At 40.3% G+C, this 144,179-nt stretch overlaps 3 protein-coding genes across 3 annotated transcripts; 1 reads left to right on the forward strand and 2 right to left on the reverse strand.

The window, feature by feature from the left end:
* Positions 1-563: 563 nt before the first annotated feature.
* On the reverse strand, positions 564-86,506 carry LOC130090417 (CMP-N-acetylneuraminate-beta-galactosamide-alpha-2,3-sialyltransferase 2-like). Its single transcript, XM_056257776.1, is given in 7 exon segments — positions 564-796; positions 901-1,026; positions 5,111-5,156; positions 6,083-6,262; positions 6,811-7,004; positions 86,229-86,387; positions 86,390-86,506. Coding segments are annotated over 7 exon segments (990 nt in total). The 3' UTR covers positions 564-628.
* On the forward strand, positions 41,259-44,302 carry LOC130090418 (CMP-N-acetylneuraminate-beta-galactosamide-alpha-2,3-sialyltransferase 1-like). The gene is made up of 6 exons (XM_056257777.1): positions 41,259-41,558; positions 42,108-42,301; positions 42,447-42,626; positions 42,703-42,748; positions 42,848-42,967; positions 43,832-44,302. The coding sequence occupies exons 1-6, from the start codon at positions 41,295-41,297 to the stop codon at positions 43,994-43,996; spliced, it is 969 nt and encodes a 322-aa protein (XP_056113752.1). The 5' UTR covers positions 41,259-41,294; the 3' UTR covers positions 43,997-44,302.
* Positions 86,507-90,818: 4,312 nt separating the features above from the next.
* On the reverse strand, positions 90,819-119,070 carry LOC130090419 (CMP-N-acetylneuraminate-beta-galactosamide-alpha-2,3-sialyltransferase 1-like). The gene is made up of 6 exons (XM_056257778.1): positions 118,798-119,070; positions 93,609-93,802; positions 93,353-93,532; positions 93,200-93,245; positions 92,469-92,588; positions 90,819-90,983 (listed from the first exon to the last, which is right to left on the reverse strand). The coding sequence occupies exons 1-6, from the start codon at positions 119,068-119,070 to the stop codon at positions 90,819-90,821; spliced, it is 978 nt and encodes a 325-aa protein (XP_056113753.1).
* Positions 119,071-144,179: the final 25,109 nt, after the last annotated feature.

Here is a 144,179-nt window from a genome sequence, read left to right on the forward strand (position 1 = left end):
GGAAGAGACGGAACACGCGTGAGACCTTCACCGCTAATTTGAATGCCGCCATTGGATCAAATTAGACGGCCTTACAGTGCTCATTTCTTATTATTATCAATGTTGAACACAGTGGTGCTGCTTAATATTTTTGAGGAAAAAGTCATATGTATTTTTTCAGGATTCTTTGATGAATAGAAAGTCAAAAGAACAGCATTTAAAGGAAATAGAAATATTATGTAACAATGTATACCTTTATTGTCAATTTTGATTATTACAGAGCATCCTATAAATATTAATCTTTAGAAAAGTACTTGTGTGGTGTGGTGTGGTGTGGTGTGGTGTGGTGGTGGGGGGGACATACAATCGGTTCTATAATACACATCAAGTCAAACCCTGAATATTGATAACCAACCAGATTATATTCATTATTAATTAAAAATTTCTTTGCATTATGTTCATCTAATGTCAAATCAACAATAACACATTTTAATTTATGAATTAAAAAAAAAAAAAAAATCTAAAGTGTCTTCACGTTCTGTTTTCACTGGAGGAGCGTACCGGCCTACTTCGAACACTGTGTATATCATCAATACAGGTGAATGTCATTAAATAATCGTGTAACTGAAACTCAGAGTCCTCGTCCTTCTCACCACCCTCTGTACAGACTGATCAGCTCCCTTTCCTGAAGTTCTAAGATCGTCTGGGTCTCAATCCCTCCACTGTGTTTACCAGTGCGTTTGAAATTCTTGGGCGTGTTTTCGAAATAGTGGTGCCAAGTGCCTTTACTGTTTGCGCCAAAGCCAAACACACTGACCTAAGCACAGAAAAACCCATCAGCAGAAGTACCTGACATTAGTGCACAGCACACAAACTGCAGACAGTAAGCCACACAAGCTCTGTGAATGCTAAAAGCTTTACCTCATCACAGATGTGCAGGGCGAACATCAGCACAAGGAAACCCGTGGATGGATAAGATCTTCGAGACTTAATGTGCAGCCACGTAGTGTGCACATAATGCATGAAAGCAGGGTGTATAACCATCACCTGGAAGAACGAAAGGACCGTTAGCGAAGAACAAAAAGGAACTTTGATGTTGTAGCCTTTACAAGCTACTTCAGAATCTACAATGGGGTCTAAAAGTCTGACGAGATCTGGGACTCAAACCCAGATAATGAACAAATCATTTTAGGATTCAAACCGATTTTAAACAAAGAAATGTTCCAATAGCTATGTTGTAAAGGCTCCTTTAAGAGAGGACTTTTATTCTGACATAGTGCATTGTTTTCGGACTGAGCACTCTCGTGAGTGAAGCTGCTGTTGGCCTGCTGAACTGTTATGTTGCACCGATTGCTGAAAGGACATTTATTTTTGCTATCTGTAATATTTGCTGCAGAAGTTACCTTGAGGTGTTAGTCATTGACCTACAAATAAGCATGTTTGCCTTATGTTTGTGTTTATTGAGAGCGAGGAGTCACGTGCCGATTTGGCGCCGGTCAGCCATGATGGTAGGAGACGCTATCGGTTGCCAGGGCAGGGCAACGCCTTCAGAACTTCACAGAGGCGCGACTAAACATTCCAGATATAGCGAAAGAGAGACAGCGCAGCTTAGAGTTTGTTTACATTTTAGCGATTCGCCGCAGCTTTATTTAGAGAAACTGCTTGTCAATAATCTGACAGCAGCTTCAGCGAGCAAAGCCTGCTTTCAAAAGCAACACATTTCAGCACAGTTCGCCTTTTATTTAACACAAACGAACGAAATGAATACTCTGTTATTCAACTAGAGTTGTTTAATTTGTTATAGGTATATCTGTACCGCGAAATGTTTTAAAAAGACACTTTTTTTTAATGACGTACGACTCGCATTGACAGAATGTCCGAACTGTTCGCTTAACGTTGCACGGCAGGTGCAAATGCACGTATCTGATTCATATCAGATTTATTTCCACATATGAATGAGGCCTGAAACATCAAGTATGACTGAACTCTCGCAGTTTAGCGTTAGGTTACATGTTTGGGGATTTCTAAGTCTTGCACCCAGCCGCAGCAGAATTGTTTATAAGCTTCTAATGACATAAAGCGTGCATCGTGTAGGCAGTAACGTTAGGCACTGATATAAACCAGGTAATTGTCTATGTCAGGGTATGTGAAAGGTGGTAGCTGCTAGTGCTTTGGGTCTTTCCTCCATTCTGTAGCAGGTCGTACGGGTCCATGTTGTTGATGTCAAGTAGTTTCTCTAAATAATGCTGCTTGGTGTTGTTATTTAGTCTCTCCCGATAGAGCCCCTTTCCTTTTGCTTCTCCCTTCTTCATTTATTCCAAAGAAACTGTGCCTTATCGCAAAAATGCAAACAAATATCAAGCTGCTCTCTCTCTCTGTCGCTATTTCTCTCGGTCTCGCGGTCGAAGTAACCATGACAACGGATCGCGTATCATTCCAAGATGGCGACGCCTTCCACAATGCAACGCGCTTGACGTCACATATTCTCATTCTCAATAGACCAATTTTCAGCCGACGTCACAGTTACGTCACGGCGCTAGCTGGTGGCAGAACAAAGGGAAAACTGGAGGCGGCAAATACAAACCAGCACAGATTCGGCTACAAAATAAGGATCTTAAATTATTCTTCTTCTTATTAAATGTCATCTTGTTGTGTTGTTGGGTGCAAGAATCAATGAAAAATTAATATGCTTTATCTGCAATTTTTTATTTCTAGAAATATTCGCCTCATTAAAATTGCACCGTAATGTCCCTCTTTACATTGTCGTCTTCTCGGCGCTGGCTAGGCAGAACTGCAGATCGTACCACACAAGTCTTGTACATGACCATTCAGCACATAGTTATAGGCATCTAAAGATTTACATGCCCTCCGTTTCTCTATCAGGTAGGCGTAGAAGTCAGGCCACTCATCCGGAGGTAACGTTAACGTTAATCCTGTCAGATCCTCAATGAGTGTACGGGTCGGCCAATCTGGTTCCGTCCGATTAAAATTAACTTTTGCAAATAACAATCGTGGTCCTGGACAGTGAGTGACCTTGCACATTAAGATAAAATCGGATTTTCTCCAGTCATTGTTAAAAACAAGCTAACAAAACTTGCAGACTTTACGTTAGTGAAGCGGCCAGAGGGATCGTTCTGCCACCACTTAAGCTCCGCCCACATAAAAACGTCACCATGTTTACCAACTGAAAATTGGTCTATAGAGGGTATGCGCATGACGTCACCGTCGGCCGGAGTGAATGCGGTCACGCCCACAAGTGGCAAAAAGACTGAGCGGCAGCATTTGTTTTCAGCGTGAACGCCGTGAAAATCACACAAAACACATCTAAAACGGGAAAGAGCTTTGCGATTGACTGTACAACTAGATTTGACCAGAAATCTGAGGTACTGTATATTTTTACAGACTGCAAAAAGCTACAGAACAGACTATATTCTGCATAATTAGATGTTTTTAAATAAACACTGACAAAAAACTATACAAGTTTTAGGGCTGGACGATATGATGATATACAGTATAACATTAATGTAAGTGATCACTCGGATTTAGACCTATCTATATTGTATTTATATAAAACGTTTACAGGCAAATTGTCTTCATTTATTTCCCCGGCGTCGAAATCAGGCACATATAAATGTCAGGAAACACGATTCCTGGCTGCATGTCAATATCCATGGATCACTGGATCTTTGATAAGTTGTAAGGAACACTATATCGAGTCCAACTTTTAGTTTAAACTGATAATAGTTTGTTTTACTCGCGTTAACGCAGTTTCCCCTATTAACTCCAGTCACGCAGCAGCTCTTCTGCCACTCAGTCCCGCTGAGGGGGGCGTGTTCCGGCGGGGAAGTGACGTTAATGCATTCCCTCTATAGAGATTGGTGTTTAATTATTTATAACTGCGTCACACAGGCATGTGCAGACATGCCCTCACCTGTTTCTGTTAGTCTAGCTTAATGACGCTGTTCCATATGTGATTATTTCTTCTTTATTGAGATGAATATCACTGGGGGTTTTTTTTTGACGATTCTTTTGGGATGTGAATTCATGATTTCTTATGGTCTATAAAGTATAATGTGATACCTTATTGTCCTTTATTGGATTGTATATTCCAATATATTTGGCTGCCTTTATGTACCAATTGATGTTTATTATTGTATGCCCAGCTATTTTTTGTTATTCTCTATCCTTTATATTTCTTGTTGAAGTTGCAGCAATCTGTGGGTTTTTCCCCCTACATCTTAAATGAGTTGCGTCACAGAGCACGCAGTCGAAACCCAATACACGCTGTCATGTTATCTTACGTGCGGGTGGCTGGTGTTTGGGTATGCAATCATGTGTGATGCTTCTGGGAGGGAATTAAACCAAGTCATTCTGATGACAAACTTTGGCTCAGGCATTTCAGAACGACCAAACCAGTATTAAGATGCTATGCAATTAATTTGGTCCAGTTATGCAATCACCTCCTCTGTTGAGGCAAAGTCACGTGAGCTTTTTGTTGCAAATCGAGTTATGTGTTTCCATCGTATTCTTACATGATAAAAATGAATCTGCCTCAATTGAGCACATACATTTTTTATGCGCATTTGTAGAATTTATGCGTATCTTGGCGTTTCCATCCAGCATTCTTTCATGCGATATCACAAAATGTGCATAAAAATAGGTGCATGGAAACATAGCTGATGTCAAATGAAGTGTTTATAGCAGAGGTCTTCAAGTTCAACCCTCTTCCTAGAGGCCCACTGCGCTGCAAACTAGTTTATATCCAACCTGCAGATCCTGAAGAGCTTCATTAGTTCAGCAGTGTTGAAATAGGGTTGGAGCGAAACTCTGCAGTGACCTCCAGGAGCAGGAATGAAGACCTATCTTTAGTGTCACCGATCTGTGGTGACACTAAAGGGTTTCCATGGCATGCATTGTACACTTTTCTCAAGCCTAAAGTAGTCTGTGTGCCATAACATTAATCTCCACAGCAGTTATGTCTCTCAGGTGGAGTTTGAAGAGACAAAGCGTACAACTATAATGACCAATTATATCAATTCAAAGGTCTTTAAATAAACTCTTTTCTGTTGAATGGTTAATCGTTTTCGTTGGTTTATTGTTAACATAAAATGTAGATACTGTGTGATCTTACTTTGTCCTTGTTGGCTCGTAGCTTGTCTATAACCTTAAATCGTGTTCTGTTGAGTAATACAGAAACAGAAAAAAGGGTCAAAACAATCCAAGACATAATTGATGACAAAATGTACATGTGTCCAGTGTTGGGGGTAACTTATTACAAGTAACTTGAGTCTCGTAATCAGATTACTTTTTCAAGTAACTAGTAAAATAACGCATTACTTTTAAAATTTACAACAAAATATTTTCAAATAAGTAAAGCAAGTTACTTTGTTTTCCCATTTATTGACTGACAGCTCTCTTGTCCTCATGTTGAGACAAATAATCGAAGTGCAGAGGAATTTCTGAAGAATCAGAATACTATGCAAACCTCTAATAACTAAATATGTTAAATAAAACATACATTTTTTTGCATTTAATCTCACTTTTGGTAAAGTAACTGTTAAGCTTTTTTCTCCTATTCTTCCGTTCTCCAGAAAAGCAGCAGCTGAAAGGTTTGTTGGTTCGCTTTACTCTACTGTATACGCGTGAATTTGCATTTCCTTCAGCATGAGGCTTATTATTTCACTTTTGCTGTGAAAGGGCCTTTACATTTGCCCAAACGTATAACTTTTTTCCCCAACACTGCATATGTCATTCAAGATATAAATACTAACCAATCATCATCATATTTCACCTCCAAATCAAAAGACATAAAATTACATTTTGCTTATATAGAAAATGAAGCTTTTTTTTTTTTTTGCATGTGTGTGTATTTTAAGCAAAATTGTTCTAAAAAAAATCGTATTACCATAGTACAAAAAATGTATTGCAATAATATTTAGATTGTAAATTATTTAAACATTAGGGTATAGAACGATTTGTTGTACTGCATTTTTGCTGATATAAATATATAGCTACTGTATATATATAGGATTTTTTCTTTCCTTTCATTTTGCGATTCTGCAGTATGTGACTTATATATATATATATATATCCATTATCTCACCGTTTAATAGTTCCATCAGTAAGAGCACTGGTGACCCACTGGATATCCAGTGTTTTGAAGGGCAACAACACCAGGTGGGTGGTGTTGTCCAGATGAGTGGCACTTTCTGGGTACAAGATGCGGTGGGAGGTCCTGGATCCCACATCTTTCTCATAACCTTCAACTGGTGCCTTGTTCATTCTGAAGGAGACAGAAATATAATATTAAAGTCATATTAAAATCATAATTAAAAAAATTTGATTCATCAATGTGGACCTATGTCCATTTTCAAATTATTGATTCAGTTTTTTTTTTTTCTCTACTAGAATAGGTTTTCATGCTTGATTTCCATATTTGGCAGCTGCAGCACCTCTCTTCCCAGTCTGTCAGTAATGCTCTGTTTAATTCCTGTCTCTATGAAGCCCCTTCTTTCTGAAAACCACAATGTGATCTGATTGGTCAGCTGAAACAGTGTTGTGATTGGTCAATTGCTTTGAGTGTGTTTGGGACATAACACGTCCCTTACCATAATGCAACTCAATCAGGCCTTGTTCCCCCTTTTTTTTTTGGTATGCCTTTGAATTATTTAAATAAGGAATATTGCGGCGTGTAAGTTCCCAGAAGAAAACTCAATACTACAGTGGAGGCATTTCAGGGAGTTCAGAAACAATGCACAACAATACACACTAAAGAAAGTTGAAATTAAGAAAAAGCATAACAGGACACCTTTAAAAAAAAAATGAGTTTACCTCATTACAAAATCATGACTGTCAATAAGAGGACCATAGAATGATCCTACAAGGTTCCCAGAGTTCCCCACCACAGCACAGGTTCGGCAGCGAGACGGACCAGCGTCTCTGTAGTGTTTTCCTCCAGGAATGACAGAGAACAGCTGCTGAATCACTTGAGAATAACTAGCTTTGCTCTTAGTCGACTGTAGAGACTGTGGGTGGATTAAAAACAAATCTAATGTCACAGTGACGCAGGAAAGTGCACTTCTACAATCAGCATGAAATTATAATCAAATAAAATCAATATAAAGAAGATTAGATTTGAAAATCACCAAGAACAATGTATATAAACTAGCAATAATGATTAGTTAAAAGACATTAAAACTTTACAAAATATTTCTATTTTAAAAAAAAATACTGTTTTTGAACCTTCTGTATTCTTTCCTAAATGAAATGTATCAAGTTCACACAAAAATATAACCAACACAACTATTTTCATAATAATACGAAATGTTTCTTGACCCTCAAATCAGCATATTAGAATGATTTCTGAAAGATCATGTGACACTGACGATGCTAAAAATATATTTTCTAATATATTTTACATTTAAATATATCAAAATAGAAAACCGTTATTTTAAATGTTAATATTATTTCACAATGTTAATGTTTTTACTGTATTTTTGATTAAATTAACAAACATAAAATAAATTACAAGTTATATCGTTAGAAAACCCATGTTCCATTGTTCTCCTTCTACAGTCAATTTAAAGAATTGACTCCCATTCGAGTCATCATTGTGAATTTTCGCAGAATTGCCCACACACCTCAGAAAAAGGACTGCATTGCAATTCAAAGAATTTCAAAGCAGTCACACAACCGTATCAATTCTTTAGACCGACACAACAACAAACTGAGTCAGAACTGGTATTTCATGTTGTTGATTAGATCCACTATGAAGATGTTTACAGTCTATGGTATTGCCGGCTACAGAGATGAGTCCTAATAAATCGAGACCATCCCGAAGTTTCCGTTGTCTCTGAGTTTATTCTTGGTATCTACGATACAACACATAGCATTTTCCTTCAGGTCAGTCCTATATTCCTAATAAAAAATCTCTTTCTAGCCTGTAAGAACTCGATACTGACGCGCGTCTTTCTGTGGGTCGTGTGTGTGTGTGTCAAGGTAGGGCTGTAATGTTGTTGCGCGACATTCAGCAACTGAGAGATGACGTTCTGACAATTTTTTATGCTTTAGATATCCCCTATTTGGCATGTTATGTTTTGCAGTTAATTAGTCAGATAGATAATTATATACATTTTAAATATTGTTTATCCTTATTATTATTTATGGGCCTAACAACTTCATTGTCTAATGTGACATTTATTCGAACATCTTCTGGTCAGGTATGACAAATATTTAACTTTATGCCAAAAGTTAAAAGCCATTATGAATCCAAAATTGCTTTAATGAGGAGAAATTGATTTCAGCACTCCTTGAACAGGAAGCGACTTAAGTGCGTATAGGACTTGTTGCACTTTAATGGTTTTTCCTTTTTTTGGAAACGCACAGAGAACATTTTTTTATTGTAACCGCTCGCACACCTGTTTATTTTTCCTTTGATTTGTCGTCTCATTCGTTTCTTTGCTATATTTCCTCATGTCTGCTCATGATAGTTAACGTTCATCACTCCCTGTATATAATGTTTTTTTTTCTCACAAATGTATGACTTTTGGAAGTGCAATTTGATTACCATATGCTTAATAAAGTTGAATTAGCTCACCTTACTATTCAAAGTGTACACTTGCAGGTGTTGATTATAATTAATTTACTGTTAGGCCCATAAATAATAAAGATAAACAATATTTTAAAAGTATGTAATTATCTAACATATGACTAATTAAAAATTAACCACAAAACATAACATGCTAAATGAGGGATATCTATATCTAGTGTGGTGGTATGGGGCCTATGTGAATATGAAGGCCCCAAAACCTCTTATAGAATTGGCACTCTTTGAGCTTATTTTGGTGGGTGAAAAGTATTGGAAAAATAACTATTTATTATTATATTATAACTGCCCATTTTCCCTAAGTTGAAGTGAGACTAGATTTTAAACATTGCCTTATTTTTTATTTGCCTCATTTGCATAATGTTTCATTGCCTAATTATAAATGATCCAACAAAATGGGCCTAGAGAGCGCAATAGAGTATGTTTTAGCATAGTTATTAAATTTGAACTGTAAAAAGTAAAAACGTACACCCTTCACTCTACAGTTGTTTGAACGACTGTAAAAGATGCACCTTCAAATAAAAAAGTAGATATTCGAATACATTGCTTGATATTTGATATCCGTTCGAATTTGATTTTTCTCAAAAGTGACAGCCTTAATGAGGGGTGGACCTCAGTTCTTCTAGATCCAGGGGCAAGAGAAGTTTTCTACATTTTAAAGTTAAATGCATTAATCTGAACTTTTAGAGTTCAGAAATATAAGAGCTCAAACCCATGTTCAGCAGGCAGACACGTAAAAAAACGGTAATTTTCTGGCAGCAGGGGCGCCAGAAAATGTCTGTTAAAAAACGGAAAAATACTGTCAGGAAAAAAAACAGTACAAAAATTGTAATTTCTTATCCTATAATTATGGTTTATTACTGTTATTCTACACAAAAATATCTTTCATTATCTGATATAATGTTAATTTGCTGACATATTGAAGTATTAATATCTGTTTTGTACCATAGTAATACACTGACAACCAACAATCGCAGCAATGATGAGAGTCACATGATCAATCAAAGCTCATCACAAGCAGCTCTTCCACAAGAGAGTTAATACTAATATATAGAAACTGCACAGTGTGATTCGCACAAACATTAAACACCATCATGGTAACACATGAAATTTAAAAAATGCAATAAACATTAGTTTAACAACATTAAATGTAACATAAAACCCTAATATACATAACTGATTCGAAAAAAAAACTAGGAAAATTATAAAGAAACAGTTATTTCAACAAAAACTCATCAAATGTGAAGTGTCACGCAGGGAATTGTGGGAATGTCAATTTACGGTTTTTCACTGTAAATTATACAATGACTTGTTCTTTTTAACTTTCAAAAACTGTAAATTTACATTAAATGTACCATTAGATCTATCACAGTTATTTACCGTATATAGTACGGAAACTTTCTGTTAACCAATTAACAGTTTTTCACTGTAGCATTTTTACAGTCTTTTACCGTTAAAATCACGATCATTTTTTACAGTGTACAATATCTGTGTTTTGGTGTTGTCCGCCACCAGAGTTTTCACTTGTCGTAACAAATCTCAAACATTATCACAAATTAATAAATTAAAAAAATGCATATGAATTAGGCTAAATGTTACCTGAACTAACAAATGCACAGATTAAGCATATGCATTTTGTACTTAATTTTCTTCATTTCTACCTGTTCCATGGTTTAGCTGTCATTACCAACACACTCTGCATAAAGGAATTGCATAAAGGCACTTTTTAACAGTTTTTTCATCAAAGGTTTATTCGGTAGCCATGGTAACCTAATAGCATAGTGAAGCACATGGATTTCAAGCTGCAAGACTGATGCCTTGATGTCCAGAAAAGTAATAAATCTCTTTATTCTTTGTGTTGGGCACACTTATTATGCGTCATTACCATATGTGTTGTATTTCTGTATTTTTAAACATTTTGGGATTATTTTGATCACTTTATTAGTTAAAAAAGTGTACATTACATGTAGAAAGCTAGCTACACTTGCTTAGTCATCATCTTTGTTAGCAAGGCTAGTTTTTTTACTAAATTGTCATTCCCAGCACAGTCATTAGCAGCACATTACAGCTTGTGCTGGTAATGACAGGTTGTGGTAGTGATGACGGCAGATACACACAGTTCCTGTTTGGTCTTCCATAATCAGATTAAACTATGTTTTAATGTTTAAACCAATTAATAGCTGGTGGTTTTTTAGTTTTTTTTTTGGGTCTGAAGTCACTTAGGCTCTTAAATTACAATAGGTTATGATCAGTGATTTGTCATCACCGCAACAAACGGTCATTACCAGAACTGCAATGTCATCACCATTACCATTACCATACATATTTTTTGCCAATAAATGATGTATAAATTACAAAAACATCCTACAATTATATATTTCTGCCAAAGTTGGACAGTCTAAATTATCACTGAATTAAAAAAGTTTTGATATATGGCATTCACTTAAAATAAGCTTTTATTCCAAGCCAGGGTAGATCGATGAATCAGAATATATAGGCTACCACAAAACACCAATAAAATGTGTTAAAATCATTAGTAAGAGCCATAAAATAAGTCTAGGCTTGTTTTTGTTTATAGCCTACTAATTTGTGGTGCTAAAATGTAAATAGAATTACGCCCTCTGGACGGAAATAGGCCCGAATTCTGGGAAATACCCATTCATTGTTTGAATTTCGTAATAAAATTGACATAATTTGAAAGCTGAGACTTTGTTATAATAAGTAACCTGCCTTGTCTTGTCTATCGATGTCAGGGTCCTCTTTGCCTCAGGATTTATCATTGCGTTAAAAAAAACGGAGAACAGTGACGTGTCAACACGATGCGCGAGATTTGGCAGCGTCATACTGTTTATTAAAAACTGAAAATAATTCCAGCCCTTGGGCCTTAGGAGATACCTTTACAAGTCACAATCCTTCCCTAGGTGGTTACAAAAATATATAAATAATAGTAGATAAATATGTGATGTGATGTGATGTGACAAGACAAGAGAGTGTGTTTCTTAAAGTTTATTTCTTTGACGATTGATGTTTCCTGCTCAATCGCTCGATTATTTGATTGCTTGCCTTTTCCCTTGGGGAGTGATTGCCTGGAGGAGGCGGCGCGGCGGCACGAGCGCTGCTCAAACGATACACAGACTCTCATGATTGATGCAGCAGCAGCTCCGTGTCCTGTGTGTATTTAATACAGATTTCTCCCCTCATCAGGTATGGAAAACATTGATGCAATGAGAGTATGTTTTTGACATGTCAGAGTTTTGATAAATGTAAACTAGGCTACATTGTTTAAAGTGTTTAATAAGTTAGTTATTACTGAAATGTAAAAGTTCGCTTCAAGTTCACGTCTGTGTGCTGTGTGGTCGTGTGTGCTAGTTGCTCATTTCATGCTAGTGATGGAGACCGATCTCAGAGAGATGGCGCCAGATTGAGAATCCACAAATATGATTTATTTTGGTTGGATTATGCCATGATTGCAGGTTGTGAGTTTGCATGTGACTGAACATGAAGTGTGAGTATATTATATGTTATAATAAGATATTATTTTATAGTATATATATATATACACTACCGTTCAAAAGTTTGGGGTCAGTGAGAATTTTATTTTTATTTTTTGGAGGAAAGAAATCAATACTTTTATTTATCAAGGAATAATTAATTTGATCGAAAGTGACAGTAAAGACATTTATAATGTTACAAAAGTCTTTTGAACTTCCTATTCATCAAAGAATCCTAAAAAAAAAAACACTGTAACTGACAGACCAACAACTGTTTCAACATTGATAATAATAATAAATGTTTCTTGAGCATCAAAGCCTCATATTATACTGTTTTGTGAAGGATTATTTGACACTGAAGACACTGACACTGGTGATGCTGAAAATTCAGCTTTGATCACAGGAATAAATTACACTTTACTATATATTCACACAGAAAACAGCTGATTTACACTGGAATAATATTTAATACTATAACTGATTTTTGTTGTATTTTTAATCAAATAAGCGCAGTTAAAAATACCGACCCCAAACTTTTGAACGGTAGTGTATATATATAGATACACTACCGTTCAAAAGTTTGGGGTCGGTACGATTTTAAATACTTTTAAAAGAATTCTCTTGGTGGACTCTGACATGTCAAAAACATACTCTCATTGCGCTTATATAAATATATATATATATATATATATAATTTGTGGATACAGTAGTCAATGAAAGACTGTACTGACGGTCCGTGTACTTTTTGATCATTTCATTTTCTGTTTGGAATGGAATAACGAGAAATGAAAACTAGCTCGTTTATTCGTTTTTTTTGTTTAGTTTAAAAAACAAAAAATAAGATTTTGGCTCAATATTTCATTTTTCGTTTGTGGTTTACAAATCGGTTTATGGGTTCGATATTTCATTTGCACACGTGGGCGGCGCTGAAACGCCCCTTTCATCTGATTGGTCAAACCGCTCCGCCTTCAGTACGAGCTTTTCTTTCGGTCAGGCAGAATAAGAGTCAGTCCAAGTGCAGCACTGACAAATGCACTTAATAATGCCTGAAACCGCACTCACTGTTAACTACGCACCATATTTGAAGCAGAAATATGTTGCTGGTCACGTAATTCGTGCTGCTGCGACTTGCAAGCGACCCACATGGACCTATATGAAAGATTATTTTAGCATGATGTATTTCTCATTGATAAATACAGTGCAAATAGTTCCGTCTCTTTGGATAAAAGGGAAGAGGAAATAAAAATCAACAATAGGCTGAACGCCTACCATCATAATATGTCATTCACCACTCTCTTATTTTATTTACATCACAAGGCAAAAATTGAATAGAAATAAAGATTATTTTTATGAATGGAATCATGTGTAGCCTACTCAGTTCACATGAAAAGAAAGACAGAAAAGAGAGAAGCAATCAGTGAACGTATACTAATAGGCTACTGACAAAATTAGCAGGGTCTAAAAATAAAGCACCTTTAAAATGTTATTAGTTTTATTATAAAACGAATAACATTTTATTACATATTGAATTGGTCGATGTTTCTCTGAGTTTTCTTTATTATGTTGCCTTGAGAAAGCCATTTAAACATTATTATTATTATTATGAGAAATTGACTCCGCCTATAACTTTAATGCTTCACCAAACTCAGCTCAGACCTTCAGACTGCTCCGACTCGCTTATATCTTTTCGGACTGGTCAGACTAACCCCGGATTTCCACCAACTGCAGAACGGCTGCGGATCGGCTCCGCTGCGTGTCGGATCCGTGCTCCGCCTTCCTTCAATACCTACCAGATCCGGATTTGTTGCAGAACGGCTGCGGCCATGACTGACAGCTGAAGTCTCGAGGACATACGATATCTCGCGAATTTACGTTTGATCGCGCGATATAACAGGATTTAGTTTCTATAAACAGAACCACAAAACCAGCAACAGTTTGTTTCCATCCAGAGGAGTACAGGGGAAACAACTCTGTGCTGATCTCCTTTTTTTGTGGAGATTATTGTGATTCTAGTACACGATTTATAATTATATAATCGACAATGCTAAATGTTTATTTTGGGTTCCTTTTTGAATGAATTGGGAAAGTAGTAGGCTGTGTAAATAAAGTTAACTATTGTTCTTGTTGGAAAAGGAAAAAGTATATTTTTATTTTGAAAATTACCGGATGTTTTATTTTGTTTCTGTGCTCGACTTCCTGCGGCGCTCTCCGGCATCCGGCAAAAATAGAAACTTTGCGTATCTTCTCCGGATGGCTGCGGTCGCCGGAGCTGGGACGGAGTCGGAACGGAGCCGTTCCGCAGTCAGTGAAAATGCACACATTGGGTTTCATTCATGAAACACGAGCAGAACAAATTTTTGTGTAAATCGTATGTAAAGTGGTTCTGGCGTAAATTTTCGGATTCATTAAAATGTTCGTATTTTCCAAATGTTAGTTGCACAAGAAATCTACACCTGCTCCCAGCCACGTGTAAATAGTGCGCTTATAACACCCGAACGTTTTGCTCATTAATAAGGCTGCATTTTAATTCACCTTAATCGGGTATATTTGCACAGCATTAAAAAAAAATATTATATATAAATTGCATACGGTTTTTCTTATTATGAGAGACAGTAATAGCATCTGCGATGGTGGTCCTTTTCCAGTTTGAATACTATTTTTCCGAAGTGAACTAATTCGTTTTTTGCTCTCACCCCGGATTTCCACCAACTGCAGAACGGCTGCGGATTGGCTCCGCTGCGTGTCGGATCCGTGCTCTGCCGTCCTTCAATACCTACCAGATACGGATTTGTTGCGGAACGGCTGCGGCCATGACTGACAGCTGAAGTCACGAGGACACACGATATCTCGCGAATTTACGTTTGATCGCGCGATATAACAGGATGTAGTTTCTATAAACAGAACCACAAAACCAGCAACAGTTTGTTTCCATCCAGAGGAGTACAGGGGAAACAACTATGTGCTGACCTGCTGATCTCCCTTTTTTGTGGAGATTATTGTGATTCTAATACTATATTTATAATTAAATATAATCAACTTATAAAATGCTAAATGTTTATTTGGGTTCCTTTTTGAATGTATTGGGAAAGTAGTAGGCTGTGTAAATAAAGTTAACTATTGTTCTTGTTGGAAAAGTGAAAACTATATTTTTATTTTGAAAATTACCGGATGTTTTATTTAGTTTCTGCTCGACTTCCTGCGGCGCTCTCCGGCATCCGGCAAAAATAGAAACTCTGCGTATCTTCTCCGGAGGGCTGCGGGACGCCGGAGCTGGGACGGAGTCGGAACGCAGCCGTTCCGCAGTCAGTGAAAATGCACACATTGGCTTTAATGGAAACCTATTGACTCCGCCGCCGTTCCTGAGCGGATCCGCAGCCGTTCCGCAGTTGGTGGAAATTGGGGGTCAAGCTTACCCCGGATTTCCACCCACTGCAGAACGGCTGCGGATCGGCTCCGCTGTGTCGGATCCGTGCTCCGCCGTCCTTCAACACCTACCAGATACGGATTTGTTGCGGAACGGCTGCGGCCATGACTGACAGTTGAAGTCACGAGGACACACGATATCTCGCGAATTTACGTTTGATCGCGTGATATAACAGGATGTAGTTTCTATAAACAGAACCACAAAACCAGCAACAGTTTGTTTCCATCCAGAGGAGTACAGGGGAAACAACTATGTGCTGACCTGCTGATCTCCCTTTTTTGTGGAGATTGTTGTGATTCTAATACTATATTTATAATTAAATATAATCAACTTATAAAATGCTAAATGTTTATTTGGGTTCCTTTTTGAATGTATTGGGAAAGTAGTAGGCTGTGTAAATAAAGTTAACTATTGTTCTTGTTGGAAAAGGGAAAACTATATTTTTCTTTTGTAAATTACCGGATGTTTTATTTAGTTTCTGTGCTCGACTTCCTGCGGCGCTCTCCGGCATCCGGCAAAAATAGAAACTCTGCGTATCTTCTCCTGTCTATGATCTTCTCCGGAGGGCTGCGGGACGCCGGAGCTGGGACGGAGTCGGAACGCAGCCGTTCCGCAGTCAGTGAAAATGCACACATTGACTTTAATGGAAACCTATTGACTCCGCCGCCGTTCCTGAGCGGATCCGCAGGCGTTCCGCAGTTGGTGGAAATTGGGGGAGAGTTTCTATTTTTGCCGGATGCCGGAGAGCGCCGCAGGAAGTCGAGCACAGAAACTTTTTAAAATTCGCACCCTGTTGACTTCAATGGGGCAAGTTCTAAACCTGTGATTGTCGAGTTCGCGCGTGCACAATTGACTACTGTGGACTTCGAACGAAAAAAGGAAGTAAATACAGGTATGTGAGCTGGCTGAATTAACATCATTTTTATTAATATCTTGCACATCTACTGCAGTCAGATTGACCGTGGTCACTCTTAATAACACCACTCACATGGCTGTGCACTTGTAATGACACATTAAGGTTGTTAAGAGGTTAAAAGCAGGTTTAGAACTTGCCCCATTGAAGTCAACAGGGTGCGAATTTTAAAAAGAGGATAACACGGTGTAGGCAACACCGATTTTTGTCGTTTTTGTCTGTACTGACAGCACTCCAAATGTGCAAAAAAATGAGCTCAATGTTAAAATTGACCGGAGTTCTCCTTTAAAGGGTTAGTTCACCCAAAAACGAAAATTCTGTCAGTAATTACTCACCCTCATGTTGTTCCAACCCCGTAAGACTTTCGTTCATCTTCGGAAGAACATATTAAGATATTTTTTATTAAATCTGAGAGCTGGATCACTCCAGGGAGTGATTACTCACTTCTTAAGGGATCGAAACTGGCCGTCCCAAAAGTTATGAAAGACATCGTTAAAATAGTCCGAGTGACTACAGTGGCTCAATTTTATGTTTATCAAGCGACGAGAATACTTTTTGTGCGCAAAAAAACAAACAAAAATAACGACTTTATTCAACTATTTATTTTCCTTCTCTGTGGGCCTCGAGATTTCACGTAGTGAAACTACGCAAAGCTTCTAGGTTGCACGTCACACTTAGGCTCACTATTGGCCGACGCTGTTCATGTGTGTGATGCGTGTGACGTACAACCTAGAAGCTTTGCAACCTAGAAGGAAATGAATAGTTGAATAAAGTCATTATTTTTGTTTGTTTTTTGCGCACAAAAAGTATTCTTTTGGGCCGGCCAGTTTCGATCCCTTAAAGCTGCAGTAGGGAGTTTTGAGAAAACGTTGACTTAGCCTGAAAATTTGAACAAGCACAACTTACAGGTCCCACCCCCTTGCTCTCTGCTGCGCTACAGCCCTCCCTCCACAGCTCGTCCTCCACAGCGGAGCCTGTCGTGAACGCGCAGGCTAGTAAACAGGGCCACCCATAACAGCGGATAAAAAGTTATATGGCACATTCACCAATAGGGACTAAACGCCAATAATATGCTTTACATTGACTATGGCCTGCCCATACTTTGACTACAAACTTGGTCCTCAAATCATTATGTATTTTGCAATAGCATACATGTAACTTTATAACGTTGGACTCATTCTATAAGTTATAAATAGCTAGTAGGATAACGTTAATATAACGGTAACTAACGTTACAGTATATAAGTAATTATTCTAGCGATATACAGTATATAATGCTAGATAAGGTGTGCTAGTACATTATTTCAGCAACATGACAAGCCAGTGAATTAGCAGGTTTCAATTGTTGCTTAGCAGAGAGCGTGACATTTTATCTACATGTTATTATCGTCATCAGTCTTTTTCCTTTTACCTCTTTGTTTTATGAGCAGGTGTCACTCGAGAATTGGCAGTTTAGGTTGTTTCTCCATCATAAGCACAGCTGCAGCACGCCGGCAATCTTGAGTTTGAACGACAGCTCGTGTTCCGGCGCTCGCGCTGTGCAAGAGAGGGGTGTGATCAGCGCGTACATGAGCGTGATTGACACTGCTAAGACATTCCTCCTGGCTCTGATTGGTTGTTTCTGACCGGGAGCGTGTATTTCTTGCAAATGGCAATAGGACCACTGGGAGGAGCCAGAGGAGCTTGATTTTTACACAGATTATCTGTCTCATATTCTACTGTCAGACTCAGGACATAATGACAGTTTTAACAAATACATTTTTTCAAAAGTTACCTACAGCAGCTTTAAGAAGCCTATGAAGGAGTGATCCAAATCTCAGATTTAATCAAAAATATCTTAATTTGTTGTTCCGAAGATGAACGAAAGTCTTACGTGGTTGGAACAACATGAGGGTGAGTAATTACTGACAGAATTTTCATTTTTGGGTGAACTAACCCTTTAAGCGCGTATAGACGTTAATGTTTTATTCTTTATTTTTCCCACAAATGTATGACTTTTTGAAGTGCAATTTGATTACCATATGCAGTTTTAATAAAGTTAAATCAGCTAACCTTCTATGTAATTTTTACTCTTTAAAGTGTACACTTGCATGTGTTGATTATAATTAATTTATTGTTAGGCTCATAAATAATAATAAGGATAAATAATATTTCATTTATATAATTATCTATGACTAATTAAAAATTAACCGCAAAACATAACATGCCAAACGGGGTTATCTATAGCATAAAAACAATTGTCAGAACATCATCTCTCAGTTGCTGAATGTCGTGCAACAACATTGCTACAGCCCTACCTTGACACACACACACAACCCACAGAAAGACGTGCGTCAGTATCGAGTTCTTACAGGCTAGAAAGAGATTATTTTATTAGGAATATAGGACTGACCTGAAGGAAAATGCTATGTCTACTGTAAATGCTGGTACACTCGCTTACTCGATCTCTCACAATAGCCTACTCTAGCTTTAATGAACAATATCAATGAGATCAAACATGTGTTTATATTGCTAAGAGTGGTTGCTAGGGGTGTTTGTGTAGTGATCCATAGAACCGTTGGGTGAAGTGGTAGCCGTGTTTTATCGTGAATAAAACACCGCTGCCTATTGACCAATCAGAATCAAGGATTGGAACTAACCGTTTTATAAATGTATTAAGTTTATTTGATAGGGACAGAAATTGGGCCACAGCCTGGAACACTTTTTTTTTTATAAGAAGCCATATTTGTTTAATCCTTTGTCATATGCATTCTAGTCATTTAAACTGATAGGAAACATACTGAAATGACTACTTTCATTGTACTTTTGTCTCATTTTCCCTTATTCTGAAGAACACACAAGTAAAATATGACTCATCTTACCCCACACTCCCCTATATAACATTGTGGTTTTTGGACATTTTTAACACGAAGGTAAGGATGGAACTGAATATGCCTACCTGCCACCAGGCATAGATGTCGGCAGGAAGCTCGCTGTTATTGAGAGAGAGCAGTGGTGGAACATCTTGTCTGAAGCGTTTGGTAAACCACTCGTCGTCACTTGCAGCCAAACACCGCTCCATACAGGCACAGGGTTCTTCATGAAACAACCGCTCCACCATGCTATTGTTCATCAATAGTTTGAACCGATTATAAGGAACTTTATGTATGGTCACTGTACTGATGATGGCACCCAACAGAACCACGAAGAAGACCTTCGTCCGTTTACAAGACGGCATTTTGAATGCAGAGGTGCTTCTATCCTCAGATGTTTGGTTGGTATAGATTGAGTTTCAGGCGATTCCTCTGGCAACTTTCAGCACCTTAATATGAGACCAGCTGCAAGAAACTGAGCATTAAGGAAAATAAAAATAGGCTAAATAATGAAAATATTTATGAGAATAAAGGGTTAGAGGGAAACAGTGCTGAACTATACCATGTCCTTTGGAGGAGCCCACTTGTTGTGGTTTTATGTGTGTGTTGGGGGGGGGGCACTTGTTCGTGCACTTGCCGAGGACTGAAGCGCCTTTCAGACAGGAAAGGCGCTTTGTAACCAAAGCCCGTTTATGGAAAGCCTGGCCACTCCCCATAAGTCCTATTGTACCGAATTTTGGATGTAGTTCCACCAGAGTTCCGATCATCCGAGTGCAAAATGAATGGGAGTCTATGGAGCTAGACGGCTAAATTGGTCTCTTTTACCCGATTGCCGTTGAGAAATCTCAGATTTGAATGTAGGTTTTGCAAGTTCAACATGGGTTATAGGTCGAAAGTTGAATGAACGAGTACTTATGTCCTTTCGATTTCTTACAGGTTGAGTTGTTGTTGCCCATAACACGTGACGCTAGCATCTGCTAATGGACGCTGATTGGTCAGTGAAGGACTGATTACGACCAGAGATACCACTTGATGGCATCGTGGCATCCAAAGTGGGACCAGAATGTTAAGGCGGACTTAACTCTTCTAGCACATGTATTTATCTGTCAACTGTGTTGTCGATGCAGCGCGAAAGCACCAAAGTGACTGAAGGATTGCCGTAAAGCAGTATCTCTGGTCGTACGATGTGTATGACATCATTGACATTTTAAAAGACTTTTTAAAGCAAATAAGTGACTCTAAAAAATCGAACACCCAGTAATCTGTAATTTCTTTGCATCTCCTTTCGAAAACAACATTCAAATTACTAGACAAAAAATTATATCCTGAGAAAAGTGGATTTTGAGGGATATATCTCCATAGACCTCCATTCATTCTGCACTCGTCCTGTGAGCGCCCTCATATGGAACCAGAGTGGACCTGCAACCAGTTCAGAACCGGGAAGTTTACTGAGAGTGCAAGTTCTCCCCATTTTAGGCATTCTCTGATGTAACCCATTCATTTCAAGGACTTCCAAAGATGCATAACAGCTACAAGTGTATGCACTATGCAAGCACTTTATACAGGATTTACCCTATTATACTTTATCGACACAAATTGATAAGTCAAACAGCAAACAGCCACCCACAAATAGTCTATAAATAGTCTGTCAGTTTGAGTTCACTTGAACAAGGGTTAAATTACTCGTCAGCAGGGTCCAAAATTAACTTTTTGGCTCACCTGCCACAGGGACTGGTAGATGAAAAAATCCACCAGCCAAGCATATTTTCTACCGGCCAAGATAATAAACAGCCTTTTTGTGTCACATATACATTAATTTATATACAGTCATGGTCAGAATTAATGGCACCCCTGGTAAATATGACCAAAACTGGCTGTAAAAAATAAATCTGCATTGTTTATCCTTTTGATCTTTCATTAAAAAAATTAGCAAAATTCTAACCTTTCATTGAAGTAAAAGAATTGAAAGTGAGGGGGAAATCACATTATGAAATAAATGTTTTTCTCCAAAACACGTTGGCCACAATTATTGGTACCCCTAATTTTTTTTTACAAGTAAAATATCTCTGAAGTATATTCCCATTAATATTTACCTTTTTTAGCACACCAGGGTGACTGGGAACATGAAATTGTCCAGCCATGACTTCGTGTTTCACAGGAGTTTGAATTTGAGGAAACACAAATGCCAAATCCCCTTAATCATTCATCACAATGAGTAAAACCAAAGAATATAGTTCTGATGTCCATTAAAAATTGTTGACCATTACAAAATAGAAAGTGGCTGTAAGAAAATAGCTAAAGAATTGAAAATCCCCATTTTGACCATCAAGGGCAATAATTAAGAAGTTCAAATCAACTAAAGATGTTCTGAATCTGCCAGGAAGAGGACGAGTGTCTATATTGCCTTAATGGACGGTGAGGAGGAAAGTTTGAGTGGCCAAAGACTCTTCAAGAATCACAGATGGAAAATTGCAGAGATTAGTTGAGTCTTGGGGGTCAGAAAGCCAAAACAACCCCTACATCAAGACATGTTGTTTGGGAGGGTTTCAAGAAAAATCTTCCTCGCTCATCCAAAAACAAACTCCAGCATATTCAGTTGTCAGACACGACTGAAACTTCAAATGGCACAGTTCTCTTACGAGAGTATCTCTCGTACTGCGTAATAGCTTTACGCTAGGGGAAAAACTATTTTCCGCGAGATATTGAAGCCAAAAATTATCCTTTAATTTTTTATTAATGCAAAACGCTTTGCAGCAGCAAGCAAACATAGACGAAACAGCTCGCGCGCCTATTGGTTGCTCTGCAGCAAATGCAGCAGCCTATCGAGAGAGACTCTGCGTGACGTAATGACCAATGGGGGCAATTCGCGCCCATATCGTCACGTCCCGCCAGAAGGGGCGTGGTCTCGCCCTATAAATATGCTCGTTAGGCTGATACAAGCTGATTTTTACCTCTTCAGCGAAGCACACGCATCGCTGGATCCGGAGTGAGAAGCCGCGCCGTCGAAGCAAGCCTTTCAGCGGGACGAGCTCTGGAGTCGCTGGCCTCGCCGCCTTCATCTGCCGTACCTGCTGCGCTTTCCGGCGTTATATATCCTTTCAAATACTCTGTGTGTATTTCTCTGTTGAGAAGTGTTTGTTCGCTTACTTGACGCGACTTACACTTCTCTCACAAAAAGAGCAGCGTCTTTTTAAAGATGCCTTCCTGTGGCTCGTGCCGCGCCCCGCTCAGCGATGGAGATCGACACGTCATCTGTGTTTCCTGTCTGGGTGAGGATCACGCGGCTATCGCGCTCGCTGACGGCGGATGCCCTCATTGCGAGTTTTTGCCCATGGTGACTCTGAGGACGCGCCTGGCATCATTCTCCGAGCCTTCACCACAGCCCGCCGTGACGCCGCGCCGTAAAAAGCGCCGCGCCCAGCGCGCTCCCGAGCTATCTCCAGCCCGCCAAAGCTCGCCGGTTCGCCCGCCGGCTTCGCTCGAGTCGCTCACTGACGGACAACGGCCGCCGCCTGCCGCCACGTCCATCCACGAGCCTGACGAACCCTCCGAGGCGTGTTCTCTTCTGGCGTCCGATAGTGAGAATTGGGCGAGCTCCGTGGATCTCCCCTCCGCTAGCGTTTCCCGCCAGACCACTGGTAAGAGAGCCGGCATTGAGACTGAGCTGATGCGTCTGCTCTCTCAGGCCGTTGAAAGCATCGGCCTCGATTGGGAGGCGCCCGCGTAACCGCCGCGCAACAGGCGAGCTTTGTGGACCTCCGCCTTCTGTCCGCGAGTCGTCAAGGAAACGGGCCAGCATTCTACCCCGCCCCCCATGGGCGTGCGTCACCGGCAAATGAGAAAAGATGTGTTTTAGTCCCCGCCGAGGCCGGATTAATCTCCATTTCTCAAACATTTCTCAGCTCCTAGTTTGAGCGGCTGAAAATGTCTTTATTGCAGCAATGAGCCTGTTGTACAACACGCACACCTGCATACAAACGCCGACACACACAAAACTGTGATGACACTCTCTTATCTGCTTGCGCTAGTGTAGTTCTCCCTGTGGCCCAGTGGCGGAACCTGAAGCTTTCACGCGGGAGACCCGTGTTCGATCCCGGCTCTCGCAGCAGATAAAAAATTTAGTCTCGCCGCGGCCAGACTTCCACCGAAACTTTTCGCTCGTTCAGTTCCAGATAATGCGACTGTTCCAGTGTATTTTGCAGTAAACAAGCTGGTACCACGGCCCGCTTGCCTGCACATAAAGGCCGTTTCCATGGCGACCCAGAAAAATCATTGTATTTCTGGTTTTCCGGCCACAGCCGATGGTGTTATAAGTGTAATAAAATGCTCACAGCCCAGTGTTCATTTCTACACACAAACACAGCCCGCCACGGTACAGGGCTCGCACAATTGTGCATTAAATGTAGTGAATGTGCCCACAACCCAGTGCCCACATACACTACCACGGTTTCTGTAAAACGAAACCAACACAAGTCTTCCTAGCCTCCTAGGAAATTGACAGTGTTTCAGTCTCGCCGTGGCCAGACTTCCACTGAAATTTTCGCTCGTTCAGTTCCAGAAAATGTGACTGTTCCAGTGTATTTTGCAGTAAGCAAGCCAGTACCATGCCCGCTTGCCTGCACACTAATGCTGTTCCCACGGCGACCCAGATAAATCACATAAATGGTGTATTTTCTGATATTCCGGCCACAGCCGATGGTGTTATGAGTGTATTGAAAATGCCTACAACCCAGGGCTCATTTCTACACACAAACACAGCCCGCAAAAATGCAGGGCTCGCACAAACAATCCGGCCACGGCCGATGGTGTTATGAGTGTTGTAAGAATGCCCACCCAGTGCCCATTCCCACACCCAGACACAGCCCGCCACGGTGCAGGGCTAGCACAAATAAACTCGACTCAGGTCGATTGTGCAAACAATGTAGTAAACGCGCCCATGTCACCATGCCCGCTCACACTACATGCTGCGTGTCCCATGGTTTCTGTAAAAACGAAACCAACACACATTCAGTCGGCCATGAACGACAGTGTTTTCAGTGTATTAAATGTGCCCGCAGCCCCGCGCCCACATTTTCTCACAGACACACCGATTCCCACGGGATCTCCCCCGCTCGCTTTTTCTGCACAATCTGCCATAAAAAAGCTGAGCGCGGCCAGGTCGCCCGCTGTGATCAGCGCGCCCCCCGCCTCGAACGCTGTAAACACGGTGTTGTGTTCCCAGTATGCCCAGGCTCTCGAGCTGCCGTTTTGTCGCGGCCAGAGCCCGGATTTCATTCTGCCTCTAGCTATTCACGCAGATGCGTGGTCAAAGCTTCCCGGGGTTTCAGAATGGGTGCTGAACACTATAAAGAGAGGCTATTCGCTACAATTCGCTCGACGCCCGCGCCGTTATACGGCGCGCGTCGAAACTACGGTGAAAAACGAAGTATCTCATCTACTTCGTGCCGAAATAGCGAAACTACTGAGCAAAGGGGCTATAGAACCTTTATCTCAGGCTCAGAGCGAAGGGGGCCTATACAGCAGATATTTTCTGGTACCGAAAAAGGATGGGGGTCTCAGACCCATTTTAGATCTGCGGCAGCTGAACAGAGTGCTTGTGAAGCGCCAGTTCAGAATGCTTACGACCAGGAAAATCCTCGCGCAGGTGCGCTTCGGGGACTGGTTTATGTCGATAGATCTGAAAGACGCCTATTTCCAAATACAAATAGCGTCCCATCACAGGCGATTTTTGAGATTCGCCTTCGAGGACCAGGCATATCAATACACAGTCCTGCCGTTCGGCCTGTCCCTAGCGCCTCGTACATTTACGAAGTGCATGGACGCGGCGCTCGCGCCCCTGAGACTTCAGGGCATGCGAGTTCTGAACTACTTGGACGATTGGCTGATTCTAGCTCGATCACGATCGGAGCTCATAGAACACAGGGCCGCATTGCTCGAGCACCTCGAGAAGCTGGGCCTCACAGTCAATTGGGCGAAGAGCTCACTGTCTCCCAGTCAGAAAATTTCCTTTCTGGGAACCGTGTTGGACTCGCTGTCCATGACAGCACGCCTGTCACCAGAGCGCGTGCTAAATATTCAGCGCGGCGTGAAATCCTTCCGCCACGGCGCGATAGTCCCGCTCAAAAGGTTTCAGAAAATGCTGGGGCTGATGGCCTCAGCAGCCTCTGTACTCCAGTTGGGCCTGCTCCGCATGCGCCCACTGCAGATGTGGCTGAAGACGCGGGTTCCACCCAGGGCATGGACAGCGGGTCTGTTTCGCCTCAGGGTCGACCTTCAGTGCGTTTCAGCTCTGAAACCTTGGAGAGAAACCGACTGGTATCAGTCAGGTGTAAGTCTGGGGACCGCTTCGAGCGTGAAGGTGGTGTCTACGGACGCCTCCACCTCGGGGTGGGGAGCGCTGCTCGAGGGCAGACCGCTAGCTGGCCTGTGGTCAGAACGGGAAAAGCTCCTTCACATAAACTGCTTGGAGATGATAGCAGTCGACAAAGCGCTACGGCGTTTTTGTCCCCAGATAACAGGCCACCACGTCTTGGTCCGGTCGGACAACATGTCGGTGGTGGCATACATAAATCGCCAGGGCGGCGTCAGGTCACGAAACCTTTACAGGTTGACGGAACGCCTCCTGGTTTGGGCTCAGCACAACCTGCTCTCACTGAGAGCGGCGCACGTGCCTGGTCACCTGAACGTGGGACCAGACAGACTGTCCAGGAACAACGTTCCAGCAGGGGAATGGTCGCTGCACCCGCAGACGGTCCAGCTGCTGTGGAAAACGTTCGGCAGAGCTCAGGTGGACCTATTCGCGTCCCAAGAAAACGCTCATTGCCCGGAGTTTTTCTCGAAAAGCAAGGACGCGCTGGCTCATGTTTGGCCCCGCTGCCCCCTGTATGCTTTTCCTCCTGTCTCGCTCCTGCCTCAGGTGTTGGAACGAATCAGGGAAAACGGATGCCCAGTGCTGCTTGTAGCCCCGCTCTGGACGAACCAGACGTGGTTCCCTGCCCTGATGCAGCTGACCAGCACTGCCCCATGGCCTGTACCATTGAGGAGAGACCTCCTCTCTCAGGCGGAGGGCTCGATCTGGCACCCTCGCCCGGAGTTATGGTCCCTGCACGCATGGGCCATCAACGGGTACCCGCTAGCCTCCCAGAGGGAGTGTTAAACACAATCGCGCAGGCTAGAGCTCCGTCTACCAGGCGGCTCTACTCCTCGAAATGGTCTGTTTTCTCTACATGGTGTCAGGCCCAGAGCCTTTCACCTGTGGAGTGCGGGGTTGCGGAAGTGCTTTCCTTCCTTCAAGAGCTACTGGATAAGGGCAGGACCCCATCCACGCTCAAAGTATATGTGGCGGCCATAGCAACGTTTGCAAAACCGGTGTCTGGCCAGTCGCTTGGGAAAAACGACTTAGTCGTGCGTTTCCTTAGGGGAGCTCGGAGGCTGAACCCTCCAAGGCCCCCTTCAGTCCCGACGTGGGACCTTTCCACGGTCTTGGAGGCCATGAAAGGCGCCCCGTTCGAGCCAATCCAGCTGGTGGACATGAAACACCTGTCGTTCAAGACAGTGTTTCTCATGGCTCTCGCTTCAGTGAAGCGCATAGGGGACCTACAGGCGCTTTCAGTAAGCGCGTCGTGTATGGAGTTTGGGCCTAATGACTCAAAGGTCATTCTCAAACCGAAACACGGGTATGTCCCGAAATCCCTCAACACGCCGTTCAGGGCCCAGGTCATTTCCCTGTCTGCCCTTCCGGTTCTCAGTGAGGAGGAGGATGCAAGTCTCCTCTGCCCCGTCAGGGCATTGAGAGCTTATGTGGCACGCTCGTCTGTTTTCAGACAGACGGAGCAGCTTTTTGTTTTGTTCGGCGGGCGTTCCAAGGGACTCGCCGCCTCAAAACAGAGCCTATCCAGATGGATAGTGGATGCCATCGCGCTCGCTTACTCTGCGAAGGGCTTACAGTGCCCCTTGGGTGTCAGAGCGCATTCCACGAGAGGCGTGGCCTCTTCGTGGGCATGGTCTAGCGGGGTTTCCCTGCAAGGTATCTGTACGGCCGCGGGCTGGGCCTCGCCGTCTACATTTATAAAATACTATAACCTGGAGGTACCCGCCTTACAAGCTAAGCTTTTGGCGGTCTAAATTCAGTGCTATCTGCCCCGCTCTGCGGCCCAGATGCTGAGTTTACTGCAGCCCCATGAGTGTTGACTCACGTATGGCCGCCCAGATCAGGCTGAATGCTTTCACCCTGACTGCGCGTTTGATGGTCATATAATAGCCCCGCTGGGTGCTTTTTTATAGGGAATGACGCTTCCAGCCTCTCTTCCTTTACTCTATGTGAGTTTATGGTGATTATGCACTACATGAGCCCTGGGCTTCGGCCCCTGGGACTTTGGTGTTGGATCCCTTTACGCACGGCGTGTTGCATTGTGTTCCCCTAGCGTAAAGCTATTACGCAGTACGAGAGATACTCTCGTAAGAGAACGTACTCGGTTACTAACGTAACCTCGGTTCTCTCTAGAGAGGGAACGAGTACTGCGTATCTTGCCGTGCGTGGAATACGCTCTGGTTCGCTTCAGCGATAAAAACCAGCTTGTATCAGCCTAACGAGCATATTTATAGGGCGAGACCACGCCCCTTCTGGCGGGACGTGACGATATGGGCGCGAATTGCCCCCATTGGTCATTACGTCACGCAGAGTCTCTCTCGATAGGCTGCTGCATTTGCTGCAGAGCAACCAATAGGCGCGCGAGCTGTTTCGCCTATGTTTGCTTGCTGCTGCAAAGCGTTTTGCATTAATAAAAAATTAAAGGATAATTTTTGGCTTCAATATCTCGCGGAAAAGAGTTTTTCCCCTAGCGTAAAGCTATTACGCAGTACTCGTTCCCTCTCTAGAGAGAACCGAGGTTACGTTAGTAACCGAGTACGGTTTCTGTTGTCAGATGAAACTAAAAAAAAAGCTGTTTGCCAGTAAACACGCTAGATGGGTTTGGTGCACACAAGGATAAAAAGTACCCCATGTGTACAATTTAATATATCATTGGATCTTTAATGTTGTGGGCATATTTTTCTGCTGGAGGTCCTGGACTTCTTATTCAGATACATGGCATTGTGGATTCTATCAAATATCAACAGATAAAAAATCAAAACCTGACGCCTTCTGCTAGAAATCTTATAATGGGCTGTGGTTGGATCTTCCATCAGGACAGCAATCCAAAACAAACATCAAAATCAACACAAAAATTTGTCACGAAGCACAAAATGAAGCTTCTCCCATGACCGTCCCAGTTCCCTGACCTGATGAGTGGAGTGAACTGAAGAGAAGAAGCACCACCAACATGGATCTGGGAATCTGCAGGATCTGGAGAGATTCTGTATGGAGGAATGGTCTCTGATCTGTTGTCAGGTGTTCTCCAAACTCATCAGGCATTATAGGAGAAGAGCTGGTATCTTGTCAAAAGGAGATTGCAAAAAGTATTTAATAAAAGGGTGCCAATAATTGTGGCCAACGTGTTTTGAAGAAAAACATTTATTTCATAATGTGATTTATTATGAAATAAATCCCCCCCCACCACACACTTTCAATTCTTTTACTTCAATGAAAGGTTACAATTTTGCCAATTTTTTAAATGAAAGATCAAAAGGATAAACAATGCAGATTTATTTTTTACAGCCAGTTTTGATCATATTTACCAGGGGTGCCATTAATTCTGACCGTATGCTATATTTAAACATTTGTCATTATATTTCTGGTCTATTTTTATCCATTTTTACTTTTATTTACACACATATTACCCAATTTACACACATTAAAATAATATTTTTTGTGGTGGTGCCTATGAAAATAGTTCTGTACAAATGAAATGTACTAATTGTATATTTAATCAAATATATGCAATAATAATATATTATTATTTCAAAAAAAATATTTAGTTTTTTTACTCTGCCTATTTTTTTACTCCATTTACTCTGACTGATACGATCAGTAAGTAACTGAAGGACTGGAAATATCAGTTGTTTTAACCATTCATTAAAATGAATCGGTTCAAATGAATCATTAGTTCGCGAATTGGACGTGTCATTATCGGATGTGTACGTGTTGTGTGATTATCCCGGCAGCAAGGACATCCCTCACGATTTGTGTCAACGCAGAAAACATTTAATCACTGGATAAGTTTTTTCGTTTATTTAAAGTGTGGTTTATGTCACCTGAATTTTTTTTTTTTTTATATGGTCTAATGTTTTTTTTTTCTTTTACCCCTACATAACAGTGCTCGAATGAATTATAGCTTACACAATAATATTAATGATACGTAGCATAGGCAACAAAGGTAGGCTAAATAAAATGTAATAATTCTTATGAAATATACCATTTTCAGTCGAGGCTGAATAAAGTTTTGCAGTGGTCGAATTGAAGGGGATCCGGGACCCCCATAAGGAGTAAAAAAAAAAATAGACTTATGGGGGTCCCTCGGATTTTTTTATTTTAGTACAAAATAATAATGACAAATCTGATTAAATGCATGCACACGGTAAATTTTATGAATTAATTATTTACAATAATTTATATTAAGTTTGTTTACAGGCTAGTTGCCATGTCGCTTTAAAATGTAAACGTCCCCTATGCTGCGTTCCAGGCAGGTTTCTGAGCACGTAAATCACGACTTCAAACCACGACTCACGACTTTGTAGCGTTCCAGTTACAGCTCTGACGTCACATAGGTATATATCTCTCCTACTATCTTGTATACAGCTTCGCTAATCTTTAAAGGATTCAATACACACGAGGTTTGAAATCGAATGATCACTTTTATGTCATTCTCTTTACTCTCGTCTCCTTTATTTCCAACGGCTTCCTTTTTTTCCTCCCCTGTCTTAGGCTACCTCCTGCCAAACTCTATCGTTTGAATTCGTTCCATTAGAAATTATTGAAGCTTCATCACCTTCCATCTCCTCTAAATCATTCTCATATTCTCTTCTGAAGCCATTAGGCTTATATAGTATAATGTGAGATAGAAATTAATATTTAAGTCACTAAATTCAAGATCACCCTCCGCTGCGGCTGTCAGTCATTCTCCATTCAGCATTCAAACAGCGCGTCGCGTTCGGTTACGACAGTCAACACGAGGAAACTCTCTCTAAGATTATTCAATGTTAGCCTACTATTATTATATTTGATCCGTAGATGGAGCTCTATGGTTTCGCATAAAACAACTTTATCTTGCAGTAATTGCTGTAACTTAATCATGTTACTTTCTAACTTGTCTGTTAGATCACAACACTAGAGTCAGAGCACTATAGAGGGAATGCATTAACGTCACTTCCCCGCCGGAACACGCCCCCCTCAGCGGGACTGAGTGGCAGAAGAGCTGCTGCGTGACTGGAGTTAATAGGGGAAACTGCGTTAACGCGAGTAAAACAAACTATTATCAGTTTAAACTAAAAGTTGGACTCGATATAGTGTTCCTTACAACTTATCAAAGATCCAGTGATCCATGGATATTGACATGCAGCCAGGAATCGTGTTTCCTGACATTTATATGTGCCTGATTTCGACGCCGGGGAAATAAATGAAGACAATTTGCCTGTAAACGTTTTATATAAATACAATATAGATAGGTCTAAATCCGAGTGATCACTTACATTAATGTTATACTGTATATCATCATATCGTCCAGCCCTAAAACTTGTATAGTTTTTTGTCAGTGTTTATTTAAAAACATCCAATTATGCAGAATATAGTCTGTTCTGTAGCTTTTTGCAGTCTGTAAAAATATACAGTACCTCAGATTTCTGGTCAAATCTAGTTGTACAGTCAATCGCAAAGCTCTTTCCCGTTTTAGATGTGTTTTGTGTGATTTTCACGGCGTTCACGCTGAAAACAAATGCTGCCGCTCAGTCTTTTTGCCACTTGTGGGCGTGACCGCATTCACTCCGGCCGACGGTGACGTCATGCGCATACCCTCTATTTGTTCTTCACGCGCACAGTAATTGAAATGTAAAATTGTTAAAAGAAAAGGCTCAATAAACTATTGCATAGATGGATACTGTCAGTGCTTTAAGTGGCCCAAAAGAGGTGGCGGTAGGCTACTCTATTATTTTTATTATTATTATTATTTTGCTTACTCCCCTCCTCCCCTGAGGTTACAACAACTATATTGAAGGGGTTTCATATAAACAGCAGTCAACAGACGACCTTCTAAAAAATAATAAATCCTTTTATTAGTTTGTAGATTTGCTTTAGCTAGAAAGAGCTACTGAACATAAATAAAATGTGCAAAAGGGTATTGAAAAAATACCCTTAGAAAGAGCTACAGTAGAAAGAGCTACTGAACATAAATAAAATGTACAACATGTGGATATGAATCCAACTGGAAAAACTTGTGAAAAGATATATTTTGATTAGTCAAATAGCAAATAGCATATAGTGAAGCTCTATAGCCATCTAGTGGTTAAAGGGATTTTTATGTTATTTTAAAACTGCATTTTCAAAAAAAATGGCTTAAAAATCTTACATTAAACGATGTAAAATTATCCATGTTATCTATATGAATGAAAGTTAGAAATCTGGGTCTTTTATAAAGTGAATTTGACATAAAATGCTGTTTTTTTTGTTGTAAAAATCCTATTTAAATAAATATTTATTTATAGAAATTTAAAATATATCATAAATCCTCCAAAAACTGCACAAATGTTGAGTAAAAACATTAATAAATGTAAAAAAAAAAAAAGTATTCTGTTACAAAATTAAATGTTATTGTCTGGGGTATAGAGCATCACAGTAGTCCCGCACCGCCCATAGCCCGAGAGAGCTTCGGTGCCGGAAGTAAATTTCCCATTAATTTCTCCCATTGACGTTTTGGAAAAACCGTATCTAAAGAGTTTTAGAGCATGTCTGAGGATAACCAGCTACGGCTGAACTCATAAGCATACAACATAGCATTTCGAGTGAAAAAACGAAGAGAAAATCCAAATAAAGTCAAAGGTACAAGACTGTGTACATATTTTCATTTCCGAGCGAAGGAACTACTCATCCCATAAACCACCGCGCCTCACTGAAGTCGACTGAAGCCACAACCGCGAAAGAGCCTTTTGAGCGACTTCCAAATCTGACGACGGCCATGCTAACTTTTTCCTCCAGTGAATTTTATATAGTGAATGTGCAGGGATTTAAAGACCCACTCCGATGAAAATAATGTTTTCTAGGTGTTAACATGTTCTTGTGGCATTTTTCTGATGTTAGAGGACATATCTTGAGAAAAATAATCTCAAAGTTGTATTTCTGAGTATTTCTACATTCAAATGGCTGTGAATCAGTAGCAGACGCTAAAATGCAGGCTAAAATAGACTGGAGTTGTGACGTAGTAACTCCACTGGGCGTCTCCACACGCGACGTCTTGGAGTGAAATAATGATCGGTGATCGGTGATAACTTTGATTAACTTCGGATAATAATAATTAACGTGTATATAATACTGTTGCCCCACCGGTATTGGGGATGTAAGCTAGCGGGAGAGACAGAGCTCTCAGCAACGGGCAGGGGGAGGGTTGTCTCCGTGCCAACGGCTCCGCCCACAACGCAGAGGCGAATTGCTAATGAGCTACTGCCGCTCTGCTAAAGCAAGGTCCCAGAAAACAGCACAGGTTTTGTGATTTTAGCTAAAAATGGCATAATCATAATTTAAAGACCACTGGGAATGTTTAAAAATAGCTCAAAATATGATCGGAGTGGGACTTTAATGAAGCTTATATGTAAAACACATTGAGCATCTGGCTCGCTCATAGGCTGTACTGCGGCAACTGCACATCCAATGGCGCGGGCGCCTCTGACGTGCGACCAATGAGCTAGCCCTACGTCATTACACGATCTTCAGTCTTCACGGACCTCCCGGGGTTTAACCAGAGAGTTACACGCATATCTGGTTACACGGCACGCACTGTGATGCTCTATTTGTATTTTAACCGAGCAGCTAACACTGACAGCGGCAAAATCGACGCATGCGCTTTTCACTTGTAAAACCCAAGGGTGTGTATGAGTAATGTAGTCTCTGCTCTCAGTGGGACGAATTAGGAGGCTTGCATTGTGAAGGGAGCTCTGAAAAGCGGCAGCGCAGCCAAATGATTAACCCTCTGGGGTCCTTCGGCCCAAATGGACCCGAAGCATTTAAATATATATTTTTTAAATCATTGCTTTATCGGAATGGTCCGAAATTTGGTGACTTTGTTGGTACTTGGCATATGAACACCCCAAAAAATTGGGGACAGGATTTGAATAGTCTAAGTGGTTGTAAAAAAAATAGTCACACTCAGGACCTTCGGGTCCAAATGGACCCGCATAGGAAATGAATGGGAAATTGGCAAAAATGTGAAAATACAGAGTTATTTTGTGCGTACAAACTACAAATCAGCCACGATCCAGAAAAAAAGCACACAACAGTGAAGGGGTGAATCTCTAAAACATCAAGAGTGCAAAACAGACACATCCACACACACACACACAAACACACTTTTATACACATACACACTAATAAATTCAGATTACATATGGGTTTTGAATTTTTAAAATGCTCAGTTTGTCCACCAGATGGCATCAATCTCATTTCAAAAATTGCTTTCATGAGGCCTAGGCTTGACTCTAAAATGAAATACAGCTTTAAAAAAAAAAAAAAAAAAAATTTTAAATTTCTATTATATTCAATGGGGAAAAAATGGGTCATAATTATTGCATTAATATTAATTATAAATCATTTTTATTTTTGAAATTATCTCAAAACACCAAAAAAAGAAAAGAAAAAATATTATAAAAAACAAGTAAAAAAAAAAAAAAGATGATTTTTTTTTATAAATATTAATCCCACCCTTCCGGCCCATTTGGACCCGAAGGTCCTGAGTGTGACTCTGAAATGAAGGACCCCAGAGGGTTAAAACAGATGTGCAAATGAGCGTACCGGCAGGGCCGTAGAATTTAGTAGGGACGCTAGGGACGTGTCCCTACCAATATCCAGTGACACTAATATATCCCTATAGCAATAATTTCGATCAAAATTTAAAATATATTTATACATTGATGTCCCCGTCCCCACCAATTTCAAAATCAAACCTACGCCACTGCGGTACGCTAAAAGCACGTTCTGGGCGCATGGAGAGGTGGCGGTACGCTCAAGACCTATATTTGGAAGTGGCGGTACTGAGTACCGGTGCGTACCGGCCCACTTAAAGCACTGGATACTGTATAATACACTACGCATCAATATGTCTTTCCTTTGTGCTTTGAACCTTTCAATGCGGACTCGACGCGCTGTGACTCGTGTTGCTTTAAGCGCATCATTCTGCGCTCGGGATGCGCATATGCGCTTTGTGCCGCGAGGTATTGGAGCCTTTCATATCATAATACAGTGAGCAATGAAAGATTATTAATAGCCTTTCTTGTTCTGTCCTATAATATGTCGCTGCCTCATTAAACAGCTGTGCTATACATTTAAAACATGTCACAATTTTATAGTAGCCTAGGCTATATATATAATAATTTATCTTTTTGATTTTTGTTATCTTGTTTTTCATGAATGTATTTTACAACAATACAAAGAGCAATGTGTAAAGTTTTACCAGATTTAGTGTTATATTTATTGTCTCTTATTTGTTCCCCACTAAATGTTTTTTTTCACTAAAGGTTCAGATTTTATAAAAATTATTGTGCACTCGTGATTTTTCTAGACTAAATTTTACTGCTGAATTATCCACTAATCTAGTTTATAATAGCATTTTTGTCATAGATTATGATCATATTTTTTTTTGATTTGTTGTTTTTCTTTATAATGAACTTGTCTGTATTAAGTAGATTGTGTTTAACACATAAGAGAGTGATTATCAGTTCAACACACAGAGTTATAGAAATTCTAGTTGATTAAAAAAAACTGCACTGGTATCGGATCGGATCGGTTTTGAAAAAGCGGTATCGTTTGTACGGGGCACAGTGTCCCCTCCCCAATGACGTGTATCATAAGGCGTCACAAGACGGTAGTGTTAAATGATAATGATCTCCACCCTGTCTTTTCCAAAGCCATCAATTTAACTGTTATCACCCAATCAGTAAAGAATAAGAACAGACCACATTAATCCAACCCAGAACAAGGATGAGCTTCCATGCCTCAGCTCAACTCAATATTTAATATTTAATTTAATTTTAATTATCACAATTACTGTTTTAATGTTATTAAATTGAACAAGCACAACATTCAGCATTCAATTAAATATTCTTAAAGCTGTATTATTATTATTAATACTATTATTTCAACATAATTTCGTCATTGGGAACACTGTGCCCCGTTACCCGTAAAAAGCGGCGTTACATGAGCATATAGAGCGTCGATTTTTTTCGCCGCCTCTGGACCGACGAAAAATACGCCATAGTTCACACAATCCCATGGCGCTTTTTATGGCGTTTCGGTTTTTGGCGTGTAAAAAGCAGCGTCCTGGCCGTTCAAACGGCACTTTTTACGCTGCTTTTTTAACAATGTGGTAAGTGTGGTAAGAAAGTGGCGCATTGTGAGCCTTTTAGCGTTCCATAGTTTTACACCCAGTTACGAGTTCTGACGTCACATCGATCTAGTACGAGTTCACGGGTGGGATGGTGGGAAGTCAAGGGTTTGACTGCCGTTCCAGTGCACTTTCACGGACAAGGTTGGAAAAACACGGGTAACCCGGGGATTTCCACCAACTGCAGAACGGCTGCGGATTGGCTCCGCTGCGTGTCGGATCCATGCTCCGCCGTTCTTCAATACCTACCAGATACAGGGTGCTTCTCAATATCCCTCCTCGTCTCCTCGCTCCTCCGTCCTCCATCCTATGACCCGGAAACCAATCGAGCTCAGCCATCTTGAAGGATATCTCAATTCTATAATTGAACCGCGAGGATCGAGGAGTGAGGAGGCTTCCAGAGGAGCTATGAGCGAGGATACACAGGTGGACCCTTTGCGGAAGAGTTTTATCGACTAAATATGACGCACGTATCAATTCTCCTCCCCCTTCACATCTGTCACAATCATTTGAATTTATACTTTACTTTTGTAGTTTACATAAACCACACAACTCACATATTTCAACAAGGTATCTTGCTTTATTATTATTTCTGATGAATTTCTTAAATAAACAAACTTTAACAACATAAGGGCAGATCCTTTGAGCACTGCTGATGACGCAGTGAAGTGACGCTCGAGTGATCAAGTATTCCAATGTATAAAAAAGCTTTCATTCAATTCCTCCGTCCTCGTTTTTTTTTCCTTGCAGCCTTCCCTCGCGTCCTACAGGGGGTGGAGCTGAGGCGTGAGGAAAGGAAGCGAGGAAAGGAAACGAGGATGCACAAATAAGAAATGAGAAGCACCCAAGGGGGTAATCCATCGACCGGAAGTTGAAGTCGGCCGGGTGCCGCCATCTTGTAGCAGAACTTCACTTGCGTTAGCATTTCCATTGACTCCCATTCATTTTGGCGTCACTTTGACAGCGAATAACTTTACATCTGAGGCGTTTAAAGACTCCATTTGTCCATTATTTATTTCTAAAGAAACACGACAATGTATAAAAGGCTCCATTACCTTCTATGTTACGTTATGGCCCCGTAGAAACAGATTTAGTAAAAATAGGCTAACGATTGCGTCATAACCACTCGACTCTCTGTCGCGCTGTACAGAAATTACCGTATAGACAGAAGTAGAAACTCGCGCGCAATCGGGGGGACGTCGAGGCATAAAGTCAAGGGAGAAGCCCATAGAGAGTTGTAAAGCTGCTCCTGCTGCTAGCTCATGGACAGCTAATACTCACGATCTCCGGCTCTGCAAGTTTCGGAAGGGAATGATTCAGATTCCTCTTGGCACAGCTACTAGAAGATTAACGTCTGTCAGACAGGTTGCTCACGTCATCAAGCTTAGTTTGAGTCGGTTTGAGTCTGCGCGTCAGGAACGGAAGTGCTCAGAAATCGCTAAAAATGGGCTTCAACTGTCTCAACTGAGTTCCAATGAGATGGCTCTGTCCATTTCTTTTACTGTCTATGGAAGCACCCACAGATTTGTTGCGGAACGGCTGCGGCCATGACTGACAGCTGAAGTCACGAGGACACACGATATCTCGCGAATTTACGTTTGATCGCGCGATATAACAGGATGTAGTTTCTATAAACAGAACCACAAAACCAGCAACAGTTTGTTTCCATCCAGAGGAGTACAGGGGAAACAACTATGTGCTGACCTGCTGATCTCCCTTTTTTGTGGAGATTATTGTGATTACAATATTTATAATTAAATATAATCAACGTATAACATATGCTAAATGTTTATTTGGGTTCCTTTTTGAATGTATTGAGAAAGTAGTAGGCTGTGAAAATAAAGTTAACTATTGTTCTTGTTGGAAAAGGGAAAACTTTATATTTATTTTTTTCGAAATTACCGGATGTTTTATTTAGTTTCTGTGCTCGACTTCCTGCGGCGCTCTCCGGCATCCGGCAAAAATAGAAACTCTGCGTATCTTCTCCTGTCTATGATCTTCTCCGGAGGGCTGCGGTCGCCGGAGCTGGGACGGAGTCGGAACGCAGCCGTTCCGCAGTCAGTGAAAATGCACACATTGACTTTAGTGGAAACCTATTGACTCCGCCGCCGTTCCGCAGTTGGTGGAAATTGGGGGTGACAGGTTGCCTGGAACGCGGCATAAAGAGCGCTGTGCGCATGACAGCGGTGACAGGACTGCTTGATTGGCGCAGCTCAGGTGAAGCTAATTTTAGCTTTAAAAAATGGGAGAATAATGAACCTCCACTCGCAGTCGGGCAGAGAAAGCTTCTACTGACTTTTTTGAGGGGTAATTTTCTCTCTCTATATATCTTTCTACTATATCTATCCACTTTTGGATTCCTTGCATAAATTGGAAACATTAAGCCTTAAGTTACTATTTTTTTTATTATTAATTAGACTGACAGCCTGTTTTGTCACAATTTATATGTTTAATATCTTTATTATTATCAGTGTCACATCAATCATCCTGATGTTTTTAGGGTACTACATTGGTAAATAAAGCTAGAATCATTCTGTCGGATGTGCACTGCCGTTCAAAAGTATCTTCTGCTCACCAAGCCTGCATTGATTTGATCCAAAATATAGTAAAAACAGTAATATTATGAAATATTATTACAATTTAAAATAATAATATACAATAAAATATAATTTATTTCTGTGATTAAAGCTGAATTTTCAGCATCATTACTCCAGTCTTCATCACATTATCCTCCAGAAATCATTCTAATATGATGATTTGATGCTCAACAAACATGTATGATTATTATCAATGTTGAAAACAGTTGTGTACAAATTTTTATTTTTTTTAAATGTTGGTTAATAAATTAATACTTTTATTCAAGTTGCATTAAATTGATCAAAAGTGACAAAAAGACATTTAATGTAGCCTAACAAAAGATTTAATTTCAAATAAATGCTTTTCTTTTGAACTTTCTTCATCAATCAAAGAACCCTGAAAAATAAAATGTATGACGGTTTCCACACAAATAGGAGCTGTTTCCAACATTGATAATAATCCTAAATGTTTGCTGGTCATCAAATCATCATATTAGAATTATTCCTGAAGAATCATGTGACACTGAAGACTGTTACACCTCCCGCACCTGGGTTCATACCTAATCTCAGTATCATTACAGCCTGATAGTATTTTTCCATCCTTTTGCTACTGTTAAAGTAATAAAAAAGTTTTGAACATAGATATCCTTTTGAAGTTACTGACTGCTCCTTTGTCACTGCTTTCTGAGACATTATGAAATAATTATTCCTGTGCCACTGTTGAATCTGACAGTGATACCATCCAGTGAGTCTGGAAGCCATCTGACTATTTTCTACTGTTTTTGAGACATTTCAATGTATTTTGAAGTCACATGCTTTTACGGGTCTTCAAGTGCCTTATATGTTGTGCCCTGGTATATTTGCCATTGTTGCCCTTTTGGGTCTGCTGCTTTGTCACCCTCTAAATCCAGCATTACTTTAGGTAGTAAAAGAAGAATAGTTTATCTCTCTTTGTTATAACATTGGACTGAAAATGTATGTATGTATGTATGTATGTGCCCCCCCAACATCTAATTACAACCCCGAACATCGTATATGCATCAGACATTTAACTAAAATCTTGAATTACGGTTTTTGAGAAATTAATAGAAAAATGAAATAAAAATAAAACATTTACTTACTTTCTTGCCTTTAAATAAAAAATCCCAGTTTTGAATCCAGCGTTGAATGCGTCTCTGTGGACCTTTCGGAATGTGTAAGAGCTAGTGTGCTATTGTGAACTGGCGGAGCAAGAACTGGTCAATCTTGTCACACAAACAACTGATTAGGTCAATCACTTCTCATTTCACACGAAAATGAATGACATCGACGGATGGGGGCTATTTTGATTCCCATAATAATCATTGTTATTTTAATATAATTTACAAATTAGTAATACGCCTCAAATACCACAATTTAATTTATAGTTTAAAATCATATTAAATTGATTAAACATTAATGCCCCCGCTAGGTTTTACTCCGTTTGAACTGTTTATTTTACAGTATAGGCTACCCAAAGCCTAGTTTAGGCTACTATAATACTATAAATTAAGTACTTTAATTTATGTTATGTGTAATGTCATTTCTACAGTTTCACACACACACACACACACACACACACACACACACACACACACACACACACACACACACACACACACACACACACACACACACACACACACACACACACACACACACACACACAATGCGTAAATGCAAATGTTTATTATCTTTGCGCATCAACGCCCATCCTTCACTCTCAGAAAAAAAGGTACGAAAGCTGTCACGGGAGATATCTTTTCTAAAGGTACCTCCCAGTGACAGCTTTCGTACGTTTTCTTCTGTGCTTGACCTTTTGAAGAATTCTGACGTGTCAATAACCCCTCCCTTTCCCCTAACATTATGCAAAAAGTGTGCAGAAGTTTGAAGACAGTACAAATTCACCTCAAAGCTATTTTTAAAGCCCAAGCAATTCTCTTCAGACCAGTTTCTCTTGGGCTGCATTTTTACATTTCTTTAAACCAAAAACCAGAAGCATGCAAAAACCAGAAGCTTGCATTGGCTTTTTATTTCTGAGATATCTTGATAATGTTATTTTGACAGCATACTCCGGGGTATGAGCAGGTAAAACCCGTTCCACAAGTTGAGGGAAAAACATTAAATTGTCTTTGGTTTGTGGAGAAGTGAAGCTCAGCACTCAGATGCTCTAATGATTCAGATGAGAAGAAATTAAACATATTGCTGAGTATTGCATATGTTTCCTGGCCATAATACATCTATACAATAAATACTTATAAGAAATACGAGAAACCTGCCAGCCTGACCTTATCAATTAGGTAAGTTTCACCTTTTATATACAGCGGAAATGTAATTGTCTTATGTTCTCAGTGTGTACTTAAATTCGATCAGTGTAATCAACCTAATGTTTTTGCCTTTGAAATTTAACGTTTATAAAATATTGTGATAGTGGCCTGAGCGGACACTTCTATGGTGAAACAGTTTGATTTTTTATTTTTTTATTTTTTATTTTTTATGAAATAAGCCTATATCTGAAACAATTTAATTAATTAACTTAACGTTAATTATGCTTTAATAAATACATTTAAAAAATATTCAATTCTTTTCCCAAAAGGATGTATTTCTAAATTAATAATGCGTATTTAAAAAAAAAGAAAAAAAAAGTTACAATGCCCTTTTATTCCACTATATTTGAATTAGGCTACTAATCGAAAGTCGAGTTTAACGTGACAATTCGTGCAGAAAGGACAGAAATTACCGTGAGGACAAGTTATACATGATTGTGATGAGTAAATTTTTACAGTGCGGTGGTTTGAACTTTACACAAAGAACTGTTTAACAGTAATTTAAAGCTATGGCACTATCATGTAAATCATGCGTAATTTTTCTGTCTTTTTTAGTAACCAAACTTCATTCGTCCAGAACACGCCAGCAAAAGATGCAATTCTTCAACAGACCTCGCTACATCACCTTGACTTTAAGCTGCATGGCCATCTTTCTTCTGTACACTCAAAACGCCCCGATGGACGATACCACAGACTCATTTGATGATTTAATATTCGAACCTTCATGCTCCTGTAAAACTTGCGTCATGGGATTGCTGGACGATGACTGGTTCATTTATCGGTACAATCCCACCATACCAGCTCTCCTCAACAGAAAAAACAGCGTGTTACTTGGAGACACGAACAAATGGTGGAGGGTAAGACTTTAAAATATTTTGACTTTAAAATACTATGATTCATTTTACGCCAAATGAAATAAATGTACACAAAACCTATATGTGTGTGTGCGCGCGCGCAAACAGACGTTTAGACTATTTGCATATTTGTAATAGCTAAGTGATAGTTGAAACTAAGCCAGGTTATCTTCCAGTTGAGTTTACTCCTGTTTTTTTATGGCAGCAGGTTTATAAGTTCAACCAACTGAATATTTTACAATGGCAGTTTTCGATTTATGAGTAGCTAGTTCTTTTCATTTGACATATTCTGTGCCAGAATAATTACTGCTTATCTTCTATGGCTTCTGCATATGCATCCTGATAACAACATGCATCAGGAATAGTTACTATAGTTTTAGTAAGCTTAACCTCCTGATGTATGTTGTCATCAGGATGTATGCAGAAATCTGAAACAACAGTCAGTTGAGGAACACCCTAATGTGACAGTGAAATTAAAACCAGTATAGCCTAATTATCTAAACAAGATTGATGTCTTGATGCTAATTTTGATCTTTTTGAATATTTCTATAGGGTCTACAACCGTCAAAGCTCAGAGTCAACTACACAGAGGTGGTGGACCAGCTGTTTTCTCTCTTCCCCGATGGTGAACACTACTCAGACGCTGGTCCAGATCGCTGCAGAACTTGTGCTGTGGTGGGAAACTCTGGGAACCTCCTGAAGTCCAACTATGGTCAACTGATAGACAGCCATGACTTAGTCATAAGGTATTAGAAGAACAGATTATTACACAGAATAAATCTGATAAATGTTCTCTATACAGCAGTGGTTGTCAACCATGTTCGTGGTATATCTTCAGCAATAATCTTCTTTTGGTAGCCTCTCAATACCTGTTGCCTGTTTTTCTCTCAGGATAAATAAAGGCCCGACAAAAGGTTATGAGAAGGACGTGGGGTCTAAGACCACTCACCGGATTCTGTATCCCGAGAGCGCTATGGACTTGGATGACAACACCCATCTGGTGCTTTTTCCCTTCAAGATTCGTGATATGCAGTGGCTCATAAGCACCTTCACCACTAGACACATCACACGGTAAGTACTGTTTAAAAAAGCAATTAAAAAAACATGAAAGCAAATAAAAGATTGTCTATATATTTTTGTTTCTCAGCACCTACACACGAGTCAAATCTTCAATCAAAGCAAACCAGAACAAGGTAAGTGGCCATGTCATTAAATCAATGTGAATGAAACTAATTTTTAAGCCCTATATATCTATAGATGAATATCTCATAAATGTTTTGGTTTCTGTCCAGGTGATGATCCTCCACCCTGCTTTTATAAAATACACCTTTGAGAAATGGCTGCAGAAAAATGGCAAATATCCTTCTACTGGCTTCATTACGATATTATTTGCCCTGCATGTCTGTGATCAGGTAAAACTGTTTACATTTTTCACATGATGCTTCAGTTTAAGATTGCTTATGATATCAACAGGGTTTCTGTAAATAGAAAAAAAAAAAGTTCAAAATAATTTGCATGTGCAAATTTTCACTATTAAATGCCTGAAGCACTTTGTAGCAACTAATAAAATATTTTCCTAATCTCTATTTACACGCTACTCATAGCCTACTGTGTGTTTCTGGATTAACATCTTTGTTGATCCTGGTCTGGAAAAACAAGTTTACAGTTTATGTCAAATTTAGGCTTACAACCAGGGTTAGGTGCTTCTACATCAGCGTTATTCACCTGTCATTTCCCTCTGATTTTAGGGATAAGTTATGGGAAGGTCATAGATTTAGGGGTAGGGATAGGGTTACTTTCAGACTGGAATATTGTTCCAGTTTCAACAAAATATGTTGATCCAGGAACATGCCTTGCTTGGCAAAATCACGGTGACCCTATAATGCCTGCACGCACCCACCCAACTCTACAATCCACTGATTCTGTAATAAAATAACATTAATTGTATTAACATTTTGTATTTGCATATATGCCTTTTATCCCAACCTTCATATTACAAAGCGTGCACTTTTTTTTGCATTAAAGGGTTAGTTCACCCAAAAATTCTGTCAGTAATTACTCACCCTCATGTTGTTCCAACCCCGTAAGACTTTCCATCATCTTCGGAACACAAATTAAGATATTTTTGATTAAATCTGAGAGCTGTCTCACTCCTCCATAGGCTTCTATTGTAATTGAAACTTGCCGGCCCAGAAAGTTAGTAAAAACATTGGTAAAATAGTCCAAGTGACTACACTGAAATGGCAAAACTCCTGACAGCTCTGTCTTTTACACAGGTGAATGTCTTTGGGTTTGGAGCTACAAGTAATGGAACCTGGCATCATTACTTTGACAAATCTCGCACTCACTATAAAGGCGGCCCTCATAAAGGAGACATTGAAAACAAAACAATCCATCAACTTCTGCACAGAAACAAGATTTCAATATATAAAGGGTATTGATACAGAAAACTGTTATTACCATCAATGAAGGATTTCAGGATGGATTAAGTACTGAGATTGCTACAAAAATGAATGTTAAAATGAATGAATAAATATCAGTGTCTTTAATATAAATGTTGGCTTACAATAGCAATGTTTTAAGAGCTGTAGAATGTCCTAATTTTTTTCTATTTATAATGCCTTACTGTAAACATTGTAAACATATATGTTGTTAATGTATTAATATTTAAGACATCTGGAATGTTAAAGTTTATGTGGATCACTATCTTGTATTTTAAAAATAAATCAATAAAATTAAAAGGTTGAGCCTTTGCATGCGTGCATTTTGCGGAAGAACGTTGTTTTGGTTGTGCTTAGGCTTTGCATAAAGGCGGATGAATATGGTTTTCCTACTGCTCATAAAACATTCCCCACTAGGCTTAAGAGATATAACCAGTTTAGAAGGAAAGGATCTCAAGCTGACGAGCTGAAGACGTCACTAGTTTTACCCATTAATAGACACGGTACATTCTTGAGAATAAATTCCAGCACAGTGCTACAAATAACCCTTCACAACAGATAATGCTTTAAAATTAATTCTGTTAGAGTGTAACTGAGTCCACTGAGGATGAGTTGTGTAGAACCCAATTGTAGTTTTATTAAAGCAGGCTAAATGTGAATGAATATAACATAAACAGAACAAAACAATGACCCTGAACAAACTTGAAACTTGGCTTGAGTGTAAACTTGACACAGCATAAACTCATGGAACCGCAGTTACACAAACAAAAGGCTTGTTTGAGATCAATCAATGAATGTATTCAGTGCTGCTGCTAGCCATTTTGTTCCCCTAAGCATAATTCCTTTATGATCGAGAAAAAAACGTTTGTTATTGCCAGTTTAACTTTTTAAGGGGGAGGGGAGGCGCCATCGTTACTTTCTAGAGCAATTAAATACTCTTGTTCCGCCTGTTTAGTTATATACATGCCTAAAAAGTGCCTAATAATATTTCTATACTGAAATAATATCAGCAATTATTATGACTTTGATGATTTATTTTTCATTAGGCTATTTTTGGTGCCCCCTCAGCACTTGGTGCCCTACGCACAGCGCATGGTGGGAGCGGCTGCGCTGAATTTAATTATGAAGCACAATAAAAACAACAGTGGTTGACCATTGTGCTGAGTAATATCATTTAAAAGAAAACTAAAAGACATAAAACAATATGTCAATAAGACACAAACACACAATTGATGTTTAGACATCAATGCGATGAACTAAATCTTTGCAGAACCGATCACCGATGATCACCGCGAGATGCATGCCGGTTAAAAGTGTGTCCGAGTGTGGTCTGACTGACTGACTGACTTTTATGTCAAAAGACTCTTGCGACAGCGAGGCGGCCATGTCGGATTCTGCAGTCAGGCGCAGTTGCTCTCCACCGACTGTGCTGATCAAAAGCATGATGGGAAACGATTTGCTGACGACACTATTAACAAAAAACATGATATCAGAGTTTTAAAATCAAACATTTTAAAAGAGAACTATACATCACGGTCGTTTAGATCAATGAGCATTAAGCTGTGTCGTCAGCAAGTTGTTTCCCACCGTGCTTTTGATCAGCGCAGTCGGTGGAGAGCAACTGCTCCCGACTGCAGAATCCGGCACGGCGCCTGGTATTTTTTTGGCTTTTCTGGCACACATCAGCGGGACATCAGAGCAAGGCGACACACACTCTGACACATTTCTAACCGGCATGCATTTCGCGGTGACAGGTTCTGCGCAGATTTAGCTCAAGGCATTATTTGAGGGGACAGCCATTTGTAGTGGTGTCCAAAACCATAATGGACGTTGTCGAGTGCACTCATCATAAGAAGGGTATAAGCCTTCCAGTAAGCCAGCTACATAGAATAAAGCGTATCTGTTCAACAGAGATTTCATTTGAGGTCAGAAAAATTGAAACTTTTGCATAGTTTAAAAATTGGCACAAGTACCTGGAGTTGTAAGTAAACTGGTAGCACAACATTTTAAAGAGCTTTTGTTTTGGCTTTGGCATTGAACAAGTTCGTTCAATAGGCCGAGGAGGAGATATTGATGTGAATCAGGGAAACTTTTTAGATTTTTACTTTAGACACAAAGTTTCCCAAAGGTAGAGTGACCAGATTTCTCATGGTGGAATACGGGACGGGATGGACAGCCACCAGTTGTTCATGATGTCTGATGAAGGCCTTAAAGGGTTTGTTCACCCAAAAATGAAAATGATGTCATTAATGACTCACCCTCATGTCGTTCCAAGCCCGACCTCCGTTCATCTTCGGAACACAGTTTATGTGTGTGTGTGTGTGTGTGTGTGTGTGTGTGTTTGTGTGTGTACACTCACCTAAAGGATTATTAGGAACACCATGCTAATACTGTGTTTGACCCCCTATATCGCGATTAGAACAAATCTCAGTTGGCTATAGCAATATAGTTTGGATGTGTTCATGTAAAAATAACGTTTACTAATGTAGGAGCGAGAGTGAATGAACGCACAGATGCGATGTACAGCTGTAGTAAACAACATCGGCCGCGTCTGTGCCGTTCACTCATTCACACACAGACACTCAATTCATATTTAAAAAGTCTTTGTGCAGTTTACAGACACTATTCAATAAACACTTAAGAAATAACTTACTACATCAGCTGAATCCGCTCCTAGAAATGAAACTACCAGCACTTCTGAGGTAACTTTTCCAGGATTATTACGATAGTATTGTGATGAATGGTGGGGATTTATTATTCCTCACAGCGCATCTTTCGTGTCTCTGTTACAAGTATTTACTGAGTTACAGTTCATTTTCGGACGCGTTTCAGAATGGACTTCACTGACAGAGAGAAGGCAATATTCGCATCATGTTAATTTTTCTTTATTTTGAGTTTCTTTTGCACTTATAAGAAAAAAAGTGAGCTGCTCTCGCCGGCGATACCACCGACCCCAGAGGCTTAATGTGAAGCTGACGTAAAACCTGAGCAAAGACACAAAGTTGGAGCCTTGGTCTGTCTGGACAACTTTTGGTATTCCAAATATTGAAAAAATGTGAAAAATAGCCCTTACAATGGACCTAGTAGGAATAGAGCGTAGTTGGTAGGCAGCAGGATAACGAGTTACCTGACACATTACGGTCAGCAGATACCTAGACCCACTTTTAGCACCAACTAATGGCCCTACACAGTCTAATTGTAGATGTTCAAAAGGACCAGCCACAACAGGTATTGGATGCAAAGGTGCAGGCTTTATAACCTGATTTGGCTTTCCCGTCATCTGGCATATGTGACAGGTTCTAATATAGGCCGCAGCATATTTCTTTAATTTAGGCCAATAGAAATGACGCATAGTGCGATGATATGTTTTTCTCACCCCCAAATGCCCCAACATGTTGTGAGCAGTCTTCATCACCAGCTGTCGAATGGTGGTAGGCACAACAACCTGAAACCATGGTTCCCCCAGTGCATCCTTAGTTGAGGGTGTCCACTTTCCCACCAGCAAACCATCTAGAACAAAATAACCATAAGCCACACTCTCAAAACTCTCAGCAGCAACAGCTCGGTCAAACAATGAAGACAAGGATTGATCTGCATGCTGCTCCTTAACTAACTCTTCTTGAGAAAGAGACAAGGGAAAATCTGGTAAAGCAAACCTAATTTTTTTCCGCAGTAACCTTAACTTCCAGGGCCTCCACCTCAGCGCGACTAGCAGCGCGAGTCACAGCACAAGCCGCAAACACCTCAGGTAACTCTTTACAACAGTCATCAGATTCATTCCTCAACTGAGGAGAATCAGTCACCACAGGAATAGGATTACTCTGCCAAACACGCCCGCCAGCCAGATTATTCCCTAATATAACAGACACACCATCAACAGGGAGGGCAGGGCGTACCCCCAACTAAACCTCCCCCTCTACCAACAAAGAGAAGAGCACAACCCTATGTAAAGAGACTTCTAAAGTATTAAGATCAATACCTCTCACCAAAAGAGATCTCCCAGACCTTGAGGAAGAAGAAAACGGCTCCAAAATAAAGGATTCTGATGCTCCCGTATCAGGCAAGATTTTTTACAGGAAACTTCTCCTCATTTCCAATCAGTGAAACAAATCCATCTGAAATAAATGACAAGTAATTAGGCTTCAGTTTGTTAGTAAGTACAACATCTGAATTAACAGGCGACACAGCCAAAGCAGCAGGTTTCACAAACGAAAAACGAGCTTTGTTCTTTGACTTCAACACAGGACAGTTCCCTTTGCAATGACCTTTTCCTTGGCAATAACAGCAAACTTTCTCTGCATCAGATGTAACTCTTGACCGGTCTTGAATAACCGATAGAGGATTAACATTTGAAGTTCTATTACGAAAAGAAAACACGTTTCTTTGTCCATTTGTTGAACGCTGACGTTCGCCAAAATGAGCTTTATGCATTAGTTCATATTCATCTGCCAACATCGCAGCATCAGCCTCGTTCACAGCCTGCTTTTCAGCAATATATATCGCAACACGCTCTGGCAATGTGTTCTTAAAGGAGCTGTATGTAAGATTGTGGCCAAAACCGGTACTGCAATCACTTTCAAATTACTGTAGAGCGGTGTATCCCCTCCCCCTCCCCCCTGACTCGAGGTTGCCAGATCGGCTGCGTTTTTTTATCCGACACGTGTGTAGCTGCAGCTGTGGTAACTAGAGCAGAGCTGGCAACCCGGATGGCGCAACACTACTGACTTCGTGAATGGTCGATAGGTGGAGGGTGGAGCAACAGACCAAAACACAACATGACAACATCAACATCAGTTGAGGGCTGCAACTTCACTTTTTGAATGACAATATCCTGGCCGGACTACTGTTGTCAGTGATATAAGTATTTGAAATGAACATGATTTCTCAATGTCTAGTGACATATCACAGGCCATTTTATGATTAATTCAAATAAATTTCTTACATACAGCTCCTTTAAATTGCTCTAAAACTATCAAGTCTGTTATGTTGTCAACTGTTTGAACATTGGAGGCATTGGAGGCGACGCACCAGTGTTGATATTGTAACCGCAATTCTCTTGCAAACTCCAAATTGGTTTGATCTAAACGTCTTCGCTGTCCCCTCTAAACCGCTGCCGATAGGCTTCTGGAATTAACTCGAATGCTCTTAAAACTGACGCCTTTATATCTTCATAGTCTTTTACATCATCAATACTGAGAGCAGAAAACGTTCTCTGTGCTTTCCCCGTAAGAGTGCATTGCAGCATAAGAGGGTAATGTATATCAGGCCAACCCTGCGCGTCTGCTACCCTTTCAAATAACACGGAAAAAGTGTCGACATCCTTTTCATTAAATGAGGGAAGAAGCCGTAAACTAGTGGAGATATCAAGCTTTAAATCCCCTGAACCAGGCATTCTTCCTCGTTTAATAAGATCCAAACGTTTAGATTCGAGTTTAAGCTTTTGCTGCTCTACTACTCATTTAGCCCGTTCATTTTGTTCGTTTTTACACAACCTATCCATTTGCATTTGATGTTCCAACTTACAATTTTCTAACTGTAAAGAGAAATATTTTTGTTCAGCAAAGGTTCAATTTTCAACATGACTTGGACTCTGAGGAATTTATTCGTCATCATCTTCAGATGCACTGCCAGACTTTACCAATAAACCCTCGGTGCACAAGGCTACACACTATACTTTTTATCTATTTTTTATATCGCTTACTCATAAGCTCTATATTATAATGAGTAGCAAGTTCTATTAATTGTTCTTTTTTCAATGCGTTTAACAAAACCCTCGAGGGTTCCCCCACAAACGTTTCAACCGGTGACGCCATTCCTCGTACAATTAAGATTGCTTCTATTATGATGAACTCAAATAAACATTCCATATTACAGTCTGTACGGCCTGAAACGTATTAATCATGAACCGGGAAGGCCAGCGACATCTCAAAAGCCAAATAACCCTTCCCCTTAAGCATACCAAAATATCTCATACAATTTAACTAGACGCGGATCTTCAAACAGTACTGCAGAGGGATGAATTAAGCACAAAGCCCGCTGGAATGGTTAAACAACCAGTAACCTGGCGATTTCCCCAATACCTCGGTAGTGCCCCCGAGACTAATGCTCTAGCCACAGACCCATAAAAAATCCCATTGTCCTGACTTACAATCGCCAATAAAGCAGCGAATTCAAAAAATGGAAAGACGCTTTCGCGATGTCTAAACGCGAGCGTCCCGTCGACCTACTCCAAGAACAATAGACACCCCATGAAGTGTAGGTAAAATTATGTTTGGACGATCCCCCACTTGTTTAATACTATCTCTCAAATAGTAACAAAAGAGCAGTGGTGGACAGTAACGAAGTAAATGTAATTCGTTACTGTACTTAAGTAGCTTTTTTGCGTATCTGTACTTTACTCAAGTATTTCAATTTTGGGAGACTTTTACTTTAACTCCACTACATTTCAAAGACAAATATCTTACTTTTTACTCTACTACATTTGCTTAAATCAGTCGTTCCTTTTTATTTATGAGTGGATAAAAACGTAACTGGTCGAGCCACCAATCACAGTACAGCGAGCGCGCTTTGTTTTGAACTTGCCTTGGCGGAATCTACTAAGCGCGAACCAGGGGTGCGTTTCCCAAAGCCAACTATGGTCGCAAGTTCCGTCGTTACCAATAGAGTTCAATGGAAATTGCGATCATAGTTGGATAACGATGCTTTCGGGAAACGCACCCCAGAGCCGTTAAATATGAGAGTTGCGAACATAGATGGTTGTGACCGGTTGTGACAGTGATCTCGCCGCCGCGCGGTCATGTTATTCGTGTAGCTCTCAATAGTTCCAAACAAATCGCGTTGACAATGATTTTAAGCGGGACAGAGAGCAGCAGCTATTATTGCAGCAATTATCGGTAAGTATTCACGCATAATGTACTGCTTACGTTGCCACTAAAATGACTTGCATTTAATAGCTTTTTTTTCTGGGGAGTAGCCTAGCAGAAACACTCCATCAATACGTTTTTGTGTTTGGAGGGAAATTGGCTGCTCCCATAACATAGAATATAGAATATAGAATATATATATATATATATATATATATATATATATATAGCCTATATATGTGTGTGTGTGTGTGTGTGTGTGTGTGTGTGTGTGTGTGTGTGTGTGTGTGTGTGTATGTGTGTGTGTATATATTACACACACACATACACATATTTAATGGCGTCGTGCAGGTTTATGTGAATGTATCATTCCCCTTCCCTCCAAAATTAAACACACAAAAAATTAATTCAATTCAAATATATATATATATATACATACATACATACATATACACTACCGTTCAAAAGTTTGTGATGCTGGTGATGCTGAAAATTCAGCTTTGATCACAGGAATAAATTACACTTTACTATATATTCACACAGAAAACAGCTGATTTACACTGGAATAATATTTAATACTATAACTGATTTTTGTTGTATTTTTAATCAAATAAGCGCAGCCATGGTTAGCAGAAGAGAATTCTTTTAAAAGTTTTTAAAATTGTACCGACCCCAAACTTTTGAACGGTAGTGTTTATATATCAGACTAATTAATGTCATTTCATTAATAGATCGGTGTGCCAAGAGTGACATTAGTCTTCACTTAGACTGAGTTAAGCAAGAGTCTTGTGACAAATTATAATAGGACATTATAGCCATAAAAAAAATCTAAGTACTTGGATACTAAAGTACATTTGAAGGCAAATACTTTTGTACTTTTACTCAAGTGAATGTTTAAAGGCAGCACTTCTACTTTTTCTTGAGTAATATTTTACCTTGAGTATCTTTACTTTTACTAAAGTACATGGTTTGTGTACTTCGTCCACCACTGCAAAAGAGCAGGAGAGAGTTCGGCAAGCAAATGTGTAAAGATGTATTATTTAACAGAAGAATTTACATAACCGAGATCCAACTTAAGACAACAATTCAAACACAAAATAACGCCGCTCTCTCGCACGCGCCACTCTCTCACACTTCCGCTCTCTCGCACATGCCGTCAGGCTGGGACACGCCTCGCGCGCTGGCACATCCCATCAATCAGACACAGGAGGTGACCTAGAATAGCAACAAGACACAGAAATACAGAACAGGAGAAATACCAACATGACATCATGACTTTGCGTAAACATACACGCCACTTTCAATTCAAGTGGCGTGTTATCTATACGCATTTTGAGATATCCGCGTGTATGTCCACGCCAAAATCTTTTGCGTGTATGTCTACGCCATTAAATGTCCGAGTGATTCCGCGTGTATGTGTACGCCGTTAAATGTCCGAGCGAAACGAAGCAAAATCTATATCTACATCTGTGGAGCGATAGACCCTATTTCTTTTCCTATGATGGTAGGAGAAGACTCATAAATGGTATTAACCCCAGTGACGGGTAGGTTTAGGGACGGGGTTGGGGTAGGTCATATATTTATATATACATAATACAGTAATATAACGTTAAGTCAAAGGCGTTGATAAACACGCTGAAAAGCGATTATGCGTGTTGATAGCACGCCAAAAATGGAAATACGAATTGGCGTGTCATACATACGCCATTTCATGAGATGATTGCTGGATGTAACACCCGTGTAATGCGAGGTACCAGTCTCCTTCCTACAAGAGCTGTTAGACACGGGGAGGACCCCGTCCACGCTCAAAGTGTATGTGGCAGCCATAGCAGCTTATCACGCACCGGTGGCTGGCCGGTCACTAGGAAGAAATTACTTGGTGGTACGATTTCTGAAAGGAGCCAGGAGGCTTGGGACCTCTCCACGGTCCTTGGGGCCCTGAAGGGCCCACCGTTTGAACTGCTCCAGTCGGTTGATCTCAAAATACTCTCGCTAAAGACTGCTCTCCTGCTGGCACTGGCATATCAAGCGAGTTGGAGATTTGGAGGCGCTCTCTGTAAGCCCCTCTTGTTTGGAGTTTGGTGTTGGCGACTCGAAGGTCGTTCTCAAACCCAGACACGGCTATGTGCCTAAAGTGCTTTCAACTCCGTTTTGAGCACAGGTGATCACTTTATTGGCCCTTCCCCTTCCTCAGAGGACGGGGAGGCTAATCTTCTCTGTCCTGTCAGAGCACTGAGAATATATCTGGAGCGTCCCGCGTCTTTTAGACAGACAGAACAGCTCTTCATCTGCTTTGGTGGCCGGTCCAAAGTATCGCCCGTCACAATACATTCCAGCACATTATTAAACAATTGTCTGATTTCATGTTCATTGCTACTTACTCCAAAAAGTAAAAACTGTACTTGAAAAGAAAACAGGATTGTTTAAAGCTGCTTAAAGAGGAAGTAATGGATACCAAAAACAAACAAACAAATAAATATATGTGAAAGGAGAATGTATGTGTGTGAGAGAGCAGAAATGTATGTATGTGAAAAGAGAATGTATGTGTGTGACCGTAGAAATGTATGTATGTGAAAAGAGAATGTGTGTGTGTGATCGTAGAAATGTATGTATGTGAAAAGAGAATGTATGCAAATGTGAGAGTAGAAATGTATGTGTGTGACTGTAGAAATGTATGTATGTGAAAGGAGAATGTATGTGTGTGTGAGAGCAGAAATGTATGTATGTGAAAAGAGAATGTATGTGTGTGATCGTAGAAATGTATGTATGTGAAAGGAGAATGTATGTGTGTGAGAGTAGAAGAATGGACTTTGGCTTGTACGGGTCCTCATAGATTCAGGTGACGTTACAGCTAATCTGCACATCTACAGTTGTGTTTACTTCTCTTCTTCCATCTGCATCCACCTCTCCTTCTATTCTTCTGATGTTTGGGAAAGACAATTGCTGCTGCTGCCACCCCTTGTTAAGGAATGTTGTTCTTAATTTACTGTTGCTTAGTGATCGAGGCTGCATCCGAAATCGCATACTCTCTTGTACTTATTTTGAAGTAATAATTATTTCACAGCCCCTAAAAAAGTATGTTCTATGTAGTATGAGTGTGTGTAGTAAGAATGTAATCTGAACATACTACATTCGCCATGCTCTCGTCATCACGTGACCTGATGACTTAGATGCTAATCTTTCTTGTTCAGTGGGGGGGAAAAAGGCATTCAACAATGACAAATCATAAACATGCATGTCCCCATAAAAAATGGCCTTTGAGAAATTTGTTTTTATGTTGTTGTTTTTCGGAACAAAATCAGACAACACCAAAGCCTGTTAATGATAAAAGAAAAATTCTTAAGAAAATATTTGAGAACTGCAGGTTTTTTATTTGTTTCAGAGAACACTGGCACATTTCGCCGTTTGTGTCACACTTGTCACACCATTAAATGAAGTGATCACCAAATCTGTGCCATTCGTTTGTGATACATTTGTGCTGGTTTGGTGTTCAAGAAATTAAACATAATTATTATTGTGTGGGATATCACTCTCCACCCCATGTCGCTCAAATCTCTTTAAATAGGTGCTGTTCATTTGTGCAGCAGTTTGTGCCATAAAAACGAACACTGTTACTATTTTCCTTCCTTCAATGACAGTAAAAAAAAAAACATGCACAGTGACAGCACAATGAATGAGACAGGTATGACCGAGATTTATAATGTCTAATGAGTGGAAATAGATCATTGCAACAACACAAAACCATCACAAATTAAGCACAAAGGTGAGAAGTGACACAACTGTTTCTAAATGTGTTTTTTCTTTTCATTCAATGTTTAAAAAATAATTTATTTTAGGGTTTGTTTTGAACATTCATATCAAGCACAAGCGAACCACCACCGGTTTGGAGCAATTTGATTGTCATGGGGTGGAGAATTAGCCTATAGGCTATTTGTTACTTCTAAGAAGAGGGAATAAATATAATATTCATTTGATACCGAGGATTAACTGTTATGTAAGGGATAATGTACGGTGACCGGGAGCGGACATGTTCGGTTCACTTATTTTTGTCGTGGCCACAACAATAAACTGCTAAATCATATGCAAATAATGCTATGTATTTCACTACTGTATGGGATCATATACAAAATATATTACAATATTTAAAGCTCAATAGCATTTTAAGACAATGACTTACAGTCATAAAACCAGGGCTCTCAAGTTTTTTTGGGGGGGGGGGGGGGGGGGTGGCGGGTTGGGTTGGATACATTTTTGTCATTGGTTGTTGCGTTAAATCTTACCCATATACAATAGTGCTATTTTCTGATTGGTTATTGTGTAGCTCGATGAACAACACCAGAGGAAACGCGCTTGATTCATGCCGGTTCCTCAGTGAGAGCGGGGCGGCCAGATTTTTGGGCGCTGCGGCATTTTAAATATATTACAAATAGTTTTTCAGCGTGAGAATACAATATGTGGCGGGAGAGCGTGACAAAAGACCGAAATGCGTGACACTTGAGAGCCCTGTAAAACCAACTGTACATTGTTCACCCAGGTCTCGAGTCATGTATGATGCACACCTTTTAGACTTTAAATATTTATGACAATAAACTGTTAAATCATATGCAAATATTGCTATGTATTTCACTACTGTATGGGATCATACACAAAATATGACAATATTTAAAGCTCATAGCATTTTAAGACAATGACTCAGTCATAAAACGACCTGTAGGCCTACTTTGTTCACCCAGGTCTCATGTATGATGCACACCTTTTAGATTTTTGATATTTATGACAATAAACTGCTAAATCATATCCAAATATTGCTATGAATTGCACTGTATGGAATCATATACAGAATATGACAATGTTTAAAGCTTAATAGCATTTGAAGACAATGACTGACAGTCATAAAACCAACTGTACATTGTTCATCTAGGTGTCAGGTATGTGACAGTAGTTAAATACATAGCAATATTTGCATATGATTTAACAGTTTATTGTCATAAATATAATTGTTCAACTGATAGAGTTAACAGTGCATGGGAGGATGCGGTAGATGAGGCATATGAGAGGAAGAAACTGCGGTATGCTCATCTGGCCACTAAAGCAGAACAGCGAGGATGGAGAGTCCAGGTTTATCCAGTGGAAGTGGGTTGTCGAGGTTTTGTGGCACACTCTACAACCCGGTTCCTCAGAGACATCGGATTCAGCGGCCAAGAGTTGCGTCGCACAGTAAAGAACTTATCTGAAGCAGCAGAAAGGAGCAGCAACTGGCTGTGGTTGAGAAGGAAAGAAACCTGTGTACAGGCCGCCACGCTAGTCTGTTGGTTTATTTGTATAGGTTGTATAGTATTTACAGTCATTACGTTCCTGTGTATATTGCGTGAATGACGGGTGGTTGGGCAGATATTGTGTTTTGCGGTAGGTGGTATGCCATACGGAACCGTTGCCACTGAAACTGGATATGAACGCACCAGTGGGGCTCGACAGCCTCAGTCAAACGGGTTGGCGCGTATAATTGGGTTGCGGAGAGATTGTGAGATGGTGGTTAGGTCTCAGCAGCAGGAGGGATGAAGAGGTCAGTAAGCTGGGCTGAGTTGAGTGGGGGACGGAGGGGGGTGACTCTGGGACGCCAGAGTCACTGTCGAGCCCTCTTGAGGTGTCGTGGGCTAGTCGACGAAACACTGAGGACGGAAGGTGCCCACTTGAAGACCCTAGAGATGTCCCCTACTCTGTTCAATCCAGACGATTGTCGTGCTGGTCCTGTAGGTGCAGCCGTCGCGTGCGCTGACGCCCCAAGTACACTGCTGCCGTTAACGCCGGACAGAAGGGGAGTCACAGCACCATATGGAAAGAAGCGTAAATGGATGGAGAAGCATAGTTTACTGTAAAGCTACGTCTTAGTGTTGCTTTTCTTGGCGAAAGCCGAGTACAAATCAGCATGAACTTTTATGATCTACTCTCGTGTAATGGAAATCAATATCAAAAATCTAAAAGGTGTGCATCATACATGAGACCTGGGTGAACAATGTACAGTTGGTTTTATGAATGTAAGTCTATGGGCCCTATTTTAACGATCTGAAATGCAAGTGTCAAAGCGCAAAGCGCAAGTAACTTTGTGGGCGGATCCCGGCGCTGTTGCTATTTTCCCGGCGGGATCAATGCCTCTTGTGCCTGGCGCAAATCTAAAAGGGGTTGGTCTGAAGTAGCTTCATTATTCATAGGTGTGGTTTGGGCGTAACGTGAAATAAACCAATCAGAGCGTCATCTCACATTCCCTTTAAGAGCAGGTGCGCATGTTGCATGGCGGATTGCTATTATAACGGCGGATTTACCAGGCGCGCGCCAGGAGCGGTTCACCGAGGAGACCGACGTTCTTGTCAGGACCGTGAAAGACAGAGAAGTGAGGTTGTATGGGGATGGGAGAAACCCACCCATATCAGCGTCGGTTAAACAGGCGTGGGAGGAAAAAACATCTTTTTACATCTTCATGGACACACAATGATTTCCCTCATGTGTTAATATTTTTCCTTGTTATAATGTATAATAAAAACATCTGTGTTGATGAGAGAATCAAAGTGTATGCATTTTTTTCTGGTCAGTGGCGGAATTGTTTTCTGGAACTGCAAAATAGCACTAGGGAATGTTTGCGCCGAAACACGCCTCCTTTTTGCGCCGACCCGCCCAGGGAGCGCAAGTTCATTTCCTAGTTTACTGACGTGCGTCTGTGGAGGGAAAAGCCCGCTTTGTGCGGGTGCAAAATAGGAATGATACATGCGTCAGTGTACAAAGTCATTTGCGCCGGTTGCAAGATAGGGCCCATTGTCTTAAAATGCTATTGAAGTTGGAAACGTTTATGCCAATGTCGCATGTAATTTTGAGACGGTCCCTAAAATGCGAATATCGAACGTCCAAGTCAAACCAACTTCATGCCAGTGCAAAACTGCGACAAAAAGCCCATTCAATTTAAGAATGCGCTTCAGGTGTCTTTCACTTATAATGTACCCATGTCTTGATGCCAAAGGCCGCAGTATAGTACGGTTACAGTATTGGCCGCTGTGGCTTCTTCAACATAACTCGTGGACACGACAAATAGATGTTGTTCTCTCTAAATATGAAGTCGTGGCCAAGAGAAAAATATATCATTCCCTCAACATATGATCTCGAGGCTACGACTTTGCATCGCGTGGCCACGGCATAATTATGTCGTTACCTCAACAAAATTATCTCTTGGCCACGACTTATAATCACGTTCCCACAAGATATTATCACGTTCCCACGACTTATAATCACGTTCCCACGACTTAATATGACTTAGTATGTCTATGAGATATGGTTGCTGAAAAGGGGAAAATATCCATCCACTGGCTTCCTCGCTATTGTATTTGCCCTGCACATCTGTGACCAAGTATTAAAGCTGCAGTCGGCAAGTCTGTTAGATTGAGTGGACTTAGGCAAAATTTTGAATGTTTGCAACTCTCATGCCCCTCCCCCACTATCAACGGATACCCTCCCACCGAGTTTGTGCTCGTTAGTGCGTGTGCACCAGGTTATCTGTGAACGCACCCGTCTCATCAGCATCCATCAACACCATGGAGTATTGGGAGGTATGCTGCCCTGGCTAATCTACCGATAGATTGCAATTGCTAACGTCATTTATACTCTAAATGGATACATCCGCCATCACTCTTCGTTACTGCCGAACTTCAGGCGTGTGCATGTGACTGTAACGTGCGTAAGGGGTGGCGTGTGCCCGATCTGTGATTGACAGTCAGATCTCACTGCGCTGATTGGACCCGATGATCCGGGAGCTGTGGATTTTTGCAAAACAAAAGCTCCAGGTGGAGTTAGAAGCTCGGGGTTTTTTCTAAAACCACTTTATATATGTTGTTCTGTCAGATTGTGTCGATTTCACTGAATATGATCAAAAAAATGTTGCCGACGGCAGCTTTTTAGTTTCCCTTTCATTTAATTTTTTGGTATTATTGTATGGACGTTTTAGCCTTCTCTTTTGTACAGGTTTCTACATTTGGGTTTGGTGCTGATTTGGTATCACTACTTTGAGAATACCTCACCTATCCGTACCGGCGCACATAGTGGCGCACATAGTGTCTTTGAGTTTGACACCACGTTGCAACTGTACTTGGAAAACAAAATTGAGGTGTTCACAGGGAAATAACAAGAGGTGAACAAATTTGTTATGCAAAGTTGCTTTTGCAAATAGTTTTTTTTTTTTTTACCTATAGGGAAAATGCAATACTGTGTCTTTAAAGCACATACCTCACTCTCATACCACCTCAAATTCACTGCTAGGCAACCTTTCAATGTTTAGTCATGGTGTTTAGTCCTTTTGTGTAGGGGCACGGTTAACACATTTTGTTTTTTTTAGAAGATCTGAGCATTATCTTTGGTAATTTATGACATATTGAAGACCTTATTATATGATGTATTCATCACTGTAAATTATCCACGTCTTGATGGATCTTCATGAATGTACATTTTAACAATGTACCAAGTTGTGATTAATATGTTTATGCCAAATTAGGTTTTATGGTTACAGCTTGTGTTGTATATAGGCCTATTGTATGTAAATGAAAGTATGAAGTCGAGTTTTTTAGTTTGGTTGGAAATTATTTCAGATTATACACTATAATTATACATTTTAACTTTTTATTAATATTTTTGTTTTTAGCAATTCAATGATTTGAAAATACTTCCTTGTGTGACAATGTGACATACCAAAGAGGTCAACATGAAAAGAAGATTTTTCTGAAGGGTGTGGAAGTATGTGTAACAGGTAGAGCTATGTAGTGCGCCAGCTACTCCTTTTCTGTGTGTATCATCTGTATGTCAGGATACACGCTATAGACCAGAACTCTAGACAGACCAGGACAGACCAGGAAAATGACTTTTACAAAGATGGTTTCCTTTTACTTTGCAGGAGAATTTTAAATGAATGTAAAATGAAATGAAATAACAATAAACAATAAAATTGTATAAAAAAATGGAATTGTTTATTTCTCTTTCCCTTTAAGAAATGTAGGTTTTGAGCTCCATTGTGGGTTACCTGATCTAATTATATCCGTTCGTATTATATTTATTTACTTTGGTATTTAAATCGTGTTTTTGTACATCAGTTTGTTTTTAATAGACTTAAATTCAATTTTACTTTTATGTCATTTCTCGTGTTCTAATTTATTATAGTTTTTTGGAGCTTTGTTTCTTATTAATTTGGTTGAATTAGAACCTTTAACCCAGAAAATACCATTCAAATAACAGATTACTTCAAGAAAAATAACAATTTAACTGAAAATAATACACAAACTTAACAGTAATTCACTGTAGATAAACCGTTCTCAGTCTATGGAACAATTGTGTGTTTGTGTGCAAAACAAATAGTCCTTTGAATCCAACGATGAATCCAACAAATGTGAAAGTCTCTTGGTATGGTGTAGAGCAAAAATGTCTGCAATGCAACAATCAGTTCTGTACGATACTCAGGGTTGAGATAATTGCTGAGAAATAATAATAATTAATTAATAATTCATTAGTGAATCATTAGTAATTCAAAAACCACTGAGGATGAATTCCACCCCGTGGGGGGTCCGGGGGTGTCAGAAAACCAGTCGGTATCTGGTGTGACCACCATTTGCCTCACGCAGTGCAACACATCTCCTTTGCATAGAGTTGATCAGGTTGTTGATTGTGGCCTGTGGAATGTTGGTCCACTCCTCTTCAATGGCTGTGCGAAGTTGCTGGATATTGGCAGGAACTGGAACACGCTGTCATATACGCCGATCCATCCCAAACATGCTCAATGGGTGACATGTCCGGTGAGTATGCTGGCCATGCAAGAACTGGGATCTTTTCAGCGTCCAGGAATTGTGTACAGATCCTTGCAACAGGTGGCCGTGCATTATCATGCTGCAACATGAGGTGATGGTCGTGGATGAATGGCACAACAATGGGCCTCAGGATCTCATCACGGTCTCTCTGTGCATTCAAAATGCCATCAATAAAATGCACCTGTGTTCGTTGTCCATAACATACGCATGCCCATACCATAACCCCACCGCCACCATGGGCCACTCGATCCACTACGTTGACATCAGCAAACCGCTTCCCCACACGACGCCATACACGCTGTCTGCCATCTGACCTGTACAGTGAAAACCGGGATTCATCCGTGAAGAGAACACCTCTCCAAAGTGCCAGACGCCATTGAATGTGAGCATTTGCCCACTCAAGTCGGTTACGAGGACGAACTGCAGTCAGGTCGAGACCCCGATGAGGACGATGAGCTTCCCTGAGACGGTTTCTGACAGTTTGTGCAGAAATTGTTTGGTTATGCAAACCAATTGTTGCAGCAGTTGTCCTGGTGGCAGGTCTCAGACGATCTTGGAGGTGAAGATGCTGGATGTGGAGGTCCTGGGCTGGTGTGGTTACACGTGGTCTGCGGTTGTGAGGCCGGTTGGATGTACTGCCAAATTCTCTGAAACGCCTTTCGAGACGGCTTATGGTGGAGGAATGAACATTCAATTCACTGGGAACAGCTCTGGTGGACATTCCTGCAGTCAGCATGCCAATTGCACGCTCCCTCAAAACTTGCGACATCTCTGGCATTGTGCTGTGTGATAAAATGCACATTTTAGAGTGGCCTTTTATTGTGGCCAGCCTAAGGCACACCTGTGCAATAATCATGCTGTCTAATCAGCATCTTGATATGCCACACCTGTGAGGTGGATGGATTATGTCGGCAAAGGAGAAGTGCTTACTAAAACAGATTTAGACAGATTTGTGAACAATATTTGAGAGAAATAGTTGAGAGAATTGAGAAGTTGAAAGAATACAATTTTTGTGTACATAGAAAAAGTCTTAGATCTTTGAGTTCAGCTCATGAAAAATGGGGGCAAAAACAAAAAGTGTTGCGTTTATAATATTGTTCAGTGTTGCTCTGTGAGATTAATACATTTACCTCAGTAACACACGTGTGATACACTTTTGCATGTGTGTTTGCATGTGTGCTCAATACCCTTCAAAAGAGGATTTGTTAAGCGCAAGGTAACTGACCGAGTTCTACAAGCAGGCAAATAATCTCATTATTAAAAACAAATTGTAAACGGTAAATAAGAGTTCAGTAAATAAGAGTTTACAGTAAATAAGAGATGTCATGACTCATCGCAAGATTTCATGACTTTTCCTCCACTTGCTGTACTTCATACTTCAGTACAGCAAAAGTTGACAAGTTGGTGTCTCTGCCTTATAGTTTCATTGTGTTTTGGTTCTGTTTTCCCTGTTCCGGTTTGCCTGTATTCCTAGTCAGTTTTCTGGTTGTAAATTAGCTCCCACATCTGTTCCGTTTGACATTGATTACGCTCCTCATGTATTTATGCCCTGTGTTTCCTTAGTTCCTTGGTCTCTGGTATCTCCTGAGTTATGTGTGGATATGATAAAGACTGTTTGTGTTATTTACTCCTTTTCTCATGCACATTAGGCTACTACAGCCACATTGTGACAATACGGGACCAAGAGTAGATATTATTTTTTGTTTAGGTTTTTATTTTTTCCTTTCCACAGTCCAACTGCTCTGCCTTGAGCAGAAGGACCGTATACCCTGGAGGACCACACCAGAGATTTTTGGATGTAGTCTCTATGAAGGCAGATCAGAAGAGCTGATCAGATGGCACAAAACTAAATACTCGATACAACCACTGGCTTAATGATAATTCCTTTATTTTCAATCATATTTTACAGTATAGTATGTTTTATATCATTTTTATTACATATTACCAAAATTTAAGCTCGTTTAACAAATATATTATAAGTGAAAATGTAACATTTATAAGTAATTAAAGTGTAATCGACCAGTTGTCCCGTTTCCACTGTAACGGCGTAGCCGAAATATGCGGCGACTGGCTCCATAACCTGGCCATAAACAAACAGTGTACAGTTCTCATATTTTGACATCAGATGTATTTATATTCTGTATATTTTATAATAAAATCATAAAATGTTACGCAAGGCATCAGGAGTTTCCATCACACGAAAAGACCCACACGAGAAAGACCCATGCGACACTATGTGTAGGTGACTCACATCGTCCCTGAGTATTTTGCTTTGCATAAAATTAAACGATGCACAGCACAATAACAAATTTATAGATCAAATAAAATGTCCATAAACCTGTATTTTACCGAAGACATGCACCATTTTGACGGAGCTGCACTGCTCTCTCCTGAACAGGTCGCAAAAAGCCAGCGATAAATAACTCAATCCCTGGGTTGTTATGTCTGACCCAAGATCTGGGTAACACAAGAAAACTACCCAAACACTGGGTTGTTATGTCTGACCCAGGAGCTGGGTAATACAAAACTACCGAAATACTGAAAAAATCACCCCAAAAAATGGGTAGAAAAAATAACCCAAGATTTTTTAGAGTGCATGCAGCGACAACTAGAGCTGTGCGATTTTAGTGAATTTCTTTCCTTTACAGTGGTGCGCGTTCTTCCCTAAAAACCTAATGTAAGGCCTGGCTTGATCGGCCCAAGGGAGTCATCCGATTAGCGAGTGAAGGTCTCTGTGTGTTGCTGTCTTTTCTCGTGGCAAAGCATTTTTTGATTAAATGCAATGCATTTTCTCATATGTATTCTCTCGTTATTTCATCTGACTCCATAAATGAAAAGGTTTTTTAATGATATCTGTCTGTGCATCATTAAATATTTATAAGCGAAAGTTTGACTATTCCTTTTAACTCTAATGAAAATAATGTAAAAAGTCAGTTAGAATAACCAAATGTAACAACTTATTATATCAGGTAAATGTATAATCAGTTCAAAGATAATCAATACAAAACATCAAATGAGATACTAACCTGAGATTAGGAAATACATGAAGCTGAAAGTCCCGCCGGCTCTCAGTATTCACGGGCTGATCTGATATACAGAAAGGCCCCGAGCCCTTTGCTACATTTCATTATATAGACAGAAACTTCTTTCACATGGCTAACAATGGTAATTTGGATTCAGGGGTCACACCTTTTGAGAACAGGAGGGTTTAACCATCCCACCCTCCTTTGTGTGCATGGTATCTCTAAACTCTTAATTGGAAATGAGACATTTGTACCAGTCGCACTGAGACATTTCAAATTCATTTATAAAACCCGATGATAATCATTCACATTAAACCATTTAGATTCTTGTGTGAGTTTGGGTAATCTCTGCAAGGGTGAAGAATGAGGGGGAGAAATGTAGATTAGGATGAGGGAGGTGAGACCCTCGTCTCAATAGTGCACGAGGGAGAGTTTAAATGTTAATTTTCAGCAAGGTCTTTTGTCCTCTCGAGGAGTGGTAGTTCCTCAACCAGTTTCTCCAGTTTTGCAGTCTTAAGGCCTGTTCACACCGGGACGAATTTCGCGCGCGATATTCGCCGACGTTTAACACCTCGCTCGTGACTAAACAAAGGGCGCCAATGTGAGTGTGCACACCGACACGAAAAACGCCATGCGTAAAAGTGTCATTTTTTTAAAAACGCCTCGGGTTCAATTTTTTTGTTTGACGCACTGCGTCAAAAACTATCGACCAATGAGATTGGCGCTTTTGCTCACGTGTCTGGAGCTTCTGAAGTTACAGTAAAACACAACTTGGGGGCGCTCAAACACAAAATGGTCTTGCCGAGCACACATACGTAACGACGAAGAAGATATACGCCAAGTAGCGTCTACACTGCCGGGAAGAAATAAGACGAGGAAGATGCAAGGTAAGATGAATGTAGAGCTGCTGGTCTCGTTGGTGTCGGAACATAAAGAACTATATGATGTCAGGGAATGAATTTGCATGTTCACTCGGCTCATCGTCAGCGAAAATCGCTTGGGTGTGAACACAAAAAACGCATTGAAAAACACTGCCGAATAACGCGCGCCGATATTCGTCCCGGTGTGTACGAGCGTTTAAACTAAACTTAATGTCCAAATCAGCTAGATCATTTATTGTTGTTATGCAGTCTACAGTATTGTTACTAAACTGCAGGAAAATAGTTATTAAAACTGGATTAAGCCTCGAAAGAGATGTTCTCCAAGCTGCTTTCTGTGTGTGTGCTCTGAGATAGTGTGGACCAGGAAGAAGCAAAGAATACTTGGACTTCGGTTTGTGTTTAAACGGTCAAATACATAAAGTATGTCAAAATGCTTGGCTTGGTGAGTATTCGCTTAGTTGGTTATGTCTTAAGTGAAAATAAACAGTTATGAAATAGGTTGCATGTGTAACAGTGTATTGCAGGGATGGGAAACGTCAGCCCGGAGTGCCACTGTCCTGCAGAGTTTAGCTCCAACCCTGATAAAAAAAACCTCACCTGCCTGTAGCCTTAGTAAGTCGACTTGTGTACGGCTGTCGCTTCACTTCAGAAGGCCTTTATTAACCCGCCAGCCGTGTCGAGCACTTTTATAATGGATGGATGCGCTCGATGGACTTATAAAAAAAAAACACAAAACACATCTCAAATGGGAAAGAGCTTTGTGAATGACTGTTCAACTACATCTGACAAGAAATCTGAGGTATATTTTTACAGACTGCCGAAAGCTACAGAACAGAGAAGCAAATGGATCGCTGCAATTTATAGAAATAACTGGACTCCAGGCAGTGAAAGGTGTAAAATGGGACATAAAGGATATGGAACATTGTGTTTTTGTTATGGCATGTTATGCTATGTACTGTATATCAGCTCAGTTATTAAAAACAATATAATAACAATAAAACATATATTTTCTATATTTTCTAGATCATGAATAGTACATATTTTTACCATTCACGACCCATTTTGAAAAGGTCAAAGGTTATCTCATCTTGGCAACTCCTGCATCAAAATATTCTACGAGCTGCCCAGTGGAAAATACCACATGAGGGGGTGTTCATTTTCGACGTCGACTTTTGGTATTTACCATAATTACCATAGCACGTGAACGCACCATTAGTTCAAAATTGTGATGTATGAACTATGAACTGAACTAGTTCATTTTAAAATTTGTGAACTGAACTTTGAACTAGTTCATGTAGAAAGTGAACTTTCCCACCACTGGTTATAAAGCTTGGAGGACAACTTGGTTGGCATTGCCTTTTCAGCGTGAGAAATACAAGGTGTGGCGTGTGAGCGTGTGATATGGTTGAACCATGAGTTATTTTCAGAACACTGGCGCATATCCAGCCTGCACGCTAAAAAATATTTTTGCTTTCAATATTTCTTTAAGATGGATTAAAAGGGTTTTTCTTGATTTAAGAATTTTTAGACATTTTTCTATATAACATCGGAGATGCAGAGCACATAAGTAAAGCTGCTGTATCAGAGTGGGAAGGAAAGTGTGCCTCGCTCTCACGCTCTTTCTGAGAGTTTTTGTGTTGTTTCCTGGACACAAACCCGTATGAACCATCAAAGAAGAGATTCACAGGATTGCAGGACAGTGGTGGAGAAATCGGTTTAAATAGGTAATCTGATAAATGACGTTCACTTGATAACATCTTGCTGTGACCTCTGAAAGTAACCTAATAATTAGAATTTCATTGATGACACACATAATCCCATCATCGCACCTTCCGAAAATCAGACATTACTGTATGGAATGGGAGGATGCCAGGTGCCAGGGTAGAGATATATGCCGACCACCACAGCTGTTAAATAAACAAATTATTCACAATTTATTTGTTCATCTTTATTTCCTACAAATAGCCTACAAAAGCAACAGTAATTAATTTTTTCTGATGGATTTTAACACTCTTCCAATATTGTGTATCTCCTTTTTTAACCTAAACTGCGTAAACACCAAAACACCTAAAATTGCATTAAACCAAATACACAAAATAATTTTCTTTTTACAACCGTCATATGATCCCCTTTAAATTATTCTAGGTAAATTATTTATGGAAGCCTTTATTTTTATTTTATTTATTTTTCCTTTCTTTTTGTGTGTTGTGGTGTTATGTGTTTGTTCTTCTTGATTGTATGGTTTACTGCTGGCTGTGAAACAAATTTCCCCCGGGAGATAGGCTAATAAAGTAAACCTTACCTTTAAATGGTATGAGGCTTGAAAAACTAGTCTGTGGATATGTCGAGGTGTTTTCGTTAAGATAATAATAACTCTGAAGAATTATTTCCTGGGGCATCTGGATTTCTGCCATTTGTATTTTCGATTGAACCATGAGTTATTTTCAGAACACTGTCGCGTATCCAGCCTGCACGCTAAAAAATATTTTTGCTTTCAATATTTCTTTAAGATGGATTAAAAGGGTTTTTGTATAAGTACTTACATTCACTGCTTTTGTTAACAATATTCTATTCGTTTTTGTTACAGGTTTCACAACAGGGACTTATTGCTATATTAGTGTCCACACCAACACATGGTAACGTTCCATTTATTACAGCAAAATATGAAGCTAAGTCACGCCACTGTCACAAGGAAATACATATACAAGGACAAATATGAAGGATCAATATAATACTATATCAATATAATACTCGAGAACAAAGGATTAGCAGGGTGTAACTAAGACATGGTTTTCATGCTAAGACAAAAGTATTCAAATATAAAGTATTATGTGATTCATTCTGGATTCTCCTGAAATCATTATGACCTGTAGATTAGGCTGGTGCTACCACAAATCTGCGTCCAGGATAGGTCAAACTAAAGGTGCATGTATGAACGGAGCAGTAGGCACGTCATCTGAAGACCTTTTGATTTCTGTCCATCACTGACTTAGCAAGTTGTACGGAAGTGCCTTAATAAACTATCCTTTTTTTTTCTTAAGAGGATTACCCTCTGCTACTGACACTGAAATTAATACCGATACCTGTTTACCTTTTTGTAGTAACACTTTACAATAAGGTTTCATTAGTTAACTAATAATGACCTGCACTTCTACAGCATTTTTTAAAATCTTTGTTAATGTTAATTTCAACATTTACTAATACATTATTGAAATCAAAAGTTGTATTTGTTAACATTAGTTAAACTTAAAACCCATATACCCATCGGTATATGAGATAAGGACCCTCAAGAAGGCACAATCAGGCCTGGCCGACCCAAGTCACCCCCTGAACAGCTGATTAATTTTGTTGCCGTCGTGCCGCAGATTCATTATGCCCAGATGCAGGACAAACGGACACAAAAACTCTTTTGTCCCTGCTGCTATAGGTTTTTTTAATTAGTCAATGTGAGTTGTGGACTTCTGTGTAGTATGTATTTACTTTGTTTCCTACTGATTGTATGGCTGTTGTTTTGTATAACCTGTGTGTTATTTATGTCATATGCTGCTGCACAACGAATTTCCCCTCGGGGATAATAAAGACTCCTTGAACTTGAAGTTGCACTTGAACATACCTCTGGGTTTTTAGTGACCAGGGACATCATTCACTACCCTACTCATACATTTTTTAAAGTTAGACATTAACATTCTTAGTATTCCTCAACCAATTCATTATAAACAATATAACAAGAAAAAACAATAAAATAATGCCTGTTTTACATCACATTCTCAGCATGATTGTTTCCCCCCAAACCAGTTCAGTGGAAACTCCACCCTGCAGAGATTCTTAAGATTTAATTGGCCATGTCAATCAGCCACTTCCAACTGTGAACATATGAAGATTAATGGCATCTGAAGTCATAATTGACAGAGGTGAACTGTATTGGCTTCATATGAGATTTCATGAATTTCAGATGGCTGTGAAGTGTTTGGAACTAGTTTTGGTCACTATGGTGGCAGATCTTGCCCTGAATCTCACAAACATGTGATTCAATTTATTTATTTATTTTTACCATTCAGCAATTCTTATTGCATTTTGTTTTCATATACAACTTCCAAAGCCCCAATAAAGTTTCAATCATATTATAAATGTGTAAGGATTGTTCCCTTTCAGTCGCTCACGTTCGACGTAGTCGACGTGTCGACTAATTGGGATCACGCTTAGAGAGCCTGTCATCTTCGAGTAGTATTAAAACGAGCCAATGTAATTGGCGTGCGTGAAATGCATTACACACTCCGCCCCCGCGGCGCGGGTATAAATACGGAAGTGAATGCACGCACTAGTTGTCTTTCGCTTCGGAGCCAATCGTCTGATGTCTCTGAAGAGTGCTGTTGTTTACCTCGAGCGAGTGTGTCGGTGTTCTTCTGGAAAACTCTCCCGGCGCTGGTGGTTTCTACAGCGCGAGTGCAGAGGTGATCGCGAGCTTTGAGCTCTCAACTGCTGTTTTAACAGCAACAAATTTCTAAAGGTTTGTGTGTGTTGACGGCTGGTTAGAGGGCGGAAAAGTGAGTGCTTCACTGTTTCAGTTCACTGTTCAGTGTTGCCGCGGTCATTCCCCTGTGTGCTCCGGCACTGGTGATGGGTCCTATTTCCTGAAAGAGCACGTCTTAAAAAAAAAATATATATATATATTTTTTTTTAAAGATGTCATTCCACGTGCGTTTCTGGATGCAGTCGTTCCCTTATCCTCTCTGACGGTCACAATTGTTGCATCACGTGTTTGGGCTTACAGCACACTGAAGCAGCTTTTGTGGGCGGTACATGTTCCCATTGCGGGAATATGACTGTCGTGGTGTTGAGATCGAGACTTGCCTTCGTCCGCGAAGCGCGAGTCCCCATTACCATGCCCCACCCCCTGGTGCCGTGTGGTATGGGTGAACGGAGGATAGTGATGGAGGTCTCGCCCAGTAACCATTCCCTGTGGGCTCCTCACTCCTCCATCACACTGCAGCCGATGGAATTCCTGTTGAACGTGCTGTTCCCTCTGTAATGGACCGATCAGCCGTTTCAATTGGGGTTCCCCCAGAGGATAAGATGTCGATAGCAGCATCGGAGGGTGAGCTGGCCTCTGGAGATGACGACTCGGCTGTGTTTTCTCCCTCTGGGAGTTTAACATTGCCCGAGCCAGATCCAGAAATGTCAGCTATGCTGAAACTGGCCGCCGAGGCTGCCGGGCTCGAGTGGAACCCTCCACCATGTCCCGTTCAGTCTCGGTTGGAGGATTGGTATCTCGGGGTGGGCCGCGCTGGTTCTCAGCTCGCCGCCCCAGTGCCTTTCTTTCCCGAAGTGCATTGAGAGCTTACCAGGTTGTGGATGGCACCTTTCTCTACCAGAAACTGCCTGAATAGCTTTTCCCCCTCACTACCCTTGATGGAGGAGCGGTGAAGGGTTGCGAGGTTATCCCTCCAGTAGAGCGGTCTGTCGCGACACAGGTGCACCTGTGTCCGGCGGCCGCTGCCTTTTGGGAGGATCCTCGTCTCCCCCCTAAGGCCTGTGAGTTCTCGTCTGTTCCAACGGGCAGAGCTTCCAAAGCCTGTGGGCAAGCCGCCTCCTCTTGCGTGCCATGGCACTGCTAAAGGTCTGTCAGGCCAGGGCGCCCATGGACATGCACGAGGGTAGCCCAGACCGTGCGCTCATAGGTGAGCATCGCACTGCATCTGACCTCGCCCTCCGGGCATGAGTGTCGTGGCATGCGCGATCGGTCTGGCGGCGCTCCCACTGGGTCTTCGCAGTAGCCTCCAGCCAGGCCTCAGCATGGAGCCGGCCGCAGTAGGGACGCCCAGCCCGCTCTAGGCGCTGTCAAGCCAGGTGGCAAGCCACAGCGAAAGCATTCCGGAGCGGGCCGCTCAGGGATGGAGGAGGACGCTCTGGGAGTTCGTCACCAATCCACTCCCTCCCCCCGGGTGAGGGCCGGGTGGAGTCTTTGTTTGTGTGTGTGTCTGTTCCTCCGCTGCTCCCAAAAGAAGTGGAGCAAGCGGTACCCACACTCCAAAGAAAGAGCAAACTCCTCTGTTCCTGGGTCCTAAGAGGGCGAGTCTGGCGGTGTGTGACCCTGTAAGCCTTGCACCCCTCAGCCCCCTCTTGTTCACCAGCACGGCAGCTGGGTGCGGTTCGAGGACCCGGTCATCCGCCTTCTCACGCATCCCTGGCCGTCTCGTAGAGACAGGTAAGTGTCGTACACCACACTCTTCGGGTCGTCCCCGGGCCTTCCGAGCCGGGTCCCTGTCCTCCACCTCGCTGCCCCACCTCGAGTACGTCTGTGGTTCCCTGGCCCCTGGCACGGTGTGTGTAAGCCTGAAGATGCTTCCTACCGCTCCAGCTGGCCCCGAAACTACCAGCAGACTCGGCTTGCGATTCATTTCGCTTGGCTTCGCCCTGGCTCAGTGATATTCATCATACCTAGGTGTTGAGCTGAGATGGTCCTAAGATTAGTGATATTTATCACACCTACGTGTTGAGCACGGCTCCTGTCCTGTGTGCGCACGGCACAGTCCTACTGGCGAAGGACGTGATGTAGCCTCTCCTCCAGCCGATATGAAGACCGGTTTCTATAAACCCGTACTTCATTGTACCCTAGATATGTGGTGGGTTATGGCCATCTTGGACCTGTGTCAATTGAAACGGGCCCTTTTTCGAAAGCCTCCGTTCAATTACTACACAGAAGTGCATTTTCAAATGCTCCGTCCCCCAGGTTGGCCTGCAGCGTTCGACCTGAAGGACAGTACTTCAGATCTCTATCCTTCTGCTCCACAGACCATTCTGTGTTCTGTCGTCGAGGGTACGAAGTATCAGTACAAGTCCTACCCTTCGAGTGCTCCATAGCCAGTTGGGTCTTCAGGTCAACTGGGAGAGAGTAATCTCGCCCATGGGCTGAGTATCTCTTTTTCAGTTCAGGAGAAGGACTCAGTCCAACACGTCTCTTCAAGAAGAGTGTGTTAGGCTAGTGCTAGAAGTGAGAAAGGGTCCTGGGGCATATGGCAGACGCAGCCGCTTGGCTTCCTCCATATGAAGACCGCTTCAGCACTAGTTTTATGGTCGAGTCCCAAGTTGACCGTGGCAGAGCGGCACGCCCTGTCTGATAAAAGATCACCCCGGCCTGCCGCCAAACTCTCAGCCCGTGTTTAGACCTTCAGGTCCACTAACACCGAGTGAGGGGCCATGTACAAAGGACATGCTTTAACGGAGGCCTGGGCAACCTCCGACTGTATTGGTATTCGTTACCTCGAGTTGGCAGTTCACCTCGCTTTGAGCCACTGCTGCTCAGCGAGCTGGTACTGGTCTGAAAAGACAACATCGCGACCGTTGCGCTAAGCTTCCCTCGCATGTCACAACTCGCCCGTCACCTCCTCCTTGGAGTCAGAAGCTTCTGAGGTCGCTTCATTCCACTATAAAATTCTTCCGGCCTGCTCAATCGTGCCGCCAATAAGCCTCACGACAGCTATGGCCAGGGAGAGTGGAGACTCCAATCCCCTGGCGGTCCAGCTGGGAAGGGACCACTTCGGGGCCGCACAGTTACATCTGTTGCCCCTACGGACTCGTCCCTCTGCCAGTTGCATTTCTGTCTGAGCGGACATCCCTTGGATAGACACTGGCTCTCAGCTGACCCCGGGGCCCCGCAGAAATGCGTTCCCCAGTGAGCCTTCTAAGAAAGCGGCTATGCAAATCATTATCGCTTGGCGCTGCTCAAGTTCAGTGATGTTCATCACACTCAGGTGTTGAGCAGAAATGCTCCTGAAGCTCAGTGAATTATCACATCTAGTGTTGAGCAGTGCTCCTGTCTTGTGTGTGCATGTCGCTTGCACCTACTGTGCTAAGTCAGGAGTGGAACAGGTCTTGATAGTTGCCCCTTTTTTGGCCCAACCAGATCTAGTTCCCTCGACAGCCTTCCTGACTTCCCCTGAATACATTTTAGGGACGGGGCATGATGGCACCCGTGTTCAAAGTAGTGTTGTCAAAAATATCGATATTTCGATAAATATCGATACTGAAATATCTGAACGGTACCAATACTAATTTCCCGAAGTATCGATACTAGCCGAGCAGTCACTTTCACTTCTCTCCAAAGGCGCGTTGACAAACACCACACTCGTCTCATTCGCTCTGGTTAAATAGCAAAAGTGAAGTGAATGGAAAGATTGGGAGGGTGGCGCCCCCGCGACCGGCTTTGGTTGATTGATAAAGAACACCGCGATCGGGCATGTCGGAGAATAGCGCGCACATGCATAAAAAACACACCGCGAGCAGGCATGTCGGAGAATAGCGCGCACACGCATAAAAAACACACCGCGAGCAGGCATGTCGGAGAATACGCGGACACGCGCTTCACACTGTGAGCGTGCTGCGGGCACCCAAAAGATTGTTTGACTATCAATAATCCCTAACATCACTCATTTTTTAAAATTATTTTATAGGTGAAAACAGACTTAAGGAACAGGCTCCAGGGGTACTATTTAGCAGCATATATGCACAGCATCAGGGGTGTTTGTTATTTGGACAGACCTGCCCCTACTGCTAAAAAAATCCTAAAAGAAAGTAACTCCTCATTTTAACTTTTCTGAAACATTAACCAAGATGGCCTAGTATTGTTGTTGATATGAGTCAAATGTAAATTAGCTTGTGCCTATTTAACTTTATTCAAAAATTATTATTTAATTCTGCAATTTTCCTTCATTAGCGATTATCATCAATTTGATTACACAGATACTAATTAAACTAAACAGCTCCTGAGAGCGTTTGGTCATTTCAGTGCTCTCTTTCCTGCAAGTTGGGTTGGAGTAGGCTGTTCCTTCACCCTCAATGTGATACAAACATCATATGCAGAAGTATGGGAAGCACGTCCTGATCGTCAGGTTCCTGAGGGAGCAAGGGTCATCCCTGTGCCCCTCTTTATCTTCTTGGGCCTATCTCTGGTGCTACTGCAATACAGAGACCGCCCCTGAGCCACTGCAGGCAGTGAGTTAAAAATTCAGTTTTTTATCAGTTCTCCTGCTCACATGGTCTCTACTAGAGGGCAGGGACTTGCTCGCTTTCAGTCAACGACTTGTGCCTGAATTTCAGGCCGGGTATCTCTCACGAGCTGAGACCCCGGCCTGGATATATGCCCAAGGTTCCTACCTCTCCCTTAAACTGGGACCAGGTTGTGAGCCTGCAAGCGCTGCCTGAAGGAAGCAGACCCAGCCCTGGCTTTCTCTGTCCGTCTGCTTCATTGCGGTTTGACGTGCATAGAACGCAAGCCTTAGGACCTCAGACCAGCTCTTATCTGTTAAGGAAATCAGCAGAGAGGGAAGGCTGTTTCCAAGCGATGTTGGCCCACTGGAAGTGGCTGCCTTCATCTTGGTGAAAATCCCGAGATGCACATGAGGTGAGCTCCTCTTAAATGAGTGTGTGCTCCCGCTTAGGCGTTGACACAGAGTGCTTCGCTGACAGATATTCTAGAGTTGAGGGCTGGGCGACACCTTAGTCGAACCGCTGCTTCCCGTGGGCTCCCTTCACATCTGCGCCATTCCCCTCCTATGGACTGGATACGTGCGCAATTCTTGCTCCAGTTGAGTTCCCCTTTTTAGCCGTACCCTGTCGAGTTCCTCCATACCCTTCGGCAACGGACATGGCGGAACGTCCGAAGCCAGGCCTATCCCTCGTATGCACTGGTGGAACCTTTGTTAGGCTGGGTCCATATGCTGTGATCCCTACGGCGATCCCATATGTGTATTCTTCCACGGTACGGCTCCCTGCGGCAAGCCCATGTCTTCCCTTGGCAGAGCCTGCTCTGCCGTCACTGTTCGGTTGAGTCTCCCCCCTGTTTAGGCTGGAGCCACCCCAGTGACATTCCATATGTTGTACTGCCCGGTCATCCACCCAGTTCATATGTGTATTCTCCACATGTTACCTCTCTTCGGGCAGGATGTGGCTTCCGCATGTTCAGGGAACGCTTTCCCAGTGGTCCTTTAGGAACAGCAGTGACTTCCCTGGCCTAAGCCCTGTCCCTTCCCCGCCTTAATTGCGGGGGGATCTGGAGGCTTTTGTCTAGACACTGGAAGGTGGCAGCACTAGATGGCGTTTTAATTGGGATCCCAATCAGTCGACACGTCGACTACGTCGAACGTGAGCGACTGAAAGGGAACGTCTCGGTTACGTATGTAACCCTCGTTCCCTGAAGGAGGGAGTGGAGACGTAGTCCCGTCGCCACTATTGCTGGACCACCGCTGACTCCGAGTTACGCTCAGCTCCTCAGCGAAAAACAACTAGTGCGTGCATCCACTTCCGTATTTATACCCGCGCCGCGGGGGCGGAGTGTGTAATGCATTTCATGCACGCCAAGTACATTGGCTCGTTTTAATAGTACTCGAAGATGACAGGCTCTCTACGCGTGATCCCAATCAGTCGACACGTCGACTACGTCTCCGTTCCCTCCTTCAGGGAACGAGGGTTACATACGTAACCGAGATGTTTTATGTAATTTTACATAAAGGCCATAATAAAATAAATTATGTTCCAACTGCAATTACATTACAATCTCTAATCTATCATTCTATCAAGTTAGCCTCTCACTTGCCCCAGGTTGCTCCAGACGAAAAGGTGATTGAGCTATTTTCACCGTCATCACCAGAGCCCTGTTCATAGCAAACAATGAATGTATTTTAGCATAATTTACCGTGTAGAGCTTTATAGGTTCAGTTACTTTGTCTAAAACCACAGTCCATTAACACGTTTTAACACGTTTTCCTCTAAGTAAATGTAGCCTACTTTAATTAATTAATCTAATTAATTAAGTCTACCATTTAGAGTCTGCTTAGGGTCTTGTCTACACCTACCCTAGACAAGGGTTAGGGTTAAGATTAGGGTACACCCTACACCTAACCCTGTACATATCTTTAGTGTTGCAGTATTCCTTTAAAATCACTTTCTGGATGGCAGTTACAACACTGTAAAAATTATATGATCAATAAGTTATGACAACATATGTTGTTACATTCTGCCGGCCCAGAAAAGTTAGTAAAAACAGCGTTAAAATAGTCCAAGTGACTAGTGGCTCAACCTTAAGTTACTTTTCTTTAATTTGTCAAAATAAGTTAAAGTTAAACAAGATTCAACTAATTTTTTTAAAGGGATAGTTCACTCAAAAAAGAACATTTTGCCATAAGTATAATTTTCTTTCTTCTGTTGAACACAAAAGAAGATATTTTAAAGAATGTTGGAAAACCAGACAGTTGACGGCACCCATTGACTTCCATAGTATTTATTTGGGCGGCTGAACTATCCTTTTAAGTCAGTTTAAAGTCATTTAAGTTGAAATGACTGAAACATCCAAGTTGATTGTACTTAAAAAATAGAAGGCAGCGACTGTGAACACAACACAAGGGACATATTTCAGTAACCTTTTTCATGTGACAGTGACGTTTAAGTTTTATATTTCACCAAGAAAGAAACCTTGAATTATACTAAGTTAAATACTGACGACGACAATCTACAGTGAAAGTCGAAGCAACCTGAGATGAATCTTTGGGGGATGTGTCACGGATATCTTGCATTTGAACTTGGGTTAGTGAGTTGATCAGTCCGATTCATGAACGAATCATACTTGTAAAAAGTCAATTAGATCATGAATTTGGTGAGCTGAATTTGAGAAGCTTATCAGTCCGAACGATTCATGAACGAATCATTTTCAGAGCGTTTTTGTGAGTAGGATCAGCGAATGATTGGAAATGTATAATTGGCCATAATTCAGTCTGAATAATAACTTGCTCTGTTCCTCAAAGACGACATATATCGCACGTTGTATTTAACAGAAATTCATTCATCTCGTGATACATGACAAAGGCTGTGAGTAAATTGTGGTGACAGCTGGTCAGCAGGTAAAACTTTACACATTTAAGTAGTGACTCAAAGACAAATATTTAAAATCAGATAAAAGTGAGAACATTCTACAAATGCCAGGATGAGAATGTGCCAAACACGAGATAACATCTGTTCTCATAGCTTACGCATTACTTTGGACTTTATTGATCGCCACATTGGCAGTGAATAGGCCATAACACCATAACACAACTTTTATAAGCCAGAAAGAAAAAAAAGCCAATCTATGATCAATCTTCTGTCATTTTATGCTTGAGGTGGAGTTTCCCAATAGTCAAAGATTCCAGATTTTGAATATGTTCATATTAACAGTTGGATTACTGTACAATTACAAACACAATAATATAGACATGGGCACAATAAATGTCGTTTACTTCAGTTAACATGGCAATTTCACCCAAGACACAGTGTGCATCTGCTATTAATTTTTAATTCACATTTTTTACATTTGTTTCACTCTACCAAAACATTTCTAAAATTAAGGTTCACCAAAGCAGTCACATAACTAGCCATGTTTCCATCCACTTGTCAATCGAATTATCTGAAGTTCGGTAAAAAACCTCATGCGAATAAAGCTGGTGAAAGTGTGTTTCCATCAAACGGCTTTAAAGCGGATAAAAACCTGTGCGTAATGACGTCACATGCTGTTTTGCGATCAAATTCGTATATCGAATTGATTTGAGACATGTTAAGGTGTTTCCATTCATTTTCTCACCGAATTGCACAACATTCAAGCCAACATTTGCGAACAAAGATTTACTAGGCAAAATGGATCGCACCATAATAACGTTTCCATCCGCGTTTATCGCATAAGCCGTATATCGATCAAGATAAAATCCGATGAGACCGATCGTGTTTCATTTGAGTCGATATTCATGAAATTCAATCGAATTTTACTGTTTCCATAAGGCATTTTTTATTCGATATCACTTAATGCGGATAAAAACGTGTGGATGGAAACATAGCTACTGATATTATAAAAAGTGAATCCTGAACATTTTTTTGTCAGTCATTAAAACGAGAAAAACAGCTACATTTAAACAATGCAATCAAAGCTGTGGACTCACTATATTATTTCTATAGAGGCATTCTAAAACATTCCTGATGCCACGTAATGATGTACAGGGTTCAAAATACGACAGATGACACAACAACACAGAAACACACACACGTCACAGATCCTTTATGTTCTAAGTCATATGACAGCACAAAAAGATTCTTTAAAAGCAGCCTGACAAAAAGATGGTATACTGTACAAACACGCTTTAGATGTTGATGCAAACATGGCAGTCATGGTAATGCACATACAATGTAATTTAATACTTAGAAAGACCAACGACCACACAACAACACAGAAACACACACACGTCACAGATCCTTTATGTTCTAAGTCATATGATAGCACAAAAAGATTCTTTAAAAGCAGCCTGACAAAAAGATGGTATACTGTACAAACACGCTTTAGATGTTGATGCAAACATGGCAGTCATGGTAATGCACATACAATGTAATATAATACTTAGAAAGACCATGCAACACTATGGCAAACACAACAAAACCCACTCTGCATGAACAGACAAAACTATGACATATCCATGGGCTTAAATCTGATGCCATCATGTCCAGGTTAACATTTATCTACAGATGGATGACAATTATTTCTTGTATGGGACAAAAAAAAGAAAATATATTCATTCATAGTAACCAAACTTTTAAACTCACGAATATTACTCCAGTGTAAATAAATAACCTTTACATATTTACATGCAAAAACAGAAATACAATTTAGAAGTTGTATAATATTTAGAAGTTAGAATATGTATGTGACAATTTATGTGAAACTCCTCTAGCTAAGATTACAAACAATTGATGTTTCAAATCAGCATAAAAAAATTCAACAATACTTCACAGAAATGCATAATTTCACAGAATCGTAAGGGACATACACATAAAACCATTCTGTTTAGTAAATGCATTCATTGCTCGATTTTAATATATTTATTTACCTTCTGATGTAATATATTGAATTATTTTTGTTTATCTCTAATTGTTCCACTTTCTCTGTTAACAAGGACAATATGCTCTTGCCAGGCCATTGGAAATAAGAAACATGTTCTTAATTGATTTGCCTGGTTAAATACAGGTACATAAATGATACAAAATATTCATAAATAATTCTGTTTTGAAAATGCAGGCTTTTTAAAAAGGTTTCATTAAAAGCCTTAACCAAGAATGTAATACTGTGGAAAAAATTTAATAATTACCACCCTTTATGCATAGAAATCTTGTTTATCAGCAGAAGCTCATTTATGGTTTTATTTACTGCCTCTGCTGAAGTGAGTCAAGATGCCGTCAAAATAGTGATGCCAGTGTCCGTCACTTTTCACTCCAAACCCGAAAACATTGACCTGTGTGAGAGATTGAAAAAAATAGGACATCAGTGTTTGCAATGCACCAAAAGTTAAAAATTAAATGATTGTGAGCATGGCTTGCTTGTACAGTTATACATGGCTGATAAGCAAACAGTCGCTAACCATAATATCCAGCTCCGCGGAAATTCACATCCTGAACACCTCAATTTGCATAGTAAAAGTTCAAATGAAAGTTCAAATGAAAACAACAACGACGATGAAACGCTCATGGTTTTTATTAATGGTCTGTTGCATATTGTATACTTAACCTGCACTTGATCATTTATAATATGCACACACAACCATTCAAAAAGTTTGGAGTCAGCAAGAAATTAATACTTTTATTCAGCAAGGATCCATTACATTGATCAAAAGTCAGTAAAAACATTTATAATGTTACAAAAATTTCTATTGCAAATAAATGCTGCTCTTTTGGACTTTTAATTCATGAAAGAATCCTGACAAAGTTTTCACAAAAATATAAAAGCTCAGCTCAACTGTTTTCAACACTGATATGAAATTTCTTGAGCAGCAAATCAGCATAATAGAATGATTTCTGAAGGATCATGTGACACTGAAGACTGGAGTAATGATGCTGATCAATAAGTTACATTTTGAAACATTATTAAAAAAGAAAAGTTATTTTAAATTGTATGAATATTTCACATTACAGCCGTATTTTTTTCTCAAATAACTGCAGCCTTGATGAGCAAAAGAGACTTCTTTCTAAAACATGAAAAATCTTAGTTTTATAGTACTTCAGAATTATTGGGTCTTTGAATCAGAGCCCTTTATTGTGCACGGTTTACAATGCATGTAAGTGTGTGTCAGCATCTACATAAAATGGATAATGAAATAATGAATTAGAACAATGAATGCCATGATTTATAGACGGCGACTGTTGTTGGCATCATGGATTTCAGATTAGCCCGCCTCTAAATGACATGTAAAACCAAAATGATGCTGGTCCTTTTACATGTCAATCAAATGGTCTCTTGCAAAGTGCACTAGACTAGACTTCATGCCGATAGTGAAAAGTCTGACTCTGTGAGACAAACATTGGAGGAATTGAAATAAGAGACAAAACTTTTACCTGATCACAGATGTGCAGGGCGAATATCAATGTAATGAAGCCAGTAGAAGGATATTTGCCATGTTTCTGCAGCCAGCTCTCATACACGTATTTTATGAATGCAGGATGGATGATCATCACCTTAAAAAAAACAACCTAAATAATCATGCTAAATAATCATACACAGAGAATCAGTGCTGATGTTTGCGAAGTGCATAAGCAACATTACTTGGTCGTGGACTATTTTTCAAGATATATTGACATATAGGTCACTGTGATGGCCCAAGGCCACACAGGCAAGGCCGGGTAACAGCCAGCAATGGTAATACCAGCACACATGGGTTAAGCATGCAGGTTAAGTTATTTTTTGCAGTTAGCCACACCCCAAACAATTCATGATTTCAAAACACAGATCATATAGTTTATTTCAATTATAATATACATTTATTTGCTTTAGCCATACACTGTTTAAATGGAGTGCACACATTTTCACATTGTAGGGTTATGTAAACATTTTCTGTTCGATTAATTATTGTTTCTTTGTTACCATGTTGGAGAGAGATCTGTCCTGGGGGAAGAAAGGCGTGGCCAAGGGTGGAGGACTGTGATATCCTGTGGCCTGCCAATTAAGCCATACCATGTGCTGGCATGTCGGAGGGGGGTTTGGGGTTTAGTTTGTGTTACTTTGTACTTGTGGTATTTGTCGTCCATTTTGTTTCCCCTTATGTGTAAATTGGTTTGGCCAAGCCACTATATATGTTCCCTTGTGTCTCCTTTAGGCAGGTCAGTTTGTTTAGTTCATATCTTGTTTTGTTGTATGCTGTTTTGAGTATACTTATATTTTGTTGACCTCTTTTATAGGCCTTGTTGCTAACTTTTTGGTTTCTATTGTTTAATATTTTTTGGGTAAATAAAACAAAACCCTCTTTTTCAACAAAAACTCCTGTTTTCCTCATTGCCGGACTGTTTGGTCCGTGACAGTCACCTTCAGGACTTGTCAGGTGAAACAACACGTGCTTGCTTAAAGAACATGTTTCCACGAAGGGGCTTTCCCAACGTTCTCTTTACTGACACTATTCTTACCTTATCCAATCTGAAACTGCAGTACTATCGAAGACACCTGATACAGTCAGTGACAATGAACCAGCATCTACTTCAGTTCAACAGACACAGGGGCCAAATGAAGTTCAGGGTCAGGATCAACTTGCCTGATAACGTCCCAGACATTCCAGTGCAGTATGAACAGCAGGAAATGGTCTACCCGGGTCTGATTCCAGTCACACTACAGTCATTTCACCGAAAAAGGGTGAAAACAAGGTCTGGAAGAAATGTCACAACTCCACAGAGATACAAGGACTTTGTGAGATAAAAGGAAGACAAGAGAAAACGTGAAAATAAATGTTTTCTAACTACAGTAATTTCATAGTTCAATGTTACATTTGTTAAGTAACTCATAAGGAAGGGTGATGTGATATAAAACAGTTTAATGTTGTTATAGGTAATGTGTCCCTTAACTCTTAGCAAGCACTTGGTCGCCACCTAATGGATAAGTTGCAGACGTTCAAGGAAAACCCAAGTCTGCCAGTTTTTCTAAGACCCCATTCAGACTGCAGGCAAAAGTGGCCCAAATCCAATTTTTGGGGGGTCAAGTGACCAGGGCAGACTTCTTCAGAAGTACTGTGAACACTAAAATCTTGCCCAGATCTGATTTTTTCAAATCAGATTTAGACCACTTCCATATGTGGTCCTGAATCAGACCCAGGTCTGATTTCTTTTCAATCGGGGATCATCACGCTTCCGGGTTTCATGGGCGGGATTTGTCAACTTTGTGCATGTCCACTTCCGACGCAATTCAACAATGGCTAGATGTCACTGCTCTGTTCCACTTTGTAAATCTAACCAACAACGCTAACCCTACTTAAGTTCTCATGGATTCCCGACTGAATTGAGTATAAGGAAGAAGTGGATTAAAGCGGTTCGCCGGGATTAAGGTCCAAACTTTAAAATAAAACAAGGTAGCACGTTTGTTTGTAGCCGCCACTTTAGTGAATCAGACTAATTTACCAGAGATGCCGTATAAATAAACTTAGTGTAGTCCGTCATCAGTTTGCCAGAGTGATCGGTGATTCAACGGAAGTGGCAGTGCACAAAGATCACTGAATGCGGAAGTACTACGTATCAGCGTGATAATCCCCTATACGGCCACAGTGTGAACAACCAAGGCGGATTTGATGCGACTTTTATGTCAATCTACATCGACGTTTGTCACAAATTATCCACCGGCGAGTTAGCCCTAGACACAGACAGCCAATACAGCCCAACTCCGACACGTTTCCGCATCGAGATGGGTCGCCTAAATTGAGTGTCCTGCCGTAGGAGTCTTGAACAGAGGCGCTGACAGAGATAATCAAAAGTTGCCCTCGACATCCGAAAGTTTTCAAAAAACAGCATCAGTGAAGCTGTTCACATCACATTCCCACCACTCCTGGCTTCGTCTCTGCATCCACACAGACCTCTGTAGTGAATTTGCAGCCATAACCCTGCAAAAGGCCAAAATAGCCAATTTTGCTCTCTTTCTCTTCATTCTTCATTCTCAGTAAACACCGTATACAGCAGTGCAGAGATCGTTTCCGCACGAGTCTGTTTTTGCTGTGCTGCACGCGCTGAATTAAAGCGACAGCGCATGGTTCGTGGTCAAAATGAACACGGATTGACATGAAAATATAGTAATCTCACCATAAATTCATTTAACTAAATTATACTACTATTTTTCACAGTCATTTTGTTTTTAACTTTAAGCCCGGGCTAATTAAATCAAGGAAAACTACACAGCACCTCAACAATGCGACATAATGTATGTAGCCTATAAGCCTATAGTCCCTTCTTGGAGGTGGAAAAACACGTTCTTTGTGACCCACAATATTTCTTGTAAAAAAGATTTAAATGCAAAAGAAAAGGTATGAGAGAGTTGTTTTTGTCAATTGCATGTTTTAATTTAAAATGTTTGCGATGTTAACATAACTTGCTTGAGCAACTTATAAATCTATAGAGGTAATGCATTATACGTTTTTTTAAGTGTATTGAGTTTCAACGTGAATAAGTCTAAATGTGTTGAGTTTAAATGTGAAAGAGTGCAGACCAATAACTACGGTGTATAGAACTGCAATGTTGAAACTTTTTTAAAGTATTTTATAAAAGACGCTGATAATAAAAATAGTAATTTGAAATAAAAAATAGAGAATAAATGTTGTGTTTGTGGTACGCAGCCCGATCTCATGAAAGTGCATACAACATAGGCCTATGTAGCCAAAAAAAGTTTTTGCGTGTATATGATATGCAGTTTTCGCATGCATATGATATGCACTTTATGGCGTGTAATAGGCACGCACGCCCCTCCCCCTAATCCTAATTTTGCATATGCACGCAAAAACCATTTTTTGGCATATAAATGGCACGAGAAATAACATTTGTGGTATAGATACGCACTTTCATGAGACTGTGTAGGAATATGTGTGAAACATCCGCGTAACTATTCATCGATGTCTTGCTCTGGAGGCAGGCATATGCAAATATATTTGCCCATCTTACATCAAAACGAGATGTTTTTGGAGCTTGATTAAATAAATTAGGATGACGTTTTAAACTTGATTTAATGGTTCAAAGACCTCTTATATGTTAACAGATCAAGGCCAATTTGATTTCTCATGTCATGACCCCTTTAAAATAAATTGAAGAGAATGACAATATAAAGTGCATTAAACTTAATTTTGCCAATAACGTATTCCACAAAAGAACAGTTTATATAATAAAAATACTTTAATAAATAAGAAGAAATTATATCGAAATGGTGCCATTGTTTCTGCAGAGATATCAAATTAAATAAATTAACTTAAAATTAATTCCTTTAATTTTTTTATTTCCTTTGACCTAATTAAAGCCCAGTAGACAGATATTATTGTACTTAGGCTATTTTATAAAGAATTAGAAATGTACTTTTCAGAAAGGTGATACATTTAAATTACTTCAATAGATGTTTAATCAATAAAAATGTTGATCTATACTGTGTTTTTCAACAATGTGTCCTGTACACAAACACACACACACACACACACACACACACAAATGACAGACAATTGTTGGTCTGTACTTCCACCATGTGTTCAACGATCAGAACTTCAGCTACTGGGAAATCCCTGTGCTGGAATCTCTGAACTGATGCAAGAGTTGAGATGCTTTATTAAGAATATCGGAGAAGAAATGTCTCTTTAAAATGGGTTGAAGAATAGCTGCCTGCCACCTACACTCAAAAAAATAACTCTTTGAATGAACATAAATTATGGAAAGGATTTCCACATGATTAACTTGCTTTATTTCAGCATTATGCAATTCTGTTATTCCAGTTTAATGTACTTACGTTGGGTCAACTTAATGTATTAAGGTTGATTCAACTTATTTACTATGGTTGGGCACAGCTTAATTTAATATTGTCAGCGAATTTAAAAAGGCTCCCTGATATGATTCAGGTATTCAAATATTCATTCATCCAATGCAATATAAGTTATTTTAATGTCCATTAATACATTTCTAGACTATAGCCAATTATAGGCTACCAATAGCACTTTAGCATCTTAAATGATAAGATTTAAATTTTACATGCTTCATCAACCTAAGCATTTGCTGTGAGTATTGCTGAATCAGTTTTCAGTCTAACCAAATGCTCCACTCTTCTCCACAATGGTAACCACTGTAATTTAAATGGTACTAATAATTGCAATGTAATTGAACATTAAACACAATTACGCACTATCAAGTCTTCCCCTTTTCTCATTTTCTCAAAAAAACATAAAATAACACTTCATTTTAACATTTCTTCTCTCTTAATTCAACCATATGCAAAGCATGCTGGGAACTAACAAGCACCGCCCAGTTTCAGTTAATGCAACACAAATCAATCATGTAATCCAACACAAGCGGATTAAGTAAACTTAAATGTTACTATTTAAGCAGATTGAACACAATCAAATTAAGTTAGGGCAAAATGGCAGTTGGCTCGCACTATACTGCCACCCTCTGGATGTAAGAATTTTTTACTTAACATAAATGGTTTGTGTTTAGGCAAGGTTAGGATTTTGTACTGTTAAGTTGAGACATAATTACGTGGACCTTAATAGAAAAAAAAAACATTTCAAGTCAAAAACACAATTATTATAAGTAAACTAAATATAAATATATTATGTAAATTGCACAACCTTCCTCGTTCATTTTTTGAGTGATAGAGATATTAGAGTTTGGGTTTGCTCAGGCCTCTAACAGTATAGGCGGGCAGTTTATATTATTTATTGAAAATCGTTAACAAATTGTAAGATGCAAATAAAAGCTGATAACAAAAAGTTTGTATAGGTTAAAAAAAACATTTAATGTCACAGACTATTGTTTCTTTTTAAATTTGTGATGAAAGTTGTTGTTCATGTGTCATGCAGTTTAACAAATAATTTATGATAAAGAGATTCATCTTAACCACTTTCACAAGCCTTTAAAATGATTTTAACGCTTTTTTAAACTATTCAAATGGACAGTCCCCTTTACTCTTGCCTGGTGTAATTTTATAGAATAGGCCTACATAGTATAGCTAGCCTATTGGTTGTAATATGAACATTGGGGAATGCATGCAAGAAGATGTAAGTAGGCCTATTACTGTTTTACGTAAATGTTCAGCGACCGACAGTATACCTAGCCTATGAATGTCACAGAATAATTGACTCTTATGAAATTTCGTCGTTTTGAATTGAAAATATGCAGTCATGATTCATAGGCGACAAGGCGAGTAGGCATACGAATGGAAAGTGAATGTGTGCATATTTTAAAATAAAATATTATTTGCAAATATTTTTTTAATTGATTAGCCTATAAAGCTAGAGCATCTTTTACCATTGTTATGTATTCTCCTATAGCTATTAATTCCTTTATAATGTAATAATCCCCCGGGTTCACAGACCAGGCTTAGTCTCAGAAATGCATGTTTGAGCTGTTTTAACTAAAAGCAACTTGCACTGATATATCTTAAGACAAAACAATGGCACTGATATATTTTAAGATCCCCATCAGTAATGGGTTTTCACGTTAATAAAAGCTATAGCCTAAATATCCTAATTTAACTAAGGCCTAACCCTGACTTAATCTAATCTGTGAAACCAGGCCAATAACCCAGTCCCAGTGCCTTTGGTCTTTGATTTACAGACATCCAGAAAGTCGTCATGTACCTTCCACCATCGGTAGACGTCTGTCTGTAACACACTGTTTCTCCTGTTCAGCAGAGGTGGAACTGTGGGGTTGAACCGCAAGAAGAACCAGTCATCATCGTTCAGATCCGTGACACATTTATCACAAGCGCACAGACCTCCTTTGGTGGAATCAACTGATGTTTTTAGGAAAGTAGCCTATAGATCACCGCGTTTTGGAAGAACATAAAAAGAAATAAGATGCTAAAAGTGAAGAGCCCTGTGATGAACAAAGATCTCCATTTAGTGAAGGGAACCATCTTTTCTGCTGGTTGAAGGGGGTTTAAAATCCTACAGCTGAGAAGAGAAGAAAAAAGTGTGCAATTTATTATTAGCCTGCCTCTTAAAGAACCCTTAAAAACAGGGCGCAATAGGCATACTGAATTAATATGAAGGAATTTTTATTTTAGCCTATTTATTTTTTACTGGTGTATTTTGAGTTTCGCACTGCATTGTGTGGTGTTTTAGGTTTAAATGAAATGTCCGAATAATGGATAATGTCCTGACAGAAAATTACCATTAGGCTATTTTTTTCTTTTTTGCAGTGTACTTTATTAAATGTTACATTTATCATCATCCTCGTCGTCTCATAGGCTTTCCCACCCATCTTTATTGTGTTCGTCTAAAACAAATGTCAAGGTAACAAACTAGGCCTACCGGAGAACAAATGCCAGCAGTGGGGAAAAAACTGTGTGTGCTCCCCAAACCAAAGCTGCGTTCCGTATTATATCCATTTGGAGCGTGGTTTGTCCAGTATAGGACCTTAACGATAGTTTTTTTTTTGTTTTTGAAAAATGGGCGTGTGAAGCGGAGCTATGTGCGTGCGCGCGGCGACTGTCAATGGATGTTGGTTGCAATAACATAACGTTACGTTAACAGGATACCACAGGAGAACATATTCTTCATAATTTAATCTAATATAGCCTACATAGGCTATACACACACATACTTTTGTATGACTTTCCCAAAAACAAAGTCTTTGTGCCAGAATGTGAGGACCGGCCAAAATGTCCCCATTTTACTCACTTGTCATCACTAGACTGGTCATCACAACGAAAACTATACAAGTAGCCTACACACACACACACGCAGAGAGAGAGAGAGAGAGAGAAATAAACTGAAGGCCCATTGTATTAGCCTACATTTATTATGGGAAAACGTAATTATAGTGGGCTACAAACTGAAGAGTAATTTTCTAGTGTGTAACAAAGAAAGAAACTAATATTAATTAAAAAGAAATGTTACCGTACCTGACATTTGAAACAAAACAAGCAAAAAAAATAAATAAACAATAGCAGTAGGCCTAAACCTGAAGAATGGGTGCCAGATGTGTGAATCTAGATATGAGGGATTAATCTAAGGAGGAGGGATTTCTCTTCTACACACCTCCTGATCATACAACACTGTTTGCATTCACTTCTCTCTGATATAAAATACAATGCTTTCACATGCAGGAATTTGGGTTGATCCAATTTGGGCATCTATCTATAAACTACAGGAACTTCTGTCTGTCTGTTAATCGCATATCTCTCGAACCGTTAGTCCGATGCATTTCAAACTTGACAGGTGTCTTGCTACGGGCACGAGTAAGTGCAGTACCAAGTTTGACGTTGTTTGGATTAGAAATGCAAAAGATATCGGTAAATATATCGGTAAAAGAAGCACACAATGAAGTTGTGGTTTAAAAATAAACATTCTGACATTAGAGAGAGTTGTAGTTTAAAAGATGTGGTTTAAAAATAAACATTCTGACATTGATTAGAGGGTTGTGGTTTAAAAATAAGCATTCTGACATTGATTAGAGGGTTCTGGTTTAAAAATAAGCATTCTGACATTGATTAGGGTTGTGGTTTAAAAATAAGCATTCTGACATTGATTAGAGGGTTGTGGTTTAAAAATAAGCATTCTGACATTGATTAGAGGGTTGTGGTTTAAAAATAAGCATTCTGACATTAGAGGGTTGTGGTTTAAAAATAAACATTCTGGCAAACACTCTGTTAGCTAAACATTAAGTCAGCTACACTGTTTACTTCTGAATATTGTAGTTATTCAGAAGTTGTTTGTTGTCAGTAGTTAGATATGTAGTTCAATTTTCCATATTTGTATGTCATTATGTCAGTATTTGCTTTCAACCATGCACAAATAAAAATGTCACTGAACTTTTGCTGTGTAATTGTAACAATGAGCACTCAAACACATAAAACCAACAATTACTAAAACCACACAAAAACCGATTTTGCACATACATACTGTCAAATCGATTAATCGCGGTTAAAAAAAAAATACAGTACACGTATAATATACAGTATATATATAAATATAATATATACACCTAGACATCTATAAATTACAGAAACGTCTGTCTGTGTGTCTGTTATTCGCATATCTCGGTAAAAGAAGCACACATTGAAGATGTTTAGAAGATTGTGGTTTAAAAATAAACATTCTGACAATAGAGGGTTGTGGTTTAAAAATATAGGAATATTATATTTTATTCACGGCCATCATTTGTAGTAGCCTATCACAAACTGTTTGCTCAAGCGTAGCGTTTTCTCGGAGTTCACTGAGCCTGCTCCAGCCAAGCTCTGAACCTCCCCTGAATCGTTGCGCTTATTCATTTGTGGATGTTAACTGAATCTGTAAGTCAGCTACACCGTTTAATTTTGAATATTATATTTTATTCTGGTGCGCTTAAAGGAGAACTCCGGCGCAAAATGAACCTTTGGTCTAATTACACATTGTTACCTAGTCAACCGTTATCTGAGATTTGTTTTCATGATTATCGAATGTAAATAGTTTTATCTCTAAAAACAGTTTAGCCTATAAAGCTAGTATAACGGTAGTATATTGGTCATAGATCAATGACAAATAAAAATCGCTTGTTAATACCACTGACAAGGCTCAAAATAGCCCCACACTACCACGGTAGCATAATGAGGCTCCCTACCTTCAAACCGAAGCATTGAGAACTTTGTCAGTGTCCAGACAGTTTAATAAGAAGATATTTTAAACATACAGTCAACTTCGTGTATACAGGCAGAAGCCATCTTTGAAATACAGCCTTTACCAGTCGATCTACGAACGCCGATCCAAGCCTGCTGTTCGCGCTCACCTTATCATTCTCACCAGCGCACTTGGATCGGCGTTCGTAGATCGACTGGTAAAGGCTGTATTTCAAAGATGGCTTCTGCCTGTATACACGAAGTTGACTGTATGTTTAAAATATCTTCTTATTAAACTGTCTGTACACTTACAAAGTTCTCAATGCTTCGGTTTGAAGGTAGGGACCCTCATTATGCTACCGTGTTAGTGTGGGTCTATTTTCAGCCTTGTTAGTGGTATTAACAAGCGATTTTTATTTGTCATTACACTATGCCCAATATACTAGCGTTATACTAGCTTTATAGGCTAAACTGTTTTTAGAGATAAAACTATTTACATTCGATAATCATGAAAACAAATCTCAGATAACGGCTAGGTAACAATGTGTAATTAGACCAAAGGTTCATTTTGCGCCGGAGTTCTCCTTTAACAATATCGTTTTCTCAGAGTTTAGGCTCCTCTGTAATAGTAGCCTAGGATATTCAGCAACTCAAACATACCAAACCAACAATTACTAAAAACACAAAAAACAGATTTTGCCACCAAAAGCTTTTTGATTCATACAGGGTTTCCAGAGTCATGTAAACCCTTAAAACCCGGATTTATAATGGAATTTTACAATTGTGATTGAACCCCCATTGACTTTCATAGTGGGAAATAAATACTGATGGAAGTCAGTGGGGTCCAATTAACTGTTTGGTTACAGACGTTCTTTAAAATATCTTGTGTATTTTTAGGTGAACTATCCCTTTAAGAAGCAGGTTATGCTGAAACTAAAATCAGTCACCTTTATTTATTTTTTAGAATATCTATTTTATATTTGCTTTAGCAGAGACTGCAGTCATTACATACATTCTTTAATGTACTCGGTAAATAAATGTGTTTAGCCTAAAGAGAGTTACCAAGTGCTTGAACTTTAGAAAAAAAAACCTATCCTGTCTACAATTATCCTAAAAAAAAAGAAGGCAAAACAGCCAGATAAAACGTGTGTCCTAGCAGAAGAAAAAAGGAAGATTGCAAATGTAAAAACAGTGCTTGCAGTGATTTACTCTTTTATGTGAAATACAAATCAGCATCAACAACATGGGGGGGTGGGGGAATGAAAATTGTATTTAATAATACTTTACACAAATGCATAATTTCACAGAATCGTAAGGGACATACCCATAAAATCATTCTGTTAAATGCATTCATTACCCGATATTAATATATTTATTTACCTTCTGATGTAATATGTTGTATTGTTTTTTATTTATCTCTAATTGTTCCAATTGTTTTCTCTGTTAACAAGGACAATATGCTCTTGCCAGGCCATTGGAAATAAAACATGTTCTTAATTGATTTGCCTGGTTAAATACAGGTACATCAATAAATATTCATAAATACATCCGTTTTGAAAATGCAGGCTTTTTGAAAAGGTTTCATTAAAAGCCTTAACCAAAGATTTAATACTGAGAGAAAATGTTATAATTACCACCCTTTATGCATAGAAATCTTGTTTATCAGCAGAAGCTCATTTATAGTTTTATTTTCAAAGTCTCCACCATGACTGCCTCTGCTGAAGTGAGTCAAGATACCGTCAAAATAGTGATGCCAGTGTCCGTCACTTTTCGCTCCAAACCCGAAAACATTGACCTGTGTGAGAGATTGAAAAAAATAGGACATCAGTGTTTGCAATGCACCAAAAGTTAAAAAATAAATGATTGTGAGCAAGCATGGCTTGCTTGTACAGTTATACATGGCTGATAAGCAAACAGTTGCTAACCATAATATCCAGCTCCGTGGAAATTCACACCCTTAATACTTATCTCACTTATGACAACGAAGAGCAAATGATTAGTTAAAATGTAGCCTATGCAAATCAAACCTTAAAAGGAGAACACTGCTATTTACCTTTTTCCGGCTACAACTGTAAGTTCCCACTGGACTTCAGCGCGAGACTACAGCTAGCCGTCTAAAACACTTTTTAGGTGAATTTAAAAATGCTAAGTTGCTAAACGCATCTTGTTGTCATGTAAGGGCCCTGTTCATGTTGGACCGACATTTTAATTGCATTTTGTGTCTGTTAAGAGGCACAAAGACACTCTTTATGTATATGCCCCCGTTCTGCCGAGTGGGAGCTCTGGGCATTAGCTTTAGAAGCTCCATGTTGCAAGCACCAATCCGGCTCGTTTTTTTTAGTACTCACAAAAGGTATAACGATCAAGATTAACTTAAAAATTCTCCTTTAATTTGAATACAGTAACGGTTCAAATGAAACCAACAACGTTTACGGCAAACCAAAACTCTCATGGTTTTCATTAACGGTCTGTTGCATATTGCACACTAAACTTTCACTTGATCATTTATAATATGCACTACAAGTACACAATCATATTCAGCAAGGATGCATTAAATTGATCAAAAGTCAGTAAAAACGTTTATAATGTTAATAAAATGTCTATTTCAAAGAAAGGCTGTTCTTTTGGACTTTTAATTCATGAAAGAATCCTGACAAAGTTTCCACAAAAATATAAAAGCTCAGCTCAACTGTTTTCAACACTGATAATATGACATTTCTTGAGCAGCAAATCAGCATATTAGAATGATTTCTGAAGGATCATGTGACACTGAAGACTGGAGTAATGATGCTGACCAACAAATTACATTTTAAAACATTAAAATAGAAAACAATTATTTTAAATTCTATGAATATTTCCCATACTGTATTTTTTTTCTCAAATAACTGCAGCCTTGATGAGCAAAAGAGACCTTTCTAAAACATGAAAAATCTTAGTTTTAGTACTTCAGGATTATTGGGTCTTTGAATCAGAGCCCTTTATTGTGCACGGTTTACAATGCATGTAAGTGTGAGTCAGCATCTACATAAAATGGATAATAAAATAATGAATTAGAACAATGAATGCCATGATTTATAGACGGCGGCTGTTGTTGGCATCATGGATTTCAGATTAGCCCGCCTCTAAATGACATGTAAAACCAAAATGATGTTGGTCCTTTAACATGTCAATCAAATGGTCTCTTGCAAAGTGCACTAGACTAGACTTCATGCCGATAGTGAAAAGTCTGACTCTGTGAGACAAACATTGGAGGAATTGAAATAAGAGACAAAACTTTTACCTGATCACAGATGTGCAGGGCGAATATCAATGTAATGAAGCCAGTAGAAGGATATTTGCCATGTTTCTGCAGCCAGCTCTCATAGACGTATTTTATGAATGCAGGATGGATGATCATCACCTTAAAAAAAACAACCAAAATAATCATGCAATACACTCTTTATTGGCATTGATGGTTCCATAAAGAACCTTTCAATTGCACAAAAGTTTCTTTATCGTTGAAAGCTGTTCTTTAGATTTTAAACATGTGTTTCACACTAAAGGCCCGCTCACACCAAGGACGATAACGATAAAGATATCGCTCGAAATAGAAAAGAATAGCAGACCAGACCACAACTATAACCGCACAGAGAAACAATATCGTTGGAATCACTTTCAGGACAATTCTTTCTAGCTGATAACCATAAAAACATCTGAATCCACCCTGCTTTAAAGAGTTCGAGCATTTAAAGCTGCAGAAGACAAAACTGCAGCGCATGCTTAACTGAAAAATATTGTCTGCTGGTGTGGATGCTATTACAGGTATCGTTATCGTTCTTGGTGTGAACGGTCCTTGAGAAAAACAAAAACAAATGGCTCTTCTCTGGCATCCCTTTTGGAACCTTTATTTGTGCACACTTCAGGTGATTCTCACTTAATCATGCATATTTTAATGACATTTGTTCAGAAAAACTATACTGATCAATACGTGCAAATCAAATGTTATAATTGATTGATGGATATGATTCTTACCTTGTCTCTGTCTGCATTTACTGTAGCTCTCACTCTAATATAAGTGCTGAGGAAAACTTAGATTCATTACATTAAGATAATTGCCATAAAATGTGGAAGATGTGTGTCTGAAGGCTTTTTAATAATCCTGTGAGCGTGAGGAAACAATTGTACCTCGTGATGTGTCTGGTGGTGAAGACACTGATTAGCCAGCGCATGTCTTTAATCTTAAAGGGCAGAAGCACCAGATGGGTGGAGTTGTCCACGTCTACAGCACTCTCAGGATACAGAATCCGGTGAGTGGTCTTAGATCCCACATCCTTCTCGAAACCTTTTGTCGGACCCTTATTTATCCTGATGAAGATGCATTTTTAACAGTCATCTTTGGTCGTATTGCATTGTCGAGACTTCAAAAGAGAAAATAACATGCCTTATGACAAAGTCATGGCTGTCTATTAGTAGACCATAATGGGATGCCAGGAGGTTCCCAGAGTTTCCCACCACAGCACAGGTTCTGCAGCGATCTGGACCAGCGTCTGAGTAGTGTTCTTCATCGGGGAATTGAGAAAACAATGTGTCCACCACATCTGTGTAGTTCGTTTTAGAGGATTCAGACTGTAGACCCTAAATGAATGTTAAAACACATGATCTGGTTTAAGAGCTTTCAGAATAGTAAGCTTTCACTGGGAAGACTCATTTTAAAGGGATCATGACATGGATTTTTTATATATATGTATACAGTGGGGAAAACAAGTATTTGATACACTGCCGATTTTGCAGGTTTTCCCACTTACAAAGCATGTAGAAGTCTGTCATAGGTACTCATTAGGTATCATAGGTACTCTTCAATTATGAGTGACGGAATCTAAAACAAAAATCCAGAAAATTACATTGTATGATTTAAGTAATTAATTTGCATTTTATTGCATGACATAAGTATTTGATCACCTACCAACCAGTAAGAATTCTGGCTCTCACAGACCTGTTAGTTTCTCTTTAAGAAGCCCTCCTGTTCTCCACTCCACCTGTATTAACTGCACCTGTTTGAACCCGTTACCTGTATAAAAGACACCTGTCCACACACTCAATCAAACGGACACACGGTCACACGGTGTGGGAGCGCGTTCCGGGAGTCGGTTTTTCGAGCGAGGACCGCTTGTAAAACGAATCAATTTGAGATTGAACGGAAATAATTGTAAACACAACAGGAGTGTTGGCGGTTCGGTACGGCTGTACTGTGACTGGACTGGAGATGGAGGAAGGAGGTGGAGGAGGACGGGAGAAGGGCAAAGGTGGAAAGGGAAAACAGGTAGGGAGTGGAAATGAAAGTCTGATTAAGAAAAGGCTAACACACTAGGAATAAGTAGTAGTTCGGAAATGAGTGGTGAGGAGAGATGTATTTACTCAAGAGGATCGTGATATTGACAAGGATAAAGTAGTTATCAATTTTCGAGAGGAAGGAGGAGGTGTAAATCCGGTCAGATTGACATCGGCATTAAAGAATGTGATAGGTGATATAGTTGCAGCAAGGGTGATCAGAAATAATAATAATAATAATAATAACTTTATTTTATATAGCGCTTTTAAAAGTTAATTCTCAGAGCGCTTTACATAAGCACAATTAAGAAAACACATAAAAGAGGCAATAATACAAGCAAAGTGTTGACAAAATGAAGCAAAGTGTAAAAAAAAAAAAAAAAAAAAAAAAAAAAAAAAAAAAAAAATGGTAGTTTAGTAGTTACATGTAAGGATAGGGGTCAAAGAGAGCGGGTATTGAAGCTGGAAAAGGTGGGACAATTTCAGGTGGTAAGTGTTGTAAAAGATAAGGGAGGGAAAAGATGGAGTAAGTGCGTGATTACAGGTATTCCTGTGTGTGTACAGATGGAAGAGATAAAGAGTAATATAAGAGGAGGGAATCTAATGAGTGCACAAAGATTACAAACAACTAGAGATGGCGTTAAGGAAGATAGTCAGTCAGTTTTGTTACAGTTTGAGGGAGGGGTCCTTCCAGGGAAAGTAACAATTGGATATATGAGCTACTTTGTGAGACTGTATGTGCCTAAACCACTTAGATGTTATAACTGCCAGCGGTTTGGACATGTAGCAGTAATGTGCAATGAGACAAGAAGGTGTGCCAGATGTGGAGGAAATCATAGTTATGGTCAGTGTGGGGAAGATGTCCCACCTAAATGTTGTAATTGTGGGGGTGCACATAGCGTGGCTTATGGAGGGTGTTCAATGATGAAGGAAGCGGTGCAAGTGCAGCAGGTGAGAGTGGGACAGAAAGTGTCATACGCAGAGGCAGTTAAAAAGGTTCAGAACCAGACAGCAGGGGGTAGCAGTGAGGATAATGTGAGACATGAAGCAAGACAAGCGAAGCAGAATGAGGGAAATATGATACAAGTGGATGTTAGAAAGTTAGTGACATTTATTGCTGGTGTGATTAATGGTACGGCGGATGTAAAGTCAAAGAGAAAGAATACAGTTGATAGTGATGGCAGCAGTACGACAATTGGATGTAACAGGGCTGACATGGGAAACAGTGAGAGATGATCTCAAACATCAGTCTAGTCAGGAATCATGGGTTGGTTAATATTTATCATGGTGTTATAAATACATTGGAATGCCAGAAGCCTGGTAGCAAATGGACAAGAGTTTAAACTAGTTATTGATGAAATGGTGCAGAAGCCAGATGTTATATGTATTCAAGAGACTTGGCTTAGACCAAATATGGATTTTGTGATACAGGGGTATGTGGGTGTCCGTCGAGACCGATGTACGGGAGGTGGGGGAGGGTGTGCTACATTTATTAAACTGGGGATGCCATATAGGATTCTGGGATTAGGATTCTGGGAAGAGATTGGATGAAAATGGGAGGGTGATGGAGGAGTTGATGGATTTAAAAGGGTTGGTGTGTATTAATGATGGTAGAGGGACAAGGATCAAAATGGGATCAGGAAAGGAGTCAGCACTAGACCTTACCATTCTTATCTAATGATCTAGCAAGGCTTTGTGAATGGGAGGTATGGGAGGAGTCGACAGTAGGAAGCGATCATTTTCCTATAGTATGCACAATTAGAATGAGGGTGGAAAAATCGTTAGGAGAGGAAAGAGGGAGATGGGTCTTTAGTAAGGCTAATTGAGGCAAATTCAAGGAGATATGTGAGGAAAGGTTAGCTGGGGAGATTAGAGATGTGGAGAGTGACAGAGAGTATAGTATTTTCCAAAATATTATTAAAGAGGTGGCAGATGAAACTATTCCTAAGAGTTCTGGGGTAAGGAGAAGGAAAGTGGTTCCATGGTGGACAGAGGAATGTACTGAAGTAATAAGAGGTAGAAACAGGGCTCTCAGGTTGTTGAGACGTACTCATAATTTTGAGCATTTACTACAATATAAAAGGTCTCAAGCAGTTGTGAGAAAGACTGTACGCCATGCTAAGAGGAAATATTGGCGCGGGTTCTGCAGCTCAATAGGAAGGAAGACACCTGTGAGAGAAGTATGGGGGATGATTAAGAAGATGAGTGGAATAAGGAGAGAGTGGGACTACCCTGTACTGGTTAGTGGGGAGGTGAAGGCAGTCACTGACATCGAGAAGGCAGAGATGATGGCTAAAGCTTTTGTGGCAATACATAGCTCTGACAACCTGGAGGGTGAGTGGAAGAAAGGAAGGGAAATTACATTGAAGGCATATCCTGGGGTATTGGAAAAAAGGGAGGAAGTGGGTGATGCACTGAGTGCTCCATTTTCTAAAGCAGAAATGGAGAGAGCAATTGCCAGAGCAGGTTTGACATCGCCAGGGGAAGATGAAATGTGTTATATTATGTTTTCATGTATGGGTGAGGTAGCATTAGGAAGACTGCTTAGGTTATACAACAGAGTTTGGGAGGAAGGGCAGCTTCCAAAGAGTTGGAAGGAAGCAGTTGTAGTCCCAATTAGGAAACCAGGGAAGCATCCAACAAAACCTACTAGCTATAGGCCAATTGCTTTAACATCTCATGCGTGTAAAGTGATGGAACGAATGATAACAGACAGACTGGTTTATTTTTTAGAGAAGAGGTAATTAATTGTATCGTGTCAAAGTGGATTCAGGAAGGGGAACAATGGATCCAGTGTTATGCCTGGAAGACGAAATAAGGAAAGCCCAGGTCAATAAGGAAACAGTGGTATCAGTCTTCTTTGATGTTGAGAAAGCGTACAACATGATGTGGAAAGAGGGGCTGATGATTAAACTGGATAAATTGGGAATAGGAGGTAGGGCTTTTAACTGGGTGAAGGATTTCCTGTATGGACGATCTATACGAGTGAGAGTTGGGAAAGAAATATCTGGCAGATACCTCATAGAGAATGGGACCCCCAAGGGAAGTGTGATTAGTCCTTTGCTCTTCTCCATCATGATAAATGATGTTTTTTCAGAGGTAGGGCTTGGGATTGGAAGATCTTTGTTTGCAGATGATGGTGGAACATAAATTATACAGTTAGAAAGGTCCAGGAAGCAATAGATCTAGTAGGGCAGTGGTCACTGAGATGCGGTTTTAGATTTTCAAGGGAAAAAACACAGGTGGTTTTCTTTACAAGGAAAAAGTTGGGGGAAGAGATCAATCTTAAACTATATGGACATGTACTGGAGAAGGTTGAGTCCTTTAGGCTTCTGGGAATGGTGTTTGATGCTAGGTTGACATGGGCCGGCCACATTGAGAAGGTTATAGTTAAGTGTAGAAAGGGATTAAATGTGATGAGGTGTTTGGCAGGGGTGGACTGGGGTGCGAGTAGAAAAGCCCTGAAGGGGATATACACTGCTCAAAAAAATAAAGGGAACACTTAAACACAATGTAACTCCAAGTCAACCACACTTCTGTGAAATCAAACTGTCCACTTAGGAAGCAACACTGATTGACAATAAATTTCACATGCTGTTGTGCAAATGGAATAGACAACAGGTCGAAATTATAGGCAATTAGCAAGACACCCCCAATAAGGGAGTGGTTCTGCAGGTGGTGACCACCAGTGTTGTGCTAGTTACTAAGAAATATTAACTAGTTAGTTACTAGTTACTTCATTCAAAAAGTAACTCAATTACTTTGTTGATTACTTACACCAAAAAGTAATGCGTTACTGTTAAAAGTAACTTTTTAGTTACTTTTTTAAAGAAAGTTCTTAAATGTTCCCATTAATGCCCTTTAATGCGTTATGGTCTATACAAACACAAAACTGACTTAAACAGAAAGTAATTTTTAAACACTATTTTATTTAAGTCAGACCAGCACAAACTGAATATATCAAGGATTTCTGAAATAAATAACAAAACAAGCATTTTTAAGGCTAGTGACTTGTTTGCTTTCTCAACATTGATATGTTCATGCAGCTGACATTATACGTTTTTACCACTGTGGTTTTTACTGCATGAATTAATATTTGAGCAATACAATTGTACCTTGATCATTCTTGTTAGTTCATAGTAGGCCTACATTAACTAAGGAGATACAAATACATCTAACAATGAATTTATAACTTCTACAACATTTATTAACCATATTTAATGCTAAAATTGTAATCTTATTGTAAAGTGTTACCATTTATATGATTCAAGCTTAAAGAAGATGGCCATATTTAAATATCTGCAAAGGCCAGAGCATTAAAATTACATAAATGTAGACCTATATTACATGTAGTCTTTCACTTTATTTGCTTAAATTTTAGAACACTTGATTAGACTTGATGTCGGCTGCATGAACATATCAATGTAAGCAATCAATCACGTCACTAGTTTTAAAAATACAACTTCGCCGGCTAATGAATGCATAAAAGTGACCAGCTGGATATAAACTAATGCAAATAGATGGTAACAATTGCGACATAAAACATGTGGGTCAGGTCTGCGTGTGTTTTTGTCACATTGCTTTAATCGCTTGAGGTAAGTTAGCCGTTACTAATGTTATTCCTCTCAGACTCGACGGCAAGCTTCTGTTCTTTCTCTGCTGATGCAGCATCTAGTCAAAAAATGAATTACTTTATAATGATATGGCAATGTGTACTTAAGTGTTCTGTATTCATACCGTTTCGCTGTCTGGTTTTAAATGCGCATCAAGTCCTCAGCGCTCTCCGTGCAGCTTGTAATCTCCATGCTCGCGCTGCCTCACGTGTACGTAAACAACTCAGCCAGTGTCCAGTGAGTTTGTTATGTGTCCTCAGGTGTCCTCTCGCTCTGTATAATGCTAGCAGTCTCTTCAGTGCTCTCGTACTGTGTAATGACAGCGCACACTTCTCAGCCGCTCCAGCAACTAATTAATTTAAAAAAGTAATGGACAACGCGCCATATGGTAACGGTAACGGAGTTAATTTATTTTAAAAGTAATGTGTTACAGTATTAGTTACTGTCAAAAGTAACGCGTTACTGCCCAACACTGGTGACCACAGACCACTTCTCAGTTCCCATGCTTTCTGGCTGATGTTTTGGTCACTTTTGTATGCTGGTGGTGCTTTCACTCTAGTACTAGCATGAGACGGAGTCTACAACCCACACAAGTGGCTCAGGTAGTGCAGCTCATCCAGGATGGCACATCAATGCGAGCTGTGGCAAGAAGGTTTGCTGTGTCTGTCAGCGTAGTGTCCAGAGCATGGAGGCGCTACCAGGAGACAGGCCAGTACATCAGGAGATATGGAGGAGGCCGTAGGAGGGCAACAACCCAGCAGCAGGACCGCTACCTCAGCCTTTGTGCAAGGAGGAGCAGAAGGAGCACTGCCAGAGCCCTGCAAAATGACCTCCAGCAGGCCACAAATGTGCATGTGTCTGCTCAACGGTCAGAAACAGACTCCATGAGGGTGGTATGAAGGCCCGACGTCCACAGGTGGGGGTTGTGCTTACAGCCCAACACCGTGCAGGACGTTTGGCATTTGCCAGAGAACACCTGCTGAATAGTAGCAGTGCTCTTCACTGATGAAAGCAGGCAGCAGAACGTTCTTCACTCTGTCACGTGTTTAGAGTGAACCTGCTTTCATCTGTGAAGAGCACAGGGCGCCAGTGGCTAATTTGCCAATCTTGGTGTTCCCTGGCAAATGCTAAACGTCCTGCACGGTGTTGGGCTGTAAGCACAACCCCCACCTGTGGACGTCGGGCCTTCATACCACCCTCATGGAGTCTGTTTCTGACCGTCTGAGCAGACACATGCACATTTGTGGCCTGTTGGAGGTCTTTTTGCAGGGTTCTGGCAGTGCTCCTCCTTGCACAAAGGCTGAGGTAGCGGTCCTGCTGCTGGGTTGTTGCCCTCCTACGGCCTCCTCCATATCTCCTGATGTACTGGCCTGTCTCCTGGTAGCGCCTCCATGCTCTGGACACTACGCTGACAGACACAGCAAACCTTCTTGCCACAGCTCGCATTGATGTGCCATCCTGGATGAGCTGGACTACCTGAGCCACTTGTATGGGTTGTAGACTCAGTCTCATGCTAGTACTAGAGTGAAAGCACCGCCAGCATACAAAAGTGACCAAAACATCAGCCAGAAAGCATGGGAACTGAGAAGTGGTCTGTGGTCACCACCTGTAGAACCACTCCTTTATTGGGGGTGTCTTGCTAATTGCCTATAATTTCGACCTGTTGTCTATTCCATTTGCACAACAGCATGGGAAATTGATTGTCAATCAGTATTGCTTCCTAAGTGGACAGTTTGGTTTCACAGAAGTGTGATTGACTTGGAGTTACATTGTGTTGTTTAAACGTTCCCTTTTTTTTTTTGAGCAGTGTATGATGCACTGATTAAATCGGTAATAGATTATGGTTGCATGGCATATAGAGATGCAGCTAGAACCACATTGGCCAAATTGGGTGTTGTACAAACACAAGCACTAAGAATATGTACTGGGGCGTTTCATACGTCATCTGCAGTGGCAATTCAGGTGGAAATGGGTGAGATGCCTCTGCAAATAAGAAGGGAACAGTTGGCAGCCAACTATTGAGCAAACATGCAAGGACATGGTAGGTCTCACCCCACAAGAGCAGTTATGCAGGTATGCTGGGAGCATGAAAGGGTTAAAGTCAGAGTTTTGGATGGGTGGGTGATGCTTTTGGAAAAGAGATGGGACTAGAGGGAAAGGAATTTAGCCCAACAGTTCCGCTGTCAGTTAGACCGCCTTGGCTTCTTTGGCAGACTTGTGTGGATCTTGAGATTTTAAATAGTCACTCAAGGAGTAGAGTCGGGGTGGATGTATGTCAGGTATTTTGTGATAGGATGAATAACAAGTATAGAGACTATTTGGTCATATTCACAGATGGGTCTAAAGACCCTGAGTCTGGAAAAACTGGATCTGCTTTCAGTGTACCAAAGATGGGAGTAAAGCAGCAGAAGAGACTCTCTGATAATTTATCAGTATTCACCGTGGAGTTGGTGGCAGTTTGGTTGGCATTTCGGTTGGCATTTCAGTGGGTTGAGGAAGTTAAACCAGCAAAAGTTGTCATATGTTCAGACTCTAGTGCAGTTCTGAAGAGTGTGCAATCATTTAAGTCACAAGCAAGACATAATATATGAAGTACTAGAACTTCATTCACAGATTTGTCAGATAGGGGTAAGGGTAAAGTTTGATTGGGTTCCAGCACATGTGGGGGTGAAGGGCAATTAAACTGTAGATAGATTGGCAAAACAAGCTAGTAAACGGGAAGCTGTTGAAATGGCAATTTCAATTAGTAAAGCAGAAGCCAAAGCCCAAATCTGGTCAAAAATTAATAAAACAAATGGCAGGTTCAATGGGATGCAGAGGAGAAAGGGAAATATCTTCACTAGGTTAAGAACAGGACATTGTGGGTTAAATAAGTATTTACATATAATGGGTAAGCTCATATCAGGTAGGTGTGAATTTTGTGATAATATTGAATCGGTGGAACGTGCTTTTTGAGTGTCAGAAATATGAGAGGGAAAGGTTAAAGATGAGAGAGGGCATACGAAGGTTAGGGGGGGAAAGGGAATTCACTTAGGGAATTGCTGGGGAAGTCATTAAATGAAATGAGTACACTGTTATTTCGATTCTTAAAGGAAACAAGACTGGTAGAAAGGACATATACACTCACCGGCCACTTTATTAGGTACACCTGTCCAACTGCTCGTTAACACTTAATTTCTAAGCAGCTAATCACATGGCGGCAACTCAGTGCATTTAGGCATGTAGACATGGTCAAGACAATCTCCTGCAGTTCAAACCGAGCATCAGTATGGGGAAGAAAGTTGATTTGAGTAACTTTGAACGTGGCATGATTGTTGGTGCCAGAAGGGCTGGTCTGAGTATTTCAGAAACTGCTAATCTACTGGGATTTTCACGCACAACCATCTCTAGGGTTTACAGAGAATGGTCCGAAAAAGAAAAAACATCCAGTGAGCGGCAGTTCTGTGGGCGGAAATGCCTTGTTGATGCCAGAGGTCAGAGGAGAATGGCCAGACTGGTTCGAGCTGATAGAAGAGCAACTTTGACTGGAATAACCACTCGTTACAACCGAGGTATGCAGCAAAGCATTTGTGAAGCCACAACACGCACAACCTTGAGGCGGATGGGCTACAACAGCAGAAGACTCCACCGGGTACCACTCATCTCCACTACAAATAGGAAAAAGAGGCTACAATTTGCAAGAGCTCACCAAAATTGAACAGTTGAAGACTGGAAAAATGTTGCCTGGTCTGATGAGTTTCGATTTCTGTTGAGACATTCAGATGTTAGAGTCAGAATTTGGCGTAAACAGAATGAGAACATGGAACCATCATGCCTTGTTACCACTGTGCAGGCTGGTGGTGGTGGTGTAATGGTGTGGGGGATGTTTTCCTGGCACACTTTAGGCCCCTTAGTGCCAATTGGGCATCGTTTAAATGCCACGGCCTACCTGAGCATTGTTTCTGACCATGTCCATCCCTTTATGGCCACCATGTACCCATCCTCTGATGGCTACTTCCACCATGTCACAAAGCTCTAATCATTTCAAATTGGTTTCTTGAACATGACAATGAGTTCACTGTACTAAAATGGCCTCCACAGTCACCAGATCTCAACCCAATAGAGCATCTTTGGGATGTGCTGGAACGGGAGATTCGCATCATGGATGTGCAGCCGACAAATCTGCGGCAACTGTGTGATGCCATCATGTCAATATGGACCAAAGTCCCTGAGGAATGCTTCCAGCACCTTGTTGAATCTATGCCACGAAGAATTGAGGCAGTTCTGAAGGCAAAAGGGGGTCCAACCCGTTACTAGCATGGGGTACCTAATAAAGTGGCCGGTGAGTGTATATACACATACATATATATATTTTTTAATTATTATTATTTTATTTTTTTATATATATATTTTTTTTTTATGGTTTATTAGAGCCCCTTTCACACAGCGCGTTGATCCCGGGAAATTGCCGGGAAATTGCCAGAACGCCTTCTGTGTGAACGCAAACACGTTCCTTTAATCGCTTGAGGTAAGTTAGCCGTTACTAATGTTATTCCTCTCAGACTCGACGGCAAGCTTCTGTTCTTTCTCTGCTGATGCAGCATCTAGTCAAAAAATGAATTACTTTATAATGATATGGCAATGTGTACTTAAGTGTTCTGTATTCATACCGTTTCGCTGTCTGGTTTTAAATGCGCATCAAGTCCTCAGCGCTCTCCGTGCAGCTTGTAATCTCCATGCTCGCGCTGCCTCACGTGTACGTAAACAACTCAGCCAGTGTCCAGTGAGTTTGTTATGTGTCCTCAGGTGTCCTCTCGCTCTGTATAATGCTAGCAGTCTCTTCAGTGCTCTCGTACTGTGTAATGACAGCGCACACTTCTCAGCCGCTCCAGCAACTAATTAATTTAAAAAAGTAATGGACAACGCGCCATATGGTAACGGTAACGGAGTTAATTTATTTTAAAAGTAATGTGTTACAGTATTAGTTACTGTCAAAAGTAACGCGTTACTGCCCAACACTGGTGACCACAGACCACTTCTCAGTTCCCATGCTTTCTGGCTGATGTTTTGGTCACTTTTGTATGCTGGTGGTGCTTTCACTCTAGTACTAGCATGAGACGGAGTCTACAACCCACACAAGTGGCTCAGGTAGTGCAGCTCATCCAGGATGGCACATCAATGCGAGCTGTGGCAAGAAGGTTTGCTGTGTCTGTCAGCGTAGTGTCCAGAGCATGGAGGCGCTACCAGGAGACAGGCCAGTACATCAGGAGATATGGAGGAGGCCGTAGGAGGGCAACAACCCAGCAGCAGGACCGCTACCTCAGCCTTTGTGCAAGGAGGAGCAGAAGGAGCACTGCCAGAGCCCTGCAAAATGACCTCCAGCAGGCCACAAATGTGCATGTGTCTGCTCAACGGTCAGAAACAGACTCCATGAGGGTGGTATGAAGGCCCGACGTCCACAGGTGGGGGTTGTGCTTACAGCCCAACACCGTGCAGGACGTTTGGCATTTGCCAGAGAACACCTGCTGAATAGTAGCAGTGCTCTTCACTGATGAAAGCAGGCAGCAGAACGTTCTTCACTCTGTCACGTGTTTAGAGTGAACCTGCTTTCATCTGTGAAGAGCACAGGGCGCCAGTGGCTAATTTGCCAATCTTGGTGTTCCCTGGCAAATGCTAAACGTCCTGCACGGTGTTGGGCTGTAAGCACAACCCCCACCTGTGGACGTCGGGCCTTCATACCACCCTCATGGAGTCTGTTTCTGACCGTCTGAGCAGACACATGCACATTTGTGGCCTGTTGGAGGTCTTTTTGCAGGGTTCTGGCAGTGCTCCTCCTTGCACAAAGGCTGAGGTAGCGGTCCTGCTGCTGGGTTGTTGCCCTCCTACGGCCTCCTCCATATCTCCTGATGTACTGGCCTGTCTCCTGGTAGCGCCTCCATGCTCTGGACACTACGCTGACAGACACAGCAAACCTTCTTGCCACAGCTCGCATTGATGTGCCATCCTGGATGAGCTGGACTACCTGAGCCACTTGTATGGGTTGTAGACTCAGTCTCATGCTAGTACTAGAGTGAAAGCACCGCCAGCATACAAAAGTGACCAAAACATCAGCCAGAAAGCATGGGAACTGAGAAGTGGTCTGTGGTCACCACCTGTAGAACCACTCCTTTATTGGGGGTGTCTTGCTAATTGCCTATAATTTCGACCTGTTGTCTATTCCATTTGCACAACAGCATGGGAAATTGATTGTCAATCAGTATTGCTTCCTAAGTGGACAGTTTGGTTTCACAGAAGTGTGATTGACTTGGAGTTACATTGTGTTGTTTAAACGTTCCCTTTTTTTTTTTGAGCAGTGTATGATGCACTGATTAAATCGGTAATAGATTATGGTTGCATGGCATATAGAGATGCAGCTAGAACCACATTGGCCAAATTGGGTGTTGTACAAACACAAGCACTAAGAATATGTACTGGGGCGTTTCATACGTCATCTGCAGTGGCAATTCAGGTGGAAATGGGTGAGATGCCTCTGCAAATAAGAAGGGAACAGTTGGCAGCCAACTATTGAGCAAACATGCAAGGACATGGTAGGTCTCACCCCACAAGAGCAGTTATGCAGGTATGCTGGGAGCATGAAAGGGTTAAAGTCAGAGTTTTGGATGGGTGGGTGATGCTTTTGGAAAAGAGATGGGACTAGAGGGAAAGGAATTTAGCCCAACAGTTCCGCTGTCAGTTAGACCGCCTTGGCTTCTTTGGCAGACTTGTGTGGATCTTGAGATTTTAAATAGTCACTCAAGGAGTAGAGTCGGGGTGGATGTATGTCAGGTATTTTGTGATAGGATGAATAACAAGTATAGAGACTATTTGGTCATATTCACAGATGGGTCTAAAGACCCTGAGTCTGGAAAAACTGGATCTGCTTTCAGTGTACCAAAGATGGGAGTAAAGCAGCAGAAGAGACTCTCTGATAATTTATCAGTATTCACCGTGGAGTTGGTGGCAGTTTGGTTGGCATTTCGGTTGGCATTTCAGTGGGTTGAGGAAGTTAAACCAGCAAAAGTTGTCATATGTTCAGACTCTAGTGCAGTTCTGAAGAGTGTGCAATCATTTAAGTCACAAGCAAGACATAATATATGAAGTACTAGAACTTCATTCACAGATTTGTCAGATAGGGGTAAGGGTAAAGTTTGATTGGGTTCCAGCACATGTGGGGGTGAAGGGCAATTAAACTGTAGATAGATTGGCAAAACAAGCTAGTAAACGGGAAGCTGTTGAAATGGCAATTTCAATTAGTAAAGCAGAAGCCAAAGCCCAAATCTGGTCAAAAATTAATAAAACAAATGGCAGGTTCAATGGGATGCAGAGGAGAAAGGGAAATATCTTCACTAGGTTAAGAACAGGACATTGTGGGTTAAATAAGTATTTACATATAATGGGTAAGCTCATATCAGGTAGGTGTGAATTTTGTGATAATATTGAATCGGTGGAACGTGCTTTTTGAGTGTCAGAAATATAAGAGGGAAAGGTTAAAGATGAGAGAGGGCATACGAAGGTTAGGGGGGGAAAGGGAATTCACTTAGGGAATTGCTGGGGAAGTCATTAAATGAAATGAGTACACTGTTATTTCGATTCTTAAAGGAAACAAGACTGGTAGAAAGGACATATACACTCACCGGCCACTTTATTAGGTACACCTGTCCAACTGCTCGTTAACACTTAATTTCTAAGCAGCTAATCACATGGCGGCAACTCAGTGCATTTAGGCATGTAGACATGGTCAAGACAATCTCCTGCAGTTCAAACCGAGCATCAGTATGGGGAAGAAAGTTGATTTGAGTAACTTTGAACGTGGCATGATTGTTGGTGCCAGAAGGGCTGGTCTGAGTATTTCAGAAACTGCTAATCTACTGGGATTTTCACGCACAACCATCTCTAGGGTTTACAGAGAATGGTCCGAAAAAGAAAAAACATCCAGTGAGCGGCAGTTCTGTGGGCGGAAATGCCTTGTTGATGCCAGAGGTCAGAGGAGAATGGCCAGACTGGTTCGAGCTGATAGAAGAGCAACTTTGACTGGAATAACCACTCGTTACAACCGAGGTATGCAGCAAAGCATTTGTGAAGCCACAACACGCACAACCTTGAGGCGGATGGGCTACAACAGCAGAAGACTCCACCGGGTACCACTCATCTCCACTACAAATAGGAAAAAGAGGCTACAATTTGCAAGAGCTCACCAAAATTGAACAGTTGAAGACTGGAAAAATGTTGCCTGGTCTGATGAGTTTCGATTTCTGTTGAGACATTCAGATGTTAGAGTCAGAATTTGGCGTAAACAGAATGAGAACATGGAACCATCATGCCTTGTTACCACTGTGCAGGCTGGTGGTGGTGGTGTAATGGTGTGGGGGATGTTTTCCTGGCACACTTTAGGCCCCTTAGTGCCAATTGGGCATCGTTTAAATGCCACGGCCTACCTGAGCATTGTTTCTGACCATGTCCATCCCTTTATGGCCACCATGTACCCATCCTCTGATGGCTACTTCCACCATGTCACAAAGCTCTAATCATTTCAAATTGGTTTCTTGAACATGACAATGAGTTCACTGTACTAAAATGGCCTCCACAGTCACCAGATCTCAACCCAATAGAGCATCTTTGGGATGTGCTGGAACGGGAGATTCGCATCATGGATGTGCAGCCGACAAATCTGCGGCAACTGTGTGATGCCATCATGTCAATATGGACCAAAGTCCCTGAGGAATGCTTCCAGCACCTTGTTGAATCTATGCCACGAAGAATTGAGGCAGTTCTGAAGGCAAAAGGGGGTCCAACCCGTTACTAGCATGGGGTACCTAATAAAGTGGCCGGTGAGTGTATATACACATACATATATATATTTTTTAATTATTATTATTTTATTTTTTTATATATATATTTTTTTTTTATGGTTTATTAGAGCCCCTTTCACACAGCGCGTTGATCCCGGGAAATTGCCGGGAAATTGCCAGAACGCCTTCTGTGTGAACGCAAACACGTTCCTTTAATCGCTTGAGGTAAGTTAGCCGTTACTAATGTTATTCCTCTCAGACTCGACGGCAAGCTTCTGTTCTTTCTCTGCTGATGCAGCATCTAGTCAAAAAATGAATTACTTTATAATGATATGGCAATGTGTACTTAAGTGTTCTGTATTCATACCGTTTCGCTGTCTGGTTTTAAATGCGCATCAAGTCCTCAGCGCTCTCCGTGCAGCTTGTAATCTCCATGCTCGCGCTGCCTCACGTGTACGTAAACAACTCAGCCAGTGTCCAGTGAGTTTGTTATGTGTCCTCAGGTGTCCTCTCGCTCTGTATAATGCTAGCAGTCTCTTCAGTGCTCTCGTACTGTGTAATGACAGCGCACACTTCTCAGCCGCTCCAGCAACTAATTAATTTAAAAAAGTAATGGACAACGCGCCATATGGTAACGGTAACGGAGTTAATTTATTTTAAAAGTAATGTGTTACAGTATTAGTTACTGTCAAAAGTAACGCGTTACTGCCCAACACTGGTGACCACAGACCACTTCTCAGTTCCCATGCTTTCTGGCTGATGTTTTGGTCACTTTTGTATGCTGGTGGTGCTTTCACTCTAGTACTAGCATGAGACGGAGTCTACAACCCACACAAGTGGCTCAGGTAGTGCAGCTCATCCAGGATGGCACATCAATGCGAGCTGTGGCAAGAAGGTTTGCTGTGTCTGTCAGCGTAGTGTCCAGAGCATGGAGGCGCTACCAGGAGACAGGCCAGTACATCAGGAGATATGGAGGAGGCCGTAGGAGGGCAACAACCCAGCAGCAGGACCGCTACCTCAGCCTTTGTGCAAGGAGGAGCAGAAGGAGCACTGCCAGAGCCCTGCAAAATGACCTCCAGCAGGCCACAAATGTGCATGTGTCTGCTCAACGGTCAGAAACAGACTCCATGAGGGTGGTATGAAGGCCCGACGTCCACAGGTGGGGGTTGTGCTTACAGCCCAACACCGTGCAGGACGTTTGGCATTTGCCAGAGAACACCTGCTGAATAGTAGCAGTGCTCTTCACTGATGAAAGCAGGCAGCAGAACGTTCTTCACTCTGTCACGTGTTTAGAGTGAACCTGCTTTCATCTGTGAAGAGCACAGGGCGCCAGTGGCTAATTTGCCAATCTTGGTGTTCCCTGGCAAATGCTAAACGTCCTGCACGGTGTTGGGCTGTAAGCACAACCCCCACCTGTGGACGTCGGGCCTTCATACCACCCTCATGGAGTCTGTTTCTGACCGTCTGAGCAGACACATGCACATTTGTGGCCTGTTGGAGGTCTTTTTGCAGGGTTCTGGCAGTGCTCCTCCTTGCACAAAGGCTGAGGTAGCGGTCCTGCTGCTGGGTTGTTGCCCTCCTACGGCCTCCTCCATATCTCCTGATGTACTGGCCTGTCTCCTGGTAGCGCCTCCATGCTCTGGACACTACGCTGACAGACACAGCAAACCTTCTTGCCACAGCTCGCATTGATGTGCCATCCTGGATGAGCTGGACTACCTGAGCCACTTGTATGGGTTGTAGACTCAGTCTCATGCTAGTACTAGAGTGAAAGCACCGCCAGCATACAAAAGTGACCAAAACATCAGCCAGAAAGCATGGGAACTGAGAAGTGGTCTGTGGTCACCACCTGTAGAACCACTCCTTTATTGGGGGTGTCTTGCTAATTGCCTATAATTTCGACCTGTTGTCTATTCCATTTGCACAACAGCATGGGAAATTGATTGTCAATCAGTATTGCTTCCTAAGTGGACAGTTTGGTTTCACAGAAGTGTGATTGACTTGGAGTTACATTGTGTTGTTTAAACGTTCCCTTTTTTTTTTTGAGCAGTGTATGATGCACTGATTAAATCGGTAATAGATTATGGTTGCATGGCATATAGAGATGCAGCTAGAACCACATTGGCCAAATTGGGTGTTGTACAAACACAAGCACTAAGAATATGTACTGGGGCGTTTCATACGTCATCTGCAGTGGCAATTCAGGTGGAAATGGGTGAGATGCCTCTGCAAATAAGAAGGGAACAGTTGGCAGCCAACTATTGAGCAAACATGCAAGGACATGGTAGGTCTCACCCCACAAGAGCAGTTATGCAGGTATGCTGGGAGCATGAAAGGGTTAAAGTCAGAGTTTTGGATGGGTGGGTGATGCTTTTGGAAAAGAGATGGGACTAGAGGGAAAGGAATTTAGCCCAACAGTTCCGCTGTCAGTTAGACCGCCTTGGCTTCTTTGGCAGACTTGTGTGGATCTTGAGATTTTAAATAGTCACTCAAGGAGTAGAGTCGGGGTGGATGTATGTCAGGTATTTTGTGATAGGATGAATAACAAGTATAGAGACTATTTGGTCATATTCACAGATGGGTCTAAAGACCCTGAGTCTGGAAAAACTGGATCTGCTTTCAGTGTACCAAAGATGGGAGTAAAGCAGCAGAAGAGACTCTCTGATAATTTATCAGTATTCACCGTGGAGTTGGTGGCAGTTTGGTTGGCATTTCGGTTGGCATTTCAGTGGGTTGAGGAAGTTAAACCAGCAAAAGTTGTCATATGTTCAGACTCTAGTGCAGTTCTGAAGAGTGTGCAATCATTTAAGTCACAAGCAAGACATAATATATGAAGTACTAGAACTTCATTCACAGATTTGTCAGATAGGGGTAAGGGTAAAGTTTGATTGGGTTCCAGCACATGTGGGGGTGAAGGGCAATTAAACTGTAGATAGATTGGCAAAACAAGCTAGTAAACGGGAAGCTGTTGAAATGGCAATTTCAATTAGTAAAGCAGAAGCCAAAGCCCAAATCTGGTCAAAAATTAATAAAACAAATGGCAGGTTCAATGGGATGCAGAGGAGAAAGGGAAATATCTTCACTAGGTTAAGAACAGGACATTGTGGGTTAAATAAGTATTTACATATAATGGGTAAGCTCATATCAGGTAGGTGTGAATTTTGTGATAATATTGAATCGGTGGAACGTGCTTTTTGAGTGTCAGAAATATGAGAGGGAAAGGTTAAAGATGAGAGAGGGCATACGAAGGTTAGGGGGGGAAAGGGAATTCACTTAGGGAATTGCTGGGGAAGTCATTAAATGAAATGAGTACACTGTTATTTCGATTCTTAAAGGAAACAAGACTGGTAGAAAGGACATATACACTCACCGGCCACTTTATTAGGTACACCTGTCCAACTGCTCGTTAACACTTAATTTCTAAGCAGCTAATCACATGGCGGCAACTCAGTGCATTTAGGCATGTAGACATGGTCAAGACAATCTCCTGCAGTTCAAACCGAGCATCAGTATGGGGAAGAAAGTTGATTTGAGTAACTTTGAACGTGGCATGATTGTTGGTGCCAGAAGGGCTGGTCTGAGTATTTCAGAAACTGCTAATCTACTGGGATTTTCACGCACAACCATCTCTAGGGTTTACAGAGAATGGTCCGAAAAAGAAAAAACATCCAGTGAGCGGCAGTTCTGTGGGCGGAAATGCCTTGTTGATGCCAGAGGTCAGAGGAGAATGGCCAGACTGGTTCGAGCTGATAGAAGAGCAACTTTGACTGGAATAACCACTCGTTACAACCGAGGTATGCAGCAAAGCATTTGTGAAGCCACAACACGCACAACCTTGAGGCGGATGGGCTACAACAGCAGAAGACTCCACCGGGTACCACTCATCTCCACTACAAATAGGAAAAAGAGGCTACAATTTGCAAGAGCTCACCAAAATTGAACAGTTGAAGACTGGAAAAATGTTGCCTGGTCTGATGAGTTTCGATTTCTGTTGAGACATTCAGATGTTAGAGTCAGAATTTGGCGTAAACAGAATGAGAACATGGAACCATCATGCCTTGTTACCACTGTGCAGGCTGGTGGTGGTGGTGTAATGGTGTGGGGGATGTTTTCCTGGCACACTTTAGGCCCCTTAGTGCCAATTGGGCATCGTTTAAATGCCACGGCCTACCTGAGCATTGTTTCTGACCATGTCCATCCCTTTATGGCCACCATGTACCCATCCTCTGATGGCTACTTCCACCATGTCACAAAGCTCTAATCATTTCAAATTGGTTTCTTGAACATGACAATGAGTTCACTGTACTAAAATGGCCTCCACAGTCACCAGATCTCAACCCAATAGAGCATCTTTGGGATGTGCTGGAACGGGAGATTCGCATCATGGATGTGCAGCCGACAAATCTGCGGCAACTGTGTGATGCCATCATGTCAATATGGACCAAAGTCCCTGAGGAATGCTTCCAGCACCTTGTTGAATCTATGCCACGAAGAATTGAGGCAGTTCTGAAGGCAAAAGGGGGTCCAACCCGTTACTAGCATGGGGTACCTAATAAAGTGGCCAGTGAGTGTATATACACATACATATATATATTTTTTAATTATTATTATTTTATTTTTTTATATATATATTTTTTTTTTATGGTTTATTAGAGCCCCTTTCACACAGCGCGTTGATCCCGGGAAATTGCCGGGAAATTGCCAGAACGCCTTCTGTGTGAACGCAAACACGACCCGGGATTGATGCCTGGATCGATGCCAGGTTGGGGACCTAGTAACATTGCCGGGATCAGTCCCGGAACGCGCGCTGTGTGAACAAAAGCCGTAACCAATGCAGTGTCGTAATGATGACGCTGAAGTGAAGTGAAAGCAGGCTAGTGAAACGGTACGTAATGCGCTAGTTTATGATCGAATCAGCAAAGAAAATGCACAAGCGTGGTTTCTCCAGAGAGAAATCGCAGCTCATAAGCAAACTATACACGCTGCTGAGACATTACATGTCACATCGATGTCACGTGTCTTTACGGGATTTTTACGGGTTGTGTGTGAACGCACTCTCTGATTCCGGAAAATCACTGGCAGTGTGAATGAACCAAAATCAAACGAACCCGGGTCAAATCCTGGGTCGCTTTATCCGTGTATTTTCCGGAATCTCTGTGTGAAAGGGGCTTTATTGATCTCCGGTCCACACCAGTACCGTAGGTGGCGGAAATGCACCATTAATGTTGGATGCCAACCGCTGTTAAACAACAAAGAAGACTCAATCAAACAGACTCAAACCTCTCCACAATGGCCAAGACCAGAGAGCTGTGTAAGGACATCAGATAAAATTGTGGACCTGCACAAGGCTGGGATGGGCTACAGGACAATAGGCAAGCAGCTTGGTGAGAAGGCAACAACAGTTGGCGCAATCATTAGAAAATTGAAGAAGTTCAAGATGACGGTCAATCTCCCTCGGTCTGGGGCTCCATGCAAGATCTCACCTCGTGGGGCATACACGGCAGGACCTGGTCAATGACCTGAAGAGAGCTGGGACCAGTCTCAAAGAAAACCCTTAGTAACACACTACGCCATCAAGGATTAAAATCCTGCAGCACACGCAAAGTCCCCCTGCTCAAGCCAGCGCATATCCAGGCCCATCTGAAGTTTGCCAATGACCATCTGGATGATCCAGAGGAGGAATGGGAGAAGGTCATGTGGTCTGATGAGACAAAAATAGAGCTTTTTGGTCTAAACTCCACTCGCCGTGTTCGGAGGAAGAAGGATGAGTACAACCCCAAGAACACCATCCCAACCGTGAAGCATGGAGGTGGAAACATCCATCTTTGGGGATGCTTTTCTGCAAAGAGGACAGGCCGACTGCACCGTATTGAGGGGAGGATGGATGGGGCCATGTATCGTGAGATCTTGGCCAACAACCTCCTTCCCTCCCTCAGTAAGAGCACTGAAGGTGGGTCGTGGCTGGGTCTTCCAGCATGACAACGACCCAAAACACACAGCAAGGGCAACTAAGGAGTGGCTCCGTAAGAAGCATCTCAAGGTCCTGGAGTGGCCTAGCCAGTCTCCAGACCTGAACCTAGTGTTGTCAAAATATTCGATACTTCGGTACTAAAAAAAAATTAAACGTCACGGTACCAAGTACCGGTGGCACCGAGTACCCGGTCAAACCCGGTTCTGGACGCGCATGCATGCACGAAGGGCGTGAAGTTGCGTCCTCTTCATGAAAGCGCTGAGACATTGGCGACCGGCGGCGCTGCTGATGTGGTGGCTGTAAATCCACTTGTTGATAAGAAAGGATGAAAAGAGCCATGTGTGTAAATTAGTGTTGTCAAAGTACCGGTACTGTAGTACCGGGTATATTCGGTAGACTATTTAAATATTAACCCTGCATGTTCTGCTTGTCTCTAGCCCCTTTCACACAGAGATTCCAGATAATACACGGATAAAGCGACCCGGGATTTGACCCAGGTTCGTTTGATTTTGCTTCATTCACACTGCCAGTGATTTGCCGGAATCAGAGAGCGCGTTCACACACAACCCGTGCATGTTCCGTAAAGACACGTGACATCGATGTGACATGGAATGTCTCAGCAACGTGTATAGTTTGCTTATGAGCTGCGATTTCTCTCTGGAGAAACCACGCTTGTGCATTTTTTTCTCTGATTCGATCATAAACTACCGCATTACATACCGTTTCACTAGCCTGCTTTCATTTCACTTCAGCGTCATCATTACGACACGGCATTGGTTACAGCTTTTGTTCACACAGCGCGCGTTCCGGGTCTGAACACGGCAATGTTACTAGGTCCCCAACCCGGCATCAGTCCCGGTTCGTGTTTGCGTTCACACAGAAGGCACTCTGGCAATTTGCCGGGTTCAAAGCGCTGTGTGAAAGGGGCTTCTTTCAAATAGTTTCTTTTCAAATAGTTAAATAAATTGGAAAAAAAGTTCAAACAGATTTTGCTGTGGTACCGAAATTGGTACCGAGAACCGTAAAATTTTAATTGTATCGGTACCGACTACTGGAATTTTGGTACCGTGACATCCCTACCCGAACCCAATAGAGAATCTTTGGAGGGAACTGAAAGTCTGTATTGCCCAGCGACAGGCCCGAAACCTGAAGGATCTGGAGAAGGTCTGTATGGAGGAGTGGGCCAAAATCCCTGCTGCAGTGTGTGCAAACCTGGTCAAGAACTACAGGAAACGTATGATCTCTGTAATTGCAAACAAAGGTTTCTGTACCAAATATTAAGGTCCGCTTTTCTGATGTATCAAATACTTGTTATGCAATAAAATGCAAATGAATTACTTAAATCATACAATGTGATTTTCTGGATTTTTGTTTTAGATTCCGTCACTCACAGTTGAAGAGTACCTATGATAAAAACTACAGACTTTTACATGCTTTGTAAAATCGGCAGTATATCAAATACTTGTTCTCCCCACTGTGTATATAATATGTTATAAAAAAACATATGTTCACTGAGGTTCACTTACAACGTAATTTTTTTTCACAAAAAAACAAAAACAAAAAAAAACGTCCAAATGTCCAAAAACAATTTTCAACCCTCATTCTGACCCTCTGCCTGAAAAGGCTGGTCACTAGCCACTGTTATGATTGGCCAACTTCATTAGGAAACAGCATCAACACCCATTCGCTTTTGCACATGGGTAAGAGTTTGGAAAACTATTATAAAATTACAAAAAAAAATTCATATAAAGAGCATTATGAAATAATTTACCATTTTTAATGTTACTTTCTACATTAAAAAAGTTGGTGTAACAATGCTGAGAAAGATGTGCCCTCCTAATTTAGAGATTTAGAGGTTAAGAGATTTAGAGATTTAAAATGAAGATCGAAATACGTGACCGTCACCACACGATACTGTTATCGAACATCTGAAGCCGTCCACACTGCTGAGATCGGTGTTTAGATGAATATGTAAATCTGTGCTGTAAGCCTTCCTCTCAATAAAAAAAAAATAAACAAAATTGAGAAAACAGCAAGCACTTTAATAAAGCATAAGCAAAGAATCTGATCATAGCAATGTGGACGTTGCACGAGCTCTGCGACACTCCAGTAAACAGGGTTTCTGCATGTATCTTCAAATTAAATGTAATGCCTTTTTAATGCCATTTTATTTATTTTTTAATACCACATACGACCCATGACTTCGGAACACAGTCTAAGATATTTTAGATTTAGTCCGAGAGCTTTCTGTCCCTCCATTGAAAATGTATGTACGGTATACTGTCCTTGTCCAGAAAGGAAATAAAGACATCAAAGTAGTCCATGTGACATCAGTGGGTTAGTTAGAATGTTTTGAAGCGAAAATACATTTTGGTCCAAAAATAACAAAAACTACGACTTAATTCAGCATTGTATTGTCTTCCGGTTCTGTTGTGGATCCGCGTTCAGTGCCGCTGCTGACGTAAGACGCTGCTGACGTGTGTCTGGTCAGACTCTGGTGCGCCCGAGCTTCGTTTACAGTCTGAGGGAGAACGCTGTAAACAAAACAATCTTCGCAAACATGTCTAAGGATTTCGACACAAAGACTTGCTTTTTTTTGCCCCGCCATATTCATTTGAACCCGAATACACGGACGCACCAGACACACGTCAGCAGCGTCTTACGTCAGCAGCGTCACTGAACGCGGATCCACAACAGAACCGGAAGACAATACAATGCTGAATAAAGTCGTAGTTTTTGTTATTTTTGGACCAAAATGTATTTTCGATGCTTCAAAACATTCTAACTAAACTTTCTTTCTTTATTTCCTTTCTGGAAAAGGACAGTACATACATTTTCAAAGGAGGGACAGAAAGCTCTCGGACTAAATCTAAAATATCTTAAACTGTGTTCCGAAGATGAACGGAGGTCTTACGGGCTTGGAATGACATTAGGGTGAGTCATTAAAGTCCCCATGAATTCAAAATTGATCATACTTACTTTGTTTGTCTAAATGGATCGTTTTGTGGTGAACAATTCATCCATGCAAGTCAATCCACACAAAAAAATTTTTTGGCTTCGTAATATTTAATCAAAATCTGAAATTTCCCCTCCCCTCTGCATTGGATGACGTAGGTTTGACGGTTTTGGTGTCGGCTTAACATCCGTAACCACGCCCCTCCAACTGACAGTACACAGGCTGAATGACAACACCTACTTTTCTAGATCCAATCAGGTGCTAGTTGAAAAAAAAAGCCACGCCGACTATTTTGCCTCATTTAGTATTCCGTTTCTCTCGGAAATACGTCACAACACTGGAGAAAAGTCGTTTGCAACTTCCGGTTCACGGGGACTTTAATGACATAATTTTCATTTTTGGGTGAACCAACCCTTTAAAGTCAGGCAGCTTTACTATATTAAACATGAAAAACAGTGTCGGTGTCTCGTTTCATCAGAAGTACAACTTCATTTTCTACTATAAAGCAGCTCTCTAGTGTGTTAATGTTTTCACTCACGGACATCTGACCGCAACCGACTGAACAGGCCCTGAACCACAAAAGATTTCCACTTGAAAGAAGGCGGAGCTTCCGCGCACACCTAATCGCCATGGACCAATGGCAGTACGAAGGTGTTTTGCAGGCAAGATGTTTCGAAATCCCAAAACAAACTCCTAGCGAACTTTGTTTCGACCAGATTTTGTTTGAAATTACGCCACATTAGTTTGTTCTTTAATTTAGCTTGAAGTATATTGGGGCCTTTAAACCACAATAAAGTATGCATATCACTCTGTCCCACGTGCAGCTTTGGATCTCTCTGATCACTGTAGTTCATCTTATACCGACCTACAGGCAGAAACTGAAATCAGCTAAACCTGTAATTAACCTGTTTGCAGTGTGTGTATGTCCCTACTCACTACTTGGATGGGTTAAATGCAGAGGACAAATTCTGAGTATGGGTTACCAATTAACAGTCTTGGCCTTCATGTCATGAGAATACATGCATTCCTACCAGGACATTCTTATCCACTAAAGATAAACCATGGTTTACTGGGAAACTCAAACCGCTTCGTCATACCAAAGAGGATGCTTACAGAAATGATGTTTTATTAACAAAGTTCGGGAGGAGCACGTTCAGATAATTAAACCTAATTAAACACACGTGGAGCACATTCAGATAATCAAACCTAATTAGACACGAGTGGTGCTTAATCAACGAGTTAAGCGCTGTGTACATATACAGCAAACTTACCTCCGTTCATTGACAGTTTAACAGCATCCCTCCGCCACCCCATCTCCTCACTTATAGTCCTAATACTCTTACAACAACGGGGGAGTACTCTGGGTTCGGGCAAAATTCCGAGCTCGGAGCCCTCCCCCCGGACAGCACGCCAAATACGCATAATCTTTACTCTGTTTAATTGATGTAAGTGTGAACTCGTGAAGTGGGGATATAATCTTGTATGAGGATCTGAATGTATTTTACTGTAGATTTGAAAAGCCCAGACTCTCACCCCACACCCGCTCTGATCTGCACTTCACACAAACACCAACACACATCTTCAACCACACCTCCTGCTATTGAACTTGCACTTAAGGTCTGTGTGGAGGACGTGAGCAGTGTTTTCAAAAAACAGGAGACCAGCAAAGCTTCAGGCCCAGATGGTGTTTAAATGTCTGCGCTTTCTACTGGCCCCAATCTTCATACAGATCTTCAACAGAACACTGGAGCAGTGTGAAATCTCAAGCTGCTTCACTATTATTTCGGATACTTTTCATTTTATGTAAATAAAAATTTTAGGGGGTAAAAGGTTCCACGGGTTTTTTTTTTTGGGGGGGTGAATGTGACCCAATTATGGCATTTATTAACCGTGATCAAATCAACCGCTGTCTCCCCCACCCTTGGTTTTCAGACATCCAGAAAGTCGTCATGTACCTTCCACCATCGGTAGACGTCTGTCTGTAACACACTGTTTCTCCTGTTCAGCAGAGGTGGAACTGTGGGGTTGAACCGCAAGAAGAACCAGTCTTCATCGTTCAGATCCGTGACACATTTATCACAAGCGCACAGACCTCCTTTGGTGGAATCAACTGATGTTTTTAGGAAAGTATAGATCACCGCGTTTTGGAAGAACATAAAAAGAAATAAGATGCTAAAAGTGAAGAGCCCTGTGATGAACGAAGATCTCCATTTAGTGAAGGGAACCATCTTTTCTGCTGGTTGAAGGGGGTTTAAAATCCTACAGCTGAGAAGAGAAAAAAATAAATTAGTGTGCAATTTATTATTAGGCACTCTCAAAGAATCCTTAAAAATGTACTGGCAAAAAAGTGCAGGAATTTTCCGGGGGGGGTTTTTACAGGTGTTTTACCTGTATTTTGAATACCTGGGAGAAATTACCAGTAGCTGCCTAGGCTATCCTACATTTTCTGGGGGGTTTTACAGCGTACAATAATAAATGTTACATTTATCATGAACCTCATCTCATATGATTTGTCCATCTTCATTGTGTGATTGATAGGTCTAAAACCATAAAGGTGACTAGGCTAACTGTAGGCTAACGGAGAACAAGAAACAAGAAAACAATTATAATGTTCCGTTCCGTATTACGGTATATCAATTAGGAGCGGGGTTTGTCCAGTATTTTGGACCTACACAGCAGTCAATGCAAATTATTAGCTTTGCATATAAGCATTTAAATTAGGTCAACAAAGCGCGAAAGGTGTCTGTGTTAGCGGACCTGTGTGCGTGCGCTCGACTGTCATTGGATGCTGCAAACATGATATGAGATACTCAGGGGGAAACCACAGGCTAGGGAGAGTAGTGTAATCTAATACATATTATACACATATAGGCTACACACATCCGTTTTTATGTCTATCTTTGTGAGGACATTCATTGATATAATATAGTTTGAACAATCCCCAGCCCTTTGCCATACACTTAACCATCAGAATACTAATTGTGGAGTAATGGGTTTTATTATGAAAGGGGGTTTTATTTTGAAGCGTCTCAGAGGAAGCACCGGAACTACTGGGTGCTCGGGGAGGGGTCATGAAAAGATGTGAGTGGGAAAATGACGCATAAATAAATGCTGTTCAGTTGCTCTACAAGGTGTCGCTTGAATCTATGCCTAATAATACGACATGGTGTCAGAAGTCGGGCGGCAGTAAGAGCTTAATTGCCGGGGAGTGAAAGTAAGCTGTTCTGGGAGTGAAAAAGAAGACTTTATCGGAAGAAAATAATGTCGGATGCAGAGGAAGCGGGAGCAAGCGCACCGCATACGCAGCCTCGCAGGCTACCGCCCCAGCTACAGGTAAACAGCGGCAACAATGGTAACGCAAATCCACCCCTGAACGCCACATTCACCATTCAGCCTCCCGAAGCGTTTGATTTTTCTAAGCCTCAGCAATGGGAAAAGTGGATACGGAGATTTGAAAGATTCCGTCTAGCCAGCAATCTGCATCTTAGCTCTTAGGCTAACCAGGTGAACACGCTCATCTACTGTATGGGGGATGAAGCGGACGACATTCTTCGAGGTCAAGCTTTATCGGATGAGCAGAGACAACAGTACCAAGCGGTAAGAGACACTTTGGACATATATTTTGTGCCCAGGAAAAACATTATCTACGAAAGAGCCCGGTTTAATCAAAGAGTGCAGCTAGCTAATGAGACTGTTGACTCGTTTGTCACCGCGCTTTATGCTTTGGCGGAAAACTGCAACTACGGGGCACTGCACGATAAGTTAATAAGAGATCGCCTTGTCGTGGGACTCAGAGACACTAGCTTAGCTGAGCGATTACAAATGGACAAGGATTTGACGCTGGAGAAAGCAGTAAATCAAGCTCGGCAGTCAGAAGTCATAAAAAGGCAACAAACTGACATCAGAGGCGAAGGCAACATGGAAATAGATGCTGTGGCAGTGAAATATAGAAAACAACAGCATCCAAAACAACAGTATCCAAAATACAAGTCTCCAAGCCAACCAAAGTACTCAACAAAGTCCAAAACACCAATTGAGAGATCCTGCTACAGATGTGGTAAAACACCTGCACATGCTAAAGTTCAATGTCCAGCAAGAGATGTGACCTGTCACACTTGTGGTAAAAGAGGACATTACAGTAAGGTGTGTAAGTCTGTTAAATCTGTGCATGTGATAGAAACAGAGGATTATAATGACACACCCATGTTCCTTGGTTCTGTGGACGCAGGTTCAGATCCTTGGTATGCAGATCTTACCATCAGAAACCACAAAGTCAGATTTAAGATAGACACTGGAGCGGATGTTTCAGTTATCCCAGCCCAGATGTACTACAGTATAAACCACAATGTGGCAGAGTTATGCAAATCAGACAGACCATTGTTTGGACCTGGGGGCACTCCTCTCAATGTATTGGGTATGTGCAGAGAAACATTGTGCAAAGGTGAAGAAGAAATTGAAGAAAATGTATATGTTATCAAAGATTTGCACATAGCGCTGTTGAGCAGGCCAGCAAGTGTCAAGCTAAACCTTGTGTCTAGGGCAGATAGCATAGACATGGAAGTGTTAAATGAGAAATACCCAAAGCTGTGTCAGGGTTTGGGGTTAATGCAGCAACCTTATACTATTAAGCTAAAACCTGACGCTGTTCCTTTTTCCCTGGCCACACCAAGACGTGTCCCCATCCCTTTGTTGGGAAAAGTGAAACAGGAACTGGAAAAAATGGAGTCCATGGGAGTAATCAGCAGAGTTGAAGAGCCAACTGAATGGTGCTCAGGTATGGTCCCAGTGCCAACCAAAAATGACTCAGTGCGCATTTGTGTGGACCTCACTCACCTCAATAATGCAGTGTGCAGAGAGAAGTACATCTTACCTTCAGTGGAACAGACACTTGGATCTCTGGCTGGAGCAATCGTCTTCAGTAAGTTAGATGCAAACAGAGGGTTTTGGCAGGTCCCATTGTCACCTGAGTCGGCACACTATACAACATTCATTACCCCTTTTGGACGTTACCATTTTAACAGACTTCCTTTTGGAATAGCCTCAGCCCCAGAACATTTTCAGCGGAGAATGTCAGTGATTCTCAATGGGCTGCCAGGCGTGGTTTGTCACATGGACGACATACTCATTTGGGGAAAAGACCAGCAGGAACATAATGTCAGACTTCACACAGTGCTTCACAAACTGCAAGAGGCTGGTGTCACACTAAATATGGAGAAATGTGACTTAAGCAAACATGAGGTAAAGTTCCTTGGACACATTTTGTATGCGGAGGGAGTCCAACCTGACCCGGATAAAATCAGGGCAGTCAAAGCGATGAAAGAGCCATCAAATGTCAGCGAAGTTCGCAGCTTCCTTGGGATGGTCAACCAGTTAGGCAAATTTATTCCAGGACTGGCTGAAAAAGATAAGCCCCTAAGAGATCTGCTTTCAAAGAAAAACCAGTGGGTTTGGTGCTATGCACAACAAAAAGCATTTGATCAGCTGAAAAGTGAACTGACATCACCACCTGTTCTCACACTCTATGATCCAACAAAGATCTGAAGCTGTCTGCTGATGCCTCATCCTACGGACTCGGAGCAGTCCTATTTCAGAAAGAAGGCGAGCAGTGGAGACCGGTAGCATACGCCTCACGCTCTTTAACAGAGACAGAGCAGAGGTACGCACAGGTGGAGAAGGAGGCACTTGGATTAACGTGGGGATGTGAAAGATTTAAAGACTTCCTCATCGGGAGACACTTCTCCTTGGAAACTGACCACAAGCCACTTGTCAGTCTGCTGGGACAACAAGCCCTAACCAAGCTTCCACCCAGGATCCAGCGGTTCCGACTCAGGCTCATGAGGTACAGTTACTCCATCTCACACACTCCAGGCAAAGCACTCTTCACAGCGGACACCCTTTCACGCGCACCTGTCGTGCAAGATTCAGATTCTAAAGCTGCAGCAGATTTGATGGCTGACACAAACATCTACGTCGATGAAATAGTCAGAAGCTTACCTGCTAGCTCAACATACATCACACAACTGAAAGAACAATTAAAGACAGATAACACATGTTGTGAAGTCATGTCTTTGTGTCAGAGAGGCTGGCCAGATTACAGCCATCTCACAGGTCCAATCAAAGCATATTGGCCACACAGAGACACTCTAACTGTACATGACGAACTGTTACTGAAAGGCACCAGACTCGTGATTCCTACTATGCGCAACTCTGTTCTCATAGTTTTACACGAGGGACATCAGGGAATGTCTAGGTGCAGAGTGAGAGCTAGAGAGACAGTGTGGTGGCCTGGTCTGAATGGCCAAATCAACGAGCTTGTCAAAAACTGCACCACATGCATTAAGGAACGTGCCAATTCAGTGGAGCCTTTAATGCCCAGTGAGCTCCCTGAAAGACCATGGCAAAAAGTTGGAGCTGATCTTTTTACTCTTAACAACAGTAACTATGTTCTGGTGGTGGACTACTATTCCAGATTTGTGGAGATAGCTAAATTGATGCCCACAAGATCAGAGGATGTTATAGTTCACCTAAAGTCAATCTTTTCCAGACATGGCATTCCAGAGCTTTTCTACAGTGACAATGGACCTCAGTTTTCAGGCCAGCTGTTTAAAGACTTTGCTGCAGCATATGGTTTCAGACATGTAACCAGCAGTCCAAAGTTTGCTCAAAGCAATGGGGAGGCTGAGCGTCATGTCCAGACTGTGAAAAGACTACTAAAGGAAGCAAAAGACCCATATCTTGCGCTTTTAGCCTACAGAGCGACCCCATTGGCTAATGGATACAGCCCAGCGCAACTATTAATGGGACGGAGACTTCGTACGCCAGTTCCTCAGCTTCCCTCGTTGCTCATTCCCAGCCTGCCAAATGAGGCTACAGTGGTGAAGAGAGAGAGAGAGAGAGAGAGGAGACTAAAGGACAGTTCAGTGTTTAACAAAAGACATCGTGTGAGAGTTCTTCCTCAGCTCTCACCAGGACAACCGGTGTGGATCACAGACACCAAGAGTGAAGGGACTGTCGTCTCACCTCATTTTACACCCCGCTCATACATCGTGGAGAGCCCGTCAGGAGTCATCAGGAGGAATAGGCATCATCTATTGCCATTGCCTGAAATCACACCAAAGGTTCAAATTCCAAGTACACCAGTCTGTCCAACAGAGGGCGCCAGGCTCACACCTAACTGTTCAGAGCCTGCGGTTAAGACTCTAAAGGCAGCTTCCCCAGGTCCTGTCAGAACCAGGTCTGGTAGAAGTGTTATAAAACCTCAAAGACTGGACTTGTGAATACAAAAGAGTTATATCAAAAAGAAAGTGTTTATTTAGTTGTAAAATGAAAAAGAGAGAAAAGAAAATGTTTTCATTTATGCAGTAAATGTTCGTTTGAGTCTGCATTCATCTCCTAGAAAGGGGGATGTGGAGTAATGGGTTTTATTAAGAAAGGGGGTTTTATTTTGAAGCGTCTCAGAGGAAGCACCGGAACTACTGGGTGCTCGGGGAGGGGTCATGAAAAGATGTGAGTTGGAAAATGATGCATAAATAAATGCTGTTCAGTTGCTCTACAAGGTGTCGCTTGAATCTATGCCTAATAATACGACACTAACCTTTACCTTAAATCGATCTTTAACATAATTCTAACCGCATCCCTAAAACAAACACTTAACCCTCAAACAGCCCTTTAAACGGGTGTCAGAAAGTGAGGACCAGCCAGAAGATCCTCATTTTACTCACTTTGTCATCACAAAAAGGTAACTACAAGCATTCTTCAAACTGAAAAGTCATTTTCTGTTTGACAAAGACAGAAACTAATATTAATTTAAAAATAAATGTTAAGTTAACCTACCTGATGTTTGTAAAAACACTAAGTTTTAAACTCAATCTAGAACAATAGCAGTAAACCTGAAGAATGGGTGCCAGATGTGTGAATCCAGTGATGCTCAGGTTAAATATGAGGGATGACTCTGAGGAGGGGTTTCTCTTACACACCTCCTGATCATACAACACTGTTTTCATTCACTTCTCTCTGATATAAAATACAATGCTTTCACATGCAGAAGCCATTGACATTTCAATAGCAAATCAAATTTGTCTAGTATCAGCCATCTATATTAATTTGTCAAAATTGCTATTTGCAAGTACAAAATCTCTTTTTCCCCCCTTTTCTTTTCTTTTTCTTTTTTAAAGATGAACAAAAATCCCGAACAAACGCAACACACGAAAAAAGTCAAGGAAAATCATTGGTCGAAAGCTTTGGAAACCATGTTCATGTTGTGGGATGAATTATTTATTTCAAATTCATGATTTTATTTTTCCTTCAGAGCTATAATGACATGAACTTTACATTTGAATTGGGCAATATTTTGTCTTCAACACTGTATTCAGTAGAGCAAATCTGAAGGACATTGGCAAACATGATTATGGACGGGGATCCGCGTCACCAGTGATTCTGTTCATCATTGCAACACCTTTCTTGTTAAGCAGGTTATGCTGAAACTAAAACCATAGAGGCACCTTATATATATATATATATATTTTTTTTTTTTTTTTTTTTTTTGCATATCTATACAGAGTGTATATATTTGCTTTAGCCCTTACATGCATGCATTTATTTACTAAGTAGGCCTACATTAGTGTTAAGCCTTAAAAGTTTACTACAGAGTGCTTGAACTGTAGAAAAAAAAACTTTCTTTCCTGTCTACTGTCTATTATCCTGTATAAAGGAAGGCAAAACAGCCCAATTAAACATGTGTACCATCAGAAGAAAAAAGAAAGATTGCCAATGTAAAAACGGTGCTTGCTGATATGGTTCAGTTAATAACTTTAGGATAAAGAGCTGATTTTAAAATGAACAAGTATTGGAGCGCATGACATGACAGGGTTAGTCTTAAAACGGAGTAGGTGGAAATATCCAAATGCCACACTTCCGAATCTGATGTCCAATACATTCTAGTGATTACATAACTCAACAAAAACATTTCGTGTTCTGACAGTTCCCCATTATGGCAAAACCATAAATTAATGAAACAGTAGGGCCTTAAATCTGCATATTATCAGTTTTTATTCAAAACTTTTTAACTATCTAAAGTAAATTATAATCAGGGGTGGATCTAAAAAATGATTTATATATGGTGGCAAAGAGGTGTGATATTATGGAAGTTTGTTTCTGCCACGGAATAAAACAATTTAAAAGATATTTTTAACTTTCTCAAAATTCTGACTATTTTTTCTGACTAACCTCTGACTAAGGTTTTTGGGGTTTTTTTTGCAATTAAGATATAGAGTTTCTACACCTTTGACAAACCATACAAAGGGTAAATGATTGTGGTGAAATCACACACCTTCACCTTCATGAAACATACTTTGTCCCTGCTTGTGTCATATTACTAAAGTTTCCATCAAAATAATGAAAAAAAGCTATTAGATTAGAGTTAGTATTTTAACTTAAATCAAGTATTTACAGAACACACAGAATGTCTTAGCAAATGTTTTGGAAAGGAATTTATCTTTGATAGTTTTCCTCTTTGTACATTGCATATCATTACATTTAGCTTGTGATTTAAAACAATTTCTTCATAATGAGAGTCCACGTTTTTTTGTGTGCGTTTCATACTTGTTTCAAAAGCTACTGTGCATGATGTAAAATTAATCTTGTTGGAAGAGTAAAAATAGACAAGAACAACCGTTCAAATTCCATTAAATGTCACATTATGACAAAAAAAGGCAAGTTATTTGCTTGCACTTAACAGAGGAAAACAGTTTCTGACCACCTAAACCTAAAAAGTAGTCAGGGATTAGCTGGTTGTCAGGCCCTGAATAAAGTCAGATGTTATTCAGTTTGTTTTTGCAAGCAACATTGCAATATTTCATTATAATAGGATGTTTTATTGGTGCCCAATTTGATTTTGAAGGGTCCTATTGAGATAAATGTGAATGTCAGCACAATATATGACATTTATGGAATTAGCTTTAGCGTGGTGGAAATGATCCACCATAGACTGACCTTGAGCTTATATTATTTGTGGCACAAAGATATATTGATGTGGTGTTGTGAGGGTTCTGTGACCGGGGGCCCAACATTTGGTGCTGCTACGCCCCTGCATTGGACCAGCAGTGGAAAATGGAGCATGGATGATTAAGATGCGGGCGCCATCTTGTGGCGAGACACGGGAATTCACAGTGAATTATTGGGATTTTCTAGCGAGCCGTTGAGCGTAAAGGGACGAATTCCAAACGGCGTTTTTGCACCCTTGAAGGGCACTTCGGGAAGGGGACGCCATTTGTAGGGGTATTCCAAACGAAAGTGAACAACTGCATTCCTTCACGAAGGACGCTTCCAAGTCCGTTAGGGAAGGGAACATGATCACTTCAAGTAAGTAATTTAATTTAATCGTGTATGGCCATGTGCATCCTCACGATTAATTTTAAATCTAGACATGGCGGGAGAGTTGGACTTAACGTAGCCTTGTCTATAAACAGAATAATTCAAGTTTCATATAAGTTTGATAGGTAAGAAATGTGTTTAATGCTTATGTTTAATGCCTAAGTGCCCTGCTCACTCCAAAGTCCCCACTTCAAGTGACTTTTGTTCAGGCGGTAAGTTCTTTCTTCCATTGAAGTTCAATGTCAAGTCAAGTCAAGTCAAGTCAAGTCAAGTCATCTTCATTTATATAGCGCTTTTAACAATGGAGATTGTTTCAAAGCAGCTTTACAGAGATAAACATACAATTTACGGTAACAGAGATTGTTTTGGCTTTATAGCGATTTTGAATAATGTTATTTCCGGCTAAAGTTGGTTTTGATTGATTCACTTCCAGCAAATTATCATTTGTTATTACATTAGGGGCCACTAAGACGACGGCGTTCTCTCTAAACAGACTTTAAACGCGAACCTGTGACCGGATGGCGTTCACATGCGCATTAAAAATTGATTCTATAGTTATATTCGTTTGAATATGTGTGCGCAGGTTTGTAATTTCCCTACCAACCATGCCTAAACAAACTACTTGCCTTGCCTATAAATTTTATACAGAATTTTATTTGATCACTTCGGGGTACGCGAACCGGATTTTCAACAAGGCTTTATCTGTAGAGTGGGAAAGGGATCCTCCATAGGGAGAGGATAGTTGACACTTCAGCACTGCATTGTCATCGGGTGCTCTTTGGATCATTCTCAAATTATTCCAGAGAGCATTCATCTTTTCATCATCTCGTTTTTTACCTCTATCTTTAGACCAGTAGCAAAGGAGACAACCAATTAAGAGGGAGTTAGATCATTGACGGGGGAGCTGCACAATTATATATAAATACTATTAATAAATGAGCAAAAATTGGCCACTCAATATTTAATTATCACAATAAATTTTTTTATTTTATTAAATTGAACAAGCACAACATTCAGCATTGAATCAAATATGTTTTAAAGATTTATTATTAATAATTTTATTTCAACATAATATCTTGGTATTTCGACATTTCAACAAGCAAGATGTGCATTTGTATATCGGGTGACACACATGCATTGATTTTTATTAATAAAGTAGTGTTTTTCTGTGTCAGTGTCGGCTGCAAAGATGAAGTTGACTAGTGAACGCGCCTATAGAGAGAAATGCACATAATGGATTACATAATCAGAGAGTAGCCTATTTCTTTTCATTTAGAATTGTTTCGTTTAAAGACATTTCAAGATTTATATATATATTTCTCATGTCTGAGGCACATACTGAGTTTCGTTAATTTATGATGAGATGCCTCCAGTTCACGTGCAATGCAAGTGACCACGCCAGCGCCTCCATGTCATGATTATATTGTCTGCTATATTTGCTTCTCATGTATTAAATCCAGGCAATCGGTTGATGAAAAAATTAAAATTAAGATACAAAAAAATGAAATTCACTTTAAAGAAAGGTTTTCTACAAAACAAAGCGTAATGAAGTGGTCAAAAGCATGTCTGACCCACTCCATGTCTACCGATATATTGAGCATCCCATCTTACTCATGCGGTTCACTTTTCATAATCAACATAGATGGAAAAAAATATATATATTAACAAATATGAAACTAAATGTGCTTACGCTACAACACCAGGCACGTGCACATGACATCAAAGGGGGCTTGAGCACCTGCCCTTTTTATTCCTGGAGAGAAAGTGCCCTTTTTTCTGGGGTGCTTTTTTTTTTTTTTTTGAAAAATAATATATATTCCTGTTTGCGCACAGCTTCCCTGTCAAACAAATATATTTATTGAATAGTGTATCTAAATATCAGGTCAGGAGTTCTGAAGCGCTCCCTCTCTGAAACGCCGATCAGAGTAAACGCGTCTGAACTCAGAAACTCAGAATCTGTTCCAGTCTGTCCAGTTCTAACCATAGACAGTATAAGAAGTGGACAGAGCCATCTCATTGGAACTCAGTTGAGACAGTTGAAAATTTCAAACTGTCATTTTCTGTTTGACAAAGACAGAAACTAATATTAATTTAAAAATAAATGTTAAGTTAACCTACCTGATCCTGATGTTTGTAAAAACACTAAATTTTAAACTCAATCTGGAACAATAGCAGTAAACCTGAAGAATGGGTGCCAGATGTGTGAATCCAGTGATGCTCAGGTTAAATATGAGGGATGACTCTGAGGAGGGATTTCTCTTACACACCTCCTGATCATACAACACTGTTTGCATTCACTTTTCTCTGATATAAAATATAGGGGTGTAACGATTCATTCGTTTTCTCGATGCATCGATTACAAATCCTGACGATGCTGTATGCATCGATCTTGAAACATGTATTTCGAATCGTGAATCGTTTATTTCGGTCAATATTCGATTTAAAACGCTAAGAATCGAATAATTTGCGATTCTATATCGATTCAGTGCTTTAAAACATATAAACATTAAATGACTACATGCGCGAATTAATGAGGCGTTGTGCGGCGTCATTTCGCGTCCTCACAGCTCTCACATACTCGTTGCACTCTAACCATCTTTCACTGGATTTCGCTCGCGCTCCGTCTCATATAGGTCTCTCATCTACAGATTTTTGAGCAGTCCATGTTTGAGCTCTCCTCAGGACAGCCATTGGTGTTCACATGAGCAGATGACAGCTCTCTCGAGAAAGCAAGCCATTGATAAAGCTGCCATATCATTGCGCGGTCACTGCTATGAAACAACGCGTTCGTTGCGTGGAAACGTCACCGTTATTTTCTTTAAGATAAGATACTGACGTTTTACGGAAATGGGTCATACCCGTCCTGAGCAGTTAAAGTAAAACCCCACTTATTCAAGGGTGCGCATTTATTACATGGAAAGAGAAAACGTATAATAGGTGTCTAAAATGCACACGCTTCCGATTAATCATGAATGATGAATGAAATGTAACTTAATGTCGTTAAACTGAACTGATGAAATAACTACAACATTAATTACACTGAAATAAGAGCGCGTGGTTTATCCATCAATCAGATGCGCTTTAAAGTTGCATTCGTAATCGTTAATATAGCACAAGTAGACAGCCGGCGTGTTTCCTTTCAGAATCACAAGGAAAATGTTCAGTCGGATAAAGAGAAAACAAAGAGTAGCTATTCCATGAGGAAACGTTAGTTAAGGTTTAGTTGGGAAAGTTCATGGTATTTTTAGTCTCACAATGGAGGATGTTTAATGTACCAGGAACACTTTAAGGTTGTGTATCCATTCCTACAAAATAGTGATGAACTAACTATAGCCTACTTTTAAAGCCTTTTTAAATCTTGGTTTACATTTTTACAAATGCTAATTTATAGGCTTTGGAAATATTTTTTATAATAATAGATTCATTAAAAACTAACATGAACTAACGTTAACAATAGACAAAATGTCTTTTTTTTTTTGTTCCCACTCTCTGACCCCCGAAGGCAGCTGTATAATTCACAGCCTGACTAAGACCCATTGGGGGAAGCATTTAAATAATCCTAATGCATATAAAAAATTAAGAATCGAATTAATCGAATCGCATCGAATTTTAATGTGAATCGCATTGAATCGAATCTTTCTGAATTTGCAAAAATCGTTCTTGAATCGAAAACCTATGAATCGTGAATCGAATCGATTCGCTGCCTACCCAAAGATTCACAGCTCTAATAAAATACAATGCTTTCACATGCAGAAGCCATTGACATTTCAATAGCAAATCAAATTTGTCTAGTATCAGCCATCTATATTAATTTGTCAAAATTGCTATTTGCAAGTACAAAATCTCTTTTTTCCCCTTTTCTTTTTTTTTGATTTTTTTTAAAAGATGAACAAAAATCACGAACAAACGCGAAACACGAAAAAAGTCACGGAAAATCATTGGTCGAAAGCTTTGGAAACCATGTTGTTGTGGGATGAATTATTTATTTCAAATTCATGATTTTATTTTTCCTTCAGCTATAATGACATGAACTTTACATTTGAATTGGGCAATATTTTGTCTTCAACACTGTATTCAGTAGCAAATCTGAAGGACATCTGCAAACATGATTATGGATGGGGATCCGCGTCACCAGTGATTCTGTTCATCATTGCAACACCAACAATGCCAACTGAATCATGTTCATTTTAAGCATTAGATCACAGTTTCTTCATACAGAGATTTTTTTCTTTCTTTCTTGTTAAGCAGGTTATGCTGAAACTAAAACCATAGAGGCACCTTTATATATATATATATATTTTAACATATCTATACAGAGTGTATATATTTGCTTTAGCCCTTACATGCATTTATTTACTAAGTAGGCCTACATTAGTGTTTAGCCTTAAAAGTTTACTACAGAGTGCTTGAACTGTAGAAAAAAAAACTTTCTTTCCTGTCTACTGTCTATTATCCTGTATAAAGGAAGGCAAAACAGCCCAATTAAACATGTGTACCATCAGAAGAAAAAAGAAAGATTGCCAATGTAAAAACAGTGCTTGCTGATATGGTTCAGTTAATAACTTTAGGATAAAGAGCTGATTTTAAAATGAACAAGTATTGGAGCGCATGACATGACAGGGTTAGTCTTAAAACGGAGTAGGTGGAAATATCCAAATGCCACACTTCCGAATCTGATGTCCAATACATTCTAGTGATTACATAACTCAACAAAAACATTTCGTGTTCTGACAGTTCCCCATTATGGCAAAACCATAAATTAATGAAACAGTAGGGCCTTAAATCTGCATATTATCAGTTTTTATTCAAAACTTTTTAACTATCTAAAGTAAATTATAATCAGGGGTGGATCTAAAAAATGATTTATATATGGTGGCAAAGAGGTGTGATATTATGGAAGTTTGTTTCTGCCACGGAATAAAACAATTTAAAAGATATTTTTAACTTTCTCAAAATTCTGACTATTTTTTCTGACTAACCTCTGACTAAGGTTTTTGGGGGTTTTTTTGCAATTAAGATATAGAGTTTCTACACCTTTGACAAACCATACAAAGGGTAAATGATTGTGGTGAAATCACACACCTTCACCTTCATGAAACATACTTTGTCCCTGCTTGTGTCATATTACTAAAGTTTCCATCAAAATAATGAAAAAAAGCTATTAGATTAGAGTTAGTATTTTAACTTAAATCAAGTATTTACAGAACACACAGAATGTCTTAGCAAATGTTTTGGAAAGGAATTTATCTTTGATAGTTTTCCTCTTTGTACATTGCATATCATTACATTTAGCTTGTGATTTAAAACAATTTCTTCATAATGAGAGTCCACGTTTTTTTGTGTGCGTTTCATACTTGTTTCAAAAGCTACTGTGCATGATGTAAAATTAATCTTGTTGGAAGAGTAAAAATAGACAAGAACAACCGTTCAAATTCCATTAAATGTCACATTATGACAAAAAAAGGCAAGTTATTTGCTTGCACTTAACAGAGGAAAACAGTTTCTGACCACCTAAACCTAAAAAGTAGTCAGGGATTAGCTGGTTGTCAGGCCCTGAATAAAGTCAGATGTTATTCAGTTTGTTTTTGCAAGCAACATTGCAATATTTCATTATAATAGGATGTTTTATTGGTGCCCAATTTGATATTGAAGGGTCCTATTGAGATAAATGTGAATGTCAGCACAATATATGACATTTATGGAATTAGCTTTAGCGTGGTGGAAATGATCCACCGTAGACTGACCTTGAGCTTTTATTATTAAACCCCAATCTAGGCCTATTGTCTGGCAGCTGATATGCAGAGGATCTTTAAGAAGTAGGCTAATTTACACCTTTTCTGGCTATTTACGTGCTTTACAGAAGTCTTTGTGAATGTGTGCTGTTATTATGTGCTGACCTGATTCTGGATCCGAGCATCCGAGCCGGGGGGCACAAAGATATATTGATGTGGTGTTGTGAGGGTTCTGTGACCGGGGGCCCAACATTTGGTGCTGCTACGCCCCTGCATTGGACCAGCGGTGGAAAATGGAGGATGGATGATTAAGATGCGGGCGCCATCTTGTGGCGAGACACGGGAATTCACAGTGAATTATTGGGATTTTCTAGCGAGCCGTTGAGCGTAAAGGGACGAATTCCAAACGGCGTTTTTGCACCCTTGAAGGGCACTTCGGGAAGGGGACGCCATTTGTATGGGTATTCCAAACGAAAGTGAACAACTGCATTCCTTCACGAAGGACCCTTCCACAAGTCCGTTAGGGAAGGGAACATGATCACTTCAAGTAAGTAATTTAATCGTGTATGGCCATGTGCATCCTCACGATTAATTTTAAATCTAGACATGGCGGGAGAGTTGGACGTAGCCTTGTCTATAAACAGAATAATTCAAGTTTCATATAAGTTTGATAGGTAAGAAATGTGTTTAATGCTTATGTTTAATGCCTAAGTGCCCTGCTCACTCCAAAGTCCCCACTTCAAGTGACTTTTGTTCAGGCGGTAAGTTCTTTCTTCCATTGAAGTTCAATGTCAAGTCAAGTCAAGTCATCTTCATTTACATAGCGCTTTTAACAATGGAGATTGTTTCAAAGCAGCTTTACAGAGATAAACATACAATTTACGGTAACAGAGATGTTTTGGCTTTATAGCGATTTTGAATAATGTTATTTCCGGCTAAAGTTGGTTTTGATTGATTCACTTCCAGCAAATTATCATTTGTTATTACATTAGGGGCCACTAAGACGACGGCGTTCTCTCTAAACAGACTTTAAACGCGAACCTGTGACCGGATGGCGTTCACATGCGCATTAAAAATTGATTCTATTCGTTTGAATATGTGTGCGCAGGTTTGTAATTCCCCTACCAACCATGCCTAAACAAACTACTTGTCTTGCCTATAAATTTGATACAGAATTTTATTTTATCACTTCGGGGTACGCGAACCGGATTTTCAACAACGCTTTATCTGTAGAGTGGGAAAGGGATCCTCCATGGGGAGAGGATAGTTGACACTTCAGCACTGCATTGTCATCGGGTGCTCTTTGCATCATTCTCAAATTATTCCAGAGAGCATTCATCTTTTCATCATCATCTCGTTTTTTACCTCTATCTTTAGACCAGTAGCAAAGGAGACATTACCAATTAAGAGGGAGTTAGATCATTGACGGGGGAGCTGCACAATTATATATAAATACTATTAATAAATGAGCAAAAATTGGCCACTCAATATTTAATTATCACAATTAAAGTTTTAATTTTATTAAATTGAACAAGCACAACATTCAGCATTCAATCAAATATTTTTTAAAGATTTATTATTAATAATTTTATTTCAACATAATATCTTGGTATTTCGACATTTCAACAAGCAAGATGTGCATTTGTATATCGGGTGACACACATGCATTGATTTTTATTAATAAAGTAGTGTTTTTCTGTGTCAGTGTCGGCTGCAAAGATGTAGTTGACGATCCGTAGTGAACGCGCCTATAGAGAGAAATGCACATAATGGATTACATAATCAGAGAGTAGCCTATTTCTTTTCATTTAGAATTGTTTCGTTTAAAGACATTTCAAGCTTTATATATATATTTCTCATGTCTGAGGCACATACTGAGTTTCGTTAATTTATGATGAGATGCCTCCAGTTCACGTGCAATGCAAGTGACCACGCCAGCGCCTCCATGTCATGATTATATTGTCTGCTATATTTGCTTCTCATGTATTAAATCCAGGCAATCAGTTGATGAAAAAAATAAAATTAAGATACAAAAAAATGAAATTCACTTTAAAGAAAGGTTTTCTACAAAACAAAACGTAATGAAGTGGTCAAAATCATGTCTGACCCACTCCATGTCTACCGATATATTGAGCATCCCATCTTACTCATGCGGTTCACTTTTCATAATCAACATAGATTGAAAAAAATATATATATTAACAAATATGAAACTAAATGCGCTTACGCTACAACACGTATAGGCCTACAGACTCACATTCATTTAATTCTGAATTTTGCACACAGGTTGAATGGCATTTGTTTGTGCATAGTAAAACATCTGCAAAATGTATCAAGTTCACTGATAATTGTGCGTGCATTTATTAATCATGTCACGCTGACCAAATGATGACCAAATGATGTCTAACTGACGACGTCGTCACAATATTGTCTGCTGGCTACAGGGTAGTCCTACATGTTAATTTTTCTCATGGAGACGCTCGACTAATGCTGTAAACATAGGCCATAGGCTAGAGAAAAAAATAATGGATTTGTTGCTGCGTGACAGTTTGCATACCCTGCTTTATTAAAACCGGTTTTCCCGTTTGTTCATGTGATGTTTGTCATAAAGCCTATTGGCTAGATATGATGACCGGTGACATTATTTATTGTGGCATGAGGAAGTAGGTCTACGTGTGTTTTGTATGCTGGTGTGACACACATTCACGTCTTTAACTGAGACCAGAGTCATTTTTTGTGTGGTTCAGTCTGCACTCTACATAGAGACAATGAATGATCCAATCCTATGTTTGAGCAATCTTGAGATTGGCATCATCATTACAGAGTTTATCTGTCAGCATCTAATCAATAATCTTTGGAACATACTGGAGTGACACACACAGTAAAAGAGACGGAAATGTTCCAGGTTTGGGCAATCTTGGATCTGTCTGCTTTTATTTATTTTATTTCCAGGTAGAGTTCTTAAAAAAAAAAAATTCAAATCAAGACAAAACAGACTGAGTATCTAAGGTTTGAGCAATCCTGCGTCAATGCACGTCAGCTTTTATTTATTTATTTTAGTATTTATTGTTCTTGTTTCCTTTATGCTGCTTTTTGTTACCCTTATTTTGTATGCATCTAATAGTTACCATGACAGTTCATTACCCACACCTGTTCCTTGTTAGCCTCGTTACCCTGTGTATAAATGTACCCCTGTGTTTCAGGGGCATAAAACATTTTCAGGACACTGTTTTCAACTAAAAATGGAAAACTTTAATATGTTTTACTTTTGGTTTTTATGGTATAGTTTTTTTTAAAAACATCTGTGAGAAATAAACTTGTTTCCATTAAATGGGGCATAGAGTGACACATAAATATCAATGTATTTAGCATGCTTACTAATATTCCAATCAAATGCATGAGCTGCTAAATGTGTTTGGATTAGTTAGGCCAGATTGCATCTTTTGTATTTTATTTACCGTACATTATATTTGAAGGGCTACAAATGGCTCTTTGTTAGTTACTTTGTAGGTTACAAAACCTGTTTAGTCTCTCTACAGTTTTAATGGATTATCTGTGATTGATATAAATGTGCATCCATGTACAGTATGTGTGGTTTATGCTGATTGTTGCACATGTGACGTTCATATTGTTATGTCCGTTTAATAATGAGACTCTTCATAAAGTTTGAATAGATTTGATTGAGGAAATAAATGATGATACTTTAATCCTACTTTAATCCTTGAAACATCATTCTCAGACAATTTGGAATGTCTGTTCACAATCAATCGGTTGCTTATGTGAAACAATAAACTCCACAAAGAAACAACATAGCAGCATCTGGTTATTGTATGTTTCACTATAAGGCAACAGACAAATCACAAATCCTGTGATTATTTTATTTTTCATGTAAACACCAATACCATATAAGGAAAGTGATTTTCTTCAGAAATATATAAACATTTTTATATAGCCTACTTTAAAGATATACTCACACTCTCTGTCATATCACGTGTTAACTAGGCCAGTGTTTCCCAACCCAGCACCTGGAGGCACACCAACAGTGCACATTTTGGATGTCTCTCATATCTTACCCATACTGTACATGTCTGGTCTTGAAATCTCTAACGAGCAGATGAGTTGATTCAGCTGTGATTAAGAAGAGTTGGGAAATGTGTAGTGTTGGTGTGCTTCCAGATCCAGGAACAGAGTTGGGAAACAAAGGCTGTTAGATTATTAAACCAACTTCAAAACCGCCCTGTTAAAGATGTTTTGATGGCGAATAGCATATCACAAACCAGAATAAAAAACCTGGGCCAATATGGAAATTCAAACTGCTGAGAACAAACTGTGTTCATAAAACAAACCAAAGCAACGTTTTGTGCATTTATATGTATGTATGACTACTGAGGTTAATCTTTCCCTGTCATCAGATGAACTTAATCTGGCTCTTAATAAAAAATACTTTTAATCTTAATATAGCCTACTGCGTTTAAAAAGATTTTTTAGAGGAACAGGAACTATCTGAGCACAAATTATTTGGAGCTGAATGCAACTGAAAGATTTTTTTTTTCTTCTGAAAGTTGTTGGTTCTCTTTCCTTGGGCAACATCAAGAAAAGCAACACTTCAACAATTGACAAGTGTGAGATTAACAAGACTTGAAAACTGAAACCTGAGATCCTGGATCCTCTTAGTTGTTTTATAGCTCACACAAATCGGTTTAAAAATTAATTCATCCCCTCAGCTGTAAAGGTTTTAAACTTAAGGTAAAAATCTTTTTTATTTTGGAAACTTTTTTTGTTGTTGTAGGTGTGTGTGACTTTGTCCTATGTTGTATGCTGCAACCAATTGTCTTCGGGAAATGAATAAAGATTAACTGAACTGAATAAGTGATGTGACTCTTTTGAAAAGAGTGATATAATCAGAGCCATTTTTATTTTTGTTTGTCTGTTTATTTCAGTTAATCAGCAACGGGGTTTTTTTAGCAGCGACAGACACAGGTGCACTGACTTACAGTGAAAACAATTACAATTCCCTTTGGAGTTTTTCAATGCTGCTCCATTCACCTTGTAATACACCTGATGCACATTCAGTGTTCTTCGTTTTCAAGAAATAAAGTTCCATCACTTTTTAACATCCTGGCTGTAGATAAAGCAGGATATTCATGCTTAGGGCATTACATTTTCGTATTCGTAGCAATCATTTTCTGTGGCTTAAATAATTAACGATTGAAATTTCACGTTGATACTTATAGTTTCAACATTCCTGATAATTATAATACCATTGAAATTCCGTTGATCTATGGACAGGATTTCAACGTTTTTTCAATATTAAAACGGTGCAAAATGATGTAGAATCAACATCAGAGTTCGATGTTGATTCAATGACTTTAATTGACTCTAATGTTGACAACGGAATGTTGATTTAACATAGTTTCAATGACTGTTTGCTATAACGGTAGTATAAAATGTTTGTTGTTGTTGTTGTTTAAAAGCAGAGGCTCTGTTCTTTTATTTGATAGCCTATATTGCATATTCAGTTATTCATACAACAAAATAGGCTATAAGAACATAATCTTTTTTTGAATGATCAAAAATGCTGTCTGTGTCTGGCAACTTTTTTAAAAAGACGCTGGCGGAAAAAGAGTTAATATGCCTTCTTCTAACTTGTGCGTTCATGGTAAGTTACAAGTTCCTATTTTCCTCATTGATCCCTTTAAAGATCTGACCTGTTTCAATTGCTCTGAGCTCGCAGTCTGTGACTGACCTTCACTGCAACAATAACTCTTTAACTGATCAGGAAGATTCTTTTAGAAAATATCATTTTCAAAAAGATGACTTAACGTGCCGTAGCCTTTAACACCTGCAGAGCAGCAGGTGGATTAAGCAGTGTTACCAGGGGAAGTACACACAAGCTCCACCCATAGCCTACAACGAAATCTAAATGAAGCACAGGTTCCATTACTCCACACACACACACACACACACACACACACATCGGCAGAGTGAGGTATTGCTCTAATAATGCGCATCTAATAACCCAGGATTTGAAAACACACCACGCCGAGAAGTCTGAAATACATTACTAAAGTAGGTAAGTCCGTTTTTATTCTCAGGAAAAGTTGTATGAGTAAATTATGCTTGAGTTTCAAATTATGTCGCAGGAGTCAGGACATTACAGCTATGTATTCAAATTCTACAAAACCTTCTTCCTTACAAAAAGTATCAGTAGGCTACATGTTACAATTGTGTATGGATGCTTTGATAAACACTATGGTACTACCAACACCATATTTGCATATTATAACCATGTAGGCTACAGCCATTTTGTACAAGTGCTGTAGAATTAAAACGTGATTGTACACAAGATTTTAATAATGCTACCTTATCAAATAAAAACAGTAAGAAAGAGTACTAGTAAAACATTGGATAATAACAGAAATAACATAACAAAAACATGGAAAATATTAAATGAAATAGTAAAAAACAACATTGGAAGGACAGGATGCCCAACCTATTTTATGACAAAAAACAATAAAATTATAAGTGATAAGGAACAAATTGCTAATGATTTCAATAAAAAATTTTTGTCAATGTTGGTCCCAGTCTGGCTGGGGAGATTGTAGGAATTGATAGGAAAAGTACGGAAAGAGAAACGGGTAGTGTAAATAAGCAATCAATGTTTATAAGAGGAACAGATGGAAAAGAAATAATTGATATTGTTAAATCATTTAAAAATAAGAAGTCAACTGACTGGAATGATATGGATATGTGTGTGGTAAAACATATTATCGAGTGTGTTGAGAAACCTCTAGTACATATATGTAACTTGTCTCTTCAAAAAGGTTTATTTCCTAAAAAAACGAAAATTGCCAAAGTGATACCCATATATAAAACTGGGGATAGACATACTTTTTCAAATTATAGGCCTGTTTCTTTGCTTTCACAGTTTTCAAAAATATTGGAAAAATTATTTTATACAAGATTAAATGATTTTGTTATTAAATACAACATATTAAGCAAAAAACAATATGGGTTCAGAAATAATAGAACAACAACACATGCATTAATAGAATTTGTGGAGAAAATATCCAACGCAATAGAAAATAAACAATACACAGTTGGGGTATTTTTAGACATTAAGAAAGCATTTGACACGGTCGACCACGCCATATTGTTAGAGAAATTGAAAAAATATGGAGTAAGAGGGGTAGCCCACTCTTGGATAAGTAATTACTTAGAAAAAAGGCATCAATATGTCCAAATAGATAATTGCAAGTCACAACTGGTGCAGGTAACATGTGGGGTTCCCCAAGGCTCTGTGCTGGGCCCATTGCTTTTTTTGTTATACATATACATGATATATATGAGGTTTCCAAAGTATTACAACTGATATTATTTGCTGATGATGATACAAACTTATTTTGTTCTGGTGACAATCTGAAACAACTTTTGGATACAATGGGAAAAGAAATGGCACTGCTAAAAAAATGGTTTGATTCGAATAAACTAACGTTAAATATAAGTAAAATAAAATGTATTGTGTTTGGCAATCATTCATCTAATACAATAGGTAAATTAATGATTAATGAAGTTGAAATCGAAAGGGTGTCAGCTAATAAATTTCTTGGAATAATTATAAACAAAAACTTAAATTGGAAGCCCCATATATCTTAAATTAAGAACAAGATTTCAAAGTCAATTGCAATATTATATAAAGTTAAATATTTCTTAAAGGGATAGTTCGGCCAAAAATGATATTTAACACATGCATTACTCACCCTCAAGCCGTTCGAGATGCATATGTCAATCTTGTTTCAGACGAACACATTTTCAGTTATTTTAGAAAATGTCTTAGACCTTTCAGTGGATATAATGTGAAGCAATGGGGTCCACCTCCTTCAAGTCCCAAAATGTGCATACATCCTTCACAAAAGTAATCCATCCGGCTCCAGGGGGATAAACGAAGGCCTTCTGAGGGTAATCCGTGCGGTTTTGTCGTAAAAATATACATATTTAAAACTTTATAAATGAAAATATCTGACTTCCGGCAACGATCGACGCGCGTTCACTAGGTATTAAATAAATCTCAGAATTGATCACTCTAAAACAGCTGTCCGTCGATGGTGTGGACCCTTTGAAATGCATGTTTGAGCGTTTCGTCACGAGACTGCTCCGGAGGAAAGTCATCTAACTCAGGCGGCGTTAGCTACGACCTCGTCCTTGTTTCCTCAGAGACCGTCTGTGAGGGTCCAGTAACAGTGTCTCCTGCCTGAGCAACGCCTTCTCTTCTCCATAGCCCTGTCTCCCAAGAGGTATCCGCACATAGAATCCCTAATGATTGTGTAAAAGCAGGCCAATCAGTCCCCAAAATCAGCGGATGCCTGAGATGAGAATTAACCGCCACCTTCAATCTATGCGTTTTCCCCCTGAATTGGATATTAGCAGGCACTAGAGGGTATTCCAACACATCGCCGTGCACACACCTCAACTTAACATTGCGGCTCATTTCCAATGCTCCTTGTTGCATCAGGCTTTGATGAATGGAGGTTTAGTTACAGCCTGAATCCACTAAAGCCTGATATGTACCCCCCTTATTACTCACTGGGTTTAGGTACTGCCCAGCTTGATCGGGGGCAGCCCACGGGGAGTCTGGGACCCGGATCAACCTCCATGATTGGACACCTATCTTGGAAGTGACCCGGGTCTCCTCATCTCCAACAGACCGGCCCATTGCCCCGTGGGCAAAAAGCTGGCCAAGAGACTGATAGATCAGGCGCTCTCCGACACGCCCCCTCGTGTCCCATCTGTAACCCGGGCAAACCTCAGAGGCCAGATTGCCTCTAGATTTGCCAGCGGAGTGTTCTACAGTTGGTTCAATTGACTTTAGTTATTGGCCATAAAATATCTGCAGGTTGCAGCCGATGGACATGCTCCTCTATCAGTGCGCGTCCTCACAGAACCGATCATCAGAGCAAACCACTCCAGGTAAATTAACTAGGATAAACCGAGATTTTATCAGAAAATCTGAACAGAAACCGTTACTTTAATAGATGTGAGAACAGAAAATTTGGATAAAACAGCATTTGCATATCAGAAATGATCCAGGTTTAATCAGATTTAATGCAAACTCTGTCTAATAATGATGTCTAGCCTGAAAAGAGACAGTGTTTCTGTTAATGATACACATAGCAGAACTGCACGAATAATCGGTAAAAGATCACAATCAAACACCTACGCGATTTTATTTCTAAATGACAATGATTCGTCTTTTAGACCTTTGACAAGCAAGATCACAGCGGAGCATTCAGATCTGCATTGGTACTGCCACTGAGCAAGACAGAAGTTTTCATGTTGGCCAGGGGTTTTCAAACTGGGGTCTGAGAGCCCATGACCCTGTTAGGGGTGAACAGTTAAAGACCCAGAACCAGATATGATGAATGAAGACCCGGAGTCAGAATTATAATAAATTAAAGAAAAGATTCACTGAAGATTGTTCGCAGTTTCATCAGCAGAGGTCAGCTTCAAGACTCGCACAGGAGTTCGTAGGCCACCCCGCTTACAGTTACAAAGATCAAGGGGGTAATCCATCGACCGGAAGTTGAAGCCGGCCGGGTGCCGCCATGTTGTAGCAGAACTTCACTTGCGTTAGCAAGCAAGCAAGCAAACTTTATTTATATAGCACTTTTCCAAACAATTGAATGCAGTTCAAAGTGCTTTACAGGCACAAAAATTAAAAGCAAATACAAAATACAAGTAAAAAATGATTGACATTAAATTACAAACATCATAAAATATTATAGAAAGGCCAAACTGAAAAGATATGTTTTTAATTTAGACTTAAAACTATTTATATTTTCGGCACGTCTTACTTCTTCTGGAAGATTATTCCAGAGACGAGGAGCATAGCGGCTAAAAGCAGCATCACCAAATCTTTTACTTCTACTGTGTGGTACTGTTAAAAGCAAAGAATCTGATGATCTGAGGGTCCTTACAGGTTTATAAACTGTAAGCATTTTTAAAAGATAGTCTGGAGCAAGTCCATGCAGTGCCTTATAAACTAATAAAAGACTTTTAAAATCGACACGAAAACTAACAGGTAACCAATGTAGTGATTTTAGTATAGGTGTAATGTGTTCTCTCTTTTTGGTCTTTGTCAATACTCGAGCAGCAGAGTTTTGTATTAATTGTAGTTGATTAATTGTAGTCTTTGGTAGACCAGAGAGGAGGGCATTACAATAGTCAAGCCTGCTAGTTATAAATGTATGCATTAATTTTTCTGTATTGCACAGGGAGAGAAATGGTCTTATTTTTGCAATGTTCTTTAAATGATAAAAAGCTATTTTAGTAACATTACATACATGCGCTTTAAAATTAAAATCAGAGTCAAAGACCACACCTAAATTCTTTGCCACTTTACTTGGGTTTAATCCCAGGATATTTAGTTTAGGGATTATTTTTTCTCTCTGTTCTTTTGATCCAATTATCAAAACTTCTGTTTTATCTTGATTGAGTTGTAAGAAATTTTGCGACATCCAATCATTTATGTCTTGGATGCAATATGCAAGTGAATCAATTTGCCCTGCAGTGTCATCCGGAGATACGGCTACATATAACTGTGTATCATCAGCATAACTATGAAAAGAGATACTATGTCTCCTGATGATACGTCCGAGAGGTAACATATATAGATTAAAAAGTAGTGGTCCTAAAATTGACCCCTGAGGAACTCCACAATGTACCTCATAATGTTCAGACAAGGTATTATTAATAGATACTGCAGATGTTCTACCACTAAGATATGATAAAAACCAATTTAAAACGGTTTCAGATAAGCCAACATATTTGCGTAGTCTATTTAAGAGAATCTGGTGATCCACTGTATCAAACGCAGCGCTCAAGTCCAGCAGCACCAGAACTGAAGGCCAATTTCTATCTAAGTTTATTCTTATATCATTTACTACTTTAATAAGAGCGGTCTCTGTGCTATGATGTTTTCTGAAACCCGACTGAAACATCTCTAATTTTGAATGTGTATTTAAGAATATACTTAACTGATTAAAAACTATTTTCTCTAATATTTTACCCAAAAATGCAAGATTTGAGATGGGTCTATAATTACTAGGAGTTAAGATATCTGAATTTCCTTTTTTTAGTACAGGTTTCACTAGGGCCAATTTAAGATCACACGGAAAAATGCCAAGCTGTAAAGAGTGATTTACTATCTCAAGAGTATCATTAGATATTACATTAAAG

The sequence above is a fragment of the Rhinichthys klamathensis genome, unplaced genomic scaffold (assembly GCF_029890125.1).
Source record: "Rhinichthys klamathensis goyatoka isolate OS25496 unplaced genomic scaffold, OSU_Roscu_1.1 h1tg000144l_1, whole genome shotgun sequence".
Lineage (NCBI taxonomy): Eukaryota > Metazoa > Chordata > Actinopteri > Cypriniformes > Leuciscidae > Rhinichthys > Rhinichthys klamathensis.

Bases quoted from the DNA above. Each gene is read 5' to 3' on its own strand.
- LOC130090419 (XM_056257778.1), bottom strand. From the start codon at position 119,070: ATGGTTCCCTTCACTAAATGGAGATCTTCGTTCATCACAGGGCTCTTC. The intron at 93,246-93,352 runs GTACAATTGTTT...AGTTTTCCTCAG, and splicing joins ACCACCAGACACATCACGAG to CACTTATATTAGAGTGAGAG. The intron at 92,589-93,199 runs GTAAGAATCATA...GTTTTTTTTAAG, and splicing joins TAAATGCAGACAGAGACAAG to GTGATGATCATCCATCCTGC.
- LOC130090418 (XM_056257777.1), top strand. From the start codon at position 41,295: ATGCAATTCTTCAACAGACCTCGCTACATCACCTTGACTTTAAGCTGC. The intron at 42,627-42,702 runs GTAAGTACTGTT...TTTGTTTCTCAG, and splicing joins ACCACTAGACACATCACACG to CACCTACACACGAGTCAAAT. The intron at 42,749-42,847 runs GTAAGTGGCCAT...GTTTCTGTCCAG, and splicing joins TCAAAGCAAACCAGAACAAG to GTGATGATCCTCCACCCTGC.